This window comes from Melopsittacus undulatus, chromosome W (assembly GCF_012275295.1).
Source record: "Melopsittacus undulatus isolate bMelUnd1 chromosome W, bMelUnd1.mat.Z, whole genome shotgun sequence".
In the NCBI taxonomy this organism is placed as follows: Eukaryota; Metazoa; Chordata; class Aves; order Psittaciformes; family Psittaculidae; genus Melopsittacus; species Melopsittacus undulatus.
In genome coordinates this window covers 2,335,031-2,479,209 of record NC_047558.1, presented here as the reverse complement: position 1 = coordinate 2,479,209, position 144,179 = coordinate 2,335,031, and the positions used below count along the sequence as shown (strand labels likewise).

The window sequence follows — 144,179 nt, the reverse complement described above, 5'->3', positions numbered from 1 at the left end:
CCAGTCCAGCATTGCCCGCCCAGCTTCCAACCTAACCCCATGCTCCTTGATACTATTCTTTGCCTGCTGTAAGATCTTCCATTCATGTTGTTCATATCGTGCAGGTCCCCCATTCTCACCTCGAACAACTGGGCAGGTAACCAAGGCAGGGGTCCATTCACCCTCAATAACGGCATCCTTAATTATACCAGCCCATCTCTTAGGTCGGGGCAAATCAGCCGGCCAAGGAGCATTAGCCTTGCCGTTTATAATCTGATGTAATGGGGGCGGGGCAAAAGGGAGAACATTAATTGATGTTTTGTCTGTTAATTTATGTTCCATTTCTTGTACTACCACTCGAGCACGATCATCAAGGTGCGGCATCACCTCCTTTAGTTTGTCCAACAACTCCTTAGGTGATACTTTGTGCTCAGGCTCATCCTGAGAGGGTGACACGGAGGCTGTAGCCGGAGCTGAATCATCATTAGGCAAGGGGACCTTAGCAGGGTCACTGAGACTGTATACGGGCCCCCTTTGTTGTTGTGCCACATGCCGGGGTGCCTCCTCAGCTGATGGAGCAGGCGGGCTTACTGCGGCGCCTTCAGGCAGGGGGGGAAGAGTAGCCGAGATGTTAGGGGGCTGCTCTGGGTTGTGCAACAGTTCAGCGACTGTCTGACATGGTTTCCCGGTCATTCCCTTTATTGGCAAGGTAGGCGCACTAGCCGTGGCTACACACGATACGTTCGACTGCTCTTTCTGTGGTGGTTTCGGTCCTAGCACTTGCACAGCTGCGGCTGCGACTTTAGACTCTGCTTTCATGTCCTTAAGCACATTCACCACCGTTCTCCACACCACTCGAAAGTCTTTCACTTCCTTATCCTTGCCAGAGACAGTCAGTTCCCACATGCAGTCCCCAACGGCACGCCACTCCTCATAGAGAAAGACTAGCGAAGGCGCTTTAAAGTAGCCCTGACTCTTGGCCCAGAGTAGAAACTTATGGAGCAACTTCTCCGTAACTGCTTCCCCTCTCTTAGAAAGGATATCAAGAAGCAGTTGTTGCGCTGCAGCAAGTTCAGTATCCATACTTGCAGACTGTATCTCTAGTGCCGGCCAGCACACACAGCCACCCTTATCAGCCCAGCCTCACCTGTTCAGCAAGGGCGAGGGGCTCCGCTCTTCAACGCCAAGTGCGTCTCTAGAACGGGGATCACGTTGTCAACGCCGATTGCGTCTCTAGGCGAGGATCACGTCGGGGTCACCATTTGCAGATGGCTCAAGAGTCAGACACGGACACTCATAGAGTTATGGTGAATGCTCTGATTTACTGAATATTCATAGCGAAAAAAAGACCACGAATAATTTTTGAGAAATCAATTATAGTTCTTTTGCATTCGGTGTGAAATCACCACCTCTTTGGAACAGTTGTTGTGGGTCAAATACTATTGCCGTAATAGCCGATGGGGAATATACCTTTAACCTACCAGAGAGGGCAAGATCGGAGGGAGTCGGTGCTGCAGCTGAAAAGGTCTGCAGAGGGCTGCAACCTCTGGGGCTGTGACTGCTGAGCACTATGATCCTGACCGGACCTCTTTTGGTGTCAGTTCTGATAGGAACCATATGGGAAAATGCCGTGGCTTCTAAAAATATTCACAACAACTGTAGTGAATGTATTACCACAACTAGAAGAGTCCCTCTTGGGTGCAGACCAAACCCTAAGGCTATGTCTGAAGGTTAAAAGGTGTAAAGTTTAAGAAGAGGAAGACTCATTTACTTCATCTTGAAGACCCCTACCCACAAGAGGAAGACTCATTTACTTCATCCTGAGACCCCTGCCCATGACCAGAAGGGGCACTGCACAGGTGCAAAGGACCTTCCGGCTCATTATAATATGAAGCGGGGATAGATAATAAATATGTATAGGCGGATTGAGCAGCCTCATGTCTATGTATACCTTAAGAGAATAAATGTAAAGGGAGAACAACCCTGAGGTGTGCATGCTTTGAAGGAGCTATCCCCATGCACCTCAGTGCTGAATAAAAGCATACCTACTTTACAACTTTAACTAGTTGTGGAGTCTGTCTGCATATCATGTATACCAAACGGATGCTAGCAGCCGGGCATACGCCTTTACCTACCAGATTTCCTATCTCTATTTACGGAAGGCTTCCTAACCTTGCGTATGCTTACCAAACCAACCCAATTTAGTCTTTATGTAAGATGCCCCCTGCACCTTATAGACTATATAAAAGAAAATAATACCTTTTATGTAGATGGTCCTTTTCTGCTCCCACAATGATCTGAATGAGTCGAGGAGACACTCTGGGAAAAATTCCCGAGGGCCCTAGGGAGCCCTGTCCTTCAGCAGGTCCTGCAGCCAAGCAGAGTAGGTCCCACCTGGGTCGCCAAATCGATTCAGGGAAAACTCCAGGAACAAACTTGCCAACAAAGTTTTCAAGTTGTCAAGCAGGTATTCTTTATTGTGGTGCTGGGAGACACGGGGGATAGCTCCTTCTAGTGTGTGTCCCCGTATTGCTACATAAGCCATCCTTATATAGTCCCTGGGCATACGTACATATTCATGAGGCTACATATGGACTACATTATTTTCCAGAAAGTTCCCTTCATGCGTACTGTCCTGGGTTGAGCAGTAGCAGTCATTTTTTTCTCCTTCTTGGTAGCTGGTGCAGTGCTGTGTTTTGACTTTCGGGCTGGGAACAGTTGCTGATAGCAAGTATATTTTGAGTTACTGCTGAAATGTTTGGTTTGTCCAAGGCCTTTTGTGAGCTCATGCTCTGCCAGGGAAGGAGGGAGGCTGGGAGGAAGGAGAGACAGGACACCTGACCCTGGCTAGCCAAAGAGGTATTCCATACCATAGCACGTCATACTCAGGATGTAACCGAGAGTTACGCGGAAGGTCTAGAGAGCTCTGGGGGGATGGAGGAGGTATTGGTCAGTGCTCAGTTGGGCAGGGTGGGGTGAGTTATGGGCCGGTGGTTGGTGAGGTGTTGTATTCTCTTCATTTGTTATTTGCTTTATCATTATTATTTGTAGTAGTCGTAGCAGTAGTGATTTATGTTATACCTTAGTTATTAAACTGTTCTTATCTCAACCCGTGGGGGCTACATTCTTTGGATTCTTCTTCCTAACTTTTAACACCACAGACATAACAATCCTCTTGTCCTTCTACTTATCAGTTAGTTTAACTGCAGCCCATCCTGGACACCTGTCAATTCCAGATACTCCTTACCGCTGGGTCCTGCTTTTCTTAAATTCATTTTGTACTAAGGTCATAGGGCCTAAAACTACGTCAACTATAATGGTTTATCTTATACAGGAATTCTCAGTATGTTCTCTAGCTGTGCTCTGTTGGGTTTTTTTTCTGTGTATCATGCACCTCAGTAATTTTCCATTGCTACTGTTACAAAGCCATCAAACTTAACATTACTTAAAACTGATTCTAAAGGTTTATATATTCCATTTTGCAATTCTGTGACCCCCTTGTCTCAGTTGTCAGCCGTGGCATCCGTTTTGGGAGGTGGGAAGGGGCTGAGGAAGTAAGCTGAGGGGCTGCATGCCCTTGGCTCCCTCTCTGACCACTGAACTCAGCGTGGCGGCATGTGTATGACAACAGGAACCTCAGCTTTGTTCCTCATCTTCTCAAAGCCTGAAATCCTGCCGCTTGAGTGCGCCCCTAAAGCCCTCCACCTGGCGCAGGTTCTCCTGGCTCCCAAATTATGTCATTGAGGTTCGTGGGTTTGCAAGCACCCATGCATTTTATTTCAGGATGTATTGCTAAGGCTTCTGTAGTTACAAATAGTGTTGGTACCCATTCGCTCCATGTTTGCCTTTTGCTCCACTTCTGTGATCCTAAAGCACTAGTTCCTATGCCAGGTCTGAAATGACTCACAGGAACAGTGTTTCAGGGCTCTAACTAGACTCCACTTTTGGCAGGCAAATGAAAAGCTGGGTTCTGTTTAATTAGAGGCTTGTCTCTTGAAGATTGGCCAGGAGAGCAGCTGTGGAGCTTTTCTCAAGTGCAATCTCTTGGTCATGAGCTGCTTGTTGGGTAGGGGCTGCCAGAAGGCTCTGGAGCAGGTGCTTGGCTGAGAAAGATGGGGTAGGGTCTCTGAAGGGACATACAATAAAAAAAATATTACCTTCCTGGCCTCTCTGTGGGCAAGCTTAGGGGATACCTTGTGGAGTTTGCTCCCTGAGGAACAGCAAAAAGAAAAAAACAAAAAGTAAGAGGAGGAGGTGAGCGCGGCTGAGCCCTGAGGAAAGTCTGCTAGGAACAGATTGGTGATCTGGCATGTGAGAGAGCAGAAAATGCTCTTCAGTGATTCATGGATTTGTGGGATAGAAATTTGAGTAGGCCCCTTGCTGAGGGGAGCAGATCTGAGTGCTCAGAAGTTTCATTCTCTTACATAAGAACTCTTAATTTGCAGTTCCTTAACCCAGCTTGTGGTTGCAATGGCTGTGTTGAGAAATGCATTCTGCTGGTGGATTCTCTGCTCTTTCTTAGGCGGGTATTTTTAGTGCCCTAAATTTCATCATTGTGTTTATTCAGTTTGGCATAATTGGATTCAGTAGATCTTGGTAATATCTGTCTATGGTGTTGCAGGTGTGGCAGCAGTCAAGAGCTTCAAAGGACAATGAAGGCTAGATTTGGAGGGAGAAAAACAGTGATAGGGCATAGAACAGCTATTGGAATGGTAATTCTATGGACTGTAATTACTAGTCTGGTTCAGAGTTGCACAGACAGAAAAAAAAAACAAAACAGAAAAAGAAATTCATAAGAAGTATGATTCTTTGGTGTTTTCAGAGGCTCTGTATGAAGCATGGTGTCCTGGATTCAGCAGTAGGAGTAATTTTTCTCTTTAGTAGTTGCTGAAGAGCTGTTTTTACTTTCAGCCTGGGAACAGTGCTGATAACACCCATGGTTTTAGTTAAGTAGTGTTTACTCCAACCAAGGACTTTCTGAGTCTCATGCTCCTCCAGGGAGGAGAGGAAACTTGGAGGAACAAGAGACAGGACACCTGACCCAAAGTAGCCAAAGGGATATTCCATCTCACAGCACATCATACCCAGTATATAAACTGTGGGTAGTTCCCCGGAAGGGCCATATCGCTGCTCGGGTTGCGCTGAGTATTGGTTGGTGGGTGGTGAGCAGTTGTATTCTCTTTTCTTGTTATTTCCCTTATCATTATTATCATTGGTGGTAGCAGTAGTGGTTTTGTGTTATACCTTACTTACTGGACTCTTCTTATCTCAACCCATGGGAATTATATTCTTTCCATTCCATCCATCCCTCTGGGAGCCGGGGTAGGAAAAGGGGGGGAGAGAGGAGTGAGGGAGTGGCTGTGTGGTTCTGAGTTACCTGCTGGGCTTAAATCATGTCGGTTCTTTGTGGCACCCAATGTGGGGCATGAAGGGTTGAGATAACAACAGATCTGACCAGAGTGTGTCTAATCATCTTTGTGATAAGCATTCATTGTTTTGGATTAATAGTCACTCGTCACAATGCTGATTTATTGGCTCTTAAAGTTGTTGCTCTTGATCTCACAGTTTCATCATGTCGTACCTTGCTTACAGCCGGTATTTGCTGGTTTAGTGTTTATCAGCTGGGGGGGTCGGGCTAAGGTTCTTGTTTCACTGTACTTTATGGTAATGACTTGTAATACAATATACTCATTGATCATGAAACTGATCTGACTTGTGTTCCCAGTGTGGTCATCACCTCTATACTTTGGGAAGTATATAATGGAAGTGTTTAGCCCATCTTTTTTTCCCTTCTCAGGTGGTCAGCCTATGAATGAGACATTCCTTTATGCTCCCAGCTCCCTCACCAGAGTATTTACAGCATCGTTTGAGAGTTTTGAATGACTTGAATGGACTTTGGGTACCCTTGAGACCTGTTTGTTGATTGTGATGGGGATCACCATGTTGGCACACATACAGAGTGTGTTTTACCCATGACCATTTTGTCTGATCTCGAAAGTTAAGCAGAGTTGGGTTTGGGTCTTGTCTGGGGTTAAACGATGATATAGGAGGACCAAGAGATTTTCCCCGAGTCTGGACAGTCATGAGTAGCAGGGTGTGTGGGATAGTATGGGCAAGTATCTAGGCCACTGGGCCCCTCCAGTGCTTTGGAACATCACCACTGAACAAGTGCAAAATCCAGAAAACCTAGTAAAACATTTAAATGAAGTGTGTTGTCATCCTGGTCATACCAGAGAGGGACAAAACATGGCAACATGCTGGGGCTTGGCCTATGCTTACACAGGCCTGTTCAACACTATCCAGCCCCTTCAAAGGGAAAAAGATGCCTTTGGATCTGATGGCAAAACAACAGACAATGCAGCTACTCCAACTCCAAATACAGCAGCTACACCAACCTCAGTGTAGTGATTTAAGCACAGGGGATTGGTATGGAAAACCCCTTTGGCTAGTTTGCGTCAGGTGTCCTGGCTCTGCTTCCTCCTGGCTTCCCTTCCTCCCTGGCAGAGCATGAGACTGCGAAAGTCCTTTGTTGGAGTAAACGTGACTTAGCAACACCTATAAACATCGGTGTTATCAGCATTGTTCCCAGGCTGAAAGTCAAAAATACAGCACTACAGCATCTACTAAGAAGGAGAAAAATGACTGCTGCTGCTGAACCCAGGACACCCAGTGACAAGTACGGCAGCTACTCAAACTCTGACTAGAACAGACAATGCAGCTACTCCAACTCCAAGCACAGCAACTAAACCAACCCCAGGGACAAGTACAGAAGCTACTCAAACCATGACAGCAACAGACAGCACAGCTGCTGGTGCTGCTCAACCCCCAAGCACAGCGGCTGCACCAACTGCAACAGATACTGCAGCCACTCCAACCACAGTGATAATCACTGAAGCTAAACCAAAGGACCAATTCATACCAATTTTGTTTGCCCCTGTACACAATGGGAAAAGCAAACAAGAGGCACAAAAAGCAGCCCGTACAGTGAAGAAAGATGAAGAACCAATGCACTTACTACATGGGACAGCATCTGATCAAGAGTTATTATTATGTAGATCAGAGGAAGAAGAAGAGGTTACTTTCTCGACCCCGGACCTCAACAGAGCCACAGAATATGCAAAAAGATTTTAATCGTCATCTAGGGGAGCACATCATCACCTGGTTGCTCCAATGCAGGGACAATGGGGCTGATGGTCATGAACTAGAAGGTAGGGAGGGTAAGAAGCTGGGATCACTTGCTAGGGAATGGGGAAATCACAAAGCAACTGCAAAAGAAAAACAGTTCTTCAGCCTTTGGAGGTGGCTCTTGGCAGCTGTGAAAGAAAGGTTTCCATAGAAGGACAGTGTCCTGAGTTGTTTGGCCAAGTGGACCATGGCAGAGAAAGGCATCCAGTCTCTGGGGGAATCAGCCATTGTAGATATGATCTATCGCAGGCCGGATGCTGGGAATACACCCATAGATCCAAATGAAGTTGAATGTACATGACCCATGTGGTGGAAATTTATATGGAATGCACCATCATCATATGTCCACTCATTGGCATCAATAACCTGGAATGACATATTACCACCAACAGTGGATGAAATGATTCATCAACTCCAAGAGTTCGAAGACAATCTCACCCCTTCCATCATCTCAGCTGTGGAAAAACTGATGCAGGAGTTCAAACAATTGAGAGACGACCTATCTGATCTATCCAGCTCCCCATGTGTACCAAAACACGTCTCAGCTATTAACAAAAGGCGTCCTATTCTTCGAGAGAGAAGATATAGAAGGTATATGCCATGGGCCACCCTATGGTTTTACCTGGGGGATCACAGAGAAGACATGAGGAAGCGGGATGTAAAACCTACTTCAGGTTTGGAGGAAAGGATTCATGAAATGAAGAGGGATACAAGGGTCAAGCCTGATCACCTCATGAGAGCTGTGGCTTCAGTCTCTGGTGAGCAGGTTCCCAGATGGAGCGGAAGAGCTGATTTTACTCCAGCTCCTGTGATAATGATAAATAATCCCTTTCAACAAGACTTAAGTGTCCAACATTGTGATGACTATTAAGAGGGACCCTGCCTCCAGCCAGGTGGAGGTAGGGGACAATCGTATTTACTGGAGTGTGACTGATCCAGAGGTTCCATGCATCCTTGGCATAGACTACATCAGGAGAGGGTATTTCAAAGACCCAAAAGGGTACCAATGGGCTTTTCATATAAGTAATTTGGAGACAGAGGAAATTAAGCAGCTGTCCACCTTGCCTGGTCTCTCAGAGGATCCTTCTGTTGTGGGGTTGCTGAATGTTGTAGAACAACAAGTGCCAGTCAGGACCACAAGAGTGCACCAGCAGCAATACAGGACCAAAAGAGACTCCCTGATTCCCATCCATAATCCGATCTGCAGTCTGGAGAGCCAAGGAGTGATCAGCAGGACCCGCTCACCCTTTAATAGCCCCATATGGCCAGTGGGAAAGTCTAAGGGAGAGTGGAGACTAATAGTAGACTATCATGGCCTGAATGAAGTCACACCACCATTGAGTGCTGCCGTACCAGACATGCTAGAACTAAAATATGAACTGGAGCCAAAGGCAGCCACGTGGGATGCCACAACTGATATTGACAATGCATTTTCTTAATCCCTTTGGCAGCAGAGTGCAGGCCACAGTTCCCTTTTAATTGGAGGGGTGTCCAGTACACTTGGAATGGACTGCACCAGGGGTGGAAACACAGTCCAACCGTCTGCAATGGTCTGATGCAGACTGTACAGGAACAGGGGCAAGCTCCAGAACACCTGCTGTACATTGATGACATTATCCTGTGCGGCTGGTCAAGGGACCTGCACAGGAGATTCAGGTTTTGGGAATGAAATGGCAAGATGGACGTCCCCAGATCCCCACAGATGTGGTCAACAAGATAACAGCAATGTCTCCAGCAACTAATAAGAAAGAAACACAAGCTTTCTTGGGTGCTCTGGGGTTGTGGAGAATGCACATCCCAAATTACAGTTTGATTCTAAGTCCTCCCTATCATGTGACCTGGAAGAAAAATTATTTAAAATGTGGCCCTGAGCAACAAGAAGCTTTTGAACAAATTAAATGAGAGATAGTTCATGCAATAGCCCTTGAACCAGTCTGGACTGGCCAGGTGTAAAAAATGTACATTGCAGCAGGAGAGAGTAGTCCTACCTGGAGCCTCTGGCAGAAAGCTCCAGGGGAGACTAGGGGTCAACCCCTTGGCTTTTGGACTCTGGGATACAAAAGACCTGAGGCCAGATATACCCCAAATGAAAAAGAGATACTGGCAGCCTATGAAAGGGTTTGAGCTGCTTTGGAAGTGATTGACACTGAAGCACTGCTCCTCCTGGCACTCCAGTTGCCCATTCTGGGCTGGATACGCCTTGTTTACTGATGGGTCCTGCTATATTGTGGCAAAGGATCATAGATGGAAGGCAGCTGTATGGAGTCCCCTATGACAAGTTGCAGAAACTGCTGAAGGAGAGGGTGAATTGAGTCAGTTTGCAGAGGCGAAAGCCATCCAGCTGGCTTGGACATTGCTGAACAAGAGAAATGGCCAGTACTTTATATTTCTACTGACTCATGGATGGTGACAAATGCTTTGTAGGGGTGGATGCAGCAATGGAAGCAGAGGAACTGGCAATGCTGCCCAGGTGCAGAATCTGGTGGTGAAGGCATGGCATGTAGGTGATCATGTACCTAAGGGTCGGGCCACTGAGGAACACCAGAACAACCAACAAGTGGATAAAGCTGCTAAGATTGATGTGGCTCAGATGGACTTAGATTGGCAACATAAGGGTTAATTATTTTGGCCCAGTGTACCCGTAACACTTCAGGCCATCAAGGAAGAGATGCAACATATAGGTGGGCTTGCGATTGAGGGGTGGACTTAACAATGGACACTATTGCCCAGGTTATTCACAAATGTGAAACATGCTGCAATTAAGCAAACCAAATGGTTAAAGCCTCTTTGGTACGGAGGACTATGGCTGAAGTGTAAATATGGGGAGGCCTGGAAGATTGACTACATCACACTCCAGCGACCTACGAATGCAAGATCCATGTGCTTACCATGGTGGAAGCAACCACCGGATGGCTGGAAACATATTCTGTGCACCACCCCACTGTCAGAAACACTATCCTGGGCCATGAGAAACAGATTTTGTGGTGATAGGGCACCCCAGAGAGGATCAAATAAGACAATTGGATTCATTTCTGTAGCAACCTTATAGTCACTTGGGCCAAAGAGCATGGCATTGAGTGGCTGTATCACATCCCCTACCATACACCAGCCTCTGGGAAAATCGAATGGTACAATGGACTGTTATCAACTACACTGAGAGCAATGAGTGGTGGGACTTTCAAACATTGGGATACGTACTTACCAAAGGCCACCTGGTTGGTCAAGACCAGAGGATCTGCCTACAGGGCTGGGCTAGCCCAGTCAGAAATTTTATATACTGTAGAGGGGGATAAAGTTCCTGTGGTGCGCATGAAGAATTTGCTGAGGAACACAGTCCGGGATTTTTCCTGCTTCAGGTAAAGGCAAACCCACTTGTGGGTTTTACTCCGATACCTGGATACACTTGGTGGGTAATGCGGGAAGATGGGGAAGTCCGATGTGTACCTCAATGGGATTTGATTTTAGGGAAAAACAGCCAATGAACTCAATTATATGCTGTTGCCTTCTATGTAGCACTTTCATAGCCCACCAACTGGTTGTTTTCAGGTCACCAGTGCCTGGCCCTGACTTCCTTCCAAACATCATCCCAACAAAGAATGAACTGGCAAATGCAGACTAGCTTAGGAGTTGTCCTGGTTTGAGCAGTAGCAGTCATTTTTCTCCTTCTTGGTAGCTGGTGCAGTGCTGTGTTTTGACTTTCGGGCTGAGAGCAGTTGCTGATAGCAAGTATGTTTTGAGTTACTGCTCAAATGTTTGGTTTGTCCAAGGCCTTTTCTGAGTTTATGCTCTGCCAGGGAGGAGGGGAAGCCAGGACGGAGGAGAGACAGGGCACCTGACCCAGGCTAGCCAATGAGGTATTCCATACCATAGCACATCATACCCAGGATGTAACCAGGAGAGACCTGGAAGGGCTGGAGCTCTGGGGGGATGGAGGAGGTATCGGTCGGTGCTCAGTTGGGCAGGGTGGGGTGAGTTATGGGTCAGTGGCCGGTAAGATGTTGTATTCTCTTCACTTGTTATTTGCTTTATCATTATTGTTTGTAGTAGTAGTAGCAGTAGTGATTTGTGTTATACCTTAGTTATTAAACTGTTCTTATCTCAACCCGTGGGGGCTACATTCTTTGGATTCTCCTTTCTAACTCTCCGGGAGTTGGGGGAGCAAAGGGGGGGAGTGAGTGAAAGAGCTGTGTGGACTTGTTTTAAACCACGACAGGAGTGACCAGGTGAGTTCTGTGAGGTCAACAACAGGCAACAGTCCAACACTGCTGTCATGGTTTAAGCCCAGTCTGCAACTGAAGCACGCAGTCTTTCTCTCACTCCCCCCACTTCCTATCCCACTCTCCTGGAGGGATGGGGAGGAGAATAGAAAGAATGTAACTCCCACGGGTTGAGATAAGAACAGTCCAGTAACTAAGGTGGAACACAAAACCACTACTGTGACCACCAGTAATAATAATGATAAGGGAAATAATAAGAAAAGAGAATACAACCTCTCACCCCCCGCCAACCAATACCCAGCCCGACCCCGATGGTAAACTAGAACTTCTGGGTAACTGCCCCCACTTCTACATCCTGGGCATGACGTGCTGTGGTATGTTTGGCTAGTTTGAGTCACGTGTCCTGTCTCTGCTTCCTCCAAGCTTCCCCTCCTCCCTGGCAGAGCATGAGACTCACAAAGTCCTTCATCAGACTAAACATTACTGAGCAGCAAGTAAAATCATTGGTGTTATCAGCGCTGTTCCCAGGCTGAAAGTGAAAACCACAGCACTGCATCAGCTACTAAGAAGGAGAAAAAATGACTGCTACTGCTGAACCCAGGACAGTACCCTCCCCTTATTCCATACCATTCACGTCATGCTCAGATCCCACATTTACAATATACCATCACTCTTATCTCATATATATACCTATGTATACATCCACACACAGAAAGAGATATAATTCCTTAGTGCATGGACCAATCCCTATAAAGCTGCTGAGTCCATCCAGTCCATGATGTTGGGCTCCATCTCTTGTAACAGTCTTTCAGAGCAGGAGAGGCTGTGTGCAGTGTTCACACCCACGAATAACCTGGGCAATAGAGTCCATTGCTAAGTCCACCCCTCGATCATGAGTCCATGTTGCATCTCTGCTCTCATGGCCTGAAGAGTCATGGGCCCACCAGGCTCAAAATAATTCACCCTCCCCTTCAACAGATTCTGCAACTTGTCGTTGGGCAATCCGTAAGTCTGCCTTCCATCTCTGACACTTTCAAAGCACTGGAGGGGCCCAGTGGAATACATATTGTCCCACATACCCTGCCATTCATGACTGTCCAGCCTTGGGGGAAGTCTCTTGGTGTTCCTATATCATCGTCTAATCCTAGACAAGACCAAAACATGACCCTGCTTGACTTTCGAGATCAGATGTGATTCGGAGAAAACTCCAGGAACAAACCTGACAACAAAGTTTTCAAGCTGACAAGCAGGTATTCTTTATTGCGGCACCAGGAGACACGGGGGATAGCTCCTCCCAACGTGTGTCTCTCTATTGCTACACAAGCCATCCTTATATAGTCCCTGGGCATACTTACATATTCATGAGGCTACATATGGATTACGTCAGTTTCCAGAAAGTTCCCCGCATGCATACAAAAATGTTAACTACCTATGGTGGTTAAGCTTGTGATAGACATCTTCTTGAGTTATTCTTTTTGTGTTCCTGAGAAAGATTGATAACCTTTTGTAAGAAGTTTTTCAACCAGAGACAAGACCACAGCAACCAAGGAAAATCAATAGAAAGGAACCACTTCGACATAAAGGAGAAGAAATGATTGGCTGAGACCCAGGACCACAAAAGTATAAGAGACTAAACCCCAAAGACCCTGGCATGTGTCCTTGGTGGAGCAGAGACTCCCCAGCGCACCCAGCGCTGCTTGCTTATTGCCTCTCAATATTAATCAATTGTAAATAAAATAATTAAATTAGACCATGGCTAAGATGGAATTTTTACAACACTAATAGGAACAGTGATTCGGAGAAAACTCCAGGAACAAACCTGACAACAAAGTTTTCAAGCTGACAAGCAGGTATTCTTTATTGCGGCGCCAGGAGACACGGGGAATAGCTCCTCCTAACGTGTGTCTTTCTATTGCTACACAGGCCATCCTTATATAGTTCCTGGGCATACATACATATTCATGAGGTTATGTATGGATTACATTATTTTCCAGAAAGTTCCCTGCATGTGTACAGAAATGTGGTGGTGGTCTCTGAGGATCATTTACTTCTTCCAACAATCTTCATCACTTCTGGCACCCTTTGAAGCATGCGCAGTAGATGCTTATACCAGTTTAATTGGTTCGTTAGCACCAGAGACATAATAATCCTCCTATCCTCCTACTTATCAGTTAGTTTAACTGTAGCCCATCCTGGACACCTGCCATTCCCAGACACTCCTTATCCCTGTGTCCTGTTCTTCTAGACTGTTTCTCTTAAAACTATCTCAACTATAACGATTTATCTTGGACAAGAATTCTCAGTATGTTCTCTAGCTGTACTCTATTTTTTTTTCTATGTATCATGCACCTCAGTAATTTTCCATTGCTACTGTTACAAAGCCATCAAATTTAACATTGCTTAAAACTAATTCTAAAGGTTTATATATTCCATTTTGTGATTTTGTGCCCCCCTTGTTTCAAATCCCCACTTTTTCTGTCGTTTTGCAAATTCTTTTGCAACATTTTATATATTACCATCACCATCAAAAGCCCTTTTGAAATAATTTCCCATTTCTACTCGGTGCTTAATATCATTCCTTTTCCAATCTTCATAATTGATCATAGATAGTTTACAACACCAAAGGGAACATTGTATCATACCACAAGTAATTAATATTAAAATAATTAACATTGATATTCTTGCAACAAGTTGCCTCAACCAGGAGAGATTAGGTAATCATGAAGTTAACTTTTTCCCTGTTTCTTCAGAACCGCAGGAGGTGTCATCCATGGCCATTTCATTAAATACCTTAGTTTGTTTCCAAATTTCCTCCAGATCTGTTTCAATTCTGCCACTTTGATCTATGTAGGAACAACTTTCATTAATTATGGAACAAACTCCTTGTGATGCCAATAACATGTCTACAGCCATTCGGTTTTATAATGCCACCTTAGATAGGCTGTTTATGTCTTGTTGTTCTGCCTGGATTAAATCAATGTTTTTACTTTCCATTTCCTTTATGGTTGCTGAGATATTTACAATTGCTTTCTCTAATTCACTTACTCCCAAAAATGGAATTAGCCCTCTCACAAAACTATGAAATGCAGGGTTTAACCCTCGCTTAATCCGTTTAGCGAAACTTGTAATCCAGGTTCCGGAAGGATACCTGTCGATAATAGTAAAATTGGGTATTACAGCACCTAAGGTGCATGCCTCCTTCCAGTTGGGGGTAGAGTCTTATAAGTGTTTTCTCCAAATAACCAATACCATCCTTTCCCTTTAGGAACGGGCCACCACTGAACTAGGATACCATCTATATTAATTGTGTGATTGCAATTTGAATGGTGACCTACATCTGTGGCATTTGAACAAGCATGATCTCCTGCCCTAGTTCCTGGTGTAATACATCTTTGTGTACAGGTGTGATATTTATTACCTGGATTAGGATTAACTATTCCAAATCTCAAACTTCCCTTTGAATACAAATTGCTAGTGTTCACCCACAGATTTGTCCATGAAACAGTGTTAGGAATTGGAACTCCAATTAATGGGAGTTCCAGGCTTTCTCCTGATTTAGGCAACTGTGCACACACCCAACAGTCACTATGATTAAAAACTTCAGTGACAGTTTGCATTAATTTCAGGTATAAGCACTGGTCCCAAGTTTGTGCACCAGTTATCATATGAGTCCAAATTATGACCGACGCAATTTCATACGTAAGGGTCCTGAAGGTTCGATCTGCCATGTCTTCTCTGGTTCTGGTGCTTTATTCTTGAATAATGTATTCAAGCAGCTTGTTCCTTTATCTTCACTGTTGTAAAGGTTGTCAGTAATATCTGGTGCGGTCCACTGCACTTCTCCTGTAGAGGATCTCCTGAAAAATTCTTAACATAAACATAGTCTCCAGATCTAAAAGGGTGAATCGGATAATCCAAACCTCTTGTCCCTGCTATTCTCTTATTTATCTCCTCCAATTGTTTTCCCAGAGATAGCTTTCTCCCACTTCCTGAAGACTTTCTCCTTTAAACTGGGACTGATATGGTCTTCCGTATAACATTTCAAATGGGATAACTTCTTTTGATGGAGGTTTAGTTCGAATTCTTAATAGAGCCAATGGTAAACCTTGGTACCAATATAAATTCATTTCCTGACATATTTTACTAATTTGTTGTTTGATCAGATGGTTCATCTTTTCTACTTGTCCCCTGGCCTGAGGCCTGTATGGAACATGTACTTGCCAATCAATTTCCAATTTTTGCTAATTTCTTGTAACAATTTTGCACTAAACTGTGAACCTTGGTCAGAAGAAATTGCCACTGATACTCTGAAGTGAGGTATTATCTTGTTAAATAATGTTTTAATTGGTTGTCTTGCATTATTTATCCTACAAGGGAATGCTTCTGGCCAGCCGGAAGAAGTATCTGTTAACACCAACAAATATCAATAACCCCCTTTTCTTGGTAATTCAGAAAAATCTATTTGCCAGTGCGGTCCCAGACAATTTCCTCTCACAATTGTTCCAATTTGATTTCTATTTTCACTTTTAGGATTATTTCTAGGACATAGCTGACATTGTTTGGTCACTGATTGAACTGTGGTGTATAGATTTCTCCCTTCAATTTGTTTGTCTAAATATTTATAAAAAGAGTTGCCACCCCAATGAGTTCTTTTATGTTCTTCCTGAACTAACTTCCATAGTTGGTTACAGGGGATTACAATTCGCCCATCAGGTATCTGAACCCAATCCTCTTTATTTTCCTGTACTTTTAGAACTTGAATCAATTTTCTATCCTCTTTTGAATACCTAGGTTTAGATTTTTCAATTGTTAGTTTACCATCAGGGATTAAGGACATGATTTTAGATTGTTCAGCTGCTCGTTTGGCTTTAAAATCGGCCAAATTATTTCCAATTTCCTGATCAGAGTCACCTTGTTGATGTCCTTTACAGTACATAATAGCTACTTCTTCAGGTAGCAGAGCAGCTTCCAGTAATTGTAGAATTTCTGTAGCATGTTTAATCTGTTTCCCTTGTGTGTTCAATAGTTCTCGTTCTTTCCAGATGGCACCATGTGCATGGACCACACCAAATATGTATTTAGAATCAGTTCAAGTATTTATCCTTTTCTCTTTAGCAAATTCCAGGGCTTTCGTTAACGCTATTATTTCTGCCTTCTGGGCAGAGGTGTTCGAGGATAAAAGTTTAGCCCCTATTACCTGTGAAGTGGTGGTAATGGCATATCCTGCTTTTCGTTTACCATTTTTCATGAAGCTACTACCATCAGTAAACCAAGAATCAGCATCTTCCAGAGGTTTTTCTTTCAAGTCTGGTCAGCTCGAATATACAGTCTCTATGGTGGCCAAGCAGTTGTGTGTTAGTGGTTCTGTCGATTGTTCCTGCAAAAAGGATGCTGGATTGACAACGTTAGTGACCACAATTTCTATATCATCTTGTTCCACAAGGGTGGCCTGGTATTTAAAAAAATGTGAAGGAGATAACCAGTGGGCTCCTTTCTGTTCCAGGACTGCTGATACAACATGGGACATTAGCACAGTAATTTTTGTCCCAAGGTGAATTTGCAAGCTTCTTCAATATTCATGACAACTGCTGCCACAGCTCTTAGGCATCTGGGCCATCCTTTGCTTGCTTCATCCAGCTGTTTTGAGAAACACATCACTGCCCTTCTGTAGGGTCCTAGTTTTTGAGCAAGGACCCCCAAAGCTATTCCCTGCTCTTCATAGAAATATAGCCGAAAGGATTTAGTTACATCCGGAAGTCCTAGAGCTGGAGCTCTCATTAACTCTGTTTTTAGGTTTCTAAAAGCCCCCTCTGCTGAATCAGTGCATTCTTAAGAGGGAGGTTTTCCCTTAAACATTTCATATAGTGGTCTTACCAGAACACCATAATTATGGATCCAAAGTCTACACCATAATCATGGATCCGAAGTCTGCACCATTCCAGTCATTCCCAGTAATGTCCGGAGCTCCTTGCCGTTTGGCAGTCATGGAGTCTGACAGATGGCTTCTTTCCTAGCAGCTCCTAGTTCCCTCTGTCCTCCTGTTATTTCATATCCTAGATAGGAAACTCGGGTTTGGATTAGTTGGGCCTTTTGTTTGGATACCACATAACCATTCAGTTCCAGAAAAGTTAATAATTCCACTGTCCACTGGATACATTCTTCCTTTGTTTCTGTAGCAATTAATAGGTCATCCACATATTGTAACAGAGTCCCCGTCTGAGTAGGTGGCTTCCATGATTGTAGTTCTCGTGCTGATTTCCAAAAATTGCTGGACTGTTTTTAAACCCTTTAGGTAAAGCCGTCCAAGTTAATTGAGTTTCCCTTCCTGTGTCACTATTTTCCCATTCAAAAGCTTTGGCTTTCTTTGGCCAATGGTAAGCAAAAGAAAGCATCCTTTAAATCCAAGATGGCAAACCATTTCTGATTATTATTCAATTTAGTCAATAAATCATACAAATTAGCTACTACTGTGCCGCGGCCAGGTGGAGGGGAGAAAACACCGATACGATGTAGGTTCACAAAATTCTCCATTTATTGATTACAAGGCTGCTCTTAATATACTGTCTTACACGCTATCACGCATTACTTGATTGGCTGCCTCACTTTGTCCACGAGGCATACATGCTCCCCTTTACCTTTCCTGATTGGTTTCAAACATTCATGTCAGCTTAGCGTTACATCATGCTTTTGCAATTACTGGCATCCTGTTATTGCATTCCTGTTTTGCTGATCTTGACACTTCTTCCTCTTTTAACCTGGGGTCATAAGTTCACTTTCTCACAGCTTGCGGTAAGCCTGTTCAAGCGCCCATGCTCGACCCCCAACACTACTGGATGAATATTCTCTGCAATTTTGTTGATTGCTCTGAGATCTTGAACCAAACTGCAACTTTTATCATCGTATTTCTTTACTGTGCAGATAGGAGTATTATATTTCAATTCACATTCAATGAATATATGTTTTAAAATTTATCAATGACTTTTTCTTTTTTTAAATTTTTATTATCCCCTTTGATCTTCTAATTTTAAGAGATATTGTTTTATTCTAATTGGGCAGGCCCCCCTTTTTATTTCCACTTTAACAGGCAAAGCATTTTTCACCTTACCTGGAACTTCAGATGACCATACTACCTGATTAAGGATTTCTTCTATTCCAGGGAGGTCCTCCTGTTTGCTTTTCTGCTGAATTAGAGATAAATTCAAACTGCAATTAACTGTTTGTTTTTAAATCTAAATTCCTTTTTGCCTTCTTTAAATGTTGCTTCTCACCCTAATAAAGATTTTAGAGAATTTGACATGCATAAAAATTATGCATTCCTATCTGTTTCCCCAATTTGTACTTTAAGGGTTCAGAAAGAATGCCATGGGTTGTTTTTTGTTTTTTTTTTTTCTCTTTTTCTTGGTGGCCAGTAGCTCCCACATCTGTAACAAATTCTTTTCTCTCAGATTTAACACCGAATAAGTTGCTCTTCTAACCACTAAAATTCCACTTTATTTCCTCTAGTCCCTAGTTTTAATTTAACCAGTGGATCTGCTAGGGTAGATTTCCCAGGTCCCTGTCAGTCTAGTTCCAATTCAGTCACTGGAGCCACACCATGGCACTCCCCCCCCAGTTTCAAAGCAACCACCACAGCCGTGGCTATAGCACGACCTAGCTTTTTCTTTTCTACCTGTGCCTGATTCCTATAAGCTCTCCATACTTTCTCCTGTCCACATTTATTCAACAACCCCTCAGTCCCGTCCATGAAAATGTCTGTTCCCACTTGTTTGCCTGCACCAGCACCCATCCCATGCTGAAACACAGGAGCTGTGAGAGCTCCCCTCCTTTCCCCCTTGGTTTTCCTTTTTTTTTCCCTCACAGCTGCTCGCCCTGCTCTGCAGGGGCTGCAGATGCCTGCCTCTGCAACAGCACTTCTGGTTTAACCCTTTCTTAACTCTGAATGTGAATCTGCTGCCTGTTGTCAGTGACAGCAATCTCTTCCTCCTTATCAATATCAGTTAAGTCATGCAGAGAGTGCTCCTCTCGGGGGTACCTGTGATAGATAATTTTCCAATCTATCTTCCTGATTACTGTTTTTTAACTTGAAACATCTTTCCCCGATATCACAGGCTGAACAACATCTCTCCATTTTAACTTTCAGTTTTTCCCTGTCCTTTTCCAAAGCCAAAATTAAGGAATCTGGCGGACCTATATTAATTTCACATTCAGTCTTTCACTCCACGTGGTTTCTTAAAGTGGAAAAACATATCTGCATACATTACTTCATCCCATTTTCCTTGCAGCCTCAAAACAACATTAATTGTAACAATGCATTATAGTTCAGAGTTCCTTTTTTAGGTCATTTTTCATAATCTTCCAAAGTATACAAAGGCCGCCATTGGTTACAATATTTTACCAACATTTTCTTATTTACCAAGCCCCCAGCAGACTCTCCAAGTTCTTTCCAGTGTGCCAAAATGCACCCTAAAGGACTCTTTTTCATTATCTCTTCACTATGCTGATTTTCCATTATCAATCTCTCATTCACACACACTAGGGATCCCACAGACACACTCCACACAGTTACAACACTTGAAACAGAGGCAGAGATTAAAATTCTATCAAACAAACCACTGTTAATAACACAGTTATAACAGTCTGTCACCGATACCAAAATCACAAGACCAAAATCCTTAATGTAACAAACCACAACAAGATCCAAAACCATTTCCATGAGACACCCCCCTGCATCTTGCAGGACCCAAACCACAAGAAGCCCCCTGCTTCTTGAGGATGTATAACAGTAAAATCCAAAACCTTTTCTACAAGACGCCCACTGCGTCTCGCAGGACCCAAACTGTGGGAATTCCTAAAGAGCCAAGGCCACGTAGTGAGCGATCCCGATACCCTGAGCCTTGTTACTGTAAAGTAAGAAGTTTTTGGCAGGCATAAGCAAGGTCAATTGTCTTGTTAGGCCTCTGTAATTTTCCACTGAAAACATGCAGAGAATGATCCCACATGACATCCTTGTCTCTAAATTGGAGTGTCATCAATTTGATAGGTGGACCACTCGGTGGATAAAGAACTGGCTGGATGGTCGCACTCAAAGAGTTGTGGTCAACGGTTCAATGTCCGGCTGGAGACATGTAACGAGTGGTGTCCCTCAGGGATCAGTGTTGGGACAGGTCTTGTTTAATATCTTTGTTGCTGACATGGACAATGGAATCGAGCGTGCTCTCAGCAAGTTTGCTGATGACACCAAGCTGTGTGGTTCTGTTGATACGCTAGAGGGAAGGAATGCCATCCACAGGGACCTTGACACGCTTGTGAGGTGGGCTGATGCCAACCTTATGAAGTTTAACCATGCCAAGTGCAAGGTCCTACACCTGGGTGGGAGCAATCCCAGGCACAGCTACAGGTTGGGCAAAAAGGAAATTCATGGTAGTTCTGCGGAGAAGGACTTGGGGGTGTTAGTCAATGAGAAAATGAACATGAGCCAGAAGTGCGCGCTTACAGCCCAGAAAGCCAACCGTATCCTGAGCTGCATCAAAAGGAGTGTGACCAGCAGGTCAAAGGAGGTGATCCTGCCCCTCTAGTCTGCTCTCGTCAGACCTCACTTGGAGTATTGTGTGCAGTTCTGGTGTCCTCAACATAAAAAGGACATGGAACTGTTGGAACAATTCCAGAGGAGGGCCACGAGGATGATCAGGGGAGTGGAGGACCTCCCATATGAAGACAGGCTGAGAAAGTTGGGGCTGTTCAACCTGGAGAAGAGAAGGCTGCGTGGAGACCTCAAAGCAGCCTTCCAGTATGTGAAGGGGGCCTACAGGGATGATGGGGAGGGACTATTCATTAGGGACTGTAGTGATAGGACAAGGGGTAATGGGTTGAAACTTAAACAGGAGAGGTTTAGATTGGATATAAGGAAGAAATTCTTTACTGTTAGGGTGGTGAGGTACTGGAATGGGTTGCCCAGGGAGGTAGTGAATGCTCCATCCCTGGCAGTGTTCAAGACCAGGTTGGATGAAGCCTTGGGTGATATGGTTTAGTGTGAGGTGCCCATGGCAGGGGGGTTGGAACTAGATGATCTTAAGGTCCTTTCCAACCCTAACTATTCTATGATTCTATGATCTTGTTACGGGATGTTGTAAAACTTGGGTACTAGAAAAATAACCGTATAAGGTATAGAACAAAATGTTAAGACTATGGTTAAGCTTGTAAGTATTTTACTGTTAATACATTACCAAGAAAGTTCAGCAATGTCTTCACTGGAGAAAGAACCCAGCAAAAAGAAAAGAACAATGGAAAGGAGCCACGTCGGGTAAAGAAGATAACGGTATTGGCTAAAACCCAAGACCGAGAAGTATAAGAGACTATACCCCAAAGTTCCCGGTGTGCGTCCTTGGTGGAGCGGAGACTCCCCAGCGCACCCAGTGCTGCTTGCTTATTGCCTCCCTATATTAATCAATTGTAAATAAAATTAATTGGATCAGATCATGGCTAAGACGAAATTTTTATAACAAGATGGGGATTGAAATGGGGATTGGAATAGAGATGGGATCTCAGATGCATATGGGTAAGGGGATGGAAATATGGATCCAGATAAGGATGGGGTTGTGGAGACAAACAGGGATGGAGATAGGGATGGAGATGTGAATGCGGACAGGAAAGGGATGGGGCTGGATTTGGGAATGGAAGGGGCTAAGACTGGATCCTGGTGCAATTTCCTGTTTCTGGGTCGCAGTGCGGACTTGGCTTTGCGCAGGGCCAAGGTGGAGGTAGCTGGAGCATCCACGACGTGCGGGGAGCTGAAGGCGCAGTGGGACCGGAGGGGGGGAATGGACCCACCACTGTCTGACTCAGCCTGCCTGTGCCCAACCTGCCTGTCTCCAGGCACTGCCTGTCCCAGCCCCTCTGCATGGTCCTCATCCATCATAGCATGTCCACTTCCTCCTTTTGCAATTAAGACAGTGATCGATAAATCCTGGGTACAGGAAAATAATTACTGGGGGGGATAACCAACAGTATGGGAAGAGGTGGAAAATAAACTGTCCTGACCTGGGTGGGAGACTGCAGGTCTGTCCTAGACCCCACCATGGCATGAGTGGGTGCTGCAGGACCAGTGTGCCTACAGCAGTGCATCTTCCCCAGCACAACTCCCTTAGGATGGGTGTCCTTGCAGAGTAGTGGGTGGATTTGGGCTGGATTGGAGCCATTTTCTGGGGTTGCGGCTGTATTTAAGATGTGAAACCATTCCCAGTGATGCGCGGAATCAGACTCTACAGCTCAAGCAGGTATGTTTATTACGGCGCTGGGTGCAAGGGGGATGACTCCTCCTAACTTGCACACTGCGGGGTTAAGCGAGCAGATATTTATTGCACACAAACATGCATATTTGTTAGGTTCCCAAGAGAATGGCAGGGCTATTACAATTAGTTTTAGGAACTCATTATCATAAGTCTCCTCCCTTTTGGCATTTGTGCATTGCCCTCCAATGGTCATGGGCAGGGGTCTTCAAGACGAAGTAGTCTTCCTCATGTGGGCAGGGGTCTTCAAGATGAAGTAAGCAATCTTCCTCACAGTGTACTTTTCACCTTTGGCACAGTTGGATGCCCGAGTAATCACAAAACTAGCTGAAACCAGCCATATCTGTAATTTTCTGATAGCTGGCAAAGTTTTAGAACAGCGTGACCTTCGTACAAAATTTATTGTAAGCAAAACAGGATGGGCAGACAAGGAGTATCCTAAGCTAGCAGATGTTCAGGAGTCACTGTCTCCAAACTAACTGATAATTAGAAGGATGGTAAGAAATAATTCACTCAATAAGACTACTAAATTCTATTATCACACCACAGACTTACAACACTGTCGTGGTTTAAATCAAGTCCACACACAGCTCGTTCATTCACTCCCCCCTTCGCTCCCCCAACTCCTGGAGAGTTAGGAAGGAGAATCCAAAGAATGTAGCCCCCACGGATTGAGATAAGAACAGTTTAATAGCTAAGGCACAACACAAATCACTACTGCCATTACTACTACAAATAATGATGATAAAGCCAATAACAAGTGAAGAGAATACAACATCTCACCAGCCAACGACCTATAACTCACTCCACCCTGCCCAACCGAGCACCGACCGGTACCTCCTCCATCCCCCCAGAGCTCTCTAGCCCTTTTGCGTAACTCTCGGTTACATCCTGGGTATGACGTGCTATGGTATGGAATACCTCTTTGGCTAGCCTGGGTCAGGTGTCCTGTCTCTCCTTCCTCCCGGCCTCCCTCCTTCTCCTGCAGAACATGAGCTCAGAAAAGGCCTTGGACAAAACCAAACATTTGAGCAGTAACTCAAAACGTACGTGCCACCAGCAACCACTTCCAGCCCGAAAGTCAAAACACAGCACTGCACCAGCTACCAAGAAGGAGAAAAAAATGACTGCTACTGCTGAACCCATGACAAACACAAACATTGTTCTCTATCTTAGACCTAAGATAAGCTAAAAGTGTTTTAACCCTATGTTCTCCAGGCACTTGCTTTCCTTATATCACTGGGATGATGGAGCTTTGCTGTGTCTTTCTTTTACTATTTGGTGCCTCATCCTTTCTCCCAAAGGTATGTGTATGAGAACAAGAATATGGCTTCCCCTAAAGTTTGCATCCTGCAGCCTTGGATCACCAACCTCTTGTTGAATTATGATCAGATCAATGCCATCAGATCGATGACAGGTCCTGTGGGTAGGTACCAAGAGGGACTGTCCTAAAGTACTCCCAACAGCATTTGAATTCTTAATTCCTGGAAGCATTCAGCAGTTGCCAGTTTGGTGGCTGTGGATGTGTGACTCTTTTCCTCAAAGTCCCTCATTAAGTTTTTTATTGTTGAGTTGGAGGAGCTTTGTCTTTCCCATTTCTGGCACCTTTCTCTGACTTTTGCACCTCTAGCAGGTGTGACAAGCTCTTATCCAAAGAGTTTGTGGTCTCCAAGCTCATGTGGTCTCCTAGCTTTGCACTCACAGGCCACCTTGCCTTCTTCCTCCTCCTCTTTGCATCCCGTCCTTCCTTGTACCACGTTTGTGTACCATGGTTGGTACCAGCTGATTGGTAGCCCTGACAGTAGGTAGCATGAGACAAAAGCAGGACCCGCTAAGGGGTCTGGAGCATCATCCTGTCTGGTGGTGATGAAGATGCTGTGAGACATGTAAGTGCACAAGCAGGTATGGGACTCACACAGGCAGGACATGGGGTTCATGCCTTGTGCCGTGTTGTGGCCAGGGCTTGGATGCTGGAGAAACCCAGCTCCAGTGCTCTGGTTTGCTCTTCTCTCACAGCCTGTGGGTGCTTGTAGCAGCATCCCACCATGGACAACATTACTGTTGTCAGTCTCCTAATGTCTGTTGTGGAAGGAGATATTTGAGGCAGCTCAGATGTCTCATCACTAATGTAAAGAATATGAGAATGATTTGTGTCAAGAACTTAGGAATCATTGTTACCAATGTACCTGTGACCAGTGTACCATGTGTGGAATGTATAAAAACGACTTTGATTACAATAAATGTTGCTGTCAATGTAATGAAGGGAAAGAAGAAGAAACAAGGAAATAGACTAGTCCCCTCTTTAATCATTTTTGACTGTTAAAAATAATAAGGATGCTTAATGGCTTTGTTTTACTGCTTGAGTGCTTTAAGGAAGGGATTGGGTAACCCAGAGATACATTCTGTTATAGGGGTTTATGAAACCTATGTATTGAATAAATAACCATATAAGGAATGGAACCTATGGTGGTTAAGCTTGTGATAGACATCTTCTTGAGTTATTCTTTTTGTGTTCCTGAGAAAGATTGATAACCTTTTGTAAGAAGTTTTTCAACCAGAGACAAGACCACAGCAACCAAGGAAAATCAATAGAAAGGAACCACTTCGACATAAAGGAGAAGAAATGATTGGCTGAGACCCAGGACCACAAAAGTATAAGAGACTAAACCCCAAAGACCCTGGCATGTGTCCTTGGTGGAGCAGAGACTCCCCAGCGCACCCAGCGCTGCTTGCTTATTGCCTCTCAATATTAATCAATTGTAAATAAAATAATTAAATTAGACCATGGCTAAGATGGAATTTTTACAACACTAATAGGAACAGTGATTCGGAGAAAACTCCAGGAACAAACCTGACAACAAAGTTTTCAAGCTGACAAGCAGGTATTCTTTATTGCGGCGCCAGGAGACACGGGGAATAGCTCCTCCTAACGTGTGTCTTTCTATTGCTACACAGGCCATCCTTATATAGTTCCTGGGCATACATACATATTCATGAGGTTATGTATGGATTACATTATTTTCCAGAAAGTTCCCTGCATGTGTACAGAAATGTGGTGGTGGTCTCTGAGGATCATTTACTTCTTCCAACAATCTTCATCACTTCTGGCACCCTTTGAAGCATGCGCAGTAGATGCTTATACCAGTTTAATTGGTTCGTTAGCACCAGAGACATAATAATCCTCCTATCCTCCTACTTATCAGTTAGTTTAACTGTAGCCCATCCTGGACACCTGCCATTCCCAGACACTCCTTATCCCTGTGTCCTGTTCTTCTAGACTGTTTCTCTTAAAACTATCTCAACTATAACGATTTATCTTGGACAAGAATTCTCAGTATGTTCTCTAGCTGTACTCTATTTTTTTTTCTATGTATCATGCACCTCAGTAATTTTCCATTGCTACTGTTACAAAGCCATCAAATTTAACATTGCTTAAAACTAATTCTAAAGGTTTATATATTCCATCTTGTGATTTTGTGCCCCCCTTGTTTCAGCAGGAAGGAGAGAGATGGGTACTGTGGTCTAAACAGAAGGAGAGATGACTTGGGGAGAAAAAAGTGACAGCAAAAGAGAGAAGACCCTGTGGTCCTGTTCCCCATTCCATGTGAAGACATGGAGGTGGTGAATATCTGGTTCCCTTTTCTTCCCTGGATAAGCAGCAGGAATAAGTTGCAGGAACCAGGAGCCCTTGGTCCCTGATGCTCATGCTGAGGCATGTTCCAGCATAGAATCCTAGAATAGTCTGGGTTGGAAGGGACAAAGTTCATCTAGTCCAACCCCCATTTAGTCATCCATGCCCTGGTGTGGTTGGTGTAGCTGCTGGGGGAGCACCACTGTGTGTCTGGGTGATCCAGCTCTGTTCTTCATCTCTCCAAGACATTCCTGCTCTACTCTTTTTCTAGCGCCCACATGCAGTTCAGACTTTCCAGCCTTATTTGCAGAATTATTGTCTTGCAGAAGTATACGGTGTGTTTCCAGGAGGAAGCCAGGCTGGTAAGTGCTCTGATGAGTGGAAGTAACTTGTTCCTTTGCCCTTGCTTCCTGCATGCTTACCTGCTTTGAGATGCTCCCAGGAGCTGGAGGCAGATGATGGGTGGCCTTTCTTCTCTCTTCTGAGCTGGGGTGTATGCTTGCTGGCCTGTGGGGTGGGTGGGAGTAGTGGTGGGACTGCAGGTGCTTCACGGGCTCTGTTTTCCCCACAGGAGGACTGTGAGTTCTACCTCAGGGCCCAGAAGTTCATTGTGCTGCCCATAGAGAGGCAGAGGTTGAAGTCATCCGATGGGTACAGATGGGGACTTCTTCAACACCCTGGGAGTCCTGGTGTGACCTGGTTGTGGTGGGGACTTTCTGCTCTTTGAAAGTGGAATTGTCTCCATTGCAAGCTGTGAAGGAAGATGGGGATTTGGAGGGAATCAGCAACTAGCTTCTCTCTTTCTGCAGGAACAAGGAGCCCTCTGTAATGCAGAAGATAAAGGAGGTCTGGCTGTAAGTACAGGGCTGGCCATTGCTGGGGAATGTGTCCAGACACCATGACGAGAGCACTGCTGTGGCTGGGGTTAGAGCAGCCTGGCAAGGGAAGGCTCAGGTTATGGCAGCTCCTGGTTAACCTGTAGGACTCCCTGCCCTAGGATGTGACAGAGCCAAGTAAACCATGCAGAGGGCTCTACATCCCCATCCTCTTCCTCTGAGTGGGGAAGAAACATCTGTAGGGAACATGTTTCTGCCAGCCATGGGCAGCATAGGTGGGTGGGTGAGCCCTGTACAGCTTTCTCTTCACTCCATGATTGTTTACCCAACTCTGGAGATCCTCAGGGGTCTCTATCAGTCTGTCTCCAAGAGCAAGGCTCCCTGACGGGTATTCCTGGGATACTGAGCAGAGACTGGTGGCCAGATCCAGATCCAGCACCCAGTGGGGAATCCATTACTTCCACAAGCTGCTTCTCCCAAGCCAGGGTGTTTGATCTATGACAGAGTGCTGCAAAGGGCTGTTGGCCTGCATGTGCTCATGCCTAACCTGGCTTTGTCTTCTCCTTGGTCATTACAGAAGGAGTCTCGCTCTGAAGAATGCCCCCAGCTCAGGTAAAGGGTTGTGAGGGTCATGTGGTGTTCTGGCTCCCTGGTGGAGCTCTTGGCTGTCCTCACCTTGGTCCATGTTAGATAATGGTAGAACAAACCTGGCCAAATCTCACAAGGTGATGTTGCTAAGCTTAAAGCAGGTCAAGGTGGTGCTGACAGCTAAAGCGATGTGGGCCATTGCACACCTGCTGCTGCTCCAGGACCTGCGTGGAGAAAGGAAAAAGAGTTTCTAGAAGCAAAGGAAATGCAGATTTTTGTGTGTTGTGTATTCCACAGGTTTCAGTGCACATGGCAGTCATGCAGCAGTGTAAATGCAGTTGCAAGTGAGGTTTACCTGAATTAAGGTGTCTCCTCTACTGATGTTCATGTGTTCTTGCTCCAGAGCAATCTATCTCTCAGCTGATTGATGCCATAGGACAAAGCCAGCTGGAGGTTTTGAAGGAAAATGCTGAGGAATGAGGGACTTATGGATGCCCAATGTGATGCCAGTGATGGTGAAAGACAAGATTCCTGTCATCCAGTTGGAGGCAGAGTGCAAGGAAGAGGTCAGTCTGGCTGCTGAGACAGGACTGTGACAGCTCATGGTGCTCTGGAGGGGTGGGAGGAGGAAGGGGAAGGGCAGTGGGCAGAGCTGGAGGGTTGCTGGGCAGAAATGGGCTCAGCTGACAGTTACAGGTGAGCTCCTGCATCCAGTGTGGAGCTGCCCAACAAGTACCACGCAATGTGTCTCATTTCAGCAGGATGAGGACACCTTCATGGTGCTGGCCAACATCTTGGTGGTCCCTCCAGAGGAGGAGGGAGTTGCTTGTGATGCTTCAAAGTCAGGTCAGTGAAGTAGCTTCATCTGCAGGGTAGCTAGGTGGGCAGTTCAGTGCCCAAGCATGTGAAATAAGGTTCTCCCTGGCATGGGGAGATGACTTCCTTTGCTCTGGCTCTGTGGCATGCTGGGGTGTGACCATCAATGTCCCTTTCATTGCAGAGACAAGCAAAGCAAGTCCCAGGGAGAGAGGTGATGGCAGGATGGGGCCGGGTGAATTGAGTGTCATATCCCAACCCAGCTGTGAGTAGTGGGACCTCCAGATCCTATCCAGCCTTTTCATAGTTTCCTCTGCAGTTGGCTCAGCCCATCTTCTCCTTGGATTGAGCAGAAGAGGTACTGGCATGGTCAGGTCTTTGGGACACCAGGATTCCTAGCTCTGCCTTGAGCAGACAGGGAATGGTCCCATTCCTGCAGCCTCCTGGAGCTGAGCAGCTTCGGTTCATTGTGCTTGGTGCACAAGTGATATTGTCCCTTTGATGCCATCACAGAGCCAGTCTTCTGCCCAAGTAGTGGGCTCTTGTTCATTACCAGGGTGGGTTTGTGTCACCTCAGTGGGTTTGGCATCGCCAAGCTTTGCTGCAGAAGGACCTGCAGGAGCTCATACATGGTTCTTTGTAGACACCACAGGGTTAGGAGTGGGCCAAAATCAACTTTCTTTTTCAAAATCAACCCTCAGCTTCATCGTTGTAGCTGCTGAGTCAACAGCCTTGTCAGAGAGCTTGGAGAGATCCATGAACAACCCCTGGGACAGATTCCCCCCAATGTCTTTGACCCTGAGCTGTTCAGATGGTGAGTCCCAATGCCATCCAGCCTGCCTTGCTGGCAGGAGACACGTCTCCTCTCATCCTGGATGCTGCCTTGCTTTCCCTGGCTAAAAAGTAGTGCTGTAGTGTTCCCACTGCCCTGTGCCCGCATACTTCCAACTCCAATGCTCTCCTGACCAAGCTGACCATGTATTTACTCTTACCAGAGAAGATCCTTCAACAAGACCCTCCATCGAAGACCAAGCAAGCTGTGGCTGCTGACAGCAACACCCAGGACTCACTGAAAGTGTGTAGCTAGGACTCTTCTGAGGGCTTGCTACTAGGAGAGCCAGTGCAGACCTCCTCTCTCTCCCTGCTCTGCAACTATGGCAATACCAATCTGGTGGAGACCAGCACCATGTAGGCACCATCAGCCATGGAGGCAGCTTGTGATGCTCCCAGCACTGCCCAAGGCCCACAGGTTTCAGGGGGCTCTCAGGCTACCCCAACATCTCTTCCTCTGGCTTCTCCCATCTTGCCCAGCAGCCAGTTGCAAGCCCTGCCTGAAGGGATGCCTCACTGGGAGCAAGTGGACTCCAGTGTCCCAGTTTTCCCTCTGGATACATTGGGGCATGGTCAGGCTCATGCCAGGATCCCAGGAGGAGATTCTATGGGTGCCAAGTGGAAGCTGCTGGCAGGAGATGGCCAAGCACTGCCAGCCCACCATGGTCAGCTGCATCCCCGAGGTGCCCTGTGGGGCAAGGGGAGAGAGATGGGCTGGAGGCTGGAGGCTGGAGCCTGTGAGTACACAGAATGCTAAGAAGAGCAGAAAGGAGGAGAGGGCTGCAGTGTGGAAAGGAGCTTGAGGAGGAAAAGGAGGAAGGTCAAGCATCTGTAGTGAGTGGCCCCAGCTCCTGGCTGGAGCAGCATAGAGCTCTGCAGCTGGTAAAGATGAAGCAGTTTGGTGGGGTTCCCTGGGGAGGAGGGGGCCTGGGGAGGTTCTCTGGGTCACCCCCCTCCCCCCACTGCTGATGTCCAATCCCCAAGGTCTTTCCTCACCTGGCTATTGGAGATGTGGAGTTGAAGGTGGGTATTGGCATACATGGTGGCCCCAACCCTCTGGAAGGAGGATTTGGGGCACTGGGTGAAGATGTGGTTGAACTAGGGCTGGGTGGAAACCAATGCTTGCTGGAGCATCTTCCAGCTCTCTGGGTAAAATATGATTGAAAGAGTAGGAAATTACTGAGGGAGAGACTCCAGGGTTTTCCTGGGGCTGTGCTCTGGGCTTTGTGACCAGCCTCACCCTTCTCTTCACTCCTTCAGTACGAGAAGAAGCCACTCCAGTACAGGTATGAGGCACCGAGCCCTGAGCTCTGTGAGCAGGTAAGATCTGTCAGGTCAGTGTAGCTATGGCTTAATGTGGCCAGCCCTTGTCCCACCCCCACAGCTGGTCCCATGGGATGCAGGCAGTGCCACTTGCATCTCTGTGGTGGGTCCCCACATTCTGCCTTACCCCAGGGAGAGCCTTGCTGGAGAGATGGATGCTTGGCTGTAGCACCCAGAGGGGCACCCAGGATAATGCCCTGGGCTCCATCTTACTGGGAGCAGGAATGGAAGCAGGCACTGGCTGGGATGAAAGATGCCAAGTACATCCCCTCAGGGCTCTCCTCTGCCAGCCATGGGGATGTGCCTGTAGGAGCATCACCTCATGGGACTTCCCTAGGGACACATCAAACCAGATACAAGTGGGAAGCAAAGGCATAGCTGGAAAAACACAGCAGCAGGACCCAGCACACCACCACACAGGGAAGGGAGCAGTTGGTTAGGGAGCCCCCCTAATCCTCACCTCCTAATCCGGCCCCATGGGTGAGAGCCAGCCACCAAGCGAGAAGGAAGAACAGCACATCACCCACTTCAGCTTGCCGAAGACATCAGTGACCATCTGGTCCAGGACAGTGCTGAGGTTAAGGTGGTCCTGGAGGTAGATCTGCTCCAACATGGCGTTCCTGATCCTGCTCTTCTGCACCACGGCTAGGCACAGGCTGTGCGCCATGTCCAGCGCTGCCTGCATGATCACCTGGAGTTTGGGGAGGAAAGGGGAGGTTTTAGTATCTTTTCTATCAGGATTCATGTGGTTTCCAGGAGACACCATGTCCCTTATCCTCAGGCCAATGACAAGCAGCATCCTGTGCTGTTGGCAGCTCCCTGTTGGTGCCCACCTGGATTTTCTGGCCACAGGTCTGCAATGCTTCCTCTGTGAGACACTGCAGGTTCTGCTGCAACTTGCTGTTCTGGTATGGGATATTTCCTGTTTCGTACAAGAGGGGTAGGATCTGCCATGGGAAAAGACAGTGTGGATCATCCCGTGGCACCTCATCCTTGCTTTCTATCTTTCCATGAGCAGCCTGCATCTAAGGTTGCCCCATGGAAGAACATCGCCTGCATTAAGTGAGGACACACAGTAAACTTCTGGCTGGGTGAGGGTCAGGAATCCTGGCCCCTCGTGGTCCCAGAGTCCCTCCAACTGTATGCTCAGCTGCTCCCCACCACCTTCAGCCCCCACAACCAGCCACGCTGCTGCCCACATGTCAGGGTTTAAGGCCAACCAGTAACTCAGAACCACGAGGCCACTCGCTCACTCCCCTCCTTCTTCCTCCCCCTGCTCCCAGAGGGATGGGGAGGAGAATCAAAAGAATGTAAATCCCACGGGTTGAGATAAGAACAGTTCAGTAACTAAGGTATAACACAAAACTACTACTGCTACCACCAATAGTAATAATAATAAAAAAATTATATTAAAAATTCTATTCTATAAACAATCATTCCCCAGGCTGCTTCCCAGCCTGACCTTGCACCCAAAGGTCTTGGCTTACTCAAGACCCAGGTGCACTATCTTTTCTTTTTCTTGGGGAGGAATAGGTGCACTATTATAATTCTTCTTCTTTAATTATCCACATAGTGGGAACAGGACAACTTGCATTTCCCACATCTCCCCCTTTTTTGTTTTGCATGATACTTTGGCTTCGGTTCTTCGCAAGTTGGCAACAAGTCTCTAAATGACAGGGAGGAAAAGCAAAGAAAAGTGGAGATGTCCAGGCTCCACAGACAAGATCTCAGCAATGTGTTGGCCAGACGTACTGGGAGTCTTAGGAACCTGGAAATAGATGCTGTTACTTCCAAAAACAGTCTTTGGTTTTCCTTATCCCCTTCTCTGCTTGAGGAGTCTTAAACCACACAAAAGCAGCTTCTTGACATTAGCATTTAAAGATGGAAAGTTCAAATACAATAGTTACTTATTATATTATTACTACTTATAATAGTTACTTATGTTAACTTTGCTTTTTTTTTTTTACTGTGAGAGTGATGAAACCTGCTTTAGGTGACCCTACTTGAGCAGGGGATTTGGACTAAATCATCTCTTGTGCCAACTGCAGGCTTCTTGGCCTGCCCTTCCCTCCTCGATGGCCCCCTTATAACAGAGGAGGCCATTCCTCACATCAAGGTCTGGCATGGCATGTGTCCCCACCGCTCAATGCCTGCTGGGTTGCAGACAACAGTGGAGCTAAAGATCGTTCTTGGTACCAAACACAGAGGCCAACCCAGTCTTGCCCTTGACTATGGTAGGAGACATTTGGCCAATCTCAGTCCTTTCACCTTGTTGTCAATGCAGAGTTTCACCTGCCTCATACAGTAAAAAGTCATTATCATGGTAAAGCACACACAGTTTTACATTAGTAGTATAACTGCTACAGGGTACAACACCACTTTGAAGATGCTTGTGGCAGTGAAGGACCAGGCAAAGAAATTTCCTATCAGTGGTGTTCTCCCACCATCTTAATTTGTTCCATTGCCTATTTTATAACACTACCATCGTGATGTACAGTTATTAGGATTTTTCTAGCTTCTGTCTTACCATTTTCTAGCAGCTGCTGCAAATTGCATGCTCTAACATCTTTTACAAGTGACAAATCCATACCGACAGGGGTACATGATACATGTAGTTTCTTATTAGCAACTAGCTAGTAAATACAGGTGGTTTATACAAAAAATCACAGCCTCTAATAATAGCTATGTTGCAAGCACACATATTACATATTAAACACAGTCTAGTTATAGAGTCTTTTCAGTTGCCCCCAAGTGATGTTTTACAAATCATGCCTTTTTCTCTTCCTCTCTCATTCTGCTTGGGGTATTCAAGGTCAGCTCCTGCATCTGAGGCATTGGATTCTTTAACTTGTCTGTTCAGTCATGGTACGGCTTGACAAACATTGCAGGAAGCCACCACAGACCTGTAGGTAGGAGGACACAAGCATACCCCCTCTCCCAGGTTATCAGTTCCACAGGCCCTTCCCATTTCTGTGGGCCCAAAGGATCACAATATCACACTTTAGCACGTTCTAAAGGCAAACTATCAGAGCCAAAATGTCGTTGTACTGCAGTGACAGGGGTATTCATGGAAGATTGAGTGCAATTAAAAAAATTCAATGTATAGATGGCATTGTCTAATTGTTCTTGAGGAACCATATTCCCCCTTTTTTGTTTTTGTAGCATGTATTTCAGAACAGCATGACTTTTTCCACAATACCCTGGCCTGTAGGGGAGTGGGGAATACCAGTGATACCCCATTGCTGTAAAAAACGTGGTAATGCTAACAAATTTATGCAGGGCCATTATCCATTTTCAATTGGGAAGGAACTCCTAAGGCAGCAAATGCACGTGTTAAATGTTGGATAACATCATGAGCCTTCTCTCCTTTCTGGGCACAGGCTGAAATCATATGTGAAAATCTGTCAACAGACACATGCACATACTTAAAGGCACCAAAGGTAGCAATGTGTGTAACATCTGTTTGCCAAATCTCATTTGCCTTTGAGCCACGAGGATTTACACCCATGGCAAATGAGGATTGATCTGTTGACTGTATGTCAGGGCAAGATCTGAGAGTTTACTTTCCTTGAGAAGAAGAACAGGTTAAACTGTTTCTTTAAAGCAGAGGCATTCTGATGAAAAAAGGAATGTGAAGCAGCTGCAGAAGTAAACTGCACAGTGTTAACAGTCAAGGAGTCTGCTATGTCACTACCTGCAGTTAAAGTGCCAGGCAGGCTGGAATGCAATCTAATATGTCCAATAAAAGAGAATAATTCCTAGTTTCCAAACAATGTTTTAGCTTCAGCAAAATGTCAAAAAGTTCACGGTTATTGATTTCTTTTAACACACTGTCTTGGTTTAAGCCCAGTTGGCAACCCAGAAAAAAACATGCACCTGGTCTCTCACCCCTCCCCTCCTTTCCTCCCCCCACTCCCAGGGGGATGGGAAAGAGAATAAAAAAAATGTAACTCCCATGGGTTGAGATAAGAACAGTCCAGTAACTAAGGTATAACACAAACCACTACTGCTACCACCAATAATAATAATGATAAGGGAAATAACAAGGGAAGAGAATACAACTGCTCATCACCTGCTGACTGATACCCAGCCCGATCCAAGCAGTGATCTAGCCCTTCTGGGTAACTTCCCCCATTTTATATACTGAGCATGATGTGCTGTGGTATGGAATACCTCTTTGGCTAGATTGGGTCAGGTGTCCTGTTTCTGCTTCCTCCCAACATTCCCTCCTCCTTGGCAGAGCATGAGACTCAAAAAGTCCTTGGTCAGAGTAAACATGACTTAGCAACAACTAAAAACATTGGTGTTATCAGCACTGTTCCCAGGATGAAACTCAAAACCACAGCACTGCATCAGCTACTAAGAAGAAAAATGGCTGCTACTGCTGAACCCAGGACAGTATCCACCCCTTATTCCATACCATTCACATCATGTTCAGATCCCATATTTTCAATATACGATCACTCTTATTTCATATATACATATATATATATACACATCCACACAGAGAGAGAGAGAGAGAGATCATTCCACAGTGCATGGACCAATCCCTATAAAGCTGCTGAGTCCATTCGGTCTATGATGTTGGGCTCCATCTCTTGCAACAGTCTTTCAGAGCAGGAGAGGCTGTGTGCAGTGTTCACACTCACGAGTAACCTGGGCAATAGAGTCCATTGTTAAGTCCACCCCTCAATCATGACTCCATCTTTATGTTGCATCTCTGCCCTGATGGCCTGAAGTGTCATGGGCCCACCAGGCTCAAAATAATTCACCCTCCCCTTCAGCAGTTTCTGCAACTTGTTGTTGGGGACTCCATACAGCTGCCTTCCATCTCCAACTCTTCCAAAGCACTGGAGGGGCCCAGTGGACTAGATGCTTTCCCATACTGTCCCACACACCCTGCCACTCATGACTGTCTAGCTCTTGGTGCTCCTATATCGTCGTCTAATCCTAGACAAGACCCAAACATGACTCTGCTTTACTTTCAGGATCAGACAAAATGGTCATGGGTAAAACACATTCTGTATGTGTGCCAACATGGTGATCCCCATCACAATCAGCAGGCAGGTCTCAAGGGTACCCAAAGGCCATTCAAAACCTTCAGAACTCCCAAATGACACTGCTGTACTGGTCACTGGGGCTGGTGTAGATGCTGTGCTTGGAGCTGGAGTAGCTGCACTGTCTGCTGCGGTTGGAGTTTGAGTAGCTGCTGTACTTGTCACTAGGGTGTGTGGGAATGTCTCCCTCATAGGCTGACCACCCAAGGAGGGGAAAAAAGATGTGTAATTCTTAAAGACTTCCATTATATACTTCCCAAAGTATAGAGGTGGTGACCACACTGGGAACACAAGCCATATCAGTTTCATGATCAATGAGTCTATTGTATTACAAGTCATTACCATAAAGTACAATGAAACAAGAACCTTAGCCTAAGCCCCCCAAAGCCAATAAACACTAAAATAGCAAATACCAGCTGTAAGTAAGGTAGGATATGCTGAAACTGTGAGATCAAGAGCAACAACTTTGAGAGCCAATAAATCAGCACTGTGAGGAGTGACTATTAATCCGAATCAATAAATGCTTATCACAAATATGATTAGACATACTCCAGTCAGTTCTGTCATTATCTCAACCCTTTGTGCCCCATGTTGGGCGCCAAAAAGAACTGTCGTGGTTTAAGCCCAGTTGGCAACCCAGAAAAAAACAGGCAGCCCGCTCTCTCATCACCCCCCCCCACCTTTTCCTCCCCCCACTCCCATGGGGATGGGAAAGAGAATCAAAAGAATGTAACTTCCATGGGTGTCCTGTTTCTGCTTCCTCCCAACTTTCCCTCCTCCTTGGCAGAGCATGAGTCTCAAAAAGTCCTTGGTCAGAGTAAACATGACTTAGCAACAACTAAAAACATTGGTGCTATCAGCACTGTTCCCAGGCCAAAAGTCAAAAACACAGCACTGCACCAGCTACTAATGAGGAGAAGAATGACTGCTACTGCTGAACCCACGCCCAAAAGGAAGGCATGGTAACAATTGAGCAACATATTCTGAATCAGAAACAATATTTAAGGATTCTGCAGGGAACAACTGTAGCCCATGTAAGACTTCAGCAATTTCAACAAGCTACCCCAGTGTCTATTAATCCACTAAAAGCTCTATTCTCTATTTGCAAATTTGCATTAAAGGTTGTTTCTGAATAATCTCCTGGATCCAATAAATGTCAGCTTTCCCAGAGCTTCCAAATCCAGAGGTATTCCTTGTGTTAATTTCTACTTTTGGCACCCAGTATGGAATCAAAACAAGTTGTGCTAATTTTTGACCTTTTGGAATTTTACAACTGCCATTTAAGGCAGATGCTAACATTTTTACTTCTCCTGTATAATCCGAATCTATTACTCCTGGTTGAACTTTTACTCTTTGGAGAGTTGTACTTGAGCATCCTAACAGAAGACCCGTAAATCCATTTGGTAAAGGTCCCCAAACATTGGCAGCTATATCTTTAACAGTGGAGCAATCTAATTCAATGTCAGTGCTCGTTGCCAAATCCAACCCAGCGCTGTCTGTTGTGGCAGCTGCAAGGTCAGAGATGGAGTGTTTGCTGCAAAACCCCTGTTGTTTTAAGGGGCACTGGGTTTTGCCACGCCCCGCTTGGAGTTTCCTGACAAAGGATTTACATCCTTATCAAATTCAGATTTACACTGATTGCTCCAGTGTTATCCTTTCTTCATCTGGGACAGAGTTGGGATGGCATTTTTTCTTTCTGCTTTTGCTTCTTTTTGGGACACATTTTACTAATATGTCCTTCCTGTCCACAGTTAAAACATTTTTGCTGACTCATATTAAATTTTGATAATGCGTCAGCCAATACAAAAGTCTTATGAGCCTCCGTACCAATATCCTGACATGTTTTAATAAACTCAGCAATGTCTGTAAATTTTTCCCTGACTGGGACTAAAACAGCTTTGCAATCTCCATTTGCATTTTCATATGGTAGCTGAAATAAAAGCTCACAAGCAGCCTCAGGGTCATCAAACTGCCTTTGTATAGCATTGTTTAATTGGTTAAAAGACACATAGGGTTCCTAAGACCTTTGGCAAACAGTTGTGAAAGTCGTAGTTTTCTTTCCTGATTCAGCTACTTGCCTCCAGGCTTGTACAGATGTACAGGTGTCTTGCTGGAATACCAGAGGATTTAAATTAATTTGATTATGAGGGTGCAGCCATTGCCCAGAGCCTGTTAACATGTCAGCATCTATTGGTATTCATCTTTGAACATTATCTAATACCTGTAAAGCCACTAAGTTATTATATTCCAATCTCCACACCAAGTATTGAGCAAGTGTCAAAATTGTTCACATTAAAGTGTTCCAGTCCCATGGCACCATAGATCCTGAACTAGCCATCATTTCTAGCAGACCTAATATATAAGGACTTTGAACTACATTTTCTATCACTGATTTTTTCAGTTCCTTAAATACTACGTACGGAATATTTTCACGTATCAGTTGTTGTTGTCTGCCGCGGCCAGGTGGAGGGGAGAAAACACCGATACGATGTAGGTTCACAAAATGCTCCGTTTATTGATTACAAGGCTGCTCTTAATATACTGTCTTACACGCGATCACGCATTACTTGATTGGCTGCTTCACTTTGCCCACGAGGGGTACAAGCTCCACTTTGCCTCTCCTGATTGGTTTCACACCTTCGCTTCAGCTTAGCGTTACATCATGCTTCTGGCATCTTGTTATTGCGTTCCTGTTTTGCTGATCTTGACGCTTCTTCTTTTAGCCTGGGGTCAGAGGTTCACTTTCTCACAGCTTGCTGTAGGCCTGTTAAAGCGCCCATGCTTGACCCACAACATCTCCCCCTCTTTTTTCAAATAAAGCGTTAGTCATCTGCTGCATGCGTTGCATAGTACATTGTAACAAACAAGGTCCAAAAAACAAAATTAACAACATAATCATTATTGGTCCGCTAAACATCATGATTAAACTCCTTAACCAACTACTTATTCCTAACGATTTTAACCAAGAGTCTATAGGATTTGTTTCTACAGTATTTTCTTTAAGTTCAAACAACTTCTTGTGAATAGATTCAGAATGATCAGAAAGATTCATACAACACATGCCCAGAAGCATTCTAATGCAAAGGGGATGTGAAGCAGCTGCAGAAATAAACTGTACAGTGTTAACAGTCAAGGAGTTACACTCCCCCTTTTTTTTTTTTTTTTTGATCAGACAAAAAGCCATTTATTACAAAGCATTAACTCCTTATATACTATTGCTTACACACACCTACAGCAATTTGGCATATCATGATTGGATACTTGTCTTGAAGACCCTTAGTGACTAACATATAATTGATTAAGCACAGGTGTGAGAACTTGACCTCGAACGCTTGCCAACAGTCCACAGCTCTCATAACTCAGTGAATTACAGCTTCTTCTTATCTTGTTTGCTTAGGCTTCCTCGGGCCTCCCATGGCCTTGCTGTATCCCTCGGAGTTATTCAGACCTCATGTACCAAATATCCATTCTCCTGTGAGAACACTGTTTCCACATCTCCCCCTTTTTAGTTTTACTAAAAGTTTTTGACAATTTCGTATGTCTGCTCTATCACTGCTGGACTTGTGTAACATTACAACCCACTACTCTAGGCAGCATTATTTCAGTAAGATTGGTCTGATTTGAAGTCACTTGAACCTTTATAACATGTGGCATATCAGTGAATCCTACACACCATGTAACAGGATGGAATAATTGGGATTTAACACATGTGCTCAGTATACTTGTCCATTACCCATGGTCACACATAATAGAACAGATATTACAAAGATTTTACAAAGATTTCTATCATTGCTGTTTCTTTATGTTGCTGAGTTCTGCGGCTTTGTACGTTTCGCTGGCAGCCTGTATGGTGCTGTTGATAGCTGTACACAGCTGGGCCTACCTTTTTTCTCCTGGATGGCTCTCTGATAACAGTGGAGGCCAGCCCTCACATCAAGGTCTGGCCTGGCATGTGTCTCCACTGCTCTACACCTGCTGGGTTGCAGCCAGCAGCGGAGCTAAAGATTCTTCTTGGTGGCAAACACAGAGGCCAACCCAGTCTTGCCCTTGACTGTAGTAGCAGGCATTTGGTCAATCTCTGTCCTTGCACCTTGTTGTCAATGCAGAGTTTCACCTGCTTCATCCAGTAACAAGTCACTACTACAGCAAAGCACACATAGATTTACATTAGCAGAGTAACTATCACAGAGTGCATCAGTATGTTGAAGATGCTGATGACAGCGAGTGACTAACCAAAAAAATTTCTTACAGTGGAGTTCTCCCACCCTCTTAATTTGTTCCATTACTTGCTTTATAACAGTACCATCATCTTAGAATCTTTTAGCTTTTACCTTAGCATTTTCTAGCAGCTGCTGCAAATTTGCATGTTCTAACATCTCTTTTACAAGTGACAACTCCATACAATACAAGGTATAGTTTCTTGTTAGCAACTGGCTAGTAAATACAGGTGGTTTTATACACAAAATCACAACCTCTAATAATAGCTACTTTACAAGCATGCATATTCAAGCTGTTAATTTTCAGTTGCCCTCAAGTGATGGGTTTTTTTTGTTTGTTTGTTTGTTTTTTTTTTTTTGGATTACACATGCATATTGTCTGGAAAACAAGCTTGAAGCAATATACATCAAAACTACAGTCATTAATAACAGCTAGAATGTGTTATCATTACCCCCTTTTTTTTTTTTTTTTTTTTTTTTTTTAAAGTCGCTCACCCTGCTTTGCACAGCTAAAACCACCGGCCTATCGGCAACTGCACTTTTGCATTAACCTTTTCTTGCCCGAAAGGTTAAACTGCTACCTGTTAAAACTTTTACATGAACCTGACAACAAAAAATATACAGAACACTGTCTGCCCTCATCACAAACATACACACACACAGACACGCATGGGATCCCACATACACACTCCACACAACTACAGTATTTGAAACACAAAATCCAGACAATCATTGTTCCCACTGCACAGTCCCGCATACAGGACGTGGCACAAGGACCCTGTAAAGACTATAGGAAACCAGCTCCGAGAAGCATCATCACAGTGTGGGGTGGCAGGCTCAACCTTAGCAGGCGTCCCCGCAGAGGCTCTGCCTCCCTCACATCGCATGAGGCTTGGGCTTTTTTACTGACCAAAATGAACACTCGTTCCAACACAGGTGGCCAGCCTATGTTGGAAGAAGTTGCCAGCAATATCTCTAAAGGTTTCCAAGGGTCAATAGAAACATGGACATACTTATATTTACCAACTTCTAGTACATGAGTATCACAGAGAGACTGTATCAAAGGAGTTGTATATGGGGTCCCAACTCCACGGTCTACTACAGGCTGCCCGATACCCCTGATAAGAGCATACAAGAGACCTTCCCATCTCAGGTGGGAAGCACATACACCACGGGAAACCGTGCAATACATCCACATCCCCCACCCATCTCACTTCTCCCTTTACAGCTACCCATTTATCATGAGGATATGGGGGATATAAATCAGGCTTCTTTTCCGGATGAATAGGCTCCAGGTCAAAAGCACCATCCAGGTCAGCATCGGCATTATCAGGCGTCAGAATCTCAGGATCAGCAACAACAAACTGATGAACATGCACAGGCTCCTTCTCGGGGTCAATAGGGCTCAGGTCGAAAGGATCGTCTTCATCCTCATCTTCAGTCTTCACAGCCATGGCAGCAACCAGCGGAGGTTTGGGGGGGAGGGTGGGGGTGGGAGGGGGGGCACGCTGGTCTCCATGATCTCATTTTTTGACTTTAACATCTCTAAAACTGTTCTCCAAATTACTAACAAACTTTTCACAGCTTCATTGCCTTTCGTGGCTGCATTCCACAGCTTAACTCCTGCCCCATTCCACAAGGATATCTCAAATCCGGTAGACTCATAAATCTCTGGGTAACGTGTCTTCGACCATTTCAACATTAACTTTAGGTCTGTCTCTTTAAGGGTTGCTCCCTTCACCTTAGGAAGGACTGAAAACATCCATAAATCAGGGGCTTCTTCCTTAGTAATTTTCTCCCAAGTCTCGAGATTAAAAGCTTCACCGACTCCCACAATTCTTCCCCTATCTTACGCCATTGATCTTTGGAGAATAACTGTCCCGTATTTTCTAACAACCCCCTTCGTCGGCACCAAAATAAAAAGTCCACAAGTTCCTGTCGAGGTATCGAGTACCCTGTTTTCTTCGCTACGCATAGCACTCCTTCTATCGTAGCCTTTTCTATCGCTGATACAGCGAAACCCATCCCGAACCAGACCGCAGTCTGCCTGACTCACCGGTCAGCCGTGGCCACGTAATTTGAGCTCTTTTCCTGCCTCTCTCGGACAGCCTGCCTCTCTCGGGCAGCCGGGATCTCCACCTTCTCTCGTCCGCGGTCTCTCTCTCTCCTGGTATCACGTCAGGGTCACCAGAATGCCGCGGCCAGGTGGAGGGGAGAAAACACCGATACGATGTAGGTTCACAAAATGCTCCGTTTATTGATTACAAGGCTGCTCTTAATATACTGTCTTACACGCGATCACGCATTACTTGATTGGCTGCTTCACTTTGCCCACGAGGGGTACAAGCTCCACTTTGCCTCTCCTGATTGGTTTCACACCTTCGCTTCAGCTTAGCCTTACATCATGCTTCTGGCATCTTGTTATTGCGTTCCTGTTTTGCTGATCTTGACGCTTCTTCTTTTAGCCTGGGGTCAGAGGTTCACTTTCTCACAGCTTGCTGTAGGCCTGTTAAAGCGCCCATGCTCGACCCCCAACAGTTGTCCCTGCTCATCTGTTCTATAAAATACAGGAAAAGGGAAAGACATGTCTCCAGTAAAATCACCATTCTCTATCATGTTCCCCATACATTTTGATATAAATGTTTTAGTAGCCTTCTGGTTAACTAACAGCTGGTCAAATGGTTCTTTATAGAGATCAGTCAAAGAAGACATGCTAGGTTGAAAAGCATGAGGAATATTCAATGTGAATTCCTTTAACAGTGTCAAAGGTGGGTATAAATTTTACTTCTTTTCTGAATCTACGGAGCCAGGATCAGAAGGATCATCAGGCTTCTCAGAAAAGATATTTGCATCATTCTATCCTTGCTCTTTCAAATTGTCAGTATTTTGATCCTTTGTTTCACCATATTTCTGAATTATATCCTCAGCAGCTTCTATATTAGATAACGCAGTGTTGTGGTTTAAGGCCAGCTGGCAACCCAGAACCGTGCAGCCGCTTGCTCACTCCCCCCATTTCTTCCCCCTCGCTCCCAGAGGGATAGGGAGGAGAATCCAAAGAATGTAACTGCCACGGGTTGAGATAAGAACAGTCCAGTAACTAAGGTATACCATAAAACCACGACTGCTACCACCAATAATAATAATGATAAGGGAATTAACAAGGGAAGAGAATACAACTGCTCACCACTCACCGACTGATACCCAGCCCGACCGAGCAGTGATCTAACCCTTCCGAGTAACTGTCCCCAGTTTATATGAGCATGACGTGCTGTGGTACGGAATACCTCTTTGGTTCGTTTGAGTCAGGTGTCCTGTCTCTGCTTCCTCCCAACTTCCCCGCCTCCCTGGCAGAGCATGAGACTCACAAAGTCCTTGGTCAGAATAAACATTACTGAGCAGCAACTAAAAACATTGGTGTTATCAGCACTGTTCCCAGGCCGAAAGTCAAAAACACAGCACTGCACCAGCTACTAGGAAGGAGAAAAATGGCTGCTACTGCTGAACTCAGGACAAAAGAACCTTAAGTCTCATTCAGTTCCAAACCCATGCCATGGGCAGAGACACCTTCTACTAGACCAAGTTGCTCCAAGCCCCATCCAACCTGGCCTTGAACACTGCCAGGGATGGGGCAGCCACAGCTTCTCTAGGCATCCTGCACCAGGGCCTCACCACCCTCATAGGGAAGAATTTCTGCCTAAGATCTCATCTCAGTCTCCCCTCTGTCAGTTTAAAGCCATTCCCCCTTGTCCTGTCCCTAAAGGCCTTTGTCCAAAGCTCCTCTCCAGCTTCCTTGTAGCCCCTTTAGGCACTGGAAGCTGCTCTAAGGTCTCCCCAGAGCCTTCTCTTCTCCAGGTTGAGCAAACCCAGCTCTCTCAGCCTGCCTCCAGAGCAGAGCTGCTCCAGCCCTCTCAGCATCTCCATGGCCTCTTCTGGAGTCAGCCCAGGGAGACCTTTTCATTACTTCCAAGCCTGAGCTAGCAACACAAGGGCTTGTAATAAGAAAGATATGAAACAAGAATTTTTCGCAAGTCCTGAGGCAGAAGGTAATGAAGAATTCATCCCACACCCTATGCAGGAGATGCTCTCTCTGAATTGCCTGCTGGCTAGTGTTAAGTACTTACATCATCCTGTGTACTTTAGCTGTTTGTCCATATGGATTCGCTCTGACATGATAAGCTAATGGGTGGTGAAGGGAAGGATAGGCCGCATCCCTGCAGGGGAGTGCACATGGAGCCATATGTTGGTATTTCTGCGTGTCTGGTGCTCTCTGGAGACTGCTGCTGCCCATGACAGAATGACTGTCGAGACAGCACAGGAATAGATGTCCCTAGTCTGAGCAGACTGCAGAACAGTGAGCTGTGTTGTTCTTGTGACACAATTGTTGGACTCTAGAGAAGGCAGTAAAGCAAGGACTCTAAAAATAATAAGTTACAGGTATTGTAATTCTGATAAAGACTAATTCTGTTTCATGTTTGTGTATACAAGCCTGTGTGTTTCTGAAATGAGAATGTAAGGTGAAGTGCAGATATTTGAAAGTAGTATATTGAGATTGAATTGCTCCCGAGAGAGAGGTTCGGTAGATTCCGTTAGCTGGTCCGAGAGGCCAGTCAATCCAGTAGGAAAATCTGTAAGTCTCTTATATCTGAAACTAGAATCGAAACTTTATCACAAGCTTTGTAAGGAAACTGTCATTTTTGTTACTTGCTTCAGCAGTGAAATTGGCCATTGTACTTTAACACTTGAGGGGTATAATAAATCATATCCTGATGCAGGGAATGAAGTTGATGTGGTGATGGAATCTGCTTTCATTTTTCCAAAGTAAACCACCTGAAACGGGTAGATTTATGAAATACTCCTTTACTATAATTTTTATTACTTTGGGGGAGGGGGTGGAGACAGCTTTCAAATCATAATTTATTCTAGTTATGATGACTGTTGAAACAACCTTCCTGCAGAATGAAAACACAGGAGTTGTTTTACCCTAACTGTGGAGAATAATGCTGGCTGGTCTGAGGAGGAAGAAAATCTCAAACTTATGCTTGTATGCAACTATTTTCAGAGTTACAGTTAAGGCCCACCAAAATGCTGAGCTTCAGTATTGTTTGTGACTATGGATAGATTTAACCCAGGTGGTATGAGACATCAAGTCCACAGCTCTGAATCCACATCATTTAAATTGAAGTAAAATCTTACCTGAGCCTTCTCTGCCTGCTACAGCTTGCTCAGTCTGAAGAGGGCATTGTGCAGCATCCTCTGCTCAGGGGTTCAGTTCTGTGCATAATTCTTAATGCTTTTTCTTCCTGGAAGATTTCTGCAGTTCTCACATGTCATACTTCCTATGAGGTTGTCTGTTTACTTTTAACAGTATGTTATTTTTGTCCCTTTAAATTTTATAGCTAAAGACTGCCTCTGATATTGCTAAGCTGTGTGAAGTGACTAAACAAGCTCAATAAGGAATGATACTGCTGTACCTCCTCCTGCCTGTGGGATTTGTGGTCTTTAACAAGCAGGAATATATATATCACAATCTCTTTTCCTTGCTTTTCTTCCTTTCCAAGAAACTGGTATAATTGTGTTGTGGTTTAAGTCCAGCCGGTGGCTTGGCACTATGCAGCTGCTCACTCAATTCCTTCCCCCCCCCCCCCCCCCGGAGGGATGGGGAAGAGACTTGAAAGACTAAAAATCCCATGGGTTGAGATAAGAGCAGTCCAGTAACTAAAGTATAATACAAAACCACTACTGCTACCACCACTAATAATAATAAGGGAAATAACAAGGGGAGCTAAAAGGGGAAAGGAAAATCAATAATAAGCATAAGTGATGCACAATATAATTGCTCAACATTTGTTGACAGTTACCCAGCCTGACCTGAGCAGTGATCTGGGCCTTCCGAGTAACTCCTCCCAGTCTATATACTGGACATGATGTACTATGGTATGGAATACCCCTTTGTCTACTTCAGGTCAGGTGTCCTGTCTCTGCTTCCTCCTAGCATGTTGTGCCCCTCCTCACTGTCAGAGCATGAGACTGAAATGGTCTTGATTGTAATAAGCATTACTGAGCAACAACTAAAAACATTGGTGTGTTATCAGCATTGTTCTCAGGCTAAAGTCAAAAACACAGCACTGCACCAGCTAGTAAGAAGGAGAAAAATAGCTGTTACAGCTGAACCCAGGACAAGTTGTCTCACTTCAGGCAGCATTATGCGGTTGCCTTGGTTTCCAGTGCTCATAGGCTCATAGTCATAGTGGAGACTCCAATTCTCAAATCCTGTTTCTGAACGTGATGGCTGCTGTTGAGCCCATTGCTTTCAGTTAGGCTGTTTGTCCCTCTGTGGGGTTTGTGCAGTTGTTGAACCTCCACTGGATGGTGTGTGGCATTCATTCTCTTGTTTTTACAGCAGAAAGGTAAAATGGAAGGTGAGGCAGTTGAAGCTATCGTGGAGGAGTCGGAAACTTTTATTAAAGGGAAAGAGAGAAAAACCTATCAAAGACGCCGTGAAGGTGGGCAGGAGGACGATGGCTGTCACATACCACCAGACCAAGCAGATGGGGGTGAAGTAGTGCAGGATGTTAACAGTGGTATGCAGATGGTGATGATGGAGCAGTTGGATCCAGCTCTTCTTCAAATGAAGACTGAAGTAATGGAAGGCACAGTGCCTCATGAAACGGAGGCTACAGTGGATGACACACAGATCATTACACTTCAGGTTGTTAATATGGAAGAGCAGCCTATAAACCTTGGTGAGCTTCAACTGGTCCAAGTACCTGTACCGGTGACTGTACCTGTTGCCACCACATCTGTGGAAGAACTTCAGGGAGCTTATGAAAATGAAACCTCCAAAGGAGGCCTGCAAGAGGGAGAGCCCATGATATGTCACACCCTCCCTTTACCAGAAGGCTTCCAAGTAGTGAAAGTGGGTGCAAATGGTGAGGTGGAGACACTGGAACAAGGTGAACTTCAGCCACAGGAAGATCCTAATTGGCAAAAAGATCCAGACTATCAGCCACCAGCCAAAAAAACAAAGAAAACCAAAAAGAGTAAGCTTCGCTACACTGAGGAAGGCAAAGATGTGGATGTCTCGGTGTATGACTTTGAAGAGGAGCAGCAGGAGGGTTTGTTGTCTGAGGTGAATGCAGAAAAGGTGGTGGGCAATATGAAGCCACCTAAGCCAACAAAAATTAAAAAGAAAGGTAAGCTCCCCATCTACAAGTGGATTTTGAAAACGTATTTGTTACGGTGAGACCTTGCAGTATGATTGAAGTGACTGAGTAGGTCCAAGTGGGAGGAAAGCAAGCATGCCCAGTGACACTTATTCTTTACGTAATAACACTCAGCTCTTGTTTCCTGGGTAAATCTCCTGTCTCCTCTATCTAGGCTATAGAGGAACTAATTTTCCTTGAGTAGGATGCTGTGGCATTAGTATTCCTATATGACAACAATTGAAGAAGTTTTTCTCTTCACTGCAATATATATGTGTTTGTGTACACATGGTTTACATCAGAAACCAATGGTATAATTAGGTCTGTGGGGTTTTTCCTAACCAATTGCTGGGGAAGGTAAGATGGTACAAAATGCAGCAATAGGTATGTTTGACTTTTCTTAAAGCTGTAAGTTAAGGAAGGAACCCTTTTTAGAGAAGGAATATTGAGTGTTGGCATACTAATGTAAATTGAAACCAAGCCAGCTGTAGGCAATGATTGTTCTGAAGGATATGCAGTTGAATTTAATGGTACATGTTGGTTCCTTGTGGTAGTGACACCTCCAAGAACCTTTCCTTTTTACCTGCTGAACTCTTAGGTTACACAGTAGACCGCAGTACTGTCAAGACTAAAGATTATTTCCTTCATGGCTAGGTGTAAAAAAAACATTCCAGTGTGAACTGTGCAGTTACACTTGTCCACGTCGTTCCAACTTGGACCGCCACATGAAAAGCCACACTGATGAAAGACCACATAAGTGCCATCTCTGTGGCAGGGCTTTCCGGACAGTCACATTGCTGAGGAACCACCTCAACACTCACACAGGTACTCTTGCTCTTGCATACCTTGTTTCTGTAGGATCCACTCTGTTAGAACAAAGAGAGAACCAGGATGGATCCATCATGAATCCAATACCTCTCATGGAACAGGCTAAAAAGGAAGAAACCATAGAATCGCAGAATGCTTTGGGTTGGAAGGGACCTTAAAGCTCATCCAGTTCCAACCCCCCTGCCATGGGCAGGGGCACCTTCCACTAGACCAGGTTTTCTCCAAGCCCCATCCAACCTGGCCTTGAACACTGCCAGGGATGGGGCATCACAACTTCCTTAGGCAGCCTATGCCAGTGTCTCACCACTCTCACAGTTAAAAATTTCTTCCTTATATCCAACCTAAATCTCCCCTGTTTAAGTTTGAACCCAACACCCCTTATCCTATTGCTACAGACCCTAATGAAGAGGACCATGTATTGCTGTTTGTTTCTCATACAAATCAAGTTTTTTGCTGCCTGGCCACAGGTATAAAACTGTTCCTGGGCTTGGTCCAGCATCACCTGTAGTTGTAGAAATGTTCCATTTGTCTTGGGTATTTGTGTTCTGAGTGTTGTGTTGCCACCCCTGCTTGCAGAAAACTAAGATGAGAATAAGGAGCTAAACATAAAGGAATTGAAAATAACCAAAAAAGGGGGGGGGGAAGCCATCTTAACCCCAGGGAATAGATAATAAACCGGACCAATAAAACTTGTGGCTAGGAACTGTAGCACATTTATGTTGCTCCTTACTAAATTTTCTGGCATAAAACTACAGGTAATTGAACTGTAATTAAACTTCAGCTTGTTGTGACCTTTCTGTCAAAAGAAGTGTGATTCATGTCCCTCATTTTCTCTGTATGCTTATGTCTTATAAATCACTAAGGGATAGAAAAGGGAGCCCTTCCTCACTGAAAGGGTATCATGCTCCAAGATTTTCAATCCATTACTTAAAATATGGGACAGTTTGGGGTTGTTTTTTTTTCCTTTTATCACTAAATCTCAATGTCATTGTCTCCTGTTTTTGCTGCAAACCATTAGGTACTCGCCCTCACAAGTGCCCGGACTGTGACATGGCCTTTGTGACCAGTGGAGAACTGGTTCGGCATCGCCGCTACAAACATACCCATGAGAAACCATTCAAATGTTCAATGTGTGATTATGCTAGTGTGGAGGTATGTTGGTTGTTACAGCACTGAAGGCTTCCTTGGAGGCTTTGAAGCTTGTTTACCACCTTTTAGATACTCTGTTCTTAGGCATTTCCTATTTGATTTGCTTAGAAGGCTCTGAGCAAAAAAACTTATAAATTGCATCTGTTCTTGAAAGCAAATGGTGAGGTTTCCTTAGTTAATGAGGAAACAGTTTGAGAGCATTTATGCGCAGAAATCCTGGGTAATACCTGTTTCCTCCTTGGAGACAGTAGTTGTCATTGTTTCTTATTTGGCCTGCAGGAATTGTGTGCTCTGCTGAAGCAGGCAGCCATCTCTGTGGCTGCAGTGCTGTAATTCCAAGCCTTGTGGTTTGAGTGCTGAATAAATTGTGTTGCAGTGATTTTCATAGTATGCATTGGGAAAGAATAATCAAGTTGGTCCTTCTGTGAGCTCACACTGCATTTTGTAGACATAAGTTGGTGATAAAGCAGCATGGTCAGGCTGGAGTTAGAGAATGTCTTAACATTTGTGTTTATGTTGACCTTTGAGCTGGGTTTGTACTTTCTAAATAAAAGCAAGAGAGGTAAGGAATTCGGTCATCCTGTTGATTGTAGGACTAGATTTTTTTATTATTATTTTGTTGTTGTTGCTGTTCTTGGTAGGGAATTGATTTATCATATTCCTCAATGTAACTGGAGAGGACCCAAGGAAGCACCTGTGGAGAAAAACACCCTGTGCAGGGCACACTGACCAGTGTTCCATTGGCTCATGCTTTCCCAGAACACTTTCTTGTGTCTCTCCAGGATACTCTCAAATTTTAACATGTCTTCAGATGCTGAGATGATTGGTAACAGTAAGGTGAACACAGGACTCCAAATCAGGCTGCACTGAGTGTGGGGCAAGCATCAAGCAAGGCTGTGAATGAGGTTGGCAGGTGAAGTAGGGTGGGCAAGAGCATGTGACTGCAGTGTGAGAGTGGCATTAAAATGTGTGTTTGATTTAGCAACAAGATAAAACCAGACTACCTTAAACTCTTGACTGATTTCTGGTATTTTGGTGATCTGACCTGCTCCTTTCTGCTAACTTCAGTCTTGTTCTTGACTTCCAGGTTAGCAAATTGAAACGCCACATCCGTTCTCACACTGGAGAGCGTCCGTTCCAGTGCAGCTTGTGCAGCTATGCCAGCAGGGATACCTACAAACTGAAGAGGCACATGAGGACCCACTCTGGTATTGATGTCCTGGGGTTTTAGTGTCAGTGCTGAGGCTGTGTACAATGTGTGCTAGCACTTAAGCAGTAAAAGAATGCTATTTTGTAGTTTAATATTAAACTTTAATAAAGTCTGCAGCTGAGGAGAATGCACCATGATTTGTAAGCACTAGTAAATTTATAATCTGCCCCGAGAAGTGAGCTTGGAGGACTCTGATTTCCAGTTTGTGAGGTGAGAAAAGACAGGCACTTGTGGTAGGAACAGAAGAAACTTCTACTATCAGTGTTCAGCTTCCAGCAGAATATTATAGCCGTTTGCAATTTCATGCATGAGTGTATTTGCAAAAGCATCTCATGCATGTTAGTAAAGACCTGAACTTTTCCTTCAATAGACATAAGGATGGTTTTGGCACAGAATGTTACTGGAGTGCCAGTTTAACCGTTGTTGGGGGTCGAGCATGGGCGCTTTAACAGGCTTGCAGCAAGCTGTGAGAAAGTGAACCTCTGACCCCAGGCTGGAAGAGGAAGCGTCAAGGTCAGCAAAACAGGAGCACAATAACAAGATGCCAGAAGCATGATGTAACGCTAAGCTGAAGCGAAGGTGTGAAACCAATCAGGAGAGGCAAAGTGGAGCGTGTACCTCTCGCGGGCAAAGTGAAGCAGCCAATCAAGTAATGCGTGATTGCGTGTAAGACAGTATATTAAGAGCAGCCTTGTAATCAATAAACGGAGCATTTTGTGAACCTACATCGTATCGGTGTTTTCTCCCCTCCACCTGGCCGCGGCATTCTGGTGACCTCGACGTGATACCAGGAGAGAGAGAGACCGCGGACGAGAGAAGGTGGAGATCCCGGCTGCCCGAGAGAGGCAGGCTGTCCGAGAGAGGCAGGAAAAGAGCTCAAATTACGTGGCCACGGCTGACCGGTGAGTCAGGCAGACTGCGGTCTGGTTCGGGATGGGTTCCGCTGTATCAGCGATAGAAAAGGCTACGATAGAGGGATTGCTATGCGTAGCGAAGAAAACAGGGTACTCGATACCCCGACAGGAACTTGTGGACCTTTTGTTTTGGTGCCGGAAAAGGGGGTTGTTAGAAAATACGGCAGTTATTTTCCAAAGATCAATGGCGTAAGATAGGAGAAGAATTGTGGGAGAGCGTTCAGACAGAGCATAAAGGGGCGAAGAAATTAACACGCACTTACCGCTCCATTAAGCTCATGATTGATCAAATGCATGCAGAGGCGGAAATCGCAGCTGCGTTGAAGGATGCCTTGAGTGAGAGTACGAAAAACTCGGACTTGGGGGAAACGGACTTAATCGAGGGGGGCCCCCTCCCTGATCCAGTGCCCCCCCGTACCTCCCCTGAAAAAACAAAAATTGCTGCACCAGTGCATAAGAAGGGGGAGTTTGATGACTTAATTATCCCCTGGGACCCCTCAGATGAGTTGCCCACGCAACCATCTGCACCCCCTGAGCCAGAACCTATGGAGGTACTGCCCGAAAATGTACCCTTGCCGTCTGATGATGATGACGAACTACAAAAAGAATCGCCTTATGCTGAACTTGTGAAAGAACTAAGGCAACAGCGCCACCAAATGGCAAGGTTAATGATAGCTGTGAAAAATTTAGACAAGGATGGTGATACGGGTAAAAAGAAAGAAATGTATAAAAAAGCCATGGAGGCAATTAAAGAAGGAATCAAGAATATTGAAAGACAGTTGGACCAAAAGGAGAAATTAGACGCCGGGGGACGAGAAGGGATCAAGAGGGCAATTAGACAGGGAAAGCTAACGATTAAAGAAGGTCATGAAAAAATAAAACGCTTGTATGGAGCAGGGGAAGGATTAACAGAAAAAGAAAAAAGAGACTTACAGGATGATTTAGATGAAGGAATGTTAGAGGATGAGAGGGCAAAGGGGTATATCCCTAAAAGAGTAAACGAATATATCCCTACAGATCATTCTTTTGACATGGGGCGGAGACAGAATGGAGCAGAATGGACACCTTTAGACTGGAATTTGGTCTCAAAATTACAACAAAGTGTTATGGCCTATGGAGCCACTAATTCGGCTGTACGAAGACAGATGACAGCCTTTATGAAATACCAGGAGCTTGTTCCTGCCGATATTAGATTGCTTATGGAAACTCTCCTAGGGGCTACGGCTTTTACAATGTTTCTGGTAAAGTGGCAGGAACGCTTAGAGCTAAAACAACTAGACAATGTCTATTTACCAGACGGGGATCCACTGAAATATGCTACTTTGGAAATGTTAATGGGAACCGGGAGATATATAGATCCACAACGACAAGCAGCTCTTCCTCCCCGGGTGCTTTCACAAAGTAAGGCTGCTGCCCTAGAAGCTTTTAGTGCCTTACTGAAAATGGGGAAACCAAACCCTCCCTATTTACAGATAAAACAAGGGGATGATGAATTGTTTTTGACTTTTATGGATCGAGTGAGAGACTCAATTGACAGCAACCCCGATATAGACCCAGATATTAAAACACCCTTGTTAAAGGAAGTTGCTACCCAGAATGCTAATACAACATGCAAAAGGCTTATTGCTACCTTGCCCCAGGGCGCATCTTTAGTTCAAATGATTGATATTTGTTCAAAAGCACCCTTGGAGGAGGAAAAGCAGCGGGCTAATATACATGCCGTCGCTTTAGCGGCTGCCCTTAAACACGGGGGGTTGGGAAAAGGAGACAACGGCCCTGGGAGGGGACAATGCTATCAATGTGGACAGATGGGACATTTGAAAAAGCATTGTCCTCTCAAAGGGAAAAAGGAATTCTCAAAACCGTCTGCAAATATATGTAACCGTTGTGATAAGTTTGGTCATAAAGCTGCAGATTGCAAGTCCCGATTTAAGAAGGACGGAACACCGCTGTCGGAAAACTTCCAGCGCCGCGAGTTGGGCGCGGCACCGAAATACTCAACAGCACAACAGCACGCCATGGCTGCCTCTATGAGCTCACAGCAGCAACCAACGGAAGCGCAGGCGTCGACCTGGCCGTGGCAAGAACAGTAACTATTTCAACTGGGGAGGTGACAGTGGTGGATTCAACTGCCACTGGTCCATTGGGGGGAGGATTGAGTGCTTTATTGATCGGTCGTTCTTCATCAAGTCGGCAGGGTATTTTTGTCATGCCTGGGTTAATTGATGCTGATTATGAAGGAATAATTAAGATTATGATAAAAGTCTTTGCACCTCCAGTCACTATTACGCAAGGTAGCAGAATAGCACAATTAATTCCATTTTGTTCTCAAGTACCTGTATCTCGTAATCACAACAGAGGTATGGGAGCTCTCGGTAGTACTGGAAACACAGCAGGGCCTTTAGTAATGTTTTCCACTACCATTCAGGCCACAAGACCCATGCGTAAGGTGATAATATCATGTAAGAATGAAACACTGGGTAATGAAACAATAGAAATGATGCTAGACACTGGGTCAGATGTGACTATTATTCCCATTGCATCTTGGCCAAAGGCTTGGCCACTGCAAAGTACATCCATACTTGTCAGTGGAATAGGGGGTGAATCTAAAACGCTACAAAGTGTCGAATTTGTGTGTTTCAAGGATGCAGTAGATGACAACCAAGCTTGGGTACGACCATATGTCATGCATACTCCCCTATGGATCTTAGGGAGGGATGTTATGGCACAATGGGGAGTAACCTTAAGAACGCAGGATTTTTAGTAGTGGCTACTGAGGAACGGAGGCCACCCATGTTAAAGATCCAATGGCAATCAGATTCTCCTGTTTGGGTGCCTCAGTGGCCTTTAACAGATGAAAAACTCGAAGCTATTGAAGAACTGGTGGAAGAACAATTAAAATTAGGACATATAAAGCCCTCTGTTAGTGAATGGAATACCCCTATATTTGTCATAAAGAAAAAATCTGGAAAATGGAGATTGCTCCATGATCTCAGAGCCGTGAATGCTAGAATGAAACCTATGGGGGCGTTACAACCTGGTTTACCCTCACCAGTGGCTTTACCAAAAGAATGGCATCTTTTAATTATTGATTTAAAGGATTGTTTTTTTTCTATACCGCTGCATCCCTCAGACACAGAAAGATTTGCTTTTAGTGTTCCACAGAAAAATGTATCTCGACCCTCACGGAGATATGAGTGGGTTGTTTTACCACAGGGTATGCGCAATTCTCCTACCATGTGTCAATGGTATGTTGATCTAGCTCTCCAAAAGTGGAGAGAAAAATATTCAAAACCCATTGTATATCACTATATGGATGATATTTTAATTGCCACTCCTGAAAGCCTGTCAGAACAAGCAGAGACAGACTTTAAGGAAACATTACAACAATTTGGGTTATATATAGCGCCTGAAAAGATACAGAGACGAAATCCATGGTTGTACCTTGGAATGATGGTAACAGAAACAAGAGTAAGGCCGGGAAAATTAAAATTGCAGTCAGAAATCAATACAGTTAACGATGTTCAAAAACTTGTGGGAGATATCCAATGGATACGTACCTGGTGCGGAATCACTAATGAGGATCTTGAACCGTTATTTGAACTTCTTAAGGATTCCGTAGATCCCTTAGAACCACGTCATCTTACAAATAAGGCACATGACTCTCTTAAAGTAATTGAGACAAAAATTGAGCAACAACAGGTTTATAGATATGACCCTGAATATCCAGTTATGGTTTTGGTTTATGGATCACAGCAATACAGATCTGCTATTATAGTGCAACAAATTGAAAAACACTTAGCGATCCTAGAATGGGTTTTCCCATCGTATCAGCCTTCTGCATCTGTTACCACGCTCCAGGATTATATTGGGTCCCTATTGTTAAAAGCCAAAGAACGTGTCAGGTTGGTGTTTGGTGTTGATCCTTCTGTATTTGTACTACCTTGGAAAACTACTGATTTAATCCAAGAATGGTCATTATGTTCTATGACCTTTGCTCTTGCAGTTAATGGGGTACAATTGTCAACACATTATCCCTCTCATCCGCTGTTTCAAACAACCTCTATTATAATGAGAGGGCCTATTGTGAAACAAAAACCTATATCAAATGCACTTACTGTATTCACTGATGCCAGTGGACGTACTGGGAAATATGGCTTCGCATGGCAAGACAATCAAAATTGGAAACTAAAGATATGGACTGACACAGGAAAATCAGTGCAAATCTTAGAACTACAAGCCATTGTTGAAACCTTAAATTGGTTTTCCTCACAAGCCTTAAATATTGTATCCGATTCAGCATATGCAGTCAGTGTAGTCAATCGTATTGACTGTGCAAAAATAGGTAAAATTGGAACATTGGAAATTGAAGAATTGGTAATTCGCCTAAAGGGTATAATTCAAGAACGTAAGGAGCCCATCTGGTGCTGCCACATGCGAAGTCATACCAACTTACCTGGTATCTTTTCCCAGGGTAATGCTGTAATTGACCGAGCGGTTGCAGGACCAGTCGTGCTACAGAACTTTGAAGCGGCTCGTCAGTCACATGAGTTTTTTCATCAATCCTCAAGAGGTCTACAGCAGGAATTTGGACTATCTAGGTCTCAGGCTCGAAATATTGTCGCAGCCTGCCCTGATTGCGCCCGTATTGCTCCATTACAACAACATGGAGTTAACCCGCGAGGCTTAGGCCCAAGAAAAGTATGGCAGACTGATGTTACAGAATACCCCCCTTTTGGTCGACTGAAATATTTACATGTCTCAGTTGATACTCATAGTCATGCAGTATGGGCCTCAGCACTAACTACAACAGCCTTTAAAGCAGTGAAACAACACTGGTTACAGGCTTTTGCTGTCCTAGGGGTTCCTGAAATGATAAAGACAGACAATGCGCCAAGTTATGTAGGACACTGGAGTGAACAATTTCTAAAGCAATGGGGTGTTAAACATGTTACAGGCATACCTTACAATACTACTGGCCAGGGCATTGTCGAAAGACGACATCAGGATATTAAACGCTTGCTTGGCGCTTTGAAAAAAGAGGGGGAGATAACCCTCTCGCCACACGATATGTTAGCTAAAGCATGTTATGTTTTAAATTGGAAAAATCCTGTTTCAACCAATGATAAGCAAACTGTTATTCCGATACATTTGCACTATACTTCACAAAATTCTGTTTTAAAAATGCCTGTCCGTACTTGGGACCCTAAAAAAGGGGCCTGGGGAACAGAAAAAGAAACTTTATTCACCTGGGGACGGGGATATGCTTGTGTCTCTACAGGTGATGACCCACCTCGATGGGTCCCAGCTAAATGGGTAAAACCGTGGCTGGAAAAGAAGGGAGATTCTGAGGAAACGAGAGGACAGCAGACGGTGTCTTAATAAACTATTTGTGGAATCTAGCTAGGGAACTTTTGGAAGAAAAACGAAATGAAGATATTAGGTCTGGCAGCACCTGTGGTTCTGATGGAACAGGGAAGTATGATGTCACATAACATGGATCATCGGCAAAACATGTGGGTAACATGGGTTAATGAGATAGGGCAGGATTCCTTTTGTTTATCTATAGCAACCCCATCTGATCCATTTCAAACATGTTTGATTGGAGTCCCTCTGGTATCTCACAAGACCTTTATAGATATGGCTGACCACTTCTTCCAACACAGGCTGGCCACCTGTGTTGGAACGAGTGTGCATTTTAGTCAGTATAAAAGCCCAAGCCTCACGTGATGTGAGGGAGGCAGAGCCTCTGTGGGGACGCCCGCTAAGGTTGAGCCTGCCACCTTGCACTGCGATGATGCTTCTTGGAGCTGGTTTCTTAATAGTCTTTACAAGGTCCTTGTGCCACGTCCTGTATGTGGAACTGTGCAGTGGGAGCAATGATTGTCCGGATTTTGTGTTTCAAATATTGTAGTTCTGTGGAGAGTGTATGTGGGATCCCATATATGCATATATGTGTGTTTGTGTGTGTGTGATGAGGGCAGACAGTGTTCTGTATATTTTTTGTTGTCAGGTTCATGTAAAAAGTTTTAACAGGTAGCAGTTCAACATTTTGGGCAAGAAAGGGTCAATGCATAAGTGCAGCAGGTATTTATGGTTGACCACCTAAAAAAAAAAAAAAACAAAAAAAAACAAAAAAAAAAAACCAAAGGGGGAGAGTGTAATGATGGAGCAAACTCCTTGACTGTTAACACTGTACAGTTTACTTCTGCAGCTGCTTTACATCCTTCACAATCTTTCTGATCATTCTGAATCTATTCACAAGAAATTGTTTGAACTTAAAGAAAATACTGTAGAAACAAATCCTATAGACTCTTGGTTAAAATCGTTAGGAATAAGTAGTTGGTTAAGGAGTTTAATCATGATGTTTAGTGGACCAATAATGATTATGTTGTTAATTTTGTTTTTTGGACCTTGTTTGTTACAATGTATTATGCAACGCATGCAGCAGATGACTAACGCCTTATTTGAAAAAAGAGGGGGAGATGTTGGGGGTCGAGCATGGGCGCTTTAACAGGCTTACAGCAAGCTGTGAGAAAGTGAGCTTCTGACCCCAGGCTGGAAGAGGAAGCGTCAAGGTCAGCAAAACAGGAGCGCAATAACAAGATGCCAGAAGCATGATGTAACGCTAAGCTGAAGCGAAGGTGTGAAACCAATCAGGAGAGGCAAAGTGGAGCGTGTACCTCTCGCGGGCAAAGTGAAGCAGCCAATCAAGTAATGCGTGATTGCGTGTAAGACAGTATATTAAGAGCAGCCTTGTAAACAATAAACGGAGCATTTTGTGAACCTACATCGTATCGGTGTTTTCTCCCCTCCACCTGGCCGCGGCAAACTGTATTGCTGAAATTGGAGGGGTGGGGAGGAAATGCCCTTGCATGTATATATGAGCATTCAGAACCTCGCCTCCAAAAAAACTCTGATTCCACCTGCTGTCTTCTGGCAGCCTGCATGTAGATCTTCATGCATTTCTGAGAATAAGGGTAATAATTTAACTAATTTGCTGAAAGACTGAACTTGAGTCTCTTAGCTCCAGCATGCTCCTTTCTGCAAAAACCTCTAGAGATGGATCATTGAGCTCTTTCTAGAGTTACTATTTCTATCAATTAGCTGTCTGTTCCAAGTTCTGGGAGGTTGTTTTGTTTGGGGCTTTTTGGTGAGATTTCTTTAATATAAGTACTTGTGCTATTTTCTCCTGAAGGAGAGAAGCCATATGAATGTTACATCTGCCATGCTCGCTTCACTCAGAGTGGGACCATGAAGATGCACATTTTGCAGAAGCACACAGAGAATGTGGCCAAATTTCACTGTCCTCACTGTGATACTGTTATAGCAAGAAAGAGTGACTTGGGTATGTATCTCACAGATATTCTCCAGAATTAGAGCTCGCATAATCTAACCGCTGTCTCTTCTAACCTAATACTTGTGGTAACTGTACAATATGAAGAACAGGCTTAGATGTGTGGCTGGTAATACAACCTTTCAGCTTACAGTAGCTGCTGCAAACTGTAAGAACATTCAGTTTCTTTTCATTCTTTGAAAATGTAGCATGTTTTGCAAGCATACAGGGCAAGCTACTGTTTTCAGCCTATAGATGCAAGGCATTTATTGAACTTGGACTGAGATTACAACTGTATATGGTTTGGGGTCTAAAAAGGCATAAAACCATAGAATGGGTTGGGGTTGGAAGAGACCTTAAAGAACATCTGGTGACTTCCTGCATGTTGAAGGCCATTAAGTTTCATGCAGAGATATTTTCATCAAGCTAAAAGGTTTGAATTAGACCAAACAGTTTAATTTTCCAGGATGTGGAGCTGTGTGCCACAGACAGAGTAGGAGGAACTGAGTTGCCACAAGAGCCCCGAGTCCTTGCAGTAGGAAGGTCTTGATCTAGTGAACAGTACCCAGTGTGATTCCAGTAGGGAAACTCATGTTCTAAAAGAAGGTGAAAAATATCATGCCCAGAGCAGCTGTGGATAAGGAAGAAGACATGATTTGGCAGAACTTTGTCTGTAAACAGAACATCACCCAAGTAATGGGAAGGCAGGTTCCCTTCCAGTAAAGGCAAGTATAAATTGCTACGATGAGAAGCAGTTTGAGAGGATGTCAGTCAGTTGATGTCGGGAGCAAATGAGCTGACTTACAACAGGGGAAAACTGATGCTAGCTATGATTTTTTCTTCTAATGCTTTAATCTGCCCTAAGCTACCTTGTGCAGCTGTGGTATGCTGCTCTTAGTTGGAGGATTTGAAATAAATTGCTAAAATCTCAGTTGGGGGTTATCTGCTGGTATCCCTGTTGCCTTCTAGCCCTGTCACTTTGACTTCTAGTCCTGCAGGAAATAATTTTTTCCCCTGTTGTATTACCTGGCCTCTGGCTGTATCCAGGCAATTCTGAGTACTCTTAAGCATAGACAAGGCCCTTAGTGACATAGTTTAGTGGTGGCGTTGGCAGTGCTGGGTTAACGGTTGGACTTGATGATCTTAAAGGTCTTTTCCAACCTAGTTGTTTCTATGATTCTGTAACAGTCCACAAGACTCTCTAGTTTGACAATCGCATGTTATCAAATGCAAGTATTTCATACTAGCACAGATTGTGACTAATAAATCTAGAATCCTGTGGAAAACCTTGGAGTTTTCCTGCAAGCCCTTTCTGTCTAGGAATTGTTCTTGTTGCTTTTAATTACAAGTCTTTTAGGTCTTTAGTTGCATCCTAAATTAACTATTTCACTTTTTTGCCTTGAGCTCAAGAGAATGTGGAGGGAAGGTCTCCAAGGAGACTTTAGGCTAATCTTTTGTGCTTAGAAAGCCATGGTGGTTAAAGCCTCTGATTCTTTTGCTCACAGGTGTCCACTTGCGGAAGCAGCATTCCTACATTGAGCAGGGCAAAAAGTGTCGCTACTGTGATGCCGTGTTCCATGAGCGGTATGCCCTCATACAGCATCAGAAGTCTCACAAGAATGAGAAGCGCTTCAAGTGTGACCAGTGTGATTATGCATGCAGACAGGTAAGGTGGTGGGACTGGTGTTGGAACATGAGCTGGAAATAGGAGGTGGAGATCTTGGCTGTTAAGTTTGACCAGCTGTCAAGATCAAATTAGTGCTCTCAACCTTTTGAAGAGTGTGAAGGGAAAGTTCAGTGGCCTTTGCTTCTTGGTGTAGTGCTCCCCTGTAGAGAAATGCCTCCTAAGCTACAACCTTGGTGTTCCTGTTGACAAAGGGATTAGAGTCCATCCAGGATGGAAGTAGCTAGGAATGAATATGCCATCAATCAAGAGGTTCTCACATTCCTGTAGAATCATTTTTTTCTTGATATTAAGGAAAAAGTTTCAGCTTCCTTTTAGCTGAAAACTTGCTCTTCTGTATCCATATGTCTTGTGTTCTCAAGCTTCTTCTCCCATCTTGCTTGTCCCTGTCAGGAGCGGCACATGGTCATGCACAAACGGACCCATACTGGAGAAAAACCTTATGCCTGTAGCCACTGTGATAAAACCTTCCGTCAGAAACAGCTCCTCGATATGCACTTCAAACGATACCATGATCCCAACTTTGTCCCTGCTGCCTTTGTCTGTTCCAAGTGTGGCAAAACATTCACTCGCAGGGTAAGGGAATACATGAATTGTGGGTGGAATGGGTGGAAAGAGGCTTTTAGCCAAGGGGAGTGGAACATGGTTACCCAAAAGGAAAGGTGGGTGAGGTACAGGGCACAGTATTAATCTTTTAAACAGAGCATTTCTTACTGAGAGGAAAAGATGTGGGGAGACCTGGTATAATACAGAATTAGTACTAGCACTTATTTACTTTAACATCATGAGCAATGGGAAAATGCAACTTTATTCATAAAAGTTAATGAACTGAAATTTACCCAAAAAATGTTACCAGGAATGTGTTAGAAAATACAGAGTCAGAATATCTGATGTTGAATTCAATGCATGTTGTATTTTTTCTTGTGTGTTTAATCTTCTGCTGAGTAGAACACAATGGCCAGACATGCTGATAACTGCTCTGGCCTAGATGGTGGGGAAGGAGAGAATGGAGGAGAAACAAAGAAGGGCAAACGTGGCCGAAAGAGAAAGATGCGGTCTAAGAAAGAAGACTCCTCTGACAGTGGTAAGAAACAGCTCAGTACACTGAGAACTACAGGCATGCGATTCATTTAGTTTGCCTGTTCTGCAGGTTGGCTCTTGCACTTGAAAGGGTTTTATCTAGTTGACAAGCAGAAAATGATAGTACATGGCCAAGTATGGAGGGTACCATGAAGGTGGTGAGACACTGGAGAATGCATTGCCCCTGGCAGTGTTCAAGGCCAGGCTGGACGGGGCTTGGAGCAGCTTGGTCTAGTGGAAAGTGTCTCTGCCTGTGGCAGGGGGATGGAACTGGATGAGCTTTAGGCTCCCTTCCAGCTGAAACCATTCTATGGTCCTGAGAGGTGGTCCTTAAACTTGCCTAAGAAAAGCTGCCTGGAGGTTGATGCCTGGGATCCTGGGCAGGATGGAGGCTTATTTCAGCAGATAGGTGTAATATCATGGCCACTGTAAGCTTCTCTAGAACAGAAATGACAAACTGCAGCAGATAATGATCCCCCTTGCTGCAGTACTGTTTGTGAAGGAAGAACTCCGGCATAGTCCTGAGGGAAAACTTAGTCATGTCTTGAAAAGAAAATCCAAGTAGAGTCTTGAGACCAGCCAGTTCCAAGATGATTCTGCAAAAGCAGTGTTGTTGATTAATTAGGCTTTCATCTGGAGTGCTTTATGTACCTAATCAAGTTTAGGTTGGAAGAACAGTGATATTTCTGGCTAGAGAATGTGTATCTGAAATTCTTTTGTGGCATTGGGTTTTATAGGATGAATGGTCAAATGGCTTGTGCAAACCTTGACTGACTCTATAGAAATAAGTGCTAAAGTCATGTTAATTGGTATCACAGAAAAATGGTGGGATGGCTCCTATGACTGGTATGTTGGAATAGAAGGTTACAGGCTCTTTAGAAAAGACAGGTGTGGCAAATGCGGAGGGGGAGTTGCTATTCATGTCAGTGATAGGCTAGAGAGTATGGAACTCTGGGGAAAAGTGATCACTCAACAGAGAGCTTGTGGGTCAGGTTCACAGGGAGAACAGCTATGGGGGACATTACTGTGGGGATCTGTTACAGACCACCTGACCAAGAGGACTCTGTGGATGAAGCAGTCTACAGAGAGATAGGAACAGCCTCACGCTCGCAGGCTGTTGTTCTCATGGGAGACTTCAACCACCCTGATATCTGTTGGAGGGACAGTACAGCCCGGCACAAGCAATCCAGGAGGTTCCTTGATTGTGTGGAAGACAACTTCCTTCTGCAAGTAATAGAGGAGCTGACGAGAAGAGGTGCCATGCTTGAACTCGTGCTCGCCAACAGGGAGAGGCTGGTTGGAAATGTGACATTCCAGGGCAGCCTTGGTTGTAGCGATCATGAGAAGGTGGAGTTCGAGATCCTCAGGACAGTGAGAAGAGCGTGCAGCAAGCTCACTGCCCTGGACTTCAAGAGAGCAGACTTTGGCCTCTTCAAGAACCTGCTTAGTGAGGTTCCATGGGATATAGCCCTAGAGGGCAGGGGGACCAAGACTGTTGATTGATTTTCAGGGATCGCCTGCCACAAGCTCAGGAGTGTTGCATCTCAACTTGAAAGAAGTACAGCAGGAGGGCCAGGAAACTCCTTGGATGGATAAGGAGCTGCTGAGGAAACTTTGAGGGGAAAAAAAGAGGCTTATAAAAGGTGGAAGCAAGGACAGGAGGCCTGGGAAGAATACAGGGATGTTGTTTGGGAAGCTAGGGACCAGGTTAGGAAAGCTAAGGCCCAGTTAGAATTAAACTTGGCAAGAGATGTGAAAGATAACAGGAAGGGCTGCTATAGGTATGTAGCAAATAAAAGATAGACTAGTGAAAATGTGGGCCTTCTCTGGAAGCTATTAGGAGAACTGGCTACCCTGGATTTGGAGAAGGCTGATGTTCTTAATGACTTCTTTGCCTTGGTCTTCACTGGCAAAGGTTCTGACCACACCACCCAAGTCTTGGAAGGCAGGTGCAGGTAGTGTGAGAATGAAGACATTAGGCCCACTGTAGCAAAGGATCAGGTTTGAGACTGTCTTAAGAACCTGGATGTGCACAAGTCCATGGGACCTGATGAAATCCATCCACGGGTCCTGAAGGAGCTGGTGAATGAAGTTGCTAAGCCACTGTCTAGCATTTAAAAAAGCATGGCAGTCAGGTGAAGTTCCCGATGACTGGAAAAAAGGTAATATAACCCCCATTTTCAAGAAGGGGAAAATGGATGACCCGGGGACTACAGACCAGTCAGTCTCACCTTTGTGCTTGGCAAAATCTGGGAGCAGTTTCTCCTGGAAGGCATGCTAGGGCACATGAAAAACAACAAGGTGCTTGGTGACAGCCAGCATAGCTTCACTAAGGGGAAATGCTGCCTGACCAATTTGATGGCCTTCTATGATGGGGCTACAGAACTGATGGACAGGGGTAAAGCAGTTGATGTCATCTACCCGGACTTGTGCAAAGCGTTTGACACTGTCCTGCACAACATCCTTATCTGAAAACTGGAGAGACATCATTCTGATGGATGGGCAACTTGGTGGATAATGAACTGTCTGGATGGCAGAATGCAAAAAGGGTCAACGGCTCTGTGTCCAGTTGGAAAACAGTAACGAGTGATGTCCCTCATTGATCGGTGTTGGGGACCGGTCTTGTTCAACATCTGTGTCGGTGACATGGACAGTGGGATTGAGGGCACCCTCAGCAAGTTTGCCAATGACACCAAGCTGTGTGGTTCAGTTGATATGCTGGAAGGAAGGAACCCCATCCAGAGGGACCTTGAGGTGCTTGTGAGGTGGGCTGATGCCAACCTCATGAAGTTTAACCATGCCAAGTACAAGGTCCTACACCTGGGTCGGAGCAATCCCAGGCACAGGTACAGGTTGGGCACAGAAGAGGTTCAGACCAGCCCTGCAGAGAAGGACTTGGGGGGATGTGTGTGTTGACTGATGAGAAAGTGAACATGAGCCAGCAGTGTGCGCTTGCAGCCCAGAAAGCCAACCGTATCCTGGGCTGCATCAAAAGGAGTGTGACCAGCAGTTTGAAGGAGGTGATCCTGCCCCTCTAGTCTGCTCTTGTGAGACCTCACTTGGAGTATTGTGTATAGTTCTGGTGTCCTCAACATAAAAAGGACATGGAACTGTTGGAACAATTCCAGAGGAGGGCCATGGGGATGGTCAGGAGCACCTCACATATGATGATAGGCTGAGAAAGTTGGGGCTGTTCAGCCTGGAGAAGGGAAGGCTGCGTGGAGATCTCATGGCAGCCTTCCAGTATCTGAAGGGGGACTATAGGGATGGTGGGATGGACTCTTCATTAGGGACTGTAGTGATTGGACAAGGGGTAATGGGTTCACACTTAAACAGGGGAAGTTCATATTTAGATGTAAGGAAGAAGTAATTTACTGTGAGAGTGGTGAGGCACTGGAATGTGTTGCCCAAGGGAATTGTGATTGCTGCATCCCTGGTGGTGCTCAAGGCCAGGTTGGACAGAGCCTTGGGTGGCATAGTTTAGTGTGAGGTGTCCCTGCCCATGGCAGGGGGGTTGGAACTAGATGATCTTAAGGTCCTTTTCAACACTAACTACTCTATGATTCTATGACTACAATGGTTTATCTTATACTAGAATTCTCATTCCTGTCCATATCAGGGGGCTTGGAACTTGATGATCTGAAGATCCTTTCCAACCATAACTCTTCTGTGATTCTATGTTTCTATATTTTTTGTAACTTTTTCTTTTTTTTTTTTTTTAATCTCTTGAATAAAGCATGTTGTTGTGGTTTAAGCCCAGCTGGTAACACAGAACCACACAGCCCCTTGCTTACTCCTCCTGCAGGACAGGAAGGAAAATCAAGTTTGCTACATGGATATGTAGCAAAGAAAAGACAGAATAGTGACAATGTGGTCCCTCTCTGGAAGCTGTCAGGAGAACTGGCTACCCTTGTTTGGAGAAGGCTGAGGTTCTTAATGACTTCTTTACCTCAATCTTCACTGTCAAATGCTCTGACCATTCTGCCCAAGTCTTGGAAGGCAGATGCAGGGACTGTGAGAATGAAGACCTTGGGCCCACTGTAGGAAAGGAACAGGTTCAAGACCATCTTAAGAACCTGAATATGCACAAGTCCATGGACCTGATGAAATCCATCTGCAGGTACTGAAGGGGCTGGCCAATTAATTTGCTAAGCCCCTGTCCATCAAATTTGAAAAAAAAATTGGCATTCAGCTGCAGTTCCCAGTGCCTGGAGAAAGAGAAATATAACCCCCATTTTCAAGAAGAGGAAAATGTAAGACCCAGGGAACTACAGACCACTCAGTCTCACTTCTGTGCCTGGGAGGATCATGGAGCAGATTCTCCTGGAAACCATGCTAAAGCACATGAAAAACAATGAGGTAACTGATGACAGCCACCAGGGCTTCAGTAAGGGCAAATCATGCCTGGTAAATGTCATGGTTTAAGCCCAGCCGGTAACTCAGAACCACTTGCTCTCTCACTCCTCTACTTCTTCCTCCCCCCAGTCCTGAAGGGATGGGGAGGAGAACTGTAAAAATGTGGGTTGGTGGGTGTGTGAAATAGTCTGCCACACCTCCCCTTATTTGTGCTTCAGCTATTCTCCTCCATACCAGAGGCTTTAACCTCTTGGCTGGGTTAATTGTGGCACGTTTCACAGTTGTGAATAACCTGGGCAATAGTGTCCATTGTCAAGTCCACCCCTCGATCACGAGCCCATCTGTATGTTGCATCTCTGCCCTGATGGCCCACCAGACCAAAAATAATTCACCCTTATGTTGCCAATCTAAGTCCATCTGAGCTTCTTCAATCTTAGCAGCTTTACCCACCTTTGGGTTGTTGCAGTGTTCCTCAGTGGGCTGACTCTTAGGTACATGAGTATCTACATGGCATACCTTCACCATATCATTTTTCTGACAGCTAATTATATGATGGGGCCTCTTCAGCACGCATCACCTCCTCTGGTGACATTCCAGAATTTTTGCCATCTGGCAAGTCCACGATGACTTCTAGAATTCCTGGACGACTGGGATTTCCTATTCGAGCTCATTGTGTAATGAGTGCAGCCCACTTAATCCGTGTAGCATTGGTTGCATGGTGTGTAGAGGAGACCCTGCCTTTGAACATACGGCCCAGCATGGGCAACTGGAGTGCCAGGAGGAGCTGTGCTTCAGTGCCAACGTTTCTGAAGCAGCTTGAACCCCTTCATAGGCTGCCAGTATCTCTTTTTCAGTTGGAGTATAGCTGGCCTTGGATCCTCTGTATCCCCAACTCCAAAAGCCTGAGGGGTTGACCTCAAGTATCCCCTAGAGCTTTCTGCCAGAGGCTCCAGGTAGGACGATTCTCCTTGGCTGTGGTGTAGAGTACACTTTTTTACATGTGGCCTGGTCCAGACTGGTCCAAGGGCTACTGCATGAACTGTTTCTCGTTTAATTTGTTCAGAAGCTTGTTGTTGCTCAGGGCCCCATTGAAAATCATTCTTCTTCCAGGTCACATGATAGAGAGGGCTTACAATCGAACTGTAGTTTGGGATGTGCATTCTCCACAACCCCACAACACATAAGAAAGCTTGTGTTTCTTTCTTATTAGTTGCTGGAGACACTGCTGTTATCTTGCTGATCACAACTGTGGGGATCTGGCGATGTCCATCTTGCCTTTTTCTTCCCAAAAATTGAATCCCCTGTGCAGGTCCCTTGAACTTACTCCATTTTATGGCAAAACCAGCTTTCAGCAGGATTTGGATTATTCTCCTCCCTTTCTCAAAAACTTCTGCTGAGTATTTTTAAAGTCCTTTCCAGCCTTAACCATTCTGTGATTCTGCATTGCCCCACACAGTAATGTCATCAGTGTATTGCAGGTGTCATGGAGCTTGCCCTTGTTCCGGTGCAGTCTGGATTAGTCCATAGCAGGTGGTAGGGCTGTGTTTCCACCCCTGGGGCAGTCAGTTCCAAGTGAACTGGATGCCCCTCCAAGTAAAAGTTAACTGTGTCCTGCACTCTGCTGCCAAAGGAATTGAGAAAAAAAGCATTGGCAATATCAGTCATGGCATATCACTTGGCTGCCTTTGACTCTAATTCATACTGAAGTGCTAGCATGTCTGGTACAGCAGTACTCAATGGTGGTGTGACTTCATTCAGGCCACGATACTTTGTCTCCATTCTCCGTTAAGACTTTCTCACTGGCCATATGGAGCTATTAAAGGGTGAGTGGGTCTTACTGATCACTCCTTGGCTCTCTAGTCTATGGAGCAGCTTATGGTTGGGAATCGGGGAGTCTCAGTGCGATATTGCCATTGGTGCACTGTTGTGGTAGCCTTTGGCACTTGTTCTTTGACTTTCAGCAACCCCACAACAGAAGGGTCCTTTGAGAGACCAGGCAAGGTGGACAGCTGCATAATTTTCTCTGTCTCCAAAGCAGCAACTCCAAAAGTCTATCGGTACCTTTTTGGGTCTTTGAAGTACCCTCTCCTGAGATAGTGTATGCCAAGGATGCCTGGAGCCTCTGGACCAGTCACAATGGGGTGCTTTTGCCACTTCCTCCCAGTCATGCTGATTTCAGCTTCCAGTACAGTCATCTCTTGGGATCCTCCTATCACTCCAGAAATACAAATGTATTCCACCCCTTGACAGCTTGATGGCATCAGGGTACACTGTGCACCAGTACCTACTAGAGCCTTATACTCCTGTGGGACTGATGTGCCAGACCATCTGATCTACACAGTCCAGTAAATCTGATTGTCCCCTACCTCCACCTGGCTGGAGGAAGGGCTCCTCTAATAGCGATCACAATATCAGTCACTTCTGTCTTATACAAAGTGATTAGTTTTCTTTATCACAGTAGCTGGAGTAAAATCAGCTCTTTCACTCCATCTGGGAACCTGCTCACCAGAGATTGAAGCCTCAGCTTTCTTGGGATGATCATCCTTGACCTTTGTTCTCCTCTTCAGTTCATGTACCTGTTCCTCCAGAGCTGAGGTAGGTTTTCCATGGCATTTACTCTTGTCTTTTCTGTGATCCCACAGGTGAAACCATAGGGTGGTCCGTGGCATGTACCTCCTGTGTCTTCTGTCTTGAGCAGTGGGATGCTTTTTGTTAATAGCTGAGGCATGGGTTGGTACACATGGGGAACTGGATAGATCAGATAGGTTGTCACTCAGTTGTTTGAACTCCTGGGACAGTTTTTCCATAGCTGAAAGGATGGAAGGAGTGAGGTTGTCTTCTATCTCTGGGAGTTTATGAATAATTTCATCCACTGTTAGTGGTACTGCGTCAAGCCAATTTATTGCTGCCAATGAATGGGTATATGATGATGGTACATTCCTTGTAAATTTCCGCCACATGGGTCATGTACTTTCAACTTCATCTGGCTTTCCAGATGTATTCCTAGTATCCGGTCTACAATAGATCATCTCTACAATGGCTGATTCCCTCAGAGAGTGGATGCCTTTCTCTAGAGTAGTCCAGTTAGTCGAACAACTCGTAACATCGTGTTTGTATGGAAACCTTTCTTTCACAGCTGCCAAGAGGTGCCTCCAAAGGCTGAGGGACTGTTTCTCTTTTGCAATTGCTTTGTCAATTCCCCCTTCTCTAGCAAGTGATCCCAGCCGCTTGGCTTCCTTACCTTTTAGTTTGTGACCGTCGGCCCCATTGTCCCATCATCGGAGCAACCAGGTGACGATGTGGTCCCCTGGATGATGGGTGAAATCTTTTCACATATTCTGTAGTTCGGTTGAGGTTTGGGGTCAAGAAGTCACCTCTTCGTCTTTCTCTGATCCACATAATAATAACTCTTGTTCAGGTGCTGTCCCGTGTAGTAAGTGCATTAGTTCTTTATCTTTCTTCACTGTACAGTTTGCTGGTTTTGCATCTTGCTTCCTTTCCCCTTGTGTAGAGGTGCAGCCGATATTGGCACGAATTGGTCCTTTGGTTTAGCTGCAGTGATTATCACTGTGGTTTGAGTGGCTGCAGTATCTGTTGTCAGGGTTGGTGCAGCCGCTCTGCTTGGGGGTTGAGTAGCACCAGCAGCTGCGCTGTCTGTTGCTGTCGGCGTTTGAGTAGCTGCTGTATTTGGAGTTGTAGCTGCATTGTCTATTGCTTTGCCATCAGATCTAGAGGCATCTTTTTCCCTTTGAAGGTGCTGGATAGTGTTGAACAGGGCTTTGTAAACATAGGCTAAGCCCCAGGATGTTGCCATGATTTGTCCCTTTCTGGTATGATCAGGATGACAACACACCTCGTTTAAATGTTTTACAATTTTTCCATATTTTGCAGTTGTTCAGTGTTGAAGTTCCAAAGCACTGGAGGGGCCCACTGGCCTAGATACTTGCCTATACTATCCCACACATCATGCCACTCATGACTGTCCAGCCTCGAGGAAAATCTCTTGGTTCTCCTATATTGTTGTCTAATCCTAGACAAAACGCAAACCCGACTCTGCTTAACTTTTGAGGTCAGATGAAATGGTCGTGGGTAAAACACACTCCGTACGTGTGCCAACATGGTCATCCCCATCACAATCATCAGACAGGTCTCGAGGGTATCCAAAGGCCATTCAAAACATTCAGAACTCTCAAAAGATGCTGTAAATAGTCTGGTGGGGGAGCTGGGGGTGTAAGGCAATGTCTTCTTCATAGCTTGACCATCCAAGGAGGGGGAAAAAAAAATGTGTAATTCCTAAACACTTCCATTACAGACCTCCCAAAGTATGGTGGTGGTGACCACACTGGGAACACAAGCCAGATCAATTTCATGATCAATGAGTCTATTGTATTACATGTCATTACCATGAAGTGCAGTGAAACGAGAACCTTAGCCTTGGCCCTAAAGTCAATAAACACTAACACAGCCAATAATGGCTTTAAGTAAGGTAGGACATGCTGAAACTATGAGATCAAGAGCAACAACTTTGAGAGCTACAAAATCAAAATTGTGATGAGTAACTATTAATCTGAAACAATGAATGCTTATTACAACTACGATTAGATATACTCCAGTCAGATCTGTCATTATCTCAACCGTTCTTGCCCCCCATTGGGCACCGCAAAGAGCTGTTGTGGTTTAAGCTTAGCCGGTAACTCAGAACTGCGCAGCCTCTCACTCACTCCCCCTATTCTTCCTCCCCCCGCTCCCAGAGGGATGGGGAGGAGAATCGAAAGAATATAATTCCCACAGGTTGAGATAAGAATGATCGAGTAACTAAGGTATAACACAAAACTACTACTGCTATCACCAATAATAATAATAATGTTAAAGGAAATAACAAGGAAAGAGAATACAACTGCTCACCACCTGCCAACTGATACCCAGCCAGACCTGAGCAGCCATCTAGCCCTTCCAGGTATCTCCCCCCGTTTATATACTGGGCACAACGTGCTGTGGTATGGAATACCTCTTTGGCTAGTCTTTGTCAGGTGTCCTGTTTCTGCTTCCTCCCAGCTTTCCCTCCTCCCAGGCAGAGCATAAGACTCAGAAAGTTCGTGGTCAGAGTAAAGATTATTTAGCAACACCTAAAAACATCGGTGTTCTCAGTGTTGTTCCCAGGCCAAAAGTAAAAAACACAGCACTGGACCAGCTAGTAAGGAGAAAAATGACTGCTATAGCTGAACCCAGGACAGAGGCAAAAAATAAAATAACTGCCTTGATAGAAGGTAGTTTAAAATGTGGGATTCTGCATTATCTAAATTTTAATATGTGATTTGTGGGCTTTCTGGGAGGCTAGCTTATTCTGAAACCCTGAATCTTGTTTAGTTGATAAGGTCTGGATTCAAAACAGTGGTTCATGATTGTGGCTTAGACTCTGTGATGGAGAGAATCCCTTCAGTCTCAGGTGGGTTGGCAAGTCTGGGTTGACTTCCTCAGGAACCATTTGATCTGCATTAGAAGCTTAGTAGTGTGAGCTGGGTAGTGTTAAGGAAGATCTCCTAACCAGGTTTCCAGGAGAATTGCATTATCCAGGGTTGTGTTTAGATCTGTAGTTTTGTGTGTTTTGGCAACTGTTAAATGTTTTAAAGTGGTGAGTAAAGCTTTGACACAAGAGACCCACCCTGTGGTGATGGGAAATGGCAAATAATGGGCTTGTTTCCCATGTGGGGGACATCTAATGTCTCCCAACATTTGATAGGCAGTTGATAGACCTTGAGTTGAGGAGGCAATGTAACGAAGCCATGAGAAACTCATAAACAATTGGGGGTTATTCCTTGGGTGACTGTAAAATAATGCAGCATGTACATCCCTCAGTGTACAGAAGGGACAGTTTGGGGGGAGGGGGTTCCCCTTTAGTCAGATAAACAGAAGCGTGCCTTTTGCAGTGGCTCTTCTGTTCATGAGTGAAGCTGTTCTATTCACAGGACACTTTTACAAATGTAAGGGCCATCATTTTGCTGTCCAAACACCTCTTTCAGCTTTTTGTCTGCTTTGGTTTTGCCCCAGGCATTCTGAACACATCAGTGGTGTGAAACTAGTAACTTTCAGGAGTCTTTTGAAGAATAAAGGGTAGAGCAGTAAGCTCAGTGAGCAATGTAAAAGTTGCTACGACCCCACAGCTTGCCATGAGGACTTTTGGAATTGGCTCCAAAATGCACTGAGGTGCAGAGTTGGATGTGAATGGGAAGTGCCATCACAAAGTCTTTGAGTAGTCAGGGCCTTGTAAAATACTCTGCATTAGACCCATCCTGCCTCCCAAGAGGGGTCTTGGGGAAGAGTTTCTTGGCTGCTGAGGTTGGTGAGCAGTATGTTGATAACCCTGGTAAGCATGGTGCGTAGTCTTCAGGCTTGGACTCAGCCATAATGCTGAACAACTCCCAGTTTTGTGTGGTTCTGCCGTAGTCTGCTTGAGATTTTGACGTCTTGGACATAAGTCCCGGTGTCTGGGAGCTGCTACCCTGTTTTCCTATCTTAACAGAATGAAGTATGTCATTGTCATTTGTAGGATCATAGAATCACAGACTGGTTTGGGTTGTAAAAGACCTTAAGATCATCTAGTTCCAACCCCTTTGCCATGGGCAGGAACGCTTCACACTAGACCATGTTGTCCAAAGCTCTGCCCAATCTGGCCTTGAACACTGACAGGGATGGAGCATTTATCACTTCTTTAGGCAACCCGTTCCAGTGCTTCACCACCCTCACAGAAAAGAACTTCTTCCTTATATCTTATCTGAACTTCCCCTGTTTAAGTTTAAACTCAGTTCTCCTTGTCCTATTCCTGCAGTCCCTGATGAAGAGTTTCTTGAGGGCTAGGAGACATGCTCTTGCATCTCTCAAGTTCTAGTGTTTCATAGAGAGACTGCAGTGATTGCTACTACTATTTATGTAACTGGCCCTTTTATCCTTTTGCCCCCCTATTTTCCCACACACTTTTCTCCAAATCACCTCAGCCCATAAGTAGTCCTGTGTGATCCAGTACTGCCTTTTCCCTGCACCCTGTTGTGTCCCACCCCCAGCCAGCAGCTCCCCCATACCTCTTCATCTGAATTGTGATCTGGAGAACTGCTTGTGGTGGGATTCACACCTGGATGCTGGAGCTGATGGCTCTCCTGGGAGATGCTTGTTCCTCAGAAGTCATTTCACTTTCCATTATGCAGCCCTGTGCTCTTCTGGGTTGTGCAGGTGGGACTATGGGCTGATGGCTCCTCTGATTGGCCTGGGAGTAGCCTGGAAGTGTATTATTTGGTTCCCCTTCTGCTATTGTCTCTCTGAGCTCCTTTGTGGATGTGCAGAGGAGCTGTTTTCACATAACCTAACATAATTCCGTTTGCTATTGCTTTCTGAAGGACAGCTTGTTCTCTCTAATGTGAGGGTAACTGACTAATAGTCTGTGCCACCAACTTCTCCTCAAATGTCTTGGTTGCTGCCTTTCTCATCAGAGTTGACTTTTTTGGGTGTGCATGGGATTCTCTGCTCCACCAAGGACACACTGGGATCTTTGGAGTATAGTCTCCTATACTTCTCGGTCTTGAGTTTTAGCCAATCCTGTTGTCTTCTTTACCCGAATGTCAACGTGGCCCCTTTCCTTTGTTCTTTTCTTGTTTGCTGGGGTCTTTCTCCGGTGAAGACATTGATGAACTTTCTTGGTAATGTATTAACAGAAAAACGCTTACAAGCTTAACCGTAGTCTTAACATTTTGTTCTATACCTTATATGGTTATTTTGCCTAGTACCCAAGTTTGCAACATCCTGTAACAAAATGTATCTCTTGGTTATCTAACCTCCTTAAGGCATTCAAACTGTTAAACAAAAGCACCCTTTGAAAAAAAAAGCGATTGATTAGGAGAGATTATCCCCTTTGTTTCTCCTTCCCTTTCATCATTTGTATTGACAGGAGCACATATGGTAATCACGGTCACAAAGGAGGGCTGGTTTCACAAAAAGTGCAATGGCGACAAGGACTCCTAAGTTCCGGACAGAAATCATTCCTGTATATTTCACATCCGTCACACACAATGCACTTATAAGGTAGGCTGATGCCAACCTTATGAAGTTTAACCTTGACAAGTGCAACGTCCTATACCTGAGCTGGAGCAATCTCAGGCACAGCTACAGGTTGGGCAGAGAAGAAATTCAGACCAGTCCTGCAGAGAAGGTCTTGGGGGTGTTGGTCAATGAGAAAATGAACATGAGCCAGCAGTGTGCACTTGCAGCCCAGAAAGCCAACCGTATTCTGGGCTGCATCAAAAGGAGTGTGACCAGCAGGTCAAAGGAGGTGATCCTGCCCCTCTAGTCTGCTCTCGTGAGACCTCACTTGGAGTACTGTGTGCAGTTCTGGTGTCCTCAACATAAAAGGACATGGAACTGTTGGAACAATTCCAGAGGAGTGCCACAAGGATGATCAGGGGACTGGAGCAGCTTCCATATGAAGACAGGCTGAGAAAGTTGGGGCTGTTCAGCCTGGAGAAGAGAAGGCTGCGTGGAGACCTCATAGCAGCCTTCCAGTATCTGAAGGGGGCCTACAAGGATGCTGGAGAGGGACTCTTCATTAGGGACTGTAGTGATAGGACAAGGGGTAATGGGTTCACACTTAAACAGGGGAAGTTTAGATTGGATATAAGGAAGAAATTTTTTACTGTGAGGGTGGTGAGGTACTGGAATGGGTTGCCCAGGGAAGTTGTGAATTCTCCATCTGTGGCGGTGTTCAAGGCTAGGTTGGACAGAGCCTTGGGTGACATAGTTTAGTGTGAGGTGTCCCTGCCCATGGCAGAGGGGGTTGGAACTAGATGATCTTAAGGTCCTTTCCAACCCTAACTATTCTATGATTCCATGACTGTTGTTATCTCAACCAGCGTCATTTACATTCTTTCAGTTCTCCTCCCCATCCATCCAGGAGCTGGGGGAAAGAAGGGGGGGAGTGAGTGTGTAGCTGCATGGTTCTGAGTTACCGGCTGGGCTTAAACCATGACAGTTCTTTGTAGCACCCAATATGGGGCAAGAAGTGTTGAGATAATGACAGATCTGACCAGAGTGTGTCTTATTATATTTGTGATAAGCATTCATTGTTTTAGATTAATAGTCACTCATCACAATTTTGATTTATGTGCTCTCAGATTTGTTGTGCTTGATCTCAGAGTTTCAGTATGTCATACCTTACTTGCAGCCAGTATTTACTGTTTTAGTGTTTATTGGCTTTGGGGGCAGGGCTGAGATACTCGTTTCACTGTACTTTATGGTAATGACTTGTAATATGATTGAATCATTGATGATTAAACTAGTCTGGCTTGCATTCTCAATGTGGTCATCACCTCTATATTTTGGGAGGCATATAATGGGAATTTTTAGCAAATACACATCTTTTTTTTTTCTCCTCAGGGTGGTCAACCTATGAGGAGCCATTCCTTCACACCTTCAGCTCCCCCACCAGTCTATGTACAGCAGCATTTGAGAATGCTAAAGCTTTTGGATGTCCTTTGGATACCCTTGAAACCTGCCTGCTGCTTGTCAGCGGGATCTACATGTTACTGCATATACTGGGTATGTTTTACCCACAGCCATCCCACCCTGAGAACACCTGATCTCGCAAGTTAAGCAGGGTCAGGCTCGGGTCTTGTCTAAGGTTAAATGATGATCTAAGAGGACCACTAAGAGATTTTCCCTGAGGCTGGACAGTCATAAGTGGCAGGGTGTGTGGGATCACATGGGCAAGCTCCTAGGCCAGCAGGCCCCTCCGGTGCTTTGGAACTTCACCCCTGAACAAATGAAAAATTCGGAAAACATAGCAGAACACTTAGACAAGGGGTGGTGTTGTCCTGGCTATACCAGAGAGGGACAACTAACTGCAGTGTGCTGGGGCTCAGACTATTCCTACAGAGCCCTGCTCTGTAAGGAGAAAGAAAAAGATGTCCCTGGATCTGATGGCAAAGCAACAGACAATGCAGCTACACAACCCCCAAGCACAGCAGCTACATCAACCCTGACAACAGAAATTGCAGCCGCTCTAACCACAGTGATAGACACTGGAGCTAAACCAAAGGACCAATCCATGCCAATATCAGTTGCCCCTATAAGCAAGGTGAAAAGCAAACAAGAGCCACAAAGAGCAAATCATGCAGTGAAGAAAGTTGAAGACCCAATGCACATACTAGAGGGGACAGCATCAGAATGAGACTTATTACTACAGGAATCAGGGGAAGAGGAAGAAGAGGTGACTTCTTGATCCCAGACCTCAACTGAGCTGTCTTCCAGGGGACCACATCGTCACCTGGTTGCTCCGATGATGGGACAATGGGGCCGACGGTCACAAACTAAAAGGTAAGAACAAGTGACAGTCACGACCACAACAGTGCACTGGCGGCAATATCGCACCAACCGAGACTCCCTGATTCCCATCCATAGGCTCATCCATAGACTGGAGAGCCAAGGAGTGATCAGCAGGACCCACTCACCTTTCAGTAGCCCCATATGGCCACTGTGAAAGTCTAACAGAGAGCCTATCATGGCCTGAATGAAGTCACACCACCATTGAGTGCTGCCATTAGAACTTCAGGATGAACTGGAGTCAAAGGCAGCCAAGTGGTATGCCACAACTGATATTGCCAATGCATTTTTCTCAATTCCTTTGTCAGCAGAGTGCAGGCCACAGTTTGCTTTTACCTGGAGGGGCATCCAGTTCACTTGGAACTGACTGCCCCAGGGGTGGAAACACAGCCCCACCATCTGCCATGGAATGATCCAGACAGCACTGGAACAGGGGCAAGCTCCAGAACACCTGTGGGATTTACATTCTTTTGAGTCTCCTCCCCTCAGGAGTGAGGGGGAGGAAGAAGGTGGGGGAGTGAGCAAGCAGCTGCCTGGGTCTGAGTTACTGGCTGGGCTTAAACCACAATAAGCACCAAGCTCCAGACTGCCTGAGCTGCAGCCTGTCAACCAGAAGCACCTGAAGGATTTTTCCCAGAGGTGGAATAACCCAGGAGGAGATCCCTGGAAGGGCTGAGTGATAGTACTCTCCTGCCATGAGGCTACAGTTCTTCTGAAACCACCTTCAGAGCAAAAGCCAAGGGAGGAAGCTGTTTCCCTGCAAGGCCCCTGTCTCCCTAGAGCCCAACCACAACACAAGCTCTTCTCGAAGAGGTGGCTGAAGAGAACATGGCTCAGGACCAGGGCCAGCCTCTGCTAAGTCACTGCCTTGAGCCTCCTGAGCTATGTCAGTGGGCAGATGAGCACCAGGAAGAGGAAGGGTACAGGATGTCCACCACCTAACAGAGACGGCATCTGCCTATGACAGTCCTGGTTGGATTTGTGGCTTTTCCAGGATGACAGGAGACCAAGCTTCTGGTATTCAAACTTCTCAGAAAGGGCACCAGGTCCCAGCTTTGTCATGTAATGATACTCGGGACATGGAGAGAGCAGCTGTCCCACTACACCCATCAGAAGATGACTCCTATTGAAGCTTAGAAGCAAAAAGGAACTCAGGGCAAAACTCATCCCCAAGCTCATTCCCTGAAATACTGGGTGCTCTCACAATGACAGCTTCTCCCATGGCTTTCAAGCACCTACAAACTCATTGAGCAGTGTTGCCTTGTGGTCACCTCTGGGTCCAACCCTCTGCCAGTTTGACTGCTCAGGGCCTTGCTTAGATAAGATCAGAACACCTCCAAGGACGGAGACCCCACAACCTCTCTGGGCACCTTTTCCAATGTTTGACCACACTTACAGTGACAAAGGTTCTCCTGAATTTGAGCTGGAATTTCCTCTGCTCCAGTGTCTCCATTGCCTCTTGCCCTCTCACTGTGACACCTAAAAGGGTTTGGCTCGATCCCCACACTCTCCTATCAGCTATTTGCAGACAGCAGTGAGGTCCCCCCTCACTTTCTCTCCTCCAGGCTGGTCTCCCATGGCCTCTCCTTGCCAGTGTTGTACCACAGTGGGAACTGTCCTGGGGCCTCAGTGGGGCTCAGCCACCCTCTCACTAGTTTCTTGCACTGGGAAGCCAAGATGGGACCAGTTGGCCATACAAGTGATCCTTGAGTAGCATGAACAACCAGCGTCAGTCAGACATCATACTGCTGACCACACTGAACATGGCAGCCCAACCAATTTTCCATACAGTCAGTAATCCTCTTTTCCAGCTCCAACATCTTCAATTCTGCTATAAAGATATCACAGGAGACTGTCAAAAGCCTTGCTGAAGTCCAGACGAATATTCACTGCTCTCTCCTTGTCTACACAGCCAGCCATCTCCTTGGAGAATGCAATGGGGCAGTTCCCCAGATCTTCCTTACCCTTCTTGAAAATGGATGGGACAAATGCCTTTTCCAGGTGTCATGAACCTCCCCAGATCACCAGAACTTTTCAAAGATGAGAGTGTGTGATGACATTGGCTGGTTTTCTCAGCATCTTCAAATGCTTCCATCAGATGCTGGCATGAGGCTTGGGCCCTGGGATGCCTGAAGACAGACCTCACCAGCCAAAATCAAGGCAAGAGCAGCAGCAAGTACCTTGGTTTTTTTCATGTCCTTTGCCACCAAGTCCCCTGCTCCACTATGGAGCAAGCTTGCATTTTTCCAAAGCCTCCCTGCTGCTGCTGAAGCCCTTCTTAATAGAGAAGCTGTTCTTTCTGTCCTTCACATGCTTCTCAAGTCCAACATTGGTTGCCTATCACACTTGCCTAACTTCCTACTGAAGACCTCCTTGGGTTTTGCATAGCTGTGGTCCATGTTGCTCTCAAACATGTGCTCAGCTGTGCAAACCCACCACAGCTCTTGCCCTACTCCTACCAGCCCAGTTTAGGAAAGTGTAGGATGATTGAGTCCATGAGCCTGGTCATGTCAGCACCAGTTTGGATTGTGCCCACCTTCCCCAAGCCTTGCAGGAGTCTGACAGCTTGGGAAACACCAGCTGCTCTGCAAGGGTGTCCCTGTGTCCTCCAGCTCTCAGAGGCCTCCCTGCCCTAGTCTCCCTAAGTTGTCCCTGATCTACAATCACCCTCTTTTCACCTGAAGAATCATCTGCTACAATTACATGAAGATAAAGGAGTAGATGCTGTTAGTTTTTCCTGTGATGAGGCAGAAGAAAGCACACCTGTGGGAATTCTTAAAGAGCCAAGGCCACGTAGTGAGCAATCCCGATACCCTGAGCCTTGTTACCGTAAAATAAGAAGATTCTTGGCAGGCATAAGCAAGGTCAATTGTCTTGTTAGGCCTCTGTAATTTTCCACTGAAAACGTGCAGAGAATGATCCCTGCCAAGGTTGTAGTTTCCCACTGTATTTTTAGAGTAAGGTATTTAATCACAATTATAACAAGTTATAAACATTAGCTCTGTAAACAATAGTAACCTATAGACTAACCAATTAGAGCTCAGTATCCAAGGCTGTTACATAAGGGTGTAAGGGTATAAAAGGAGCAGTGTATCTAATAAAGTTTGTCAATCGCTTGATCACATTGATTGTCTCTGCGTTGTCCGGGACTCCTGCGTTGACACACACCATGGTTGGCGCCAGCAAAACCTTAGTCTGACACTGGTGGAAGAAGCGGGCTTGGACCCCTGTTCAGTAATGTGAGAAGGGTTGGCCCTTCTAAACTCTGTCAGGCTGCAGCAGTCACGTAGAACTGGTTTCAGCTCCTCTCCATCCTGATGCTATTTGCCAGCATGGCCTCGGGAAAGCAGCCCAAGCACCAGAAATGGCAGCCAGGCAAAGCAATTGGCTAAAGCAGCAATGCTCCCTGGATCCACACTAGCCCTGGCATTTCCCTCATGGTCCAGGACACAGGGCACAGCTTTTCCAGCACTGGACTTGAGTAGGGATGCTCTGTCTGCATCCACATTCAGGCTTGAACCACTAACCCTGGATCCACATCCTCAGAAGCAGAGGCTGGGTCATTGCACCTCCACCAAGGACAAACCAGAAGCCTGCAAGAGATACCTGGCCCAGCTCCAAGCACTATGAAGTCAGGTCAACTGAGCAAACCACCAAGTAACACACCAAGCTACACAAAAAAAAGACAATGACCACAGGGTGAGTGCTCCCATCCCCACTAAACCCTTGCTTGGGTCTCTGGAGAAGGTTAAAAAAAACAGTCCACAATAAAATGTTGCTTAGAAATGGTTTCCTCCAGTGGCACAAGACAAGCCATCAGTGGTCCCCTTTGGAAACCAGCCTCTTCTCCCCAGTGCTGGCTCAGCTGTGGGCTGTGCTTGGCTGGGTAGGAGCTGCCAAGGACTACTTCAAATCAACTACACTTGTGGTCCTTGGACAAATAGACAGCACAGGCTCTCTTCTTTTCAGCCCACCATCCTTCTGAACACAGACATCTGGAAGCACCAACCTTGCGGTCACTCAGACCTGGGTACAAGCTGCTGTGGACAGAGGTCTTGCAGCAGTGCTCATGCCTCCTTGGGGCACCATCACAAGCCACCAGTTAAAACAAAGCCAAACAAAAGCCACTGCAGCACCCTTCATGCCCCACTTATCAGCAGTGGGTTGAGCCATGGTGTTTAAGAGATGATGGTGACACTCCTACAGCTCTGAGGACACCTTTGGTTTTCTATCTCATCACAAAGCCTCCCTCACTCTAGACTTACTTACCCAAAAATCTCATTCTCCTCCAGTGCACTGCCTCTGTCTGAAACATCTTTGGGCTTGTGAGTGCACAACGTCCTTGTCCAACTGAGAAAGTGTGAGAGAGTTTATCCTTCCTTGCAGAAGCAGCCCTGACCTCACCCACCTATTGAAACAAGCCTCCATCCTGCCCAGGATCCCAGGCATCAACCTCCAGGCAGTTTTTATTAGTGAATTTAAGGACCATCTCTCAGGACCATAGAATGGTTTGGGCTGGAAGGGAGCTTAAAGCTCATCCAGTTCCAACCCCCTGCCATGGGCAAGGACACCTTCCACTAGACCAAGTTGCTCCAAGCCCTGTCCAACCTCGCCTTGAACACTGACAGGGATGGTCTCCCCTTGCAGATACCTGGTGCAAGATGGTGGGGCTGGGCTGGTCACCCTGAACAGCCACAAAGAAAGCAGGCAGTGAGCAAACATGTTAATCTACTATTATTTATTAGCTGTACAGCAGTATATTCTCCTTCCCAGCTTTCAAACCCCATTACATATTTTATAACTATTTTATTCCCCATGTTAGCTTCCTAAAATAATGAAAAATACCACACAGTACAGCTAAGTACAAAAATGCATCAACCTAGAGTCTGACAGCTAAACTGATAGCTCTCTTAAAAGCAATACATAAAAGAAAAATGTTTGAAATCAGCAAGACTTAGGCTCTATAAAAAGCTTACATATTTTAACATGTGATGGTTCATATACAGGCATAATTTGTATTTCACATTATTCCTCTGTCTTTATCAAGAGATCCAAAATTATGGAATTACTGACCTATTAAAATTTCCTGGCCCAAGTTTGGAGGGCTGCAGTGACCCACTTAGAAATCACCACTTCTGCCTTAACATAGGATTCATAAACACAAAATACAAGATAGAGCAAAGAAAATATAGTAATGAAATTAGAACTCAAAAATGTTAATTATACATGTTCCAAATGCCATTTTTGTGTGCTTCAAAGACATATTTCAGGTGTGGGGTTTCTCTTGTTCTGCAAGCAATAATCTGGGTATGTCTCTTCTCTACACAACTGGTTATCAACAGCTTTTCAAACATTTACACCCTATCAACTTCTCTTCACTTAATTTGAATTAAAATACTGGGGTTTATTTAAACCACATTTTTGCATACCACTTAATGGAAAAAGATTAAAATGTAAGAAAAAAAAAGTTATTTACAAGCTTGACTATTACAGAAATGCTTTGCAGAAAGCAAAGCATAGTAAGGATAGAAACCAGTTGGAGCATGCCAAAATTACTGTGTGCAGCCGACTTGGGGAAAAGCAAAAAACATTTAAGAAGTCTATAACTCTGACAAATCCAGAGCGGTTTACCACATACTTGAGTCAAGGCTTCTGCTTTTGTGTATTAAAACTTGGTACGTGTAACCACAGCCTTTGGACCAGCTTTACAATGTAGTTCAGAACAAACCTAAATCAAGTATCTCACAGGAAACCCTCAAGGACTCCAAAGTATTTCCTAACATTCCATGATCCTGTAATGATAACAAAAAAACAAGTTCTAGTTAAATCACATTCTAACATCATTGAACTTTTTATTTCCCAGTATATTTGGTAAAGTGGTCTAAAATGATGCATTTCCCAAAGCCAAAAAAAAGATAAAAGGAAAAAATAGATTTGAGCCGCTTAAACACAGCCCAGGCCAGTTCAGTCAGCCAATGTGGTCTTCCTCCATCACCGGTCCATCATGCTGAGAATCATCTCAGGAGTGATGTCTCCATTGGGAGCTTCCACTACAGCAGGCTGAGCTTCCTCCTCTTCCTCTACTATTTCCATACCAGGTTCTTTCTTTACTTCAACTATAATATTTTCAATTTCACCAGTGTTCTGGTCTTCAACTTGAATGATTGCTGCAGCTAGAAGGGCAGAACACAAAGGGGGAGGGGAACAATAGGTTTTTTAGAGCTGACCTGCAACCCTCACCAGGTAACTTCTCAGTAGAAAGTTAAGACCCTTCTGTGGAAAGGCCCACAACTTGCATTCCTACATCAATGGAGAGCAATCCAACCCACCTCATTAATCCAAGCATCGAGTGTCTATTTTTTTCTTGCCCCGTATGAAGATGTGCCACCACTACAACACTTCCCATATGCCTTTTGATATTAAGGCATTATTCAGACAATGGATTTTATAGAGTAATCAACAAACAAGAGCATAGCAATGTATGGGCATAAAGCAAAACTTCAAATTCGGGGAAATCTAGTGATGAATTCAGCATAAACTGTAATTCCAGGAAGGACACAGGTCATACTTAGTGAACACTGAGCAGCCAAACAAGCCACTGGGGAAACCATTACCCTTCAAAGGAACAAATTTGCCCTTCCTGCTTTGTTCCTAGAATTCATTTACTCAGGCTTTGCAGTTACAGATGTCTAGCTTTACAGAAAAAAACTCTGCAGAGTTCAAACAACATCTGCACTGACACTGTGCTTAGAATTACAGGCCTGCAGCATGTTGGTTTGGGGTAATACCTACAGAAGTGCCCACAGGTAGTCCAGTCCTTGTTTTCCTAACAGGGGGAAAAAAAAAAATGTCCTCTCCTTTTAACATAGTGTCTATGTTCCCTCATGACCAGGAAACCCTTGCAACAGATTTCACATGGAAGGTGAGTTCTTAGCAAAGCAGAGACAAGTACAGTTACCTACTTTTTAAATAAACATCTTGGGAAGCAGTTCTCCTACCCCTACAAGAACTGCTAAATCCAAGGAAAAGGCAGGTCAGGCAAGCAGGGTAACATAGGCTGGTGACTTACGCTGGGATTGTTTTGGTTGGGTGGTAGCTTTGCCTGGTGGTCTTCCTCTTCGTTTCTTACTAGGAGGTGGTGCAGGAGCCTCTTGCTCAACTTGTGGTTCAGCCTCAATTTCTACTGCTGTCTCCTCCTCATCTTCATTATCATCCAAATCTGGTTCAGCATTCTCCTCTGTAAGAAACATTATATCAGGTAAGTCTTCAGCTTAAACAAGAATGAAACCATTCATCTACAGATAAGCACCATCAAATCCTCATCAAAAAAGTCAACTCTGATGAGAAAGGCAGCAACCAAGACATTTGAGGAGAAGCTGGTGGCACAGACTATTAGTCAGTTACCCTCACATTAGAGAGAACAAGCTGTCCTTCAGAAAGCAATAGCAAACGGAATTATGTTAGGTTATGTGAAAACAGCTCCTCTGCACATCCACAAAGGAGCTCAGAGAGACAATAGCAGAAGGGGAACCAAATAATACACTTCCAGGCTACTCCCAGGCCAATCAGAGGAGCCATCAGCCCATAGTCCCACCTGCACAACCCAGAAGAGCACAGGGCTGCATAATGGAAAGTGAAATGACTTCTGAGGAACAAGCATCTCCCAGGAGAGCCATCAGCTCCAGCATCCAGGTGTGAATCCCACCACAAGCAGTTCTCCAGATCACAATTCAGATGAAGAGGTATGGGGGAGCTGCTGGCTGGGGGTGGGACACAACAGGGTGCAGGGAAAAGGCAGTACTGGATCACACAGGACTACTTATGGGCTGAGGTGATTTGGAGAAAAGTGTGTGGGAAAATAGGGGGGCAAAAGGATAAAAGGGCCAGTTACATAAATAGTAGTAGCAATCACTGCAGTCTCTCTATGAAACACTAGAACTTGAGAGATGCAAGAGCATGTCTCCTAGCCCTCAAGAAACTCTTCATCAGGGACTGCAGGAATAGGACAAGGAGAACTGAGTTTAAACTTAAACAGGGGAAGTTCAGATAAGATATAAGGAAGAAGTTCTTTTCTGTGAGGGTGGTGAAGCACTGGAACGGGTTGCCTAAAGAAGTGATAAATGCTCCATCCCTGTCAGTGTTCAAGGCCAGATTGGGCAGAGCTTTGGACAACATGGTCTAGTGTGAAGCGTTCCTGCCCATGGCAAAGGGGTTGGAACTAGATGATCTTAAGGTCTTTTACAACCCAAACCAGTCTGTGATTCTATGATCCTACAAATGACAATGACATACTTCATTCTGTTAAGATAGGAAAACAGGGTAGCAGCTCCCAGACACCGGGACTTATGTCCAAGACGTCAAAATCTCAAGCAGACTACGGCAGAACCACACAAAACTGGGAGTTGTTCAGCATTATGGCTGAGTCCAAGCCTGAAGACTACGCACCATGCTTACCAGGGTTATCAACATACTGCTCACCAACCTCAGCAGCCAAGAAACTCTTCCCCAAGACCCCTCTTGGGAGGCAGGATGGGTCTAATGCAGAGTATTTTACAAGGCCCTGACTACTCAAAGACTTTGTGATGGCACTTCCCATTCACATCCAACTCTGCACCTCAGTGCATTTTGGAGCCAATTCCAAAAGTCCTCATGGCAAGCTGTGGGGTCGTAGCAACTTTTACATTGCTCACTGAGCTTACTGCTCTACCCTTTATTCTTCAAAAGACTCCTGAAAGTTACTAGTTTCACACCACTGATGTGTTCAGAATGCCTGGGGCAAAACCAAAGCAGACAAAAAGCTGAAAGAGGTGTTTGGACAGCAAAATGATGGCCCTTACATTTGTAAAAGTGTCCTGTGAATAGAACAGCTTCACTCATGAACAGAAGAGCCACTGCAAAAGGCACGCTTCTGTTTATCTGACTAAAGGGGAACCCCCTCCCCCCAAACTGTCCCTTCTGTACACTGAGGGATGTACATGCTGCATTATTTTACAGTCACCCAAGGAATAACCCCCAATTGTTTATGAGTTTCTCATGGCTTCGTTACATTGCCTCCTCAACTCAAGGTCTATCAACTGCCTATCAAATGTTGGGAGACATTAGATGTCCCCCACATGGGAAACAAGCCCATTATTTGCCATTTCCCATCACCACAGGGTGGGTCTCTTGTGTCAAAGCTTTACTCACCACTTTAAAACATTTAACAGTTGCCAAAACACACAAAACTACAGATCTAAACACAACCCTGGATAATGCAATTCTCCTGGAAACCTGGTTAGGAGATCTTCCTTAACACTACCCAGCTCACACTACTAAGCTTCTAATGCAGATCAAATGGTTCCTGAGGAAGTCAACCCAGACTTGCCAACCCACCTGAGACTGAAGGGATTCTCTCCATCACAGAGTCTAAGCCACAATCATGAACCACTGTTTTGAATCCAGACCTTATCAACTAAACAAGATTCAGGGTTTCAGAATAAGCTAGCCTCCCAGAAAGCCCACAAATCACATATTAAAATTTAGATAATGCAGAATCCCACATTTTAAACTACCTTCTATCAAGGCAGTTATTTTATTTTTTGCCTCTGTCCTGGGTTCAGCTATAGCAGTCATTTTTCTCCTTACTAGCTGGTCCAGTGCTGTGTTTTTTACTTTTGGCCTGGGAACAACACTGAGAACACCGATGTTTTTAGGTGTTGCTAAATAATCTTTACTCTGACCACGAACTTTCTGAGTCTTATGCTCTGCCTGGGAGGAGGGAAAGCTGGGAGGAAGCAGAAACAGGACACCTGACAAAGACTAGCCAAAGAGGTATTCCATACCACAGCACGTTGTGCCCAGTATATAAACGGGGGGAGATACCTGGAAGGGCTAGATGGCTGCTCAGGTCTGGCTGGGTATCAGTTGGCAGGTGGTGAGCAGTTGTATTCTCTTTCCTTGTTATTTCCTTTAACATTATTATTATTATTGGTGATAGCAGTAGTAGTTTTGTGTTATACCTTAGTTACTCGATCATTCTTATCTCAACCTGTGGGAATTATATTCTTTCGATTCTCCTCCCCATCCCTCTGGGAGCGGGGGGAGGAAGAATAGGGGGAGTGAGTGAGAGGCTGCGCAGTTCTGAGTTACCGGCTAAGCTTAAACCACAACAGCTCTTTGCGGTGCCCAATGGGGGGCAAGAACGGTTGAGATAATGACAGATCTGACTGGAGTATATCTAATCGTAGTTGTAATAAGCATTCATTGTTTCAGATTAATAGTTACTCATCACAATTTTGATTTTGTAGCTCTCAAAGTTGTTGCTCTTGATCTCATAGTTTCAGCATGTCCTACCTTACTTAAAGCCATTATTGGCTGTGTTAGTGTTTATTGACTTTAGGGCCAAGGCTAAGGTTCTCGTTTCACTGCACTTCATGGTAATGACATGTAATACAATAGACTCATTGATCATGAAATTGATCTGGCTTGTGTTCCCAGTGTGGTCACCACCACCATACTTTGGGAGGTCTGTAATGGAAGTGTTTAGGAATTACACATTTTTTTTTCCCCCTCCTTGGATGGTCAAGCTATGAAGAAGACATTGCCTTACACCCCCAGCTCCCCCACCAGACTATTTACAGCATCTTTTGAGAGTTCTGAATGTTTTGAATGGCCTTTGGATACCCTCGAGACCTGTCTGATGATTGTGATGGGGATGACCATGTTGGCACACGTACGGAGTGTGTTTTACCCACGACCATTTCATCTGACCTCAAAAGTTAAGCAGAGTCGGGTTTGCGTTTTGTCTAGGATTAGACAACAATATAGGAGAACCAAGAGATTTTCCTCGAGGCTGGACAGTCATGAGTGGCATGATGTGTGGGATAGTATAGGCAAGTATCTAGGCCAGTGGGCCCCTCCAGTGCTTTGGAACTTCAACACTGAACAACTGCAAAATATGGAAAAATTGTAAAACATTTAAACGAGGTGTGTTGTCATCCTGATCATACCAGAAAGGGACAAATCATGGCAACATCCTGGGGCTTAGCCTATGTTTACAAAGCCCTGTTCAACACTATCCAGCACCTTCAAAGGGAAAAAGATGCCTCTAGATCTGATGGCAAAGCAATAGACAATGCAGCTACAACTCCAAATACAGCAGCTACTCAAACGCCGACAGCAACAGACAGCGCAGCTGCTGGTGCTACTCAACCCCCAAGCAGAGCGGCTGCACCAACCCTGACAACAGATACTGCAGCCACTCAAACCACAGTGATAATCACTGCAGCTAAACCAAAGGACCAATTCGTGCCAATATCGGCTGCACCTCTACACAAGGGGAAAGGAAGCAAGATGCAAAACCAGCAAACTGTACAGTGAAGAAAGATAAAGAACTAATGCACTTACTACACGGGACAGCACCTGAACAAGAGTTATTATTATGTGGATCAGAGAAAGACGAAGAGGTGACTTCTTGACCCCAAACCTCAACCGAACTACAGAATATGTGAAAAGATTTCACCCATCATCCAGGGGACCACATCGTCACCTGGTTGCTCCGATGATGGGACAATGGGGCCGACAGTCACAAACTAAAAGGTAAGGAAGCCAAGCGGCTGGGATCACTTGCTAGAGAAGGGGGAATTGACAAAGCAATTGCAAAAGAGAAACAGTCCCTCAGCCTTTGGAGGCACCTCTTGGCAGCTGTGAAAGAAAGGTTTCCATACAAACACGATGTTACGAGTTGTTCGACTAACTGGACTACTCTAGAGAAAGGCATCCACTCTCTGAGGGAATCAGCCATTGTAGAGATGATCTATTGTAGACCGGATACTAGGAATACATCTGGAAAGCCAGATGAAGTTGAAAGTACATGACCCATGTGGCGGAAATTTACAAGGAATGTACCATCATCATATACCCATTCATTGGCAGCAATAAATTGGCTTGACGCAGTACCACTAACAGTGGATGAAATTATTCATAAACTCCCAGAGATAGAAGACAACCTCACTCCTTCCATCCTTTCAGCTATGGAAAAACTGTCCCAGGAGTTCAAACAACTGAGTGACAACCTATCTGATCTATCCAGTTCCCCATGTGTACCAACCCATGCCTCAGCTATTAACAAAAAGCATCCCACTGCTCAAGACAGAAGACACAGGAGGTACATGCCACGGACCACCCTATGGTTTCACCTGTGGGATCACAGAAAAGACAAGAGTAAATGCCATGGAAAACCTACCTCAGCTCTGGAGGAACAGGTACATGAACTGAAGAGGAGAACAAAGGTCAAGGATGATCATCCCAAGAAAGCTGAGGCTTCAATCTCTGGTGAGCAGGTTCCCAGATGGAGTGAAAGAGCTGATTTTACTCCAGCTACTGTGATAAAGAAAACTAATCACTTTGTATAAGACAGAAGTGACTGATATTGTGATCGCTATTAGAGGAGCCCTTCCTCCAGCCAGGTGGAGGTAGGGGACAATCAGATTTACTGGACTGTGTAGATCAGATGGTCTGGCACATCAGTCCCACAGGAGTATAAGGCTCTAGTAGGTACTGGTGCACAGTGTACCCTGATGCCATCAAGCTGTCAAGGGGTGGAATACATTTGTATTTCTGGAGTGATAGGAGGATCCCAAGAGATGACTGTACTGGAAGCTGAAATCAGCATGACTGGGAGGAAGTGGCAAAAGCACCCCATTGTGACTGGTCCAGAGGCTCCAGGCATCCTTGGCATACACTATCTCAGGAGAGGGTACTTCAAAGACCCAAAAAGGTACCGATAGACTTTTGGAGTTGCTGCTTTGGAGACAGAGAAAATTATGCAGCTGTCCACCTTGCCTGGTCTCTCAAAGGACCCTTCTGTTGTGGGGTTGCTGAAAGTCAAAGAACAAGTGCCAAAGGCTACCACAACAGTGCACCAATGGCAATATCGCACTGAGACTCCCCGATTCCCAACCATAAGCTGCTCCATAGACTAGAGAGCCAAGGAGTGATCAGTAAGACCCACTCACCCTTTAATAGCTCCATATGGCCAGTGAGAAAGTCTTAACGGAGAATGGAGACAAAGTATCGTGGCCTGAATGAAGTCACACCACCATTGAGTACTGCTGTACCAGACATGCTAGCACTTCAGTATGAATTAGAGTCAAAGGCAGCCAAGTGATATGCCATGACTGATATTGCCAATGCTTTTTTTCTCAATTCCTTTGGCAGCAGAGTGCAGGACACAGTTAACTTTTACTTGGAGGGGCATCCAGTTCACTTGGAACTGACTGCCCCAGGGGTGGAAACACAGCCCTACCACCTGCTATGGACTAATCCAGACTGCACCGGAACAAGGGCAAGCTCCATGACACCTGCAATACACTGATGACATTACTGTGTGGGGCAATGCAGAATCACAGAATGGTTAAGGCTGGAAAGGACTTTAAAAATACTCAGCAGAAGTTTTTGAGAAAGGGAGGAGAATAATCCAAATCCTGCTGAAAGCTGGTTTTGCCATAAAATGGAGTAAGTTCAAGGGACCTGCACAGGGGATTCAATTTTTGGGAAGAAAAAGGCAAGATGGACATCGCCAGATCCCCACAGTTGTGATCAGCAAGATAACAGCAGTGTCTCCAGCAACTAATAAGAAAGAAACACAAGCTTTCTTATGTGTTGTGGGGTTGTGGAGAATGCACATCCCAAACTACAGTTCGATTGTAAGCCCTCTCTATCATGTGACCTGGAAGAAGAATGATTTTCAATGGGGCCCTGAGCAACAACAAGCTTCTGAACAAATTAAACGAGAAACAGTTCATGCAGTAGCCCTTGGACCAGTCTGGACCAGGCCACATGTAAAAAAGTGTACTCTACACCACAGCCAAGGAGAATCGTCCTACCTGGAGCCTCTGGCAGAAAGCTCTAGGGGATACTTGAGGTCAACCCCTCAGGCTTTTGGAGTTGGGGATACAGAGGATCCAAGGCCAGCTATACTCCAACTGAAAAAGAGATACTGGCAGCCTATGAAGGGGTTCAAGCTGCTTCAGAAACGTTGGCACTGAAGCACAGCTCCTCCTGGCACTCCAGTTGCCCATGCTGGGCCGTATGTTCAAAGGCAGGGTCTCCTCTACACACCATGCAACCAATGCTACACGGATTAAGTGGGCTGCACTCATTACACAATGAGCTCGAATAGGAAATCCCAGTCGTCCAGGAATTCTAGAAGTCATCGTGGACTTGCCAGATGGCAAAAATTCTGGAATGTCACCAGAGGAGGTGATGCGTGCTGAAGAGGCCCCATCATATAATTAGCTGTCAGAAAAATGATATGGTGAAGGTATGCCATGTAGATACTCATGTACCTAAGAGTCAGCCCACTGAGGAACACTGCAACAACCCAAAGGTGGGTAAAGCTGCTAAGATTGAAGAAGCTCAGATGGACTTAGATTGGCAACATAAGGGTGAATTATTTTTGGTCTGGTGGGCCATCAGGGCAGAGATGCAACATACAGATGGGCTCGTGATCGAGGGGTGGACTTGACAATGGACACTATTGCCCAGGTTATTCACAACTGTGAAACGTGCCACAATTAACCCAGCCAAGAGGTTAAAGCCTCTGGTATGGAGGAGAATAGCTGAAGCACAAATAAGGGGAGGTGTGGCAGACTATTTCACACACCCACCAACCCACATTTTTACAGTTCTCCTCCCCATCCCTTCAGGACTGGGGGGAGGAAGAAGTAGAGGAGTGAGAGAGCAAGTGGTTCTGAGTTACCGGCTGGGCTTAAACCATGACATTTACCAGGCATGATTTGCCCTTACTGAAGCCCTGGTGGCTGTCATCAGTTACCTCATTGTTTTTCATGTGCTTTAGCATGGTTTCCAGGAGAATCTGCTCCATGATCCTCCCAGGCACAGAAGTGAGACTGAGTGGTCTGTAGTTCCCTGGGTCTTACATTTTCCTCTTCTTGAAAATGGGGGTTATATTTCTCTTTCTCCAGGCACTGGGAACTGCAGCTGAATGCCAATTTTTTTTTCAAATTTGATGGACAGGGGCTTAGCAAATTAATTGGCCAGCCCCTTCAGTACCTGCAGATGGATTTCATCAGGTCCATGGACTTGTGCATATTCAGGTTCTTAAGATGGTCTTGAACCTGTTCCTTTCCTACAGTGGGCCCAAGGTCTTCATTCTCACAGTCCCTGCATCTGCCTTCCAAGACTTGGGCAGAATGGTCAGAGCATTTGACAGTGAAGATTGAGGTAAAGAAGTCATTAAGAACCTCAGCCTTCTCCAAACAAGGGTAGCCAGTTCTCCTGACAGCTTCCAGAGAGGGACCACATTGTCACTATTCTGTCTTTTCTTTGCTACATATCCATGTAGCAAACTTGATTTTCCTTCCTGTCCTGCAGGAGGAGTAAGCAAGGGGCTGTGTGGTTCTGTGTTACCAGCTGGGCTTAAACCACAACAACATGCTTTATTCAAGAGATTAAAAAAAAAAAAAAAAGAAAAAGTTACAAAAAATATAGAAACATAGAATCACAGAAGAGTTATGGTTGGAAAGGATCTTCAGATCATCAAGTTCCAAGCCCCCTGATATGGACAGGAATGAGAATTCTAGTATAAGATAAACCATTGTAGTCATAGAATCATAGAGTAGTTAGTGTTGAAAAGGACCTTAAGATCATCTAGTTCCAACCCCCCTGCCATGGGCAGGGACACCTCACACTAAACTATGCCACCCAAGGCTCTGTCCAACCTGGCCTTGAGCACCACCAGGGATGCAGCAATCACAATTCCCTTGGGCAACACATTCCAGTGCCTCACCACTCTCACAGTAAATTACTTCTTCCTTACATCTAAATATGAACTTCCCCTGTTTAAGTGTGAGCCCATTACCCCTTGTCCAATCACTACAGTCCCTAATGAAGAGTCAATCCCACCATCCCTATAGTCCCCCTTCAGATACTGGAAGGCTGCCATGAGATCTCCACGCAGCCTTCCCTTCTCCAGGCTGAACAGCCCCAACTTTCTCAGCCTATCATCATATGTGAGGTGCTCCTGACCATCCCCATGGCCCTCCTCTGGAATTGTTCCAACAGTTCCATGTCCTTTTTATGTTGAGGACACCAGAACTATACACAATACTCCAAGTGAGGTCTCACAAGAGCAGACTAGAGGGGCAGGATCACCTCCTTCAAACTGCTGGTCACACTCCTTTTGATGCAGCCCAGGATACGGTTGGCTTTCTGGGCTGCAAGCGCACACTGCTGGCTCATGTTCACTTTCTCATCAGTCAACACACACATCCCCCCAAGTCCTTCTCTGCAGGGCTGGTCTGAACCTCTTCTGTGCCCAACCTGTACCTGTGCCTGGGATTGCTCCGACCCAGGTGTAGGACCTTGTACTTGGCATGGTTAAACTTCATGAGGTTGGCATCAGCCCACCTCACAAGCACCTCAAGGTCCCTCTGGATGGGGTTCCTTCCTTCCAGCATATCAACTGAACCACACAGCTTGGTGTCATTGGCAAACTTGCTGAGGGTGCCCTCAATCCCACTGTCCATGTCACCGACACAGATGTTGAACAAGACCGGTCCCCAACACCGATCAATGAGGGACATCACTCGTTACTGTTTTCCAACTGGACACAGAGCCGTTGACCCTTTTTGCATTCTGCCATCCAGACAGTTCATTATCCACCAAGTTGCCCATCCATCAGAATGATGTCTCTCCAGTTTTCAGATAAGGATGTTGTGCAGGACAGTGTCAAACGCTTTGCACAAGTCCGGGTAGATGACATCAACTGCTTTACCCCTGTCCATCAGTTCTGTAGCCCCATCATAGAAGGCCATCAAATTGGTCAGGCAGCATTTCCCCTTAGTGAAGCTATGCTGGCTGTCACCAAGCACCTTGTTGTTTTTCATGTGCCCTAGCATGCCTTCCAGGAGAAACTGCTCCCAGATTTTGCCAAGCACAAAGGTGAGACTGACTGGTCTGTAGTCCCCGGGTCATCCATTTTCCCCTTCTTGAAAATGGGGGTTATATTACCTTTTTTCCAGTCATCGGGAACTTCACCTGACTGCCATGCTTTTTTAAATGCTAGACAGTGGCTTAGCAACTTCATTCACCAGCTCCTTCAGGACCCGTGGATGGATTTCATCAGGTCCCATGGACTTGTGCACATCCAGGTTCTTAAGACAGTCTCAAACCTGATCCTTTGCTACAGTGGGCCTAATGTCTTCATTCTCACACTACCTGCACCTGCCTTCCAAGACTTGGGTGGTGTGGTCAGAACCTTTGCCAGTGAAGACCAAGGCAAAGAAGTCATTAAGAACATCAGCCTTCTCCAAATCCAGGGTAGCCAGTTCTCCTAATAGCTTCCAGAGAAGGCCCACATTTTCACTAGTCTATCTTTTATTTGCTACATACCTATAGCAGCCCTTCCTGTTATCTTTCACATCTCTTGCCAAGTTTAATTCTAACTGGGCCTTAGCTTTCCTAACCTGGTCCCTAGCTTCCCAAACAACATCCCTGTATTCTTCCCAGGCCTCCTGTCCTTGCTTCCACCTTTTATAAGCCTCTTTTTTTCCCCTCAAAGTTTCCTCAGCAGCTCCTTATCCATCCAAGGAGTTTCCTGGCCCTCCTGCTGTACTTCTTTCAAGTTGAGATGCAACACTCCTGAGCTTGTGGCAGGCGATCCCTGAAAATCAATCAACAGTCTTGGTCCCCCTGCCCTCTAGGGCTATATCCCATGGAACCTCACTAAGCAGGTTCTTGAAGAGGCCAAAGTCTGCTCTCTTGAAGTCCAGGGCAGTGAGCTTGCTGCACGCTCTTCTCACTGTCCTGAGGATCTCGAACTCCACCTTCTCATGATCGCTACAACCAAGGCTGCCCTGGAATGTCACATTTCCAACCAGCCTCTCCCTGTTGGCGAGCACGAGTTCAAGCATGGCACCTCTTCTCGTCAGCTCCTCTATTACTTGCAGAAGGAAGTTGTCTTCCACACAATCAAGGAACCTCCTGGATTGCTTGTGCCGGGCTGTACTGTCCCTCCAACAGATATCAGGGTGGTTGAAGTCTCCCATGAGAACAACAGCCTGCGAGCGTGAGGCTGTTCCTATCTCTCTGTAGACTGCTTCATCCACAGAGTCCTCTTGGTCAGGTGGTCTGTAACAGATCCCCACAGTAATGTCCCCCATAGCTGTTCTCCCTGTGAACCTGACCCACAAGCTCTCTGTTGAGTGATCACTTTTCCCCAGAGTTCCATACTCTCTAGCCTATCACTGACATGAATAGCAACTCCCCCTCCGCATTTGCCACACCTGTCTTTTCTAAAGAGCCTGTAACCTTCTATTCCAACATACCAGTCATAGGAGCCATCCCACCATTTTTCTGTGATACCAATTAACATGACTTTAGCACTTATTTCTATAGAGTCAGTCAAGGTTTGCACAAGCCATTTGACCATTCATCCTATAAAACCCAATGCCACAAAAGAATTTCAGATACACATTCTCTAGCCAGAAATATCACTGTTCTTCCAACCTAAACTTGATTAGGTACATAAAGCACTCCAGATGAAAGCCTAATTAATCAACAACACTGCTTTTGCAGAATCATCTTGGAACTGGCTGGTCTCAAGACTCTACTTGGATTTTCTTTTCAAGACATGACTAAGTTTTCCCTCAGGACTATGCCGGAGTTCTTCCTTCACAAACAGTACTGCAGCAAGGGGGATCATTATCTGCTGCAGTTTGTCATTTCTGTTCTAGAGAAGCTTACAGTGGCCATGATATTACACCTATCTGCTGAAATAAGCCTCCATCCTGCCCAGGATCCCAGGCATCAACCTCCAGGCAGCTTTTCTTAGGCAAGTTTAAGGACCACCTCTCAGGACCATAGAATGGTTTCAGCTGGAAGGGAGCCTAAAGCTCATCCAGTTCCATCCCCCTGCCACAGGCAGAGACACTTTCCACTAGACCAAGCTGCTCCAAGCCCCGTCCAGCCTGGCCTTGAACACTGCCAGGGGCAATGCATTCTCCAGTGTCTCACCACCTTCATGGTACCCTCCATACTTGGCCATGTACTATCATTTTCTGCTTGTCAACTAGATAAAACCCTTTCAAGTGCAAGAGCCAACCTGCAGAACAGGCAAACTAAATGAATCGCATGCCTGTAGTTCTCAGTGTACTGAGCTGTTTCTTACCACTGTCAGAGGAGTCTTCTTTCTTAGACCGCATCTTTCTCTTTCGGCCACGTTTGCCCTTCTTTGTTTCTCCTCCATTCTCTCCTTCCCCACCATCTAGGCCAGAGCAGTTATCAGCATGTCTGGCCATTGTGTTCTACTCAGCAGAAGATTAAACACACAAGAAAAAATACAACATGCATTGAATTCAACATCAGATATTCTGACTCTGTATTTTCTAACACATTCCTGGTAACATTTTTTGGGTAAATTTCAGTTCATTAACTTTTATGAATAAAGTTGCATTTTCCCATTGCTCATGATGTTAAAGTAAATAAGTGCTAGTACTAATTCTGTATTATACCAGGTCTCCCCACATCTTTTCCTCTCAGTAAGAAATGCTCTGTTTAAAAGATTAATACTGTGCCCTGTACCTCACCCACCTTTCCTTTTGGGTAACCATGTTCCACTCCCCTTGGCTAAAAGCCTCTTTCCACCCATTCCACCCACAATTCATGTATTCCCTTACCCTGCGAGTGAATGTTTTGCCACACTTGGAACAGACAAAGGCAGCAGGGACAAAGTTGGGATCATGGTATCGTTTGAAGTGCATATCGAGGAGCTGTTTCTGACGGAAGGTTTTATCACAGTGGCTACAGGCATAAGGTTTTTCTCCAGTATGGGTCCGTTTGTGCATGACCATGTGCCGCTCCTGACAGGGACAAGCAAGATGGGAGAAGAAGCTTGAGAACACAAGACATATGGATACAGAAGAGCAAGTTTTCAGCTAAAAGGAAGCTGAAACTTTTTCCTTAATATCAAGAAAAAAATGATTCTACAGGAATGTGAGAACCTCTTGATTGATGGCATATTCATTCCTAGCTACTTCCATCCTGGATGGACTCTAATCCCTTTGTCAACAGGAACACCAAGGTTGTAGCTTAGGAGGCATTTCTCTACAGGGGAGCACTACACCAAGAAGCAAAGGCCACTGAACTTTCCCTTCACACTCTTCAAAAGGTTGAGAGCACTAATTTGATCTTGACAGCTGGTCAAACTTAACAGCCAAGATCTCCACCTCCTATTTCCAGCTCATGTTCCAACACCAGTCCCACCACCTTACCTGTCTGCATGCATAATCACACTGGTCACACTTGAAGCGCTTCTCATTCTTGTGAGACTTCTGATGCTGTATGAGGGCATACCGCTCATGGAACACGGCATCACAGTAGCGACACTTTTTGCCCTGCTCAATGTAGGAATGCTGCTTCCGCAAGTGGACACCTGTGAGCAAAAGAATCAGAGGCTTTAACCACCATGGCTTTCTAAGCACAAAAGATTAGCCTAAAGTCTCCTTGGAGACCTTCCCTCCACATTCTCTTGAGCTCAAGGCAAAAAAGTGAAATAGTTAATTTAGGATGCAACTAAAGACCTAAAAGACTTGTAATTAAAAGCAACAAGAACAATTCCTAGACAGAAAGGGCTTGCAGGAAAACTCCAAGGTTTTCCACAGGATTCTAGATTTATTAGTCACAATCTGTGCTAGTATGAAATACTTGCATTTGATAACATGCGATTGTCAAACTAGAGAGTCTTGTGGACTGTTACAGAATCATAGAAACAACTAGGTTGGAAAAGACCTTTAAGATCATCAAGTCCAACCGTTAACCCAGCACTGCCAACGCCACCACTAAACTATGTCACTAAGGGCCTTGTCTATGCTTAAGAGTACTCAGAATTGCCTGGATACAGCCAGAGGCCAGGTAATACAACAGGGGAAAAAATTATTTCCTGCAGGACTAGAAGTCAAAGTGACAGGGCTAGAAGGCAACAGGGATACCAGCAGATAACCCCCAACTGAGATTTTAGCAATTTATTTCAAATCCTCCAACTAAGAGCAGCATACCACAGCTGCACAAGGTAGCTTAGGGCAGATTAAAGCATTAGAAGAAAAAATCATAGCTAGCATCAGTTTTCCCCTGTTGTAAGTCAGCTCATTTGCTCCCGACATCAACTGACTGACATCCTCTCAAACTGCTTCTCATCGTAGCAATTTATACTTGCCTTTACTGGAAGGGAACCTGCCTTCCCATTACTTGGGTGATGTTCTGTTTACAGACAAAGTTCTGCCAAATCATGTCTTCTTCCTTATCCACAGCTGCTCTGGGCATGATATTTTTCACCTTCTTTTAGAACATGAGTTTCCCTACTGGAATCACACTGGGTACTGTTCACTAGATCAAGACCTTCCTACTGCAAGGACTCGGGGCTCTTGTGGCAACTCAGTTCCTCCTACTCTGTCTGTGGCACACAGCTCCACATCCTGGAAAATTAAACTGTTTGGTCTAATTCAAACCTTTTAGCTTGATGAAAATATCTCTGCATGAAACTTAATGGCCTTCAACATGCAGGAAGTCACCAGATGTTCTTTAAGGTCTCTTCCAACCCCAACCCATTCTATGGTTTTATGCCTTTTTAGACCCCAAACCATATACAGTTGTAATCTCAGTCCAAGTTCAATAAATGCCTTGCATCTATAGGCTGAAAACAGTAGCTTGCCCTGTATGCTTGCAAAACATGCTACATTTTCAAAGAATGAAAAGAAACTGAATGTTCTTACAGTTTGCAGCAGCTACTGTAAGCTGAAAGGTTGTATTACCAGCCACACATCTAAGCCTGTTCTTCATATTGTACAGTTACCACAAGTATTAGGTTAGAAGAGACAGCGGTTAGATTATGCGAGCTCTAATTCTGGAGAATATCTGTGAGATACATACCCAAGTCACTCTTTCTTGCTATAACAGTATCACAGTGAGGACAGTGAAATTTGGCCACATTCTCTGTGTGCTTCTGCAAAATGTGCATCTTCATGGTCCCACTCTGAGTGAAGCGAGCATGGCAGATGTAACATTCATATGGCTTCTCTCCTTCAGGAGAAAATAGCACAAGTACTTATATTAAAGAAATCTCACCAAAAAGCCCCAAACAAAACAACCTCCCAGAACTTGGAACAGACAGCTAATTGATAGAAATAGTAACTCTAGAAAGAGCTCAATGATCCATCTCTAGAGGTTTTTGCAGAAAGGAGCATGCTGGAGCTAAGAGACTCAAGTTCAGTCTTTCAGCAAATTAGTTAAATTATTACCCTTATTCTCAGAAATGCATGAAGATCTACATGCAGGCTGCCAGAAGACAGCAGGTGGAATCAGAGTTTTTTTGGAGGCGAGGTTCTGAATGCTCATATATACATGCAAGGGCATTTCCTCCCCACCCCTCCAATTTCAGCAATACGGTTAAACTGGCACTCCAGTAACATTCTGTGCCAAAACCATCCTTATGTCTATTGAAGGAAAAGTTCAGGTCTTTACTAACATGCATGAGATGCTTTTGCAAATACACTCATGCATGAAATTGCAAACGGCTATAATATTCTGCTGGAAGCTGAACACTGATAGTAGAAGTTTCTTCTGTTCCTACCACAAGTGCCTGTCTTTTCTCACCTCACAAACTGGAAATCAGAGTCCTCCAAGCTCACTTCTCGGGGCAGATTATAAATTTACTAGTGCTTACAAATCATGGTGCATTCTCCTCAGCTGCAGACTTTATTAAAGTTTAATATTAAACTACAAAATAGCATTCTTTTACTGCTTAAGTGCTAGCACACATTGTACACAGCCTCAGCACTGACACTAAAACCCCAGGACATCAATACCAGAGTGGGTCCTCATGTGCCTCTTCAGTTTGTAGGTATCCCTGCTGGCATAGCTGCACAAGCTGCACTGGAACGGACGCTCTCCAGTGTGAGAACGGATGTGGCGTTTCAATTTGCTAACCTGGAAGTCAAGAACAAGACTGAAGTTAGCAGAAAGGAGCAGGTCAGATCACCAAAATACCAGAAATCAGTCAAGAGTTTAAGGTAGTCTGGTTTTATCTTGTTGCTAAATCAAACACACATTTTAATGCCACTCTCACACTGCAGTCACATGCTCTTGCCCACCCTACTTCACCTGCCAACCTCATTCACAGCCTTGCTTGATGCTTGCCCCACACTCAGTGCAGCCTGATTTGGAGTCCTGTGTTCACCTTACTGTTACCAATCATCTCAGCATCTGAAGACATGTTAAAATTTGAGAGTATCCTGGAGAGACACAAGAAAGTGTTCTGGGAAAGCATGAGCCAATGGAACACTGGTCAGTGTGCCCTGCACAGGGTGTTTTTCTCCACAGGTGCTTCCTTGGGTCCTCTCCAGTTACATTGAGGAATATGATAAATCAATTCCCTACCAAGAACAGCAACAACAACAAAATAATAATAAAAAAATCTAGTCCTACAATCAACAGGATGACCGAATTCCTTACCTCTCTTGCTTTTATTTAGAAAGTACAAACCCAGCTCAAAGGTCAACATAAACACAAATGTTAAGACATTCTCTAACTCCAGCCTGACCATGCTGCTTTATCACCAACTTATGTCTACAAAATGCAGTGTGAGCTCACAGAAGGACCAACTTGATTATTCTTTCCCAATGCATACTATGAAAATCACTGCAACACAATTTATTCAGCACTCAAACCACAAGGCTTGGAATTACAGCACTGCAGCCACAGAGATGGCTGCCTGCTTCAGCAGAGCACACAATTCCTGCAGGCCAAATAAGAAACAATGACAACTACTGTCTCCAAGGAGGAAACAGGTATTACCCAGGATTTCTGCGCATAAATGCTCTCAAACTGTTTCCTCATTAACTAAGGAAACCTCACCATTTGCTTTCAAGAACAGATGCAATTTATAAGTTTTTTTGCTCAGAGCCTTCTAAGCAAATCAAATAGGAAATGCCTAAGAACAGAGTATCTAAAAGGTGGTAAACAAGCTTCAAAGCCTCCAAGGAAGCCTTCAGTGCTGTAACAACCAACATACCTCCACACTAGCATAATCACACATTGAACATTTGAATGGTTTCTCATGGGTATGTTTGTAGCGGCGATGCCGAACCAGTTCTCCACTGGTCACAAAGGCCATGTCACAGTCCGGGCACTTGTGAGGGCGAGTACCTAATGGTTTGCAGCAAAAACAGGAGACAATGACATTGAGATTTAGTGATAAAAGGAAAAAAAAACAACCCCAAACTGTCCCATATTTTAAGTAATGGATTGAAAATCTTGGAGCATGATACCCTTTCAGTGAGGAAGGGCTCCCTTTTCTATCCCTTAGTGATTTATAAGACATAAGCATACAGAGAAAATGAGGGACATGAATCACACTTCTTTTGACAGAAAGGTCACAACAAGCTGAAGTTTAATTACAGTTCAATTACCTGTAGTTTTATGCCAGAAAATTTAGTAAGGAGCAACATAAATGTGCTACAGTTCCTAGCCACAAGTTTTATTGGTCCGGTTTATTATCTATTCCCTGGGGTTAAGATGGCTTCCCCCCCCCCCTTTTTTGGTTATTTTCAATTCCTTTATGTTTAGCTCCTTATTCTCATCTTAGTTTTCTGCAAGCAGGGGTGGCAACACAACACTCAGAACACAAATACCCAAGACAAATGGAACATTTCTACAACTACAGGTGATGCTGGACCAAGCCCAGGAACAGTTTTATACCTGTGGCCAGGCAGCAAAAAACTTGATTTGTATGAGAAACAAACAGCAATACATGGTCCTCTTCATTAGGGTCTGTAGCAATAGGATAAGGGGTGTTGGGTTCAAACTTAAACAGGGGAGATTTAGGTTGGATATAAGGAAGAAATTTTTAACTGTGAGAGTGGTGAGACACTGGCATAGGCTGCCTAAGGAAGTTGTGATGCCCCATCCCTGGCAGTGTTCAAGGCCAGGTTGGATGGGGCTTGGAGAAAACCTGGTCTAGTGGAAGGTGCCCCTGCCCATGGCAGGGGGGTTGGAACTGGATGAGCTTTAAGGTCCCTTCCAACCCAAAGCATTCTGCGATTCTATGGTTTCTTCCTTTTTAGCCTGTTCCATGAGAGGTATTGGATTCATGATGGATCCATCCTGGTTCTCTCTTTGTTCTAACAGAGTGGATCCTACAGAAACAAGGTATGCAAGAGCAAGAGTACCTGTGTGAGTGTTGAGGTGGTTCCTCAGCAATGTGACTGTCCGGAAAGCCCTGCCACAGAGATGGCACTTATGTGGTCTTTCATCAGTGTGGCTTTTCATGTGGCGGTCCAAGTTGGAACGACGTGGACAAGTGTAACTGCACAGTTCACACTGGAATGTTTTTTTTACACCTAGCCATGAAGGAAATAATCTTTAGTCTTGACAGTACTGCGGTCTACTGTGTAACCTAAGAGTTCAGCAGGTAAAAAGGAAAGGTTCTTGGAGGTGTCACTACCACAAGGAACCAACATGTACCATTAAATTCAACTGCATATCCTTCAGAACAATCATTGCCTACAGCTGGCTTGGTTTCAATTTACATTAGTATGCCAACACTCAATATTCCTTCTCTAAAAAGGGTTCCTTCCTTAACTTACAGCTTTAAGAAAAGTCAAACATACCTATTGCTGCATTTTGTACCATCTTACCTTCCCCAGCAATTGGTTAGGAAAAACCCACAGACCTAATTATACCATTGGTTTCTGATGTAAACCATGTGTACACAAACACATATATATTGCAGTGAAGAGAAAAACTTCTTCAATTGTTGTCATATAGGAATACTAATGCCACAGCATCCTACTCAAGGAAAATTAGTTCCTCTATAGCCTAGATAGAGGAGACAGGAGATTTACCCAGGAAACAAGAGCTGAGTGTTATTACGTAAAGAATAAGTGTCACTGGGCATGCTTGCTTTCCTCCCACTTGGACCTACTCAGTCACTTCAATCATACTGCAAGGTCTCACCGTAACAAATACGTTTTCAAAATCCACTTGTAGATGGGGAGCTTACCTTTCTTTTTAATTTTTGTTGGCTTAGGTGGCTTCATATTGCCCACCACCTTTTCTGCATTCACCTCAGACAACAAACCCTCCTGCTGCTCCTCTTCAAAGTCATACACCGAGACATCCACATCTTTGCCTTCCTCAGTGTAGCGAAGCTTACTCTTTTTGGTTTTCTTTGTTTTTTTGGCTGGTGGCTGATAGTCTGGATCTTTTTGCCAATTAGGATCTTCCTGTGGCTGAAGTTCACCTTGTTCCAGTGTCTCCACCTCACCATTTGCACCCACTTTCACTACTTGGAAGCCTTCTGGTAAAGGGAGGGTGTGACATATCATGGGCTCTCCCTCTTGCAGGCCTCCTTTGGAGGTTTCATTTTCATAAGCTCCCTGAAGTTCTTCCACAGATGTGGTGGCAACAGGTACAGTCACCGGTACAGGTACTTGGACCAGTTGAAGCTCACCAAGGTTTATAGGCTGCTCTTCCATATTAACAACCTGAAGTGTAATGATCTGTGTGTCATCCACTGTAGCCTCCGTTTCATGAGGCACTGTGCCTTCCATTACTTCAGTCTTCATTTGAAGAAGAGCTGGATCCAACTGCTCCATCATCACCATCTGCATACCACTGTTAACATCCTGCACTACTTCACCCCCATCTGCTTGGTCTGGTGGTATGTGACAGCCATCGTCCTCCTGCCCACCTTCACGGCGTCTTTGATAGGTTTTTCTCTCTTTCCCTTTAATAAAAGTTTCCGACTCCTCCACGATAGCTTCAACTGCCTCACCTTCCATTTTACCTTTCTGCTGTAAAAACAAGAGAATGAATGCCACACACCATCCAGTGGAGGTTCAACAACTGCACAAACCCCACAGAGGGACAAACAGCCTAACTGAAAGCAATGGGCTCAACAGCAGCCATCACGTTCAGAAACAGGATTTGAGAATTGGAGTCTCCACTATGACTATGAGCCTATGAGCACTGGAAACCAAGGCAACCGCATAATGCTGCCTGAAGTGAGACAACTTGTCCTGGGTTCAGCTGTAACAGCTATTTTTCTCCTTCTTACTAGCTGGTGCAGTGCTGTGTTTTTGACTTTAGCCTGAGAACAATGCTGATAACACACCAATGTTTTTAGTTGTTGCTCAGTAATGCTTATTACAATCAAGACCATTTCAGTCTCATGCTCTGACAGTGAGGAGGGGCACAACATGCTAGGAGGAAGCAGAGACAGGACACCTGACCTGAAGTAGACAAAGGGGTATTCCATACCATAGTACATCATGTCCAGTATATAGACTGGGAGGAGTTACTCGGAAGGCCCAGATCACTGCTCAGGTCAGGCTGGGTAACTGTCAACAAATGTTGAGCAATTATATTGTGCATCACTTATGCTTATTATTGATTTTCCTTTCCCCTTTTAGCTCCCCTTGTTATTTCCCTTATTATTATTAGTGGTGGTAGCAGTAGTGGTTTTGTATTATACTTTAGTTACTGGACTGCTCTTATCTCAACCCATGGGATTTTTAGTCTTTCAAGTCTCTTCCCCATCCCTCCGGGGGGGGGGGGGGGAAGGAATTGAGTGAGCAGCTGCATAGTGCCAAGCCACCGGCTGGACTTAAACCACAACACAATTATACCAGTTTCTTGGAAAGGAAGAAAAGCAAGGAAAAGAGATTGTGATATATATATTCCTGCTTGTTAAAGACCACAAATCCCACAGGCAGGAGGAGGTACAGCAGTATCATTCCTTATTGAGCTTGTTTAGTCACTTCACACAGCTTAGCAATATCAGAGGCAGTCTTTAGCTATAAAATTTAAAGGGACAAAAATAACATACTGTTAAAAGTAAACAGACAACCTCATAGGAAGTATGACATGTGAGAACTGCAGAAATCTTCCAGGAAGAAAAAGCATTAAGAATTATGCACAGAACTGAACCCCTGAGCAGAGGATGCTGCACAATGCCCTCTTCAGACTGAGCAAGCTGTAGCAGGCAGAGAAGGCTCAGGTAAGATTTTACTTCAATTTAAATGATGTGGATTCAGAGCTGTGGACTTGATGTCTCATACCACCTGGGTTAAATCTATCCATAGTCACAAACAATACTGAAGCTCAGCATTTTGGTGGGCCTTAACTGTAACTCTGAAAATAGTTGCATACAAGCATAAGTTTGAGATTTTCTTCCTCCTCAGACCAGCCAGCATTATTCTCCACAGTTAGGGTAAAACAACTCCTGTGTTTTCATTCTGCAGGAAGGTTGTTTCAACAGTCATCATAACTAGAATAAATTATGATTTGAAAGCTGTCTCCACCCCCTCCCCCAAAGTAATAAAAATTATAGTAAAGGAGTATTTCATAAATCTACCCGTTTCAGGTGGTTTACTTTGGAAAAATGAAAGCAGATTCCATCACCACATCAACTTCATTCCCTGCATCAGGATATGATTTATTATACCCCTCAAGTGTTAAAGTACAATGGCCAATTTCACTGCTGAAGCAAGTAACAAAAATGACAGTTTCCTTACAAAGCTTGTGATAAAGTTTCGATTCTAGTTTCAGATATAAGAGACTTACAGATTTTCCTACTGGATTGACTGGCCTCTCGGACCAGCTAACGGAATCTACCGAACCTCTCTCTCGGGAGCAATTCAATCTCAATATACTACTTTCAAATATCTGCACTTCACCTTACATTCTCATTTCAGAAACACACAGGCTTGTATACACAAACATGAAACAGAATTAGTCTTTATCAGAATTACAATACCTGTAACTTATTATTTTTAGAGTCCTTGCTTTACTGCCTTCTCTAGAGTCCAACAATTGTGTCACAAGAACAACACAGCTCACTGTTCTGCAGTCTGCTCAGACTAGGGACATCTATTCCTGTGCTGTCTCGACAGTCATTCTGTCATGGGCAGCAGCAGTCTCCAGAGAGCACCAGACACGCAGAAATACCAACATATGGCTCCATGTGCACTCCCCTGCAGGGATGCGGCCTATCCTTCCCTTCACCACCCATTAGCTTATCATGTCAGAGCGAATCCATATGGACAAACAGCTAAAGTACACAGGATGATGTAAGTACTTAACACTAGCCAGCAGGCAATCCAAACAGTGCTGGTCTTCAGCCTACAGCAACTGCAATATTAGCAAACTGTTTCAATTATCTCAAGTATTTGCAGAGAGAGAAGGGAGAAGTGTTTTCAGGTGACCAAAAGCCTCTAAACAAGAAAAGGAAGGTCAGAGCTAAATAAAATATAAGAATGTGGTAAATAGATGGGGGGAGGGGTAATAACAAAAGATTTATGGTGGAGGGGAGAAAAAAATAGGAAAAGCCCATATGCAAAGCTAATGCAATTCCATTTTTGTGCCTTGTAGAGGAACAGAGGTCAGCAATCTTGACACAAGCACAGGCAGCTCTGAGCAGAGGTGGGCTCTCGTACAGACCTTCACATTCATTGCCAATATCAAAGATGGTAATGAACCTAGGTCACCTGAAAGCCAGCCAGCAGGCCAAGATTTGCCAGTGTCCTCTACCTAGAGAAGCCACTCCAGTGGAGTAGCAGGAAGCATCTTGTACACCAGCAAATCCCACGTCCACCAAGAAACAGGTCATTCACATCAATGTTTACAAATATGTAAAGGGTGAGTGTCAGGATGATGGAGCTAGGCTTTTTTCAGTGATATCCAGTGGTAGGACAAGGGGCAGTGTGTGTAAACTGGAGCACAGGAAGTTCCATGTGAACATCAGGAAGAACTTCTTTACTGTAAGAGCGACAGAGCACTGGAACAGGTTTCCCAGGGGGGTTGTGGAGTCTCCTACGTTGGAGATATTCAAGGCCTGCCTGGACAAGTTCCTGTGTGATGTACTCTAGGTTACCCTGCTCTTGCAGGGGGGTTGGACTAGATGATCTTTCGAGGTCCCTTCCAACCCTTGGGATTCTGTGATTCACATACCTGAACACTGGCATGTGGCTCTGTTGTCAGGGAAGTTTGCCAGCTGAGGAATGCAGGCTTACCCTGATGCCTGCAGGTAAGACTTTAAAGGATGCTCACAAGGGGTGAACATGTATATGGAAGTTGAAGGACTCCTACAAGCATTCAGTAAAGAAACTAAGACACCACTATTTCTTCCAGCTCCCTCTCTGATCTTAGGGACACATTTTTACCCTAGACTTACCTGTCACTACTCCTAGAATCAAGCAGGTTGGAAAAGACCTTCAAAATCATCAAGTCCAACTGTTTCCCCAGTGCTGCCAAGGCCACCACTAACCCATGTTAACTAAGGGCCTCACTGAAACTAAGAAATACAAAACACTAAGTATAATCTTTTGTAAATAAGCAAAATCAGTTCTGCTTTGTGGTTAAGTAATGTTGAGCTTGGTAGCTTTGCAACAGTAGCAATGGGTAAGAGTTTCGTGGTAGATGACAGTGAAGAAGTGTCTTAGGTAAATGTTTCATAACAACCAGCTAGAACTGAACTAGTGTTTGCTGGCATGACAATGGGACTTTCCAAACCTAAAGTTCAGCCAAAGGACGAAGTGAGGAAGACTATGAGGAAGAAACGACCACCAGGGGTTCCAAAGATCACTACCATATTATTGTGCACATACAGGATGAATTTTATAGAAGAATGATGTAATGGATAAGAACCTTTATGAATATGCATATAATGTAATGAATATGTATGTTCGATTATTATTCACAGCTTGTTTGGTGCTCGAGTGAGACATGCTCAGAGGAGCTATCCCCTCATGCCTCCTGGTACTGCAATAAAGAATATCTGCTTGTCAACTTTGTTGGCAAGTTTTTAGAGTTTTTCTATGAATCATCATCTACTCAGGTTGTGAACACTTCCAGGGACGGTGATTCCACCACTGCCCTGGGCAGCCTGTTCCAATGCCTGACCCTTTCAAGGAAGAAATTGTTCCTAATCTCCAGTCTAAATCTCCCCTGGAACAGCTTGAAGTTGCTTCCTCTTGTCCTTGCCACATCCTTCTGTGAAAGCTAGATCCAAAGCTCAGGCCTGGCTAAACTTGGCTGCCCATCTCACTTCTAAATCACAGTCCTAAAGTATTTGTTAATTTATTTCTTTTAGTTTTTTTTTAACTTAATCCTCCTTTTACACAAAAGGAGTTATGGAGGAAAGTTTTATATTTGAGGAGTCACCAGAAGATGCCATCAATTAACTGGATGGGATCCTGCAGCTTGCTCAGGATTTTCCATTTCCACTAATTTTAATAAGTGGGTCTTCCTCTTTTTTTTTTTTTTTTTACATATTTACACTCTTAGAAATAAGCTACCCAAGTTCCAGAATACTGGAAACTTATTTCAGAGAACATGCTTTGTTTCCTACAACTAAGGCCATTATAGTGGAACACCAGGAATTAAAACTGCTGGATATATTTTGCCTTACCATTCTTCTTAAGCTTTTATTTCTGGCTTTTATCTTCAGCTCTCTTCCTAGCAGTTACGGTACCTTCTACCAACAGCTTAATTCCACAATGGCTGAATTTCAAAAGAAAAAGCAGTAGGTTATCAGAAGACGATTCGGTAATTCAAGACTGAAAAAAAAAAAATCCAGAACTAAAGACCTTCTACAATGAGAGTGACCAAGGAAAGACCCATCACCTAGTGGAACTGGATGGTCTTTAAAGGTTCCTTCCAACCCACAACATTCATGATACCGTGATTCTGTGCTCACCCAATGGGCTCCACCAACTGAGAGACACTTGTGTCACAGCTTGACTCCATCACAATCCAATAAGCCAGGGGTTTGCGTTTGATACTTCTGTCATTGGCATAAAGTGCCAGTTTTCAAAAAGTTGCTCAAATGTAATAAAATGCCAAGAGCCCTACTAACTGCAGCCCAACTATAACATTTTACCATTCCGGATCCCTTCCAAAAGCCTTACATTTAAATACCAAAACATGCAGCTTGAAGGCATAAACTCTTTAACATACAGGAACAGGATTTAAGAAAGCTTCCAGTACAACAAGGCTGATAAAACTCAACCAAACAATCAAAAAGACTGTGAGACCCAGCATTCAATTACTGCAGTCTTGCAACAGCTTTAACCTTCCTTGGAGAAGCATTAAAGACAACTTGATTGCTGTAGATGTCAGTGCAGACAGTACAAAACCCAGAGAAGGATGTTTATAGATAGGATGGCTAGAACCACTGCATGTTCTTCTAGCTGGGTTATTTATTATAAAGCTATTTGCCTGCCTCTCAGACAATGTTACAAAAGCAAACCCTGAACTGCATGTGGCTCCATGGTCCAAATAACAGCAAATTATTTATTTTTTCTTGCCAAAGTACAGCCTCATTAAAGAGCTGTGGGACATGCAAAGCTATTGAAGAGTAGTTTTAGTGCTATAATGTACAGCTCACCTGAGAAAACCAAATAAAAATAAAAATCAATAGAAACAATGAAGTCAAATGCTGTCAATAAATTTTTAGCATTCATAAAATAATGCAAATAGCAACAGCTACATTAGTGCAAAAACCAAAAATCAAAAAGCATATTCAGACTTTGAACTAAAGTCAATCCACATCCCACTCCAAAACACTCATGGCTTTGACACTTCTGGATTAGCCACTTATCAAAATTAATATAGGAGTGGAAATAAAGCATGATGTTAAAACATGGGAGATTTATGTTTCTCCTGCATGCCCTGTGAACCTTTGAAAGCTGAAGAGAGGAGCAAGCAAAAGTTAAGGCTACAGTTATTCAGTATTTCTGACACTTAAAAACAAAACCAAAAAACAATGGGTTTTACAAACGGGCATTTCCTCCCCCCCCCCCTTTTTTTTCCCCTCCTGTTTGCAGTCAGTCTGTATGTCTATAAGATGCAAAGTAACTGCAGAAGGCTTTGGCCATCCTCCTTCCCCACTGTGACAGCTATGTCTTTCCCCAGAACAGTCTCACAACTAAGCATAGTCAAAGAGCAGTTGAACAGGCAGCCTTCCCATCTCCTCCAGCAGGGCTTCCCTGATAAGAGATGAACATAGCACAAACATAGCTTTCTCTAAAGCAAACAGACATATATAAACCACAAAATACTAAGTACAGCCTTTCCCAGCATTGCTCTTATTCACTGTTCACTACAATTGCTCCCCATCTCCTGGGTGTGTCAGAAGTAGCCCTGAACTGAACAGGCAGCAAATCCAGAACATGAACTAGCTGGATGTGCAACCTCTTCTCAAAGATCTGCTCTCTTGGTTTAAAACCATTCCAATGATACTCCACACAGTGCAGCACTCCCATAAAAAGAAAAAAATCCTGACACAATGCGGAAAGTGGTAGGAAAATGAAGAGCTCTGAGCAGGGCTGTGCACCCCCAAGCAGAGTTTGCTACCTTGGTCTCAGCACTTCAGACATAGCTATAATGCTTCTGAACTAAAGGTGGCTCTAGGAGTTCAGCCATGGTAAAGCACTCAAGAGGCTCAGCTGGATCAAAGCTGTGCATAAGGCCAAAGACCCACAGGTTATCCAGAAGTCAGATTACATAGACCAAAATTTCACACTGGACTCTCATCCATTCCTGTTGTTAACTGCCCACAAAAATACAGAAGATTAACACCATCCAGTTATAAATAAAAGCTATACAGAAGCTTAAGAATCTTATGCTCAGTTCTTTAGGAGCAGGTAGAAGAGGAAACCAACTTTTCCCTCTTTTTAAGATAAGCCTAGGAATGTGAAAGTACTTAATAAAGCTCACAAAGCTTTAAGGTAGCATCCTGTGAACATCTTGGAGTAGGATATTTTCACATGCTACCACATGCAAAACATGAAAGATTTACTACCAACAGCAGAAAGTAAGCAGCTGGGATAAGTTTCTTATATTAAGCAATTTTCTCATGCTGGAAACTTAAAGCTTTTATTTGCCAACTGCATTAAATTCCATATCTACTGGCTGCTATGCCTATCTCCAGCTGTTTTCTCATTTCCTCTTTGCCACTTACAACTTGGGCACTAAAACCAAAACAAATCAAATACACTAGCTCACAAACATCTATTGCAGCTTTAAATAAAAATAAAATTAAAAAAAGTCAACAAAATAACCAACTATTAAGCAATTGGCTTGGAAAATATTTTAGCACCTTGGAGAGAATAAGGAAAAGCAAGAAACCTAGAAAGGGCCTGTCAATGTGAAGCTTCAGGAATGACAGCTGCGATGGTAAACATATAATGCAAATGTATAGTTGCAGAAGGTTGATTTCCTTATATGCTGACCCTGCAAAGGGATGGGATGCAGCCAGCAGCTGTGGTGGCATTTCAAGTCCTGCTGGTGGTTACCTAACTGAGGTGTCTGTGCCAGAAGGCTGGCCTCCCCAAATAGGGCAGAGAGAAGAGCATGTCCTTCCAGAGAGTGAGTCAAAGCTTGTAAGCGGATCCCTACACTAAATTACCATCTAGAGAAACGCACATGTCCCCCTCCATTAACCAGATGGGAGACCAGATTCTTAACTCCCATAATGGTTTCATAATCCCTGTAAGACAGGAAAACACAGCACTGCTGCCAAAAGAGCTGCTCTCCTCTTTTCCTTTGCATTCACCAGAATAAACTTGATCAAGAACTAATTCCAGCTGAAAATTAATGCAGGGAAAAAAAAAACAGTTAAGCATGTTAGAAAATGTTTCTGATCCATTTCCCCACAGGAATGCTTGGGCAGACAGAAGTAAGGGAGCAGGTTCATAGCGCCAAGGCCACCTTAAGCAGCAGTGCCAGCTTAAAGCTCTAAGCAAACCCCAGCACAGAGAACCTAGAATCATATCCCAGAAGCTAGGTGGCTAACACTGAGCTGTGTCCCTCTCCCCTTTGTGCCATCTATCAAGTCACACTACAGTGCGATTTCTCTCTCAAACATCCTGCAACCCTCTGGGTCACAGCCAGTTTGTGGGTGCCTTCCTGTTTAAATCCAATAGCATTTAACTGTGATCAAACCCACACACTACTATTTTACTCAACTGGTAGTTAATTGTGTTAACTGTGTCAAAGTTACCTTTTATTTATGCTTACGTAAAGATAGCATGCTTTGGGCAAGATGTTATCAAAAGTAATCTTTACCTTTTACCCTTATGAACTCCCAAGAGCCTCACCAAGCCACCATTGCCATGGCTACAGGACATTACCCATAGCCAGTTTGGTGTAGAATTAGGATCAAAATGCATCCTGTGACAATTCTACAACTACCTCCAGCCTCCCCCTTGCCATTTCTTTTTTATCCCTCTCTACCTACAAAAGTAATCTTCCTAGTTGCTGCTCCTGTCCAGGGATCTTAGCAGAGTTCTTTCAAACAGCATGTCTCATGAAAGAATTCAAAGTCATGAGATCCTTCAGCACTGACCATATTTTTCAGTCAGCAAGTAGCACACACCTGTGACTTTCTGCAATTACTCAGGATAAAGTTAACCTGGGACTTTGGATCAAGGACTTGGGGAGGGAAGACGTGCAATACATGAAAACAGTAGATATACAGGGCTCCCCAGCAAGACAGAAAGAAACTCAATTCTTTTTCTCTCTCACTCTCCCTCCTCAACTGTCTGCAGCACAAGCTCCCTCTTAATCCTTACTTACACCTGACAGTGGCAAAGGCCCCACAGTCACAGCTCTTCCAGAACGAACACTACTAGTTCTGCTGTAATAAGCTGTAGCCTGCAATGGAGAGGAAAAAGTGTCATACAACAATGTCAACTGCCTCAAACTTGTATGGTGAAGAAATATTAATTTACCAAACTACCACATACTGCACTGCAGTTACTGACAACAAATCCTATCCATGTTGAAGTCACTTGGGCTATAACTAATTTTACCTGACATGGTAAACCTTAATAATGAAAGTAGTCTGGTAAAAGCTTTTCAGCTTTATTTCTAGAAGAACCATTTTTCCTTAAGATTTGGAAAATATAACTTCTATTGAGAAGGCAGTAGGGATAATTTTAGTAAACATTCTTGTTCTTAAACCTCATTCAATTCTTTCTCCCTCCATTCCTAGTTAACATTCTTTAAAATTTTAGTTTTAATTCTTCCCTATTTCTTCCAATAATTGCTAGTGCAGTCTCAACAGATGAACTACTTTAGTCATACACAGAATTCTCTAGTCAAAATGGGGAAATGTAAATGAAACCTTTCCACATATCATTTGGGGGTGAAATGCTTCCCTTTTTAATCTATTAAGAAAGCTATTCTGTTTTGCTAACTTTACAGTTCGTTTCAGAAGGGCAATTTTATCAGGTGTAAAATACAGAAAGATTTACACTTTCAAAGTAGCAGTCACAGAGGAATTTCTTTTCAGCTGATGCTAGATCATAAAAGTAATCGGTCTCACTTTTTCGGAATTCTTCATAATATAAAAATAATGAAGGAGCTCACAGAAGACCACTTGAATACTTGAAGGTAATAAATCGAGAACAACAGAAAACTATTTCAGGTTAAAACAACCTGTAAAATCCACTGCCACCAAAAGTAAAGTCTACTACCATAGGTAGATACCAGAAAAGGTTAACAGTTTTATCAAGAATTTGCAGTTATTTTACCCCCTTCACACATGAATTGAGGCTTTCATTTAGGCTATTAGCAAATTGCTAACAGCAAAAAAAGGTGTTTCTTAAAGAAGAAAAAAAATAAATAAAAAAATAAATCACTCTGACCAGAGAAGGTTTCTTTGGCCATGTGATGTAGCATGGTATCAAAAAGACAACACCAGACCCTACCACACCCAAGAAGAGACCAGTACAACAGGTTTCATGGCATTCTGGAGAATTTAGTGAGCCAACAAACATTTGGAAGACTTCATCTAGATGAAGGAGTATCCAAGAACAACCTTTTGGGGAACAGCTACTCCTTTTATCCTGAGTACTCATTAAGTAGTGACATTCTGCCTAGACAAGGGAATTCAGGCTTCAAATCAGAGGAGCAGGAAGTACTCATCCCTGGGTCCCACCCAACAGCTGCCCATGCAGGAACTGAAAGTCACATCACAAATTACACCCTGATGCTTATAAGGAAAGCTAAAGCCAGCACCTAGTTAACTTAATGTCAGGCTGTCAAATCTAGAGGTGTAGTTTACTGTTGTTGCAGCAGGGGCAGGAAATTCCAGGAGAGTGTTTGAAGCAGCTATGGCAGAAGGCGGGGTGGACAAGAAACTCCTGGAGCCTAAGTCATCCTTGCTTTGTAATCACAGATCACAGGGAAGTTTATCTGAATAAGTGTTGGAACAGATGCAAACAGAATAAACTCCAGGTGAACCCTGTACAGTAGCCCTCATGCTGCAGTTTTAATACATTTTATACCCACATCCAATTCACTTGGACTCACATTCCCAATGTTCTCATACACTGAGCCCTAAAAATGTCATTACAATCAACCTTTAAAGTAAATGAATTAAAAATAAAAATCCTACAAAGGCATTTGACCTTAGAGGAAAAAAACCCTCCCAGCACGAATAAGGCCTCATTTCCAAACACATTCACTCTTTCAGAGAAGTCATCCCTACCTTTAAGCTGCCTACACCACCCCAATTAACCCTCATGTTAGCACAAGCATTTCTAAGATTGCAGCTAACTGGGCAGGAAACTTATCCAGGACAGAACTCAGCCAGAGATACTTATTTCCATCCAGACAACATCTCTGGTGTGCCCAATGCTCAGGCCAGCCACAAGAGAAGCACAGCCAGGTTTCTCCCTGCACAGCATAAGCTTTAAGTGCTCAGGAAACTATTGCCTCACATGGAATGCATACCACACTTTAAACCCCTTAATTTACATTTAGGTTCTTGACACTTCTGCCTGGACTGATTTGTTCTCTTCATGCTAACCATTCTTCATGCAACTCTTTATGTCAGAACACACTCTGGAGCAGATAAGTCATACTAGTGAGTGAAACTGTACAAAAGAGAAAGAAGAGGAGGAAGCACTGCTTGAATGTGTAATGCTTGTTTGACAGAAAATGTGTAGCCCCACACCTCTAAGAGCAGCATTTATAACTGCTTGAGGACCCCTTCACTTAACAAAAAAACAAACAAAAAAAACACAACAAAAAAACCCCCACCTTAATTGGCTTTAATACTTTTCATCAGGAAGAATGAACTCATTTTACTAACTCCTCTCTCTGCCTCTTCTCAAACTTCTTAGCATTTACAGTTCTTACAACCTAAACTTCTGTATGCCTCGTGTCAAGTGAAGAGTGCAATATGACATTTTGGAGCCAGTTATACCTACTTCAGATGGTCTTTCTCTCCTGTGCTGTGGAATACCAAATTACAATGCCAAAGTAGTTTTTCTTGTTAAAGGGGCGTAGATTAGAGCAAATACAACCCTTTCAGTACTGTTAATGCAACAAGCAGCACTACTGATAAAGTAATAAAATCTGCTCTAACACGATTCTAACCTTGTTTTCCTGAGGAAGAATAGCCAGCTCATGGCAGAGTTGCAAAGCTACCTTTGTTATCCCTATCAATTAAAAGCTTAAAATAAATTTACAGAACTAATACTTACAAGACTATACATTACTTCTCACCTGCAATCCTTTCCAGTCCTCAGTGTGCATACATGCTACAAACCCCAGGAACAGTAAGCAGCTCCACAGGAGTGAGCACAGAGTTGTGCTGCACACAGTGATGTGACCAAGTGTTGTTTAATTTCACACTAGTTCTACACCCTTTGAATTTAAGTACTTTTCCCCCTGAGTCTTCTGTCATTTATTTAGTACAAGACACTCAAAGTCTGGGTTCTGGCTGCATTTTTTTTTCCTTAGAAGTCTATTTTTAATTATTTATCAGCTTCAAAGTACACCACTGATAAGTTTGTGGGAGCTGGGGATGCTCAGCGATAGTGAGCTTTTAAAGAGCATTTGGAATGGATCTCTATTTCACACTTAATCTGCAAAAGTCACATCTGCTCTATACATTCACTGACCAGAAAAGGGGATGCGCAGAAGATACATGGGGTGTGTGCCACTGCTAAGGTCATGTTAACACTGCTGACTAATCCAAGCTGCATCCTTGCCAGGTTCTGTGCTGGCAAAAGCTTGCACACAGTGGTGGTAGGCATATAAACCAGTTACTGCTAGTAGCTAAGTTTTTATTCCTGACCTGTAACCCTGGAAAAAACTACTATTTCCTAAAACTTAACAACTTGTAAATTAACACAGAAGAGCCTTAAAAGTGAAGGACTTCTCCAGTGAGAAGACACTTGATGCAAAGCAAACACCTCCCATGTGGAACTATCATCTTGGAGGTCTCATACTGGCCAAAACCCCCAGGACTCCTCAACAGAGTATGCTTCATTGAATGGAAATATTTTACCTACTGCTAGTCTTTTATCCTAACTTTGGTTTTCTTGAAATTCTGTATCAAGAAAAAGTTTCTTTCCAGTTTTCAAACCCAATCTTCTGCTTGGCAGATGACTTAACAGCAGAGATCTGTTTTGAACAAAGATTGCACCCAAGATCTTAGTAGGGGAAAAGAGATACAAAGCAATAATAATTGTAGTTTGTTTCTACACTATAGACAACACAAATTCAGAATGGTTTAGAGGGGTATCTGCAGATTACAACAGATAGCAAGTCAATGCAAGGCACAACCATCACCCTTCTCTCTTTACAATTGACTCTGCTTATGGAAATAGGTCACTGAAGTTTTTAAAGAAATGTGGAGTACAGTAGCTTGGACACTGCTCAAGGAACATCAACCTACTGAGGTACAACCCAAGGAGCAAAGCTTCCCAGCACTGCAGTCATACATAACCTTCAGAAATGCAAGGCATACTTATTATGACAGATTCCACAGCAATATCCCAGAGGGAAGGAAAGCCACTCCTCCCCTCCTTTACCAGAAAAATGGCCTACTGCTTTTATAGTATCCAGCCTATTTTCTGGCATAACATACCTTGCATGAATTTACATTCCAATCATATGAGCAAGGCTTGATAAACTTGAAGGAAAAATGAGAGTGGTTAAACTCTGGAGCAGGTTGCTCAGAGTTCTGAAAACTTCTCTCAGCTACTGAAAATATTCACTAAACACAACACTGAACAACCTCACCTAACTTTAAAGCCAGCCCTGCACTGAGCCAGGAATTGAACCAGGGTACAAGTCACTTCCAATGCAAATTATTTAACCATTCTCTGGCACTATATGTGAAAATAAAGGATATACTTAAACTTCAAAAACAAAACAGTGAGGTTCCCCCCCCATGTATGAAGTTATAAACATGAAGCTCTTGGGAAAGAGATTTATTGGTCTTTGAATTCTCTTCAAGTTCTAGAGGACCTGGAACCCTTCTGCAGGGTCTCAAACACTGACCATTCTCTAACTGATGTGTAGAAGTAGAGTAATTCTCAGCAACCTACTAGTGAGCTGCACTTTCAGAATGGTGACTATACAAAGCCACCTAGCTTTTAAGAAAACAGCATTAGAAGTGCACAGGCTTAGTGTATTACTGTTCAGGAGACACAAACCCACATGTGACATGAAGTCAAAGAAGGGCTGTAAAGATCTACATAAAACAAGGCTCCTATGTGAACTTCAGATAGAAAAGGTGGAAGTAATACTGACAAGGGACCTCACTACTTTTAAGTGGTGGGAGAAAACCCAGCACCACAATGAGCAATTCTACACTAATGACAAATACAGACCTGTCTTTGAAGAAATAAGGACTATAGTACGCTCTTTTCTCCAGAATTTTAACAAGAGATTATATGTTGAGTGCCAGAAGGTGGCCGAAAAGGCTCCCTGGCTGCCAGCATGGGACAGCCTGCTTAAAGAGGCAGCTCTGGGAAAAAAACAAATGGTAACACATAACACGAAACAACAACTGCTCTGGATCCAGTACTTCTAACCAGGGAGGGCCAGACTGATAACAGAGCAGGACAAGCATTCAGTGCTACCTCCCTTCTTTGAATCTGGTGGAGCTGGAGAAAACATCCCTAAGGATTTGTTTGCACAAGCCACTCGAAGATGCTTCTAAAAACATTACAGATGTCATGTCAAGCAAGTCAGACATCTGAATAAACTGTTCTATCATACAGTCATGGAAGCTGCCAAATTCTTCTTCATGTAGGTCAAAATGCTGTTAGAACAAGGAAAGGATGCAGCTGATTCAACAGGACAAAACTATTTCTGCACACACTACAGAAGCCAAGTATAAACTAATTGGGTCAATTGCTGAGGTGAGTAGCTCGACAGAGGAAGTCTTCAACACCTGAGCGGGGGTAAGCTCAGAGTCCAGGAGCCTCGACTCAGAACGGCAAGTCACCGAAGGAGCCTCAAGTCCTAGACAATACTTGCCCAGGAGCTGAAGCAAGCAGCTGACTCACAGGGAGTGGAGCCAGGAGGGACAGCACCAGCCCTGACTGGTTAAAAACCTGCCCCAAGGAGCGTAAGCAATCAGGAGTGTGGTCAGGCGAGCAGGATGGTGAGCACTTGCCGTATGACAAGAGCCCAGTCTGGGAGTTCTGCTCTGGCTGCCCAGGCGGTGGCCAGCATAAGCACCCAGACAGAGCAGATGAGAGGGGAGGCTGCAGTGCAGAGCTCGGAATGTAGAGAATGCCTACACTGGTCTCCTAACTGAAAGTTGCAGAATGGGCAGGGCTGCACCCAGTGCTCCCTGGTGGAGGTCCTCCTGCAGCAAGTGGTTGATCTGAGGGATGCTGTCAATAGGCAGAAACACATCAGGGAAGCTGAGAGGAAGCAGGAACGCTTGCTCCAGGCCCAAAGTGGCAGGGGGTTCAAGCGTTCCCTGTACTTCATGGAGAAAAGAAGGAGACTGTTAACGCAGGAAGCTGGGAAACAGCAACAACAACAAAAAAAACCATAAAAGAAACCCCAAACAACAAAAACAGGAGGAAGAGGACTATTAAAAGCAAGGGGCTTCCTCCTAAATCTCTTATCCCCACCCAGAACCACTTTGCTATCCTGCAGGGGGCTGATGAGGAAATGCACTTGCACCAGAAAACAGCTGCTGCACTGCTAAAGATCTCTACTGAAACTGCAAGGAAAAGCAGTAGTAGGGGACCCTACTTTGAAAGGAACAGAAGCACTCATCTGTCAGCCGGACCCAGTCTCAAGGGAGGTGTGTTGCCCACCAGGGGCTTGAATCAGGGATGTTGCAGAGAGGCTGCCTGCTCTAATAAGTCCCACTATTACCCACTTCTAGTGATCCATGTGGGTGCCAGTGATATAGATAGCAGTAGCCCAGAGAACATTAAGAAGGACTACAGAGCCCTGGGAGAGGTGATTAGGGGCTCTGGAGCTCAGATTGTGTTTTCAACAATTCTCAAGGATAAAGGGGAAGACCTTCCAAAGGCAAGGAGGATTGGACAGGTTAATACATAGTCAGAAGGGTGGTGCCATAGTCAGGGGTTTGGGTGTCTTGAACACGGGACCCAAGTTTGTAGGCCAGGTCTACTGGGGGCTGATGGAGCTGGTCTGACAACGAAGGGGAAGAAAGGTCTTGGTAGGAGGCTTGCCAGGCTGGTCAAGAAAGCTTTAAACTAGATGTGTTGGGGGAGAGGGGCATCATTCCATCCCAACACACCCAGTCAGTTGCCAGCACCTATAATAAATGCTTGGAGAAAGGTAGAGATATTCCAGCTGCTCCAGCCAATAAGCCTACTTCATTTCAAGATCGACTCAGATGCTTCTATACAAACGCCCACAGCATGGGGAACAAGAGGAATTAGAGATGTGTGCACATCTACAGGGGTACGAAATAATAGGCATCACAGAAACGTGGGATGGCTTCTATGACTGGAGTGTTGGAAAGGAAGGCTACTGGCTCTTTAGAAAGGACAAGTGTGGCAGATGCGGAGGGGGAGTTGCTATTTATGTTACGGACAGGCTGGAGAGTATGGAACTCTCTCTGGGGACAGGTGAACAGTCAGAGAGTTTGTGGGTCAGGGATAAAGGGAGAACAGCTATGGGGGACATTACTGTGGGGATCTGTTACACACCACCTGACCAAGAGGACTGTGGATGAAGCACTGAATAGACAGATAGGAACAGCCACATGCTCACAGGCACTTGTTCTCATCGGGGACTTCAAACACCCTGATAACTGTTGGAGGGACGGTACGGCCCAGAACAAGCAATCCAGGAGGTTCCTCAATTGTGTGGAAGACAACTTCCTTCTGGAGGTAATAGAGGAGCTGACAAGGAGAGGTGCCATGCTTGACCTCATGCTCACCAAAAGGGATGGGCTGGTTGGAAATGTGACATTCCAGGGCAGCCTTGGATGCAGCAATCATGAGAAGGTGGAGTTCGAGATCCTCAGGACAGTGAGAAGAACAAACATCAAGCTCGCTGCCCTGGACTTCAGGAGAGCAGACTTTGGCCTCTTCAGGAACCTGCTTAGCAAGGTTCCATGGGATATAGTCCTAGAGGGCAGGGGGGCTCAAGACTTTTGGGTGATATTAAAGGAACATCTGATACAAGCTCAGGAGTGTTGCATCCCAACTAGAAGGAAGTGCAGCAGGAGGGCCAGGAGACCTCCTTGGATGGATAAGGAGCTGCTGAGGAAACTCATAGGGAAAAAAAGAGGCTTATAAAAGGTGGAAGCAAGGACAAGTGGCCTGGGAAGAAGAGACGGATGTTGTTTGGGAAGCTAGGGACTAGGTTAGGAAAGCTAAGGCCCAGTTAGAATTAAACTTGGCTAGGGATGTTAAGGATAACAAGAAGGGATTCTATAGGTAAATAGTGAATAAAAGACAGACTAGGGACACCATAGGCCCACTCCAGAAGCTATCAGGAGAACTGGCTACCCTTGTTTGGAGAAGGCAGAGGTTCTTAATGACTTCTTTGCCTCAGTCTTCACTGGCAAAGGCTCTGACTGCACCACCCAAGTCTTGGAAGGCAGACACAGGGACTGTGAGAATGAAGACCCTAGGCCCACTGTAGGAGAGGATCTGGTTCAAGAACATCTTAAGAACCTCAATGTGTACAAGCCTTCACTACACCAATATGTTTTGGGGAGTAGTTCCACAAAGGCTTAAATAAAACTCAGAGCTTCCACATCCACTTGCATCTAGTTGCCCTCACAAAGCAAATCTAGGCAACCATCTTGTTTCGTGGTGATGCAATTACCAGTACAAAACACCCAGCTATGGGATTAGGGAACTCAGGCTTTAGACCTGATGATCCATTTCCAAACGTGAAGTCTTTTAGTTTTCCATCAACTGTGATGTATTTTCCCCATTTCTTCCTCCAAGCTACAGGCTTCACCACAAAACTCACTGCAATTGCCTAAAAATCTGTCCTTGTGCAAGTGCTAGGACTACACCACTGAGCAGCAGACTGGACACAGACTGAGCTGCTGCAAATCACAAGTAGTAGCAGCAGGGGTACCTTATTTGCCTTCTTACAAACAGCCTGGAGAAAACAGAGCTGCAAAACTTAAGCATCAGGTGCTTCTGCTGAAACTCCCATCCAGAGGAGGACATGAATTATATGCAGCTTACCTCTGCAGCTGAGAGTTCTCAAGCTTACATTTTCCCCTTCCCCCTTTTTAACATATGTGATGCATGAAAAGTACTTTTAGCTTTCAGCAATCTCCACCTACAGATGTTCAGCCCACCATCAGGCCACTGTAATGTTCTGGAGGACTCAGAAAATGGTCACACTTGCGTCAAGTCTCCACACGTGATGCATTATCAGAACTCAAAATTAAGTGTTGTTTACTCCTCCCACAGCTTTAGTCTCCCTAGTTTCATTCCCAATTAAGTCAGTATTTTACTCAGCATTCACTTTATGAGGATCACTGCATGTAAAATAACTTCACACATGCATATAAATGCAATATATAACATACAATTTGATAATTTTATCTAACAAAAAAATTAAATGGTTTTACAGAAATATACTTTCTGAAGCAGATTCAATGAAAATCATCTTGCATCACCCCCACTGAGCATTTTTCATGCTGTGAACTGGGAAGGGAGAATTCCTTTAGTGATACTGGCTTGGGACTGACTGGCTGGAGAACAGCACTGCTGACCAGGTCCCAGGGATGCTCAGCAGAAAAAAAGCTGAACACAAGCCAGCAGCATGCCCTTGCAAAAAAAAAAAAAAAAAAATTATCCTACCAACACCTCATTAATACTATAGACACAGATAAGGATTTTTTTGCAGTCACATGTTTGGACTAAATAGATAGGACACTATTTTGACAGACCTCCTATATATCTATCAATATCAGCTTACTTTCTCCAGATTTCATGGTTTGATCATGTTCTAGATTTCTAAGGAAAAGTCCTAAATGTACTTCTGTTTAAAAAGAGGGAAGCCGGTGAAAGAGAAGAAAAGCTGCTCCTCATCCTTTTTTTTTAGCGTGATCACCTCTCATTTGATCACCAAGTCTGACCTCTTATGAATTAGTTCTCTAAACATATGTGAAACAAATTTCAGTACCTTGCAGCTGCCTGAAGCAACTTTCAGATTTTTTTTCCCCACAATCTTGATTTAAAGTTAAGAAATTCAGAAATATACAGCTGTTCTTTATATCATAATCCAATGGTTAATCACCTTCACTGTGAAAAGCTTAAGTCTTTTAATTTGAACTTATTATCTTTGAAGCTATCAGTTCCTGTTATGTTTGTCAGCAAGATTTTAAAAAAGCTCACTAATATCCAATATTATCTTGCCAGGGAGATAGCTGAGGACTCTTAATGAAGTCATCTCTCAGTTTTGCCAAGAAACTGCACAGTAAATTCTTACTACTTCATTGCATGTCACTATTACTTAGGTCTCCATCAAATTGGAAAACAATTTCCCTTGCAGACAGTAATTGGGGGGGGGAAGGGGGGCTGGCACGCATTTAAGTGCTGATGCCAGAATTGCACATAGTACGCTGACAATGACAACCCACCCCACACAGGCAAGAGTTTCTACTCATTCCTTTAATGCATTTGAGAACTACATTAGCTCCAAGGTCACAGCATCACCTTGGAAACTCACATTTAAATCATTTATCCACTGTGACTCCAAAATGCAATTCAGATGCTGAATTTAGGACACCACATGCCTTGATTTAAACTCAGCTGAACTGCCTTGTTCCCAGGTGTATAGCTATACAACACCAGTCTTAACACACATCCCAAAGGATCTACTTCACTTGACAATAGCAATGGCTACACCTTAGTGCTGATTGCCTCTCCATTAACCACAGTTTCATCATGCAGAAGTTTTAAATCAGATATTTCACACCAACAAAATCAGGAATGAAAACAATTTGGGACAAGCCATTACCAGTTTTTGCTGAACATCCATGGAAACTATTCAGACTTGTAGACCCCTGGACAGTTCCTGAATTACCCTGAACCAAACAGCATTTACTGATACTCAGTAGTGATTTTCTGTATCACCTATGGTCCTCAACATCAAGAGAAATACCTTTAACAATGTCAAATAATAAGTTTAATAAGCTTTTTTTCTTAAAGCCTTATTTACTAGGATTAATTACGTACTCTCCTCTCTTTAACTCAATTCTGTACCAAGAACAAATGGAAGAACTAATAAACTATATATGTACTAACACTGTGTAGTACTAGTCATATGTTACTAGCTGCCACATTTCTCCACACCATCTCTTTTTACGACTGACACATCAGCACTTCCCTGATCTCCTGGAACTTCCCTAGTGTTCAAAGTGTATCGGGATATTCCAATGTTAAAAGAAAAAAAAAATGCACTGGCCAAGGCAAACATTTCCCAATATACTCTGGTGGTGGGATTTTAGAGCATTTTTTTGTTTGCTTGTGTTTGGGGGTTGTTTAAAAAAAAAAAAAAACAAAACAAAAAACAACCAAGTGATTTCAGAAGCTTGCAGAACAGCAACCTAATTCTAAATACTGGAGAGAGCAAGGATTACTTTGATATTCCAGTAAAGGCAAATAGTATTCTTTATAGAATTGGACCAAGCTACTTTCTCCTCCACTTTACAGATAGTTGCTTTACCTGATGATATCTGAGACACATACAAGTTTCTAATCATGACACATACTAATACAGACAAAGGTGTCTTTCATGCTCCAAACAATCTGTGATTTAGCTTCTGTTTTGTTAGAATCTGACAAGAAAGTTTTAGATTCTGGAGAAGGAGAAAAAAAAAAGTAAAATAAGATTTTTGGTAGAAGCTGAACTTGGTTCATGGTCTCTTGATAGCAGAGTGAAGCTTTTCAGGGAAATTCAAGAAGCTTTAGAAACTTCACCAGTTTGTTGCTATGGGATAAGAATAAGACGATGCTGATAGCTAACAGACCAAGTAATTATGTATTTGAGCACACTACCTGAACTATGGGGTGTAAAGGAAAATACCCTGTGTCAGAGCTTTCTGCACTGCTAACAGTACAGTAGCCCTCCCCACTGTTACCTGGTCAGCATAACCTAACTGACCACTGCACTTCTAGTGCCTCACCTCTTAATATCACCTCCACACAGCCCACTGAAATCCTCAGGGGGCTGACAGCAAAAAGTGAGAAGGCTGGAAGTGAAATGCAACTCTAAACATTTGTGATCCACAGCTTTATCTGCAGGGATAAAGAGTAATTCTTTAGGAATCCATTCTATCACAGATCTCCCTTAAGTAACATGTATTAACTGTGCTGTTCCTGAGAGCTGCCTCTGTGCTACTTCTGTATTTCACCTGTTAAGAACCATACTGGAAAAACATTAAGACTTGATAGTTTCAAAGTTTTCATAATCTAAATAAGGGAAACTCCACTTTAAGTTTAATTTAAACACCAAACTCAAGTTGTTCAGTGTAGTTACTTGAATGTTAATACAAACTGAAACATAAGACTCCCTACTCATCATGTTTATTCTACCCTTCTTTTCAAGGTTCTGTTAATCAGAAAATATTGAGAATACTCAGCTGAACACCTACTATTTAGTTTTCATATCAAATGTGTCTAGTATAAGCATATCTCAATTCCTGAAGAATTATGGACTACTGGAAAGAAGTGAGACAAGCAGCAGAACAGAGTGTTTTAAATGAAATTCAAATATCCTTCAGTACAAAAAAGGCGACATCTATAGTCACGACAGAACAAAGATTCTAAGTTTCAGCAAAAAAAAATCTGAAAAAACAAAAGCCACATTCTGAACAATTTTTATAAGTAGTAAATGTAACCTTTAAACAAAAAAGGGACATTTCATGGATCTTTGTGCATCTCTAAGACCAGGTAGCATTGTAGAGCAGTAGAGCTTAATATTATATTTCAAGGTTTAGTACAAAGACTGTACACCAAGCATCTGAACTACAGCCAGATGGATGAACAGAGGTTTAAAGTTAAGCAAACAAATCAGTAAAGTTCAGTAAGTCAAGACAAACAATACAAACACTGAGTCAAAGCTTTGGTTTCTTGCAGCTTCAGTATGGAAGCTGAAGACCAGCAGTTCTGTGTGCACCTTCATGGGTACATGTAGTAGCAGCAGCTGTTCCTTATTTCTGTTACACCTATTTCTAGAGCATATACAAATATAGGAGGAAGCAGTATTTGCAATCCTAATGCTCTGTTACTCCCCTAAGTATTACCTCACTGGTAATGGTACCTACTTCTGTAGGAACAGCAAGAGCTGCCAGGATGGAGTTCTAATGCAAATATAATTAAGATATATATGAAATAGCTGATGTACAAAACCATTCAGGCAGCAGGAAGAGCTATCCAGAGGTCACAGTTCAACACAGCTTGCTGTTACAAGTGATGAAGAATCTGCCAAAGTATAAGGGATACGGGCAAGGAATAGGCTAGCTCTTCTCAAAGGGCAGATAAACCTCATAATGCTCAGTATCTGACTTCCAAAAACCTTAATCAGAAAAGCAGGAGACCTTGAACATGAAGTACTAAGGGAAAGAAATTAAGTGTCAGAGTAGGCTTGATGCAGAAATTCCTCAGGAAGTTAGTAATCACATATAATTAAATTTTTAGGTAAACACTGACTAAACATGGGTCAGATTCTGACATTTTCAAGACAAGAGCAATGGCACTGCATCAGGCAGGTATCAAACAGCAGGCACAAGAGCTGGGAACAACACACACAGATTAGCCACTATTCATATTCAAGACACAGACTGCTACTAAGGAAAGCAGTTCTTGAAATAACTTTCCCTGCACTTCATCACGAGCTGCCAGCAAACTGGAGTAACACTGCCCCAAGCTCTGCCCAAATTGGATGAGCCTCACTGTATTATTTCAGCTGCAGGGACACTTGAGGCTGTAGGAACTCAGTTTCAAGAGTGTTAATGAAGCCATTGTGTGAGACCTAACATCCTTTCCATGTATAGTGAGGAGACACGAAAATTGAGCTAGCCCTGTACATCCAGAAGCAAAGCAAAATGGAAGTAAAAAACAAAAAAAACTAAGAAAAAAATTATCAACCAAAAACAAAGAACCAAAACCCAACGTTGCTTTGCCCTTATGCTAAAATTGTTCCTTCAGTTTTAATAATGTCTTCTGTTCTGAAGTAAAACATTAGGTACAGCTTAAGCAAGAACAACAGTTGACTACAATATGGAGTTATTTCTTATACCAAACAGACTCACAAAATCAGCAGGCTCTGCAGAAGCAGAATAAACTGGAACGTGAGAAAATATTTATGCACTTCCTGCACTGAAACAAAACACACATACACTAAGCAGTAAACAGTATTTCAGATGCTTCTAATAACACCTCTGGAACTTATTACCAGAATTCAGTAACCAGCAGGAGGTGAGGAGCAGCCTTGCATTTATTTAAGGGGGGAAGACTGAATAAGAAACAAAAATATCGCAAACAAAGAAAACACACACAAAAAAAAACACCCCACAACATAAAACACCCCCCCAAAAAAAAAACAACAAAAAACAACCCACACAAACCAAAAATAAGTGATAAACAGGAAACCGAGCTCATTCTCACCAACAAGCAAGTCCTAAGGATTGCACTGAACAGAAAAGGATCCACACAACGTGACAAACCCCCTGTATCAGTAATTTCGTAAAAGCTACGGCAAGGCCAAATCTGACACCGTGTAAATACATTTACTGAAGAAATCAGAAGTTGATTTAAAGAACAAAAAGGAAACTGCTTAGAGACAGAGCATATGCGATTTCGTTTTTTACATCACAAAAAGAACCCAATTTTGTGCTCCCACCCCCCATGTAAAAAGAGAATAAACCCGTGGTTTGTGCCGCGCTTTCGGGCTCCGGCCCTAACCAGGAGCGCGACAGCGGCCGCCCCGGCGCTGCCTCGAGGGCCCCACGGCTTGTACCATGTCGAAGCAAGTAATACAGCCTGTCAACCAGGTGTGCCTGAAGACACCACGGGGGTCTGGCAGAATGGCGGGGGATGGTGGGGGGGACACCTGCTCCCCAAGCACAGCGGCAACGGGGAGCGGAGCTGTGCTAGGGGGGTAGGAAGGGGCGGTTGTCGGCCGGGCAGCAGGGTGAGAGCGGGCGCCCCCCAGCCGTGCCCACGGCCCAGTGCTGCATGGCGCTGCTCAGCCTGCCTTGCAGAGGGAGCTCGAGTCCCTCTGCGCCTCGCAGCGCCTCTCAGTCCGCAGCACATAGCAACGCAGGGAGGCGGCAGCCGGCAGGAACGGGATACGCAGCCACCACCCTGCAATCAGGAGTCGGCCAGACACCGAGGGAGGCAGCGGGTAGAGAGCACCAGGCCGAACTCCCGCAAAGGTTTGAGCTAAGGCGGCGAGGAGGAGTAGAAAGGAGGAGGAGGTGAAGCGGAGTAGGCCCAGCCCAGCAGGGAAGGAGGGGAGAGGGGAGGAAGGGACGCGAGGTGAAGGGAAGGGAGGGCCGGGGGCTCGTGTGATGGGGAAGAGGCGGTCATCAGAGCCAGCGGCGTCTTGGAGAAGACAAAGGAAAGAAAATGGAGTCGGAGCCGCTAGCGGCCTGGGCGGGTGGAAATGGACAGCAGGAAATGGACTACCGGAAGGGAGGCCTGTGCGGCCCAGCGCCACGCTGTGGGGAATGACAGCGGTGACAGGCAAGCACCAGCCGCCCTGGGAACGATAGAGGGAGACAAAGCCCCCCCTGCTTCCCCTGCGACGGCCGCTGCGGGGCCCTAGCCTGAAACGGAGCCCCATCGTGACACCTAGAGGCCACAGAAAGCGACTGCAAACCTCCCCGCCACCGCTTACCTGCGCCCGCACCCTGCACGGAACTCGCTCCGGCCGCCAAGGCGCCGCCGAGGCCCCGCCGACCTGACCCCGCACCTAGCCCCCCCAGACCCCACGAAGCCGCCTCAACCACCGCCCCACACCCAGCACCAGACTCGCAGTTTAATCACTCCCACCGTCGCTTCAGACACAAAATGGCTGCGGGCAGCAGTAGTGCGCCTGCGCCAACACGGCTGCTCGCGGACCCGCTGGCCCGGGGTGGAAAGGGGAGGGGATATCACACGGGCGTGTTGGAAGTAGGCGGGGTTGTGGGGTGCGCGCTAACTTCAAACGTGTGCGTGCGTACATCCGTCATGTGGGGTGGAGTAAACTAAGCTCAATTTAGCTCAGCTTTTTCCCCAATGTGACCAATGGTATGAGGTTCTACAAGGCTTACTACTTTGTCCTGCGCCTAAGTTACCACAACCCTATGCAATGCTACAGGCTTGGGGAAGAGTGTCTGGAAAGCTGCTCATGGAAAAGGGCCTGGGGGTGCTGAGTGATAGAGCTGAACATGAGTAGCTTGTGTCCAGGCAGCCAAGAAGGCCAATGGCATTGATGCGCGGATAGACTCCACAACTCGTTAAAGTTGTAAAGTAGGTATGCTTTTATTCAGCGCTGAGGTGCATGGGGATAGCTCCTCCAAAGCATGCACACCTCAGGGTTGTTCTCCCTTTACAATTATTCTCTTAAGGTATATATAGGCATGAGGTTGCTCAATCCGCCTATACATATTTATTATCTATCCCTGCTTCGTATTATAATGAGCCGAAAGGTCCTTTGTACCTGCGCAGTGCCCCTTCTGGTCATGGGCAGGGTCTCAAGATGAAGTAAATGAGTCTTCCTCTTCTTAAACTTTACACCTTTTAACCTTCAGACATAGCCTTAGGGTTTGGTCAGTGCCCAGTCTGCTTCTCTCCCGCTTCTCAGTAGGACCAAACACCTGTGCTTTTGTCATGGTGTTAGGGCTTAGTGGCCCAGTCTGCCTCTCCCTGGCTTATCAGCAGGACCAATCATCGGCTTTTGTCAGTAGAACTAGCATCTGCTTCTCCCCCTCCAGCAGTAATCAATGCCTTGGCAAGATGGCAATGGCAGGTACTTAGGACAGACAATACTTTTGTTTAAGCAAAGGAATTCCTTTAACCCCCTTGTACAATTTCTCTGTATTACCCCCCTGTACATTGGTTAGCCCTGTATCAGCATCCTGGCTTGTATCAGAAATAGCATAGCCAGCAGGGCCAGGGAAGTGATTGTCCCCCTGTAATAGGCACAGGTGAGAGAGACTGGCTGGAGCCATGGCCTGGGGCTGGTGGCATCCACACGTATGTTAGGGGCATGTGAGGAGGGCTCCTGCTCTGTCCTAAGGCTCAGAGGAGCATCACTTGGGTGGGGAGGGTGTGGCAGAACTTGTGCTATTGGCATGTTCCCCCTCTGCTACCCCTGCCCCACTGGTGGCTTTTAGCAACCAGATTTACCCCATGTCTACCTGTTTGGCTGCCACCACTTTCCTCCAGGGACACCCTTCCCAGAAGGGACCAGTTTGGACCAGCAGCTCAGGACAAGCAGAAGAGATGCAGGATGAGGTCCAAGCTTGTGAGATGCCATCTCGTGGTGCCAGCTTCAGGAGCAGAGTGCAGCTCTGAAGGTCTCAGGAGGTCTCCCTGCATCTTCTCTTCCACAGGGATGGAGCATGGAAGTGCCAGGCTCAGAGCATGGATGCTCACCAGGTTCCCATCTCAGGAGCAGGGATTGCTCAGAAACCTCCTGGCTGTCCAACATGCTCTCCAACACATGATTTCTTCTTGGGTTTATATGTGCCTTGCTGCAGGATCCGGGCTGGGAGAGCTGCAGGCCATAAGGGAGAGGAGCTGATTACTACTACTACTGATTATTTGATTCTATGAAAGCTCAGGCCGAGGAGCAGGAGGCTGTGCCACACAGCTCCAGCGGAAGGGGCTCCTGAGGATGATAAGGCCATGGCAAAAGCCCACATTGAAATTTGTGCCTTCTCCTGTGCAAAAGAGAGGTTTGTTGTTTGAAAGACCAAAGCTGGAAGAGGAGTCAGTAATATGAATTAATACCAAGGAAAGTTGTAGGGGCAATTTACCAACAAGTTACTGGAATTAGGTAGTGTTTGCCTGGTGTTTTTAAAGGACCTTGGGCTTGCCAAGCTCATAATCCAGTGGGACAAACTGCTCAAGTTTCAGTGCTGCAGGAAGGATGAATGTGGTGCCAGGGATTTAGTAGGGAGCTTCTAGGGAAGCCAACATGGTTGGGCCATATCCATCAGATGTTGGACTCCACAGCATTTTCTGTCTGTCCACAACTTTCCCCTTCTAACCTCCAAAGGTGGAAACTAGCCACGGCATCTAGTGTGAATTCATATGAGAAAGCACAGGGGCTGTATTTAATTTTCTGTAGTTTCCTATGATGTGTAGCTGACTGACAGGCAAACTGAGGGGAGAATTCAGTGAGCTTATGCTGCATCCTCTTTGTATCCTCTGTCCTGGATTCAGCAGTAGCAGTCATTTTTTCTCCTTCTTGGTAGCTGGTGCAGTGCTGTGTTTTGACTTCCGGGCTGGGAACGGTGCTGATAGCACATATGTTTTGAGTTACTGCTTAAATGTTTGGTTTGTCCAAGGACTTTCTGAGCCTCATGCTCTGCCAGGGAGGAGGGGAGGCCAGGAGGAAGGAGAGACAGGACACCTGACCCAGGCTAGCCAAAGAGGTATTCCATACCACAGCACGTCACACCCAGGATGTAACCAAGAGTTACCTGGAAGGGCTGGTGCTCTTGGGGGGATGGAGGAGGTATTGGTCGGTGCTCGGTCGGGCAGGGTGGGGTGAGTTATGGTTCGGCAGCTGGTGAGGTGTTGTATTCTCTTCACTTGTTATTTATTTTATCATTATTATTTGTAGTAGTAGTAGCAGTAGTGATTTATGTTATACCTTAGTTATTAAACTGTTCTTATCTCAACCCGTGGGAGCTACATTCTTTGGATTCTCCTTCCCAGCTCTCCGGGAGTTGGGGGAGCAAGGGGGGGAGTGAGTCAATGAGCTCTGTGCGGCTTGTTTTAAACCACAACACCTCTTGCCATAAAAATATGTGAAATGGAGCTTGAGTGATAAGTTAAAATATTAATAGTTCAAAAATAAGATGCATTGGAAGGGAGCTGTGGTTTTATTCGCCTATCAATCCCTGGAGGACAATAAGGCCAGGGATTCAGAGAGAAGACTAAACATAAAGAAACCTCGACACAAACCCATGCTAGTAGGACTAATGAGTTATAAGGCTGTTATAGTTGAAACCAATATTAATGATCTTGCCCCAAATTTTTGCCTCTTTATATGTCATTGCAGGGCAGAGTAAAAGCTGTTCAGCAGCCTAGGCTTTACCCCAAGCCGCTTAGCAAGCAACAAAGCCACCAGGCAAATCTAGCATACATTAACATGTGTAACCTGGGCCCTAAATCCTACTCTGAATAATGCTTATGTTGAATAATGCTTATGTTGAGCTGCATTCTTGGAGAGAAGGGGCTGTCCCACTGCTGCTCTGTGAGGGTGGAGTTGGGCTGAGAGGTGGTGGTGAGCAAGAAGGTCCAGATCCTGGCCCTGCTTTATGGGTTTCTCCTACCAAAGCTCTCCTTGTCCTTGTGAAGAAGCAGAGCATGGGTGGCAGTGCCATGGGCTGCGTTCTGAGCACCAGTGCTCCTTTTGGAGCTGTTGACAACTGAGACCAAGTTCCCTTCTGAGGACTGTGACACCAGGCTAAGCCCATTAATTTGGTACAACGGGGAGCTGTAGCTTGAGAGCAGCCAGAGGGGATGAGCTGTGTTAAGTCATGAGGATGTAGCTCTGTTTCTGCAGCCTTAGCTGAAGGAGAAAAAATTATTTACACAGCAGTGGTAAAAAGCAGCCATTAATTCTGAGAGGTGATAGGGTGTAGCCCACAGCATGACCCCTGGGATCTTCCTTGCATGAGAGTTTTGAATCACAGAAATAGAATATCCAGAATTGGAAGGAACCCACAAGGATCTTGGAGTGTAACTCCTTTTGGACTATCAAAAGCTTTGTTAAAATCCCCAAATCCCCCATACCCATTGTCTTCCCTTTGTTTCTTGTCATGGTTTGAGCATGTTTTGAGGGTGTTTTTGTTCAAGGTTTTTTCCAGCCAGGTTGAGGAGGGGAGTCCGGGAGGAAGGAGAGACAGGACACCTGACCCAGGCTAGCCAATGAGGTATTCCATACCATAGCACGTGATGCCCAGGATGCATACTGGGAAGGAGAAAGCTGGAGGGGTGGAGCTCTGGAGGAAAATGGAGGAGGGAGCACATGGTGCTCGGCCAGGCAGGGTGGAGTGAGTTATGGGTCGGTGGCTGGTGGGGTGTTGTATTCTTTTCACTTGCTGTTTGCTGTATCATTATTATTTGTAGTAGTGAATGGCAGTAGGGGGTTTGTGTTATGCCTTAGCAATTAAACCGTTCTTATCTCAATCCGTGGGGGCTACATTCTTTGGATTCTCCTTCCTAACTCTCCGGGAGTTGGGGGACTTGGTTTAAACCTCGACATTTTTGGCGCCCAACGTGGGGCCCGAGGGATTGAGATAAGAACAGATCTGAGCGGATTTATGGTCTCTTGTCACAATGCTGATTTATTGGCTCTTAGAGGTTTTTCTCTGGATCTCGCTGTTTCGGGATTTTACCGGGTACTTGGTGTATGGATTGGATGTGTTTGTGTTTGTGTCGGAGGCTTGTAATACGGTGGGGCTCCGGCAGCAGGGGGGGATGGACGTGGCCGTGGACTTGGACTTGTACCAGGCCGTCCCGCTGCTCTTCACCGTCCTTATCCTCATCCTCGTCGTCGTCTGCGTGAGGCTGCGTGAAGCCAGGAAGGAGCGGCCCCGGGAGCTGCCGGCAGCTGAGGCTGCCAGGGAGAGCGGCACGGGGAGCCAAACGGCTGTGGCAGAGCAGCGGGAGCAGGCGGGGGAGGAGCGGAGCAGGGCGGTAGCTGAGCAGCGGGACCAGGCAGCGGGGGAGGTGAGTCCCGCTGCCGTTCCCGACCCCCCGATGGCCGAGAGTGTCCCCCGGAAGTCGCCCGCCGACCCCCAGCAGGATGCAGGAGACCACGCAGCACTTCCAAGCAAGGCAGAGGAGGAACCGAGTCCTGCCGCCGTTCCGAACCACGCAGCGGCCGAGAATATTCCCCGGAAGTCACCCGCCAAGCCCCAGCAGGATACAGGAGACCACGCAGCATTTCCCAGCAAGGCAGAGAAGGAAGATCTGGACTCAGGAGAAGAGAAGCTGGTGGTGGGAGAACTGGCAAGCACGGCAGCTACATCAGCCCCAGTGACAAGTGCAGCAGCATCATCTGAGAGTTCTGATGGTTTTGAATGGCTTTTGGGTGCCCTTGGGACCTGCCTGCTGATTGTCATAGGGGTCAGCATGGTGGCACAGACACAGAGTGTGTTCTATCCACAACCATTTTGTCTGATCCCAAAAGTTAAGCAGAGTCAGGTTTGGGTCTTGTCTAAGGTTAGACAAGTACATAGGAGCACCAGCAGACTGTTCCCAAGGCTGGACAGTCATGAGTGGCAGGGCATGTGGGACAGTATGGCCAAGTATCTGATCCACTGGGCCCCTCCAGTGCTTTGGAAGCATTGGAGGTGGAAGGCAGCTGTATGGAGTCCCCAGCAGCAAGCTGTAGAACTGCTGAAGGGGACGGTGAATGATTTTGAGTCTGGTGGACCCAGATACTTCAGGCTATCAGTCTAGAGATGCAACATAGAGATGTCTCATGATCGAGGGGTGGACTTAAGAGTGATGGTGTATTGAAAATGTGGGATCTGGGCATGATGTGAATGGTATGGAATAAGGGGTGGATAATGTCATGGTTTGAGCATGTTTCAAGGGTGTTTTTGTTCAAGGTTTTTTCCAGCCAGGTTGAGGAGGGGAGTCCGGGAGGAAGGAGAGACAGGACACCTGACCCAGGCTAGGCAATGAGGTATTCCATACCATAGCACGTGATGCCCAGGAGGCATACTGGGAAAGAGAAGGCTGGAGGGGGAGAGCTCTAGAGGAAAATGGAGGAGGGAGCACATGGTGCTCGGCCAGGCAGGGTGGAGTGAGTTATGGGTCGGTGGCTGGTGGGGTGTTGTATTCTTTTCACTTGCTGTTTGCTGTATCATTATTATTTGTAGTAGTAAATGGCAGTAGGGGTTTTGTGTTATGCCTTAGCAATTAAACCGTTCTTATCTCAATCCGTGGGGGCTACATTCTTTGGATTTTCCTTCCTAACTCTCCGGGAGTTGGGGGACTTGGTTTAAACCACGACACCAGGCAATGCCAGAAATCACAGTTATACCCCATGAGACCCACCACCACTCTCAAGCCTGCTGCACTGACCCCCAGCTTCTCCTGCCCCTGGACAGTGGGGGCAAAGAACCACCCACACAGTGATGCTGTCATCATTAAAGGTTTGGTTTTATTTCTGGTTTAAATCAAAATTAGTCATTCTCTGTAATTACATTATATATAGATTTATAGAGACATTACAGAAAAGAATTTTTTGCCTTTTCTGCAGAAATCTGTAAATAAAAAACCAAAATTAACGAAACAAACAAAACCAAAAGGTGGCACCTTCTGTATGTGGGTCTGTTTGTCCCTCTGCTGCTCCTCCTATCCCTGCCCTCCATGGTGCTTCCCAATCAACCCGGAAAGGCTCTGGGCTGGGGTCACATCTCACCAACGGTCCCTACAGCCACAGCCAGGGAGGGGCAGGAGCATGTGGAGCTGGAATGAAGAAACACCAGCAGAATATGCTAATATCTCATATCTCATTTTATTGAAGTCTTGGGGACTCCAGGTGGCAAAGGGCAGTGGTCCCTACAGCCCAGGCAAAGCAAATGGTGTGGTTTCCAAAGTGCAGCTCCAGAAATCTGCTAGTCTCCATGCCACTCCAGCAGCTGATGGGGCAGGACAGGTGGCCTCCCGGTGTGGTTTAAATAGCAATCAGAGGGTGGGATGTGCAGCAAGTTCCCCCCTGCCATGGGTGCTCTGTAAATCTGTGTGGTTGCAGTGAGCTGCTGTGTGGGTGCTGCTGCAGTGTGCTGCCAGGAGTGGCACAGGCCTGGCCATGCCTTGGCCCTCAAGGGATGGCAGAGGGGTTGCATGGTTTCTCAGAAAGCTGTGCTGGCCATGCTGGCTGGGGCAAGGATCTGTGGGAGGCTGTCCAGGGTCTCCTCCAACCTCTGGTGAGCTGATTTGCCATCTTCCCCTGCAAGAACACACTGTGGTCAGTGAAGTGAGCTCCAGAAGCTCTGTTCTATTCCTATACCCAGCCACCTTCCTTGGCCTTTCCAGGGAATCATGGCTAATTCCCGGCAGAGCTGAGACTGTATGATATGACCACAGAGTGAAGACCTTTCCTGTACTCCTTGGCACACCCTTGGACAAGTCTCAGTTGGGATCTGGCTCAAAAAGCCCCCAGAGCTCCTGCTGTGGATGTTGTACATCATGTTCTTTAGCTGCCTGCCCACACAGGGCAGGGATCAGGGATCACCCACATTTGGGCTGCAGGAGAGCCTGGCTTGGGGCAAAGGGGCCAGGGCTCAGGGCTCTGCCACCTCCAGCATCTCAGATAGCTGTGCACATCTGCATACATCTTGTAGGCCCCTTCTAATACCTAAAAGGGGCCGACAAGAAATCTGGAGAGGGGCTTTTGACAAGGGCCTGTAGGGACAGGACAAGGGGGAATGGCTTTAACCTGGCAGAGGGGAGATTGAGATGAGCTCTTAGGAAGAAGTTCTTTCCTGTGAGGGTGCTGAGGCCCTGGCACAAGTTGCCCAGAGAAGCTGTGGCTGCCCCATCCCTGGCAGTTTTCAAGGCCAGGTTAGACAGGGCTTGGAGCAACCTGGTTTAGTGGAAGGTGTCCCTGCCTGTAGCAGGGGGTTGGAACTGGATGAGCTTTAAAGTCTCTTCTGACCTAAACCATTCTAGGATTCTATGATTCACTGTCACAGGTATCCCAAGGGCTTCCCAAGGACCCCAGACACACACAGGGTTGTATCCATCCATGCTACAAGCTGGCTGTAGTCCGCACTCCCACCCGCAGCAGCCATCCTCTGAAAGATGTGGCTACACGGACAATATGCTGGGGCTAGAGACATAAGGCTTCTACATGTGCCAGGGTGCCATGGGGATGGGCTTTATGAAAAACCCAGACATACAGACTCCAAACGTGGTATGCGTGACAGGCTCTAAGATAGAGACATTCATGAGCAAGGCAGCAGGAGCAGGGACAGGGGATGAAGAGGGTTCATGTGTCCCAACCTGTGCAGCACCTGCTGTGATCTGGAGGCCCAGAAACCCACTCAGATGGTTCTCTCAGTACCATCTAGCAAATAAGAAATGACAACTGGGTTTAGCGCTCTGTGGCCACAGGAGCCTGGCCCTTGCTGCTTTCTGCTAGCTTGCTGTTGCCCAGAAGAACTTGGGGTATGATGAGTGTCCTGGGTTCAGCTGTAACAGTTATTTTTCTCTTTCTTAGTAGCTGGTGCAGTGCTATGTTTTGGCTTTAGTCTGAGAACAATGCTGATAACACACCAGTCTTTTAGTTGTTGCTAAGTAATGCTTACCCTGATCAAGGACTTTTCAGTCTCTCATGCTCTGCCAGTGAGGATGGGCACAAGAAGCCGGGAGGAAGCAGAGACAGGACACCTGATCAAGGAAGCCAAAGGGTATTCCATACCACAGTACATCATGCCCAATATATAAACTGGGGGCAGTTACCCAGAAGGGCCATGTGGCTGCTTGGGTCATGCTGGGTATTGGTCAGCGGGTTGTGAGCGGTTGTATTCTCTTCCCTTGTTATTTCCCTTATCATTATTACTATTGGTGGTAGCAGTAGTATATATGTATATATACTGGACTGTTCTTATCTCAACCCATGGGATTTACATTCTTTCGATTCTCCTCCCCATCCCATGGGGGGGAGGGGAGGAAGAAGGGGGGGAGTGAGAGAGTGGCTGCATGGTTCTGAGTTACTGGCTGGGTTTAAACTATGACAGTCCTTTGTGGCACCCAATGTGGGGCACAAAGGGTTGAGATAATGACAGATCTGACCAGAATGTGGGTAATCATATTTGTGATAAGAATTCATTTTTTCAGATTAATAGTAACTTATCACAATGTTGATTTATTTGCTATTGGAGTTGTTGTGCTTGGTCTCAGACTATCAGCATGTCATACCTTACAGCGAGTATTTGATGTTTTAGTGTTTATCGGCTTTGGGGCCTGAGCTGCGGTTCTCGTTTCACTGTACTTGATGGTAATGACTTGTAATACAATAGATTAATTGATCATTAAACTGATCTTGTATGTGTTAAGATCATCTATTTCCAACCCCCTTCCATGGGCAGGGATACCTCACACTAAACCATATCACCCAAGGCTCTGTCCAACCTGGTCTTGAACACTGCCAGGGATGGAGCATTCACTACCTCCCTGGGCAACCCATTCCAGTGCCTCACCACCCTTACAATAAAGAACTTCTTCCTTATATCCAATCTAAACTTCCCCTGTTTAAGTTTTAACCAATTACCCTTTGTCCTATCACTACAGTCCCTAATGAAGATTCCCTCCCCAGCATCCTTTCCAAAGAAGTATGGGGGAAGGAATTGTGGCAAGATATTTGGTCATTCATCCAACAAGCTTGAGTCACAGTGTTCCGTGTAGATGCCTGTGGAGGCAGTGTTCTCACAGGAGAATGGATATTTGGTACATGAGCTCTGAATAACTCCGAGGGATACAGCAAGGCCGTGGGAGGCCTGAGGAAGCCTAAGCAAGCAAGATAAGAAGAAGCTGGAATTCACTGAGTGATGAGAACTGTGGACTGTTGGCAAGCGTTCGAGGTCAAGTTCTCACACCTGTGCTTAACCAATAATATGGTAGTTACTAAGGGTCTTCAAGACAAGTATCCAATCATGATATGCCAAATTGCTGTAGGTGTGTGTAAGCAATAGTATATAAGGAGTTAATGTTTTGCAATAAATGGCTTTTTGTCTGATCATATTGGTCTCGGACTGAGTCCTTTCTGCGGCAAATGGCGCCCGAACAGGGACCCTCTATAAGTTCACATTGAAACGGAAGAGGGTGTGAATTGCAGGGCCGCGGACAAATCGGCTGGAATCAATCTGCCTGGACCTAGTTCGGGAGGCAGAAGACTCGGAGGAGGGAATCCTCGGATGGGAGCCTTGTGAGCCCAGAAGACACTGCGCAGTGCAAATAAGGTGAGCAGCCGGACGGTTGGAAGGGAGCTTAAGGATGGGAAAACAGTTAAGTAAAGACAAAGAAGTAATACTTAAGCTCTTCCAACATATCCTCTCTGTGAGAGGGACAGACTATGATGAAGCTATGCTAAAAAGATTGTTGCTCTGGAGTAAGGAGAAGGAGTTAATTGTGGGAGTCGGCGAAGCTTTTAATCTGAGACTTGGGAAAAAATTACTAAGGAAGAAGCCTCTGATTTATGGATGTTTTCAGTCCTTCTTAAGGTGAAGGGAGCAACCTTTAAAGAGACAGACTTAAAGTTAATGTTGAAATGGTTGAAGACACGTTGCCCAGAGATTGATGAGTCTACCGGACTTGAGATCTCTTTGTGGAATGGGGCGGGAGTTAAACTGTGGAATGCGGCCATGAAAGGCAATGATGCTGTGAAAGGTTTGTTAGTCATTTGGAGAATTGTTTTAGAGATGTTAAAGTAAAAAAAATGAGATCATGGAGACCAGCTGGCCCCCCCCCCTCCCCCCCGAACCTCCACCGGTTGTCGCCATGGCTGTGAAGACTGAGGACGAGGATGAAGACGATCCTTTTGACTCAGACCCTATTGACCCCGACAAGGAGTCTGTGCACGTTCATCAGTTTGCTGTTGCTGCTCCTGAGATTCTGACTCCTGATAATGCCAATGCTGACCTGGATGGTGCTTTTGACCTGGAGCCTATTCATCCGGAAAAGAAGCCTGATTTATATCCCCCAGATCCTCGTCATAAATGGGCAGCTGTAAAGGGAGAAGCGAGACGGGTGGGGGATGCAGATGTATTGCATAGTTTCCCATGGTGTGTATGCTTCCCACCTGAGATGGGAAGGTCTCTCGTATGCTCTTATCAGGGGTATCGGGCAGCCTGTAGTAGACCGTGGAGTTGGGACCCCATATACAACTCCTTTGATACAGTCTGTCTGTGATACTCATGTACTAGAAGTTGGTAAATATAAGTATGTTCATGTATCTATCAACCCTTGGAAACCTTTATAGATATTGCTGGCAACTTCTTTCAACACCTGTGTCGGAATGAGTGTGCATTTTGGTCAGTATAAAAGCCCAAGCCTCATGCGATGTGAGGGAGGCAGAGCCTCTGCAGGGACGCCCACTAAGGTTGAGAGTGTCCCCCGGAAGTTGCCCGCCGACCCCCAGCAGGATGCAGGAGACAACGCAGCACTTCCCAGAAAGGCAGAGGAGGAACTGAGTCCCGCCGCCGTTCCGAACCCCGCAGCATCCGAGAATATTCCCCGGAAGTCACCCGCCGAGCCCCAGCAGGATACAGGAGACCAGGCAGCACTTCCCAGCAAGGCAGAGGAGGAAGATCTGGACTCGGGAGAAGAGAAGCTGATAGTGGGAGAGCTGGCAAGCAGGGCAGCTACATCAGCCCCAGTGACAAGTGCAGCAGCATCATCTGAGAGTTCTGACGGTTATGAATGGCTTTTGGGTGCCCTTGGGACCTGCCTGCTGATTGTGATGGTTTTCGGCATGGTGGCACACACACAGAGTGTGTTCCATCCACAACCATTTTGTCTGATCCCAAAAGTTAAGCAGAGTCAGGTCTGGGTCTTGTCTAAGTTTAGACAAGTACATAGGAGCACCAGTAGACTGTTCCCAAGGCTGGACAGTCATGAGTGGCAGGGCATGTGGGACAGTATGGCCAGGTATCTGATCCACTGGGCCCCTCCAGTGCTTTGGAAGCATTGGAGGTGGAAGGCAGCTGTATGGAGTCCCCAGCAGCAAGCTGTAGAACTGCTGAAGGGGACGGTGAATGATTTTGAGCCTGGTGGGCCCAGATACTTCAGGCCATCAGTCCAGAGATGCAACATAGAGATGTCTCATGATCGAGGGGTGGACTTAAGAGTGACTGTGTATTGGAAATGTGAGATCTGGGCATGACGTGAATGGTATGGAATAAGGGGTGGATAATGTCATGGTTTGAGCATGTTTTGAGGGTGTTTTTGTTCAAGGTTTTTTCCAGCCAGGGGGAGTCTGGGAGGAAGGAGAGACAGGACACCTGACCCAGGCTAGCCAATGAGGTATTCCATACCATAGCACGTGATGCCCAGGATGCATACTGGGAAGGAGAAAGCTGGAGGGGTGGAGCTCTGGAGGAAAATGGAGGAGGGAGCACATGGTGCTCGGCCAGGCAGGGTGGAGTGAGTTATGGGTCGGTGGCTGGTGGGGTGTTGTATTCTTTTCACTTGCTGTTTGCTGTATCATTATTATTTGTAGTAGTGAATGGCAGTAGGGGGTTTGTGTTATGCCTTAGCAATTAAACCGTTCTTATCTCAATCCGTGGGGGCTACATTCTTTGGATTCTCCTTCCTAACTCTCCGGGAGTTGGGGGACTTGGTTTAAACCTCGACATTTCTGTAAAGGGAAATTAAGTTAGTACAGCATGAAGATCATTTCTGTGGAAATGAGATTCTGTAGTGTGAATTCTTTCAAAATCAGTTACATTTATCCTAAGCTGTCAGCCCATCAATTTATGTGCTGTAATACTTGGGAGAGCAGCACATCTTTTGTGTGTAGCCATGAATCCTGGTTTAAGCTCAAAACTTAGTTCAGGCATGACTCAAAATGGAGAGGAGCACTGGCTGTATGTAAAATTGCTTCTTATGCTCCTTTAAATACCCAGGGCTGGGAGTTGTTCTGGCAAATATCTATTCCTGGACTTCTGCCAGAAGTGTCCCTGACCGTCTCTATCAGTGTGTGCTGTGGGTCTGACCTATTGATCCTGTGTTTGTCACTTGGAGGCACCTTTGAGCTGATTTGCAGAGGATTTGAGCTCCCCACCCCCCAGCTTCAGTCCTAATTGTGGGTGCTCCTGAAAATCGGCCTCCAAGCCTGTCTGAACTACACACCCAGAGGCAGATGATCCTTCTTTTTTGAAATGCTGCCTGAGTGAGGCTTTTCCCACAGATGCCTTGCCCATGAGCAGAATCGCAAGAACTGAAGCTGAGGAGCTCCTGACCACCTTGCTGAGGCCCCAGGGCAAGCTCACCTGCCTCCTTCCCTGCTCTTACTAGCGCTGTGCTTCCATGACACTGTACAAGCCCTCAGGAGCCACCCCCCTCCCCTCACTCAGCTATAAGGAAGACAGTAGTCAAGTTTGAGAGCCAGCATTAAATTAAGTCTTTGAGATTGCCTGGAGCACGCTTTGGTCTCTGAATGAAATGAGGCCCCAGTTGTCATCCCAACAAGTGGTCCTTGGATAACAAGCCCGTATGTATGTGCCTGACAGCCCTGTGAGGAACACATCAGTGATCACAAGGAGGTTGCTGTTCAGCCCAGACTACTTAGCTGTTGGAATAGTTTCTAAGCATCCTAGTGAATGCCTTGGTGTCCTGGTTTGAGCAGGAATGCGATTTCATACAAGCCTGGGATAACGTGAGAGGTCTGACAGTGAGGCTGCTCAAACTGGAAATTACCAAATTACAACCCCCTAAAAATTAGTTTGCATCAAGATTTAAGTAATTTCTTATACAAGGGCTGGCCAGAGCTTGTGGCATTCCAAAGTAGCAGCACCTGCTCGGGGTGATCCTGGCTGGTGAGTGCTCTTGGTGTCACAGCATGGGCAGCTGCACCAGCCCTGATGCTGTTCAAGAGGAGAGTATGTTTGCTCATCAGTTATTTTGTGCTGATGATCTGCAGGGGCTCCTCAGGACAAATAGATACTGCAAAGTGCTCCAGAATCCATCTGCACCCCTGTGATTAAAAGAAAACCAGTAGTAAGTGGGGAAAAGGAACATCTTTCCAAAGCCACAGCACATGGGTAATGCAAGCATGACACAGACACCCTCCCACAGGCTGCAGCCTCTACAAGAAGAGCAAGTAGCTGCTGAGCACCAGCATGTCTGTACCAGAGGGAGATGGTTTAAGCGCTGACACGGATGGGTGACAAACGTGATGCTGGCACACTGTCTCCTTTGAAGCAGCAAATACGCTGTTGCAAAATCTTTCTGTGGTGCTGCGTGCATCCCTGTGTGCTGTGGAGTTCACCCCGTGAAGCACTGAAGTTCCCGTGCAAGGGCTGGATGAGATGGTAAGTCCCAGAGGGAAAAGTTGAGTCCCCTGCCTCCTTTCAAACATCTGGCTCATGTGATGCTTGTCCTACTCTTTCACAGCCCTAAAAAAAACCCAAACCAAGCATAATGCAAACTGCAGTGAATGTTTTCAGTGAGTACTGTCCAAAGAAAAAGCAAGTATTTTTGAAATTTATTCCAGTTAAAATGGCAGTCCTGCAATTCCAGGTGACCTGGCAGTGTCCATGGGGCATGTCCATGTCTTTGGTGATGCTGGCATAGACCCATTCAGAGCAAAGGGCTGGGCAATAGATTCCTAAATTAATCTGTTTTGTTGTAGTCCCCCCAGTGTTCTTAAAGCCACATAAATAATGAGATTTTTTGTGGGAATTCTTAAAGAGCCAAGGCCACGTAGTGAGCGATCCCGATACCCTGAGCCTTGTTACTGTAAAGTAAGAAGATTCTTGGCAGGCATAAGCAAGGTCAATTGTCTTGTTAGGCCTCTGTAATTTTCCACTGAAAACATGCAGAGGATGATCTCTGCCAAGTTTGTAGTTTCCCACTGTATTTTTAGAGTAAGGTATTTAATCGCAATTATAACAAGTTGTAAACATTAGCTCTGTAAATGATAGTAACCTGTAGGCTAACCAATTAGAGCTCAGTATCCAAGGCTGTTACATAAGGGTGTAAGGGTATAAAAGGAGCACTGTATCTAATAAACTTTGTCAATCGCTTGATCACATTGATTGTCTCTGCGTTGTCCGGGACTCCTGCGTCAACAATTTTTCTTTGCAGTTCCAGGAGCAGAGACATTTTGTCCTGACCTGCAGCTCACTGCCTGCCTTGACAGAAGACTGCTTTCCTGCTCTCATCTCTCTACAGCCAAGGAGTAGCTTATCTCAGAAGGTGGAATTGTGCTGCAGGGATGGGGTTAGGTTTCGGCAGGGCGAGGAGGACACACACGTAGGTGAGTGAATTGAATTTGTGGCTCTGGCTACTGGAGCCCTGAGCTAGTTTTATTTCCAAGAGTTATTCAGGGGAAAAGAAAACAAAACAGGCTCAGGGGAGACCTTGTGACAGTCTTCCAATACCTAAAGGGGGCCGACAAGAAATCTGGAGAGGGGCTTTTGACAAGGGCCTGTAGGGACAGGACAAGGGGGAATGGCTTTAAACTGACAGAGGGGAGACTGAGATGAGCTTTTAGGAAGAAGCTCTTCCCTGTGAGAGTGCTGAGGCCCTGGCACAAGTTGCCCAGAGAAGCTGTGGCTGCCCCATCCCTGGCAGCGTTCAAGGCCAGGTTAGACAGGGCTTGGAGCAACCTGGTTTAGTGGAAGGTATCCCTGCCTGTAGCAGGGGGTTGGGACTGGGTGAGCTTTAAGGTCTCTTCCAACCCAAACCAGTCTGGGATTCTATGACATAAGATGTCTGGTCTACTTTCCACCTCTCAGGTGCTCTTGTCCACAGTTTTATGTGCCAGGTACAACCCACATCCCACATCTATTGCTGCCTGCAGCAGACAGTGTGATACAGTGCTTTGAGAGAAACACTGTGCTTCCCTCCTGGGACTTGTCCAGCCCCCAAAGCAGGTGGAAGAAGGCTCAGTGAGCAGTGGTGCAGTAAAGTATCCTTTGGTTATGTCCTTCCCACAATCCCATCTGCAGATAAAACTGCATCTCAAAGTGGTTACTCTAAGGTGGTGTTCCATCTGGGAAACCCCATGCACCAGGACATGCTCTGCAGCCTGCTCCGGCATGGGTGGCTGGTGATGCCATGTGGGCCCCTGCCCATGTTGCCTTTTGGGGTATCTTTGCTGCTCTAACTCCCCTCCCAGGACCATAAGATGATTAAGAGATTGGAGCAGCTGTCATATAAAAAGAGTCTGAGGGAGATGGGACTGTTTTGCTTTGAAAAATGAAGGCTCGGATGGGTTCTTATCCACGTCTAGTGGGGGGGGTGAAGAAGGCAGGGGCAGATGCTCCTCATTGGTGCCCATTGAAAGACCAAGCACCAAAGTGAAGCTGAAATACAGAGATTTGAGTTAAACTTCAGAAAAGCGTCTTCTGTGAGTGTGGTCAAGCAGTGGCACAGGTTGGCCAGATAAGTTCAGGCATCTCCATCCTTGGAGATACTCAAAACTCAACTAGATGAGGTCCCGGACTCTAGCTGACCCTGCTCTGCACAGCAGGGAGTAGATAAGCATTTCCAAAGGTCCTTTCCCACCTTAACTATTCTGTAAGTCTTTGATCTGTGTGTCTCACTGATGAGACCAGCACCAAGAGGTGCCAGATCTTTATGGGAAGGGATTTTAAAACCCAGTTCAGGTGGGTGAGCTCTGTCCCCAGCTCTCTGGACCCCTGCTTGGGTTCAGGTGCTGTGGTGTCTTCCCACCACAGGTACAGAAGACAGTAGAAACCAGGGCTGCTTGTGCTGAGCATCCCAACCACATAGCCTCAGTGTAGCCACCTTGTGCCACCTTGGGTGATACTTCCATTGCCCAGCACCCAAATTTTGGCAACACTTGGTTGAGCTGTGGGTCAGGGATGCACCCAGGTGTCATGG

General features: G+C 45.1%; 3 protein-coding genes across 10 annotated transcripts; 2 read left to right on the top strand and 1 right to left on the bottom strand.

The window, feature by feature from the left end:
- Positions 1-45,775: 45,775 nt before the first annotated feature.
- On the top strand, positions 45,776-76,361 carry LOC117438005 (transcriptional repressor CTCF-like). Of its 4 annotated transcripts, none has more exons than XM_034073332.1 (10): positions 45,776-45,899; positions 46,369-47,158; positions 47,822-47,992; positions 49,014-49,147; positions 50,232-50,352; positions 58,467-58,616; positions 60,110-60,270; positions 60,682-60,864; positions 61,237-61,372; positions 75,142-76,361. In XM_034073332.1, the coding sequence occupies exons 1-10, from the start codon at positions 45,897-45,899 to the stop codon at positions 75,342-75,344; spliced, it is 2,052 nt and encodes a 683-aa protein (XP_033929223.1). In that variant the 5' UTR covers positions 45,776-45,896; the 3' UTR covers positions 75,345-76,361. The 4 variants fall into 4 exon arrangements, with proteins under 4 accessions (XP_033929223.1, XP_033929222.1, XP_033929225.1 ...); XM_034073331.1 differs by having other exon boundaries at positions 45,790-45,899; positions 46,366-47,158; XM_034073334.1 differs by lacking the exon at positions 75,142-76,361 and adding an exon at positions 68,183-68,287 and having other exon boundaries at positions 45,793-45,899; positions 46,366-47,158.
- LOC117438006 (endogenous retrovirus group K member 7 Gag polyprotein-like) lies at positions 51,279-53,419 on the top strand. The gene is made up of 2 exons (XM_034073335.1): positions 51,279-52,092; positions 52,234-53,419. Exons 1-2 carry the CDS (start codon positions 51,547-51,549, stop codon positions 53,359-53,361), a joined length of 1,674 nt encoding a protein of 557 aa, XP_033929226.1. The 5' UTR covers positions 51,279-51,546; the 3' UTR covers positions 53,362-53,419.
- A 4,444-nt stretch (positions 76,362-80,805) lies between the features above and the next one.
- On the bottom strand, positions 80,806-127,337 carry LOC117438009 (transcriptional repressor CTCF-like). 5 transcript variants are annotated; one of them, XM_034073348.1, is made up of 11 exons: positions 127,267-127,337; positions 102,143-102,935; positions 101,310-101,480; positions 100,154-100,287; positions 98,949-99,069; positions 98,014-98,163; positions 96,360-96,520; positions 95,766-95,948; positions 95,258-95,393; positions 83,156-83,323; positions 80,806-82,259 (listed from the first exon to the last, which is right to left on the bottom strand). In XM_034073348.1, exons 2-11 carry the CDS (start codon positions 102,921-102,923, stop codon positions 82,078-82,080), a joined length of 2,187 nt encoding a protein of 728 aa, XP_033929239.1. In that variant the 5' UTR covers positions 102,924-102,935; positions 127,267-127,337; the 3' UTR covers positions 80,806-82,077. The 5 variants fall into 5 exon arrangements, with proteins under 5 accessions (XP_033929239.1, XP_033929240.1, XP_033929236.1 ...); XM_034073349.1 differs by having other exon boundaries at positions 102,143-102,932; positions 127,267-127,328; XM_034073345.1 differs by lacking the exon at positions 127,267-127,337 and adding an exon at positions 107,552-107,643.
- Positions 127,338-144,179: the final 16,842 nt, after the last annotated feature.

Coding starts and splice junctions, on each gene's coding strand:
- LOC117438005 (XM_034073331.1), top strand. Junction 49,148..50,231: donor GTGATTATGCTAGTGTGGAG/GTATGTTGGTTG, acceptor CTTGACTTCCAG/GTTAGCAAATTGAAACGCCA. Junction 58,617..60,109: donor AGCAAGAAAGAGTGACTTGG/GTATGTATCTCA, acceptor TTTTGCTCACAG/GTGTCCACTTGCGGAAGCAG.
- LOC117438006 (XM_034073335.1), top strand. CDS start 51,547: ATGATTGATCAAATGCATGCAGAGGCGGAAATCGCAGCTGCGTTGAAG. Junction 52,093..52,233: donor CCGGGGGACGAGAAGGGATC/AAGAGGGCAATT, acceptor ATGTTAGAGGAT/GAGAGGGCAAAGGGGTATAT.
- LOC117438009 (XM_034073345.1), bottom strand. Junction 98,164..98,948: donor GCACATGAGGACCCACTCTG/GTATTGATGTCC, acceptor TTTCTCCTGAAG/GAGAGAAGCCATATGAATGT. Junction 83,324..95,257: donor AGAAGACTCCTCTGACAGTG/GTAAGAAACAGC, acceptor TGTTTCTTACAG/AGGAGAATGCTGAACCAGAT.